The sequence below is a fragment of the Cavia porcellus genome, unplaced genomic scaffold, assembly GCF_034190915.1.
Source record: "Cavia porcellus strain 051 isolate PalLab524CR breed Dunkin Hartley unplaced genomic scaffold, mCavPor4.1 scaffold_38, whole genome shotgun sequence".
Lineage (NCBI taxonomy): Eukaryota > Metazoa > Chordata > Mammalia > Rodentia > Caviidae > Cavia > Cavia porcellus.
Genome location: NW_026947521.1, coordinates 10,426,950 through 10,549,708, shown reverse-complemented (window position 1 = coordinate 10,549,708; position 122,759 = coordinate 10,426,950). Strand labels below are relative to the sequence as shown.

At 40.9% G+C, this 122,759-nt stretch overlaps 1 protein-coding gene, 1 long non-coding RNA gene and 1 pseudogene across 5 annotated transcripts; 2 read left to right on the top strand and 1 right to left on the bottom strand.

The window, feature by feature from the left end:
* The first annotated feature begins 6,776 nt into the window (after positions 1-6,776).
* On the top strand, positions 6,777-49,845 carry LOC111758603 (ADP-dependent glucokinase-like). 4 transcript variants are annotated; one of them, XM_063243480.1, is made up of 3 exons: positions 6,777-7,673; positions 9,372-9,464; positions 17,209-19,268. In XM_063243480.1, the coding sequence occupies exons 1-3, from the start codon at positions 7,447-7,449 to the stop codon at positions 17,333-17,335; spliced, it is 447 nt and encodes a 148-aa protein (XP_063099550.1). In that variant the 5' UTR covers positions 6,777-7,446; the 3' UTR covers positions 17,336-19,268. The 4 variants fall into 4 exon arrangements, 2 of the variants coding, with proteins under 2 accessions (XP_063099550.1, XP_023423476.2); XR_010045633.1 differs by lacking the exons at positions 9,372-9,464; positions 17,209-19,268 and adding exons at positions 45,702-45,962; positions 49,191-49,845 and having other exon boundaries at positions 7,343-7,673; XM_023567708.2 differs by lacking the exon at positions 9,372-9,464 and having other exon boundaries at positions 7,342-7,673; positions 17,209-19,017.
* On the bottom strand, positions 8,854-120,970 carry LOC101789106 (NBAS subunit of NRZ tethering complex-like; annotated as a pseudogene).
* On the top strand, positions 73,585-74,736 carry LOC134474793 (uncharacterized). The gene is made up of 2 exons (XR_010045639.1): positions 73,585-74,021; positions 74,464-74,736. It is a non-coding gene; the product is annotated as an uncharacterized LOC134474793 (long non-coding RNA).
* Positions 120,971-122,759: the final 1,789 nt, after the last annotated feature.

Below are 122,759 nucleotides of genomic sequence, written 5' to 3'. Positions count from 1 at the left end.
GATGCAGCTCAATGGAAAAGTCCTAGGATCAATCATTAGTAACACACACACACACACACACACACACACACACACACACACACAAAATAAAAATAAGCAATAAAAATGTAAAAAACATTCCCACCTATGTTCTTACAATTTCATGGATTTTCACCAGGGGGGTCACTTAATACATTGAAATAGTCTATCACATGCCTTCAACTAAATACAGGCTCAAGATGGCTATTGTTCAAACTCCTGCAAATCACCATTTGTCAACACTGGGCCATTAATGATAATAAAGAGAGGCACTAATGATGATAAAGAGATGTGACATTCTTCAAGATTCAATCTCAACCATCAGAGAATTTCTACAGAGCTTCACAGTGGCAGTGACTGACTGCAGATGGGAGGGAAAGTGGTGGGATTCTGCAAAATAAGAGGTTTCACTGATGATCCTCCTTTTCACTTCCCATGGACAGAGGTAGAGAAAGACAAAAGGGACTTGGCCTGATTTTGTTGGAAAGGAGAGATTAGAAGGAAGTGGTATCTAATCCAACTCATCTAGAGATTTCTTCAGTTTCTGAGAATTAGGAATTCACCATTAAACATGCCTGTCCATTAAATGCTTCTGAGCTACGTCAGAATCTTGAGGAAATATTTTGAAATATCCATGTCAGGGCTTAAGACATTTACTGAACCCAAATCTCCAGGGCAGAGCCTCAACTGTTTCAAACCTTTCTCCTGACCACAGAAACGCACAAGTCTAGATGAGGACTAGAGAACCTAGAAGATGACATCAGTCTCATCTCTCATCTACACAGCCACTACTTTTTACTAGTTGAGAATTTAGACAAAAGGAGGGAAGGTGAGAGACAGGTACTCCATGGAAGCTCCATTTAATCCTCTTGGCTCAGGGCAGAACAGGGACTAGTACATTCAAAATACAACTGATCTCATCATACAAGCTCCTTAACTCCCAGCTCCCAGCAAAACATCATATGTTTGAAAGGACAATTCAGATTCTTATCCTAGTTGCTATTTCTGACTGAAAAGGAGAGGACTTCTCTTTATTATTCATTCATTTCCCTTGTTTCCCACTTAATCACCATGCCTCCAGTGAAAAACTGGATTGATCCAGTTCTCCTAAAATTTCAGGTTTATATCATTCTCTTTACTAGTTAAAAATTTTTAAGAGGACAGGAATATAGCTCAGCAGCACCATGCTTGCCTGGTAAGTGCAAGGTCCAGAGTTTGATTCCTAGTATTGAAAAAAAGAAAGAAAAAAGAAAAGAAAAAAATAAAGAAGTTTTATTCCCAAACTGAGTACAACCAGATTATCTGCACTATGGAATGCTGAGGTAGGCAGATTGCAAGTTTAAATTCAAATTAGGCAACTAATTTGAAACTCTACCTCAAAGTAAAACATAACACAAAAGAGCAGGAGATGCAGCTCAGTATGAATATTCTGTGTTCAATTTCCGGTACTGAATAGAAAAAAAAGTATTTTTCCTAAAAATTGATCTTATCTATGCACATGAACCAGAAAAAATATTTTTTCAAAAACAGCCAACCAACAAAGCAAACTCTATGGGCCTGCATTATTTCTAATTATTTTTCCTTCTCATTTTTCCCATTTAAGTCAAATCACCAAAAATGGATCATTTTTATGAGCTGTTAACAGCAACAAAATTACCACTTATTGTAAAATACTGTTGTTCTGTTTAAGTTTTAAAATAATACCTATTTCTGAGGCTAATTTTGCTGTCCTGTGTTGTTTTACACTAGTGCAAAAAAAAAAGAAAGAAAATATAACCATTTGGAAAAAATAACAGAAAAATGATTTACTTTTTAAATTTCAGTGTCTTCACAAATACTTGCTGTAAGTGCATAATAGAAACTCACATCCTCTAGCATTTCATTAAAACTATCAACATTGAAAGTGAAAACATTAACTATTAAGTTATTTAAAACAGTGTATTTCCATCCATGAAACACTTGACCTTCTAAATATGGAGAACTGACCAACCAATATGTCACTGTGAACAGGAAAGTATTTCAGAAACTTTGGAAAGAAAATTCAGTGCTCTATACCTTGTTTTTTGCCTCAGCATCGGCACCATGCGAAAGCAGTTTTGCTGCTAGTGAAGACTTTGAACTGTAAACTGCATAATGCAGAGCAGTGTTGCCCTTGGCATTGGCAATATTTGGATTTGCACCATGTTCCAAGAGAATACTAACACAGTCTTCCTCGTAGCATTTTACAGCCTGTGGGTATTGTAACAGAGGAGACACCATCAACTCAAGAAACTCCAAACACACTTTCCACATGCCTGGCCAAGGAGTTATATTCAAATTACATCAACTGACTTTGATTTTCAGCATTTAAATACAATCCCTTCCATGCTGAAATTGTTGGCTGCTATTTACCTTAATCAGAGCGGTGTCATGGTCACTGTCCCAGGCATTAAGGTCAAACTTTTTCTGTATCAGGAGTCTCACCACTTCTGGATGGCCATAGGCACTGGCATAATGCAGAGCAGTCCTGGGACAGTCAGAAAGATTATTAGGAAATTACAGCACTCCATTTCAAAATTCATAATTATTCATGGAATTGTGAACATTAAATACCTTTCACAATAAGTATTTAATTATCTTTGAAAACATAGAATGCTTAGCATCTCTTATTACTCACCTGTGAATGGAAGAGCAAGTGGGTGATGCTGCATTTGTGTGTGGTGCGGGGGATGGAAGCTGCTGTCTTGCACATACTAAACAAGATCCCTGCACTGCGCTACCTCCCAGCCTAGCGCAACCCACTGGAATAGAAAGAGCAGGCCTTGGATTTAGCTCAATTGGAATTTAATTCCTACTCTAAGTTCTTACTTTCTAGCCATCCCTTAGCCTTTCTGTGCCTCGGGATTGTCACCTACAAAATGAGGACTGAAAGCAGCTCTCTCACAAGACACCACTGTGATGGTTAAGTAAGAATCCACACAAAATTTTTTGAATAACTTCTCAAACAAGTAACAGCTCAGTAATTGTCTGATACTATAATGTCTCCTATTACTACTTAACAAAGGCAATATTTCAATTAAGTAAAATAAAATAATTCAAATGGACCTACCTTGTGGGGTTAGAATTATTTCAATAAGCCTCCAGACACTTTTTCTCATATTTTAACACCTCTGTCATTGGAAAGCCACACACAGCTCAGGAGACAACAGGTCTTGTGTAACTATAACCGGTGGTGTGGGAGGGCCCCTCCTGACCTTTGGAGTATGGGGGGCTTTTTTTAACATCAGCCTCTGTGTATGCTACTGATATAACACTATAACATAAACCAGCCTATAGAATGTTAAGGTATACCGGCCAGACTGGAAAATCCTTGCATGTGCCCATATAAGGGAGATGAAAAGACAAAAATTGTATAAAAGGGGGCAACTATACCATGTTAATCATGAATCTGCTGAGTTAGTGTCAGCACCAATGAAGCTGCCTCCTCGGGCAGCTGGAGTGCCCTGCCTCTCCATGTGAAAATCCCACAGCAGTGGCTTTTAAAAAGGTTTCTTCGTAAGGCATCATCACATGATTCATAGTAAAATCTATACATACAGATAATTTCTTTATTTCAGAAGAAGTAAAAAGTTATCAGAAATACCAATACACACACATAAAAATGAAAATTATCTGTGCTTAACTAATATTTCTGTTTTTCTCAAGGATTATTTTATTAATAGTCAACTTTCACTAGAGTTTCATATCTACTATAGAAATCAAGGATAAGAGAAAGGAAAGAAGAGCACACAGTACCGTTGCCAATACTAATCATAACATGCAAAATGCAAGGCACAAAAATGTCAAAATATAGAATACTCAGCATTGTTTCTGGGCCAATGAAACTGTTAGAAGGAAAAAATTTAATAAACTCCTAAATATTACAACTAGAATGAACTTCTCGATAATAAAAAAGAACAGAAAATGTCAAATGCCTGAAAATAACAAATTTTGCCACAATTTGTATACATTTTCTGTCTAAAACAAGACTGCAGCCTATCTATGTGTATGCAAAATTAAACTGACTCTTTGCTCAGTGGATATATGAAAGTGCATCTTTCCCTGTTAAGAATATATTGATGTGATGCCAATTTCTGTGATTATATATCACTCCATCCTATGAATGCACTGCAACTGATACAATCTCTTCTGTGAATCCATCACTATTTTAAGCAATACTGAAGAAATGAACATTAAATGCGTCTCTGTATGTCCTAAAGATATTCTAGAAGAGAGCTGATTGGTGGAGACATGCTTTCCTAGACTGGTATAGTACTTATATCAAATTTCCTATTTGAAAAAGTCATAAGCCATCTCCAGTTTTAAGCAGCAGAATAAACTTTTCTTCATTCTCACACTCTGTAACTGGAAAACATTTGATTCCTTTGTAAAATTAAATTCCCCTTATCAGGGACATTAAACATTTCTTTTTATGTTTACAGGTCACTTGTCAAACCAACCACATAATTTAGAGTTAAATATAGCTCAGCAGTACAGCCCAGGATATGAGGCTCACAGTGTTGCTATCTAGCATGGAAGTAAATTAGTATTCAATATTTTTCTTTGATGATTTTTTAAAAATTACCCTGTAAGTTTAAGATACATTTTTTATCTGCTGTATGTATGTATGATTTTGTTTCATCTGATGTATGATGTATTTTATGATGTATCTATTTATCTCTCCTTTATTTTATTTTATTTTATTTTATTTTTGGCACTGCAAATCTAACTCCTGACCTCACATTTTCATGTGGGCACTGTGCCACTGAGTTAATATCCCAGGCCCTCACAAGTATGTTTTTCATTTTGTTAATGATTTTCCAATATAAATGAGAATTTAATTTTTCTTTTGGTAGTCAACCTTGAGAATGCAGGTGGGGAAGGGGATGGCTGAGTGGTAGTGTGTTTCGCATGCACCATGTTCTAGGAGCAACCCCCAACACAAAAAAATGAATGTTCATTGTTGGTGTCATTCTTAGGAAGGCTCAAATAGGCTATGTGTTTTCTTTTGCTACTTTTCTCATTTTGTATGATATAAAATTTTTAATCAATACACCACCAGAAACTTTTGTGACATAAAAATCCAGGTTTTTTGGAAACACTTTACAGGCATTTCATTCATGAGTCATTCCAATTTTTCAACTTCTAAAAATCTGACAGATATTTGAATGTTTCCAGGTTTTCTACTAAGTTACATTCATTTATTTATTTTCTTTTGGGCTGTTGGAAAACAATTAATTTGTGAAAATGACTTACCGTGATACCTACGAAGGTGGGCTTTCACTACATTTTCTTAGTGACCCCATAGCGAAAGAGGCTATGGACACTCAAGTCTTATGCGATTTTTTAATTTAGCTTCTATAAAGCTGATACACAGAAAGCTCACATTTTGAGACTAACAGAACTTTCTAGTCAAGAACATGCAGCCACCTTCCCATCTCAGTTTTCTTATAAGGTTCCTTAGTAAAGAACATACATGCACAGGTGTACACTGATAGTAAATGGACACTAGATTTTCATCAGGTTAAGTTTCCACCCTAAGTTTGTAGATTACAGGAAACATGTCATAGTTCCCTTTTTAAATAATATGTACAACAGTACATCTCTTAACGTGATACTAAGAATAAAACTCTATACACGTGTTACCATGTTTAAATAGCTTTTCTGCAGTCAATAATGTAGTCTACACAGGAAGTATAAGTCCACTAAAAACCAGTGAATGTTTGGTTTTTATTTTGCAGCTTATGGACACCACCTGAGGATCGACTCTCTGGCCAGCTTTGCCTCCCAGGGTGGTGGGAATCCCCCTGCCCCCGCTTCACCCACTTCTTCCTCTCCTGCATCATCCTGGCCCCACTCACAGCCCCTGGGCCTGCAGCCCCATTACCTTTGCTTGCTGTCTGTGTAAACTGTGTCCGGTTTCTGGAGGAGACGCTCCACCTTGGCCTTGTCGCCCTTGCCGGCAGCCTTGTGGAGCTCGGGCACTGAGCTGTCAAAGATGCCTGGCATGGCATCCCCGTGACTCCTCCCATCGTCTCTGTTGCTTGGCGGTTTCTGGTCCTCACCGGGCAACCTGTAGACCCTCTTCATGGAAGAATCTCAGGCCCCTTTGACCTCTCACTGACTTTCAATGAATGCCCAGCAACCTCTTTTATCCCTAGGCTCTAATGGCCCTGTACATGTGCCTTTCCACAAGTCCTGAGCAAGAATCACAACCACCTCACCCGCTCGGCTTCTGAGTAAGAAGCCTAACCGCTTCTGCACGTGCCGTGCACGGCTCCCGAGCGAGAAGCCTAACCGCTTCTGCACGTGCCGTGCACGGCTCCCGAGCGAGAAGCCTAACCGCTTCTGCGCGTGCACGGCTCCCGAGCGAGAAGCCTAACCGCTTCTGCACGTGCACAGCTCCCGAGCGAGAAGCCTAATGACCTCTGCACGTGCAGGGCTCCCGAGCAAGAAGCCTTTAATTCTATAACATGAACAGCTATTTCTAAGATGACAATGTGTAACTTATCAACCAGCAATTTCTTACCATTTGTTTTTCTGTAAGTTTGTATCATTTCTACCCCTTTTTAAAAATATCCATGTCCATGTATTCTTTTGTTTCCTTAGGGTTAGGATTAGGGAATAGGCAGGGCACCGGAGCTGCTGAGAACGGACTGGAGAGGGCTCCCTTCAGTGGCTCTTACCCTGCACTGCCACACAGAGGGTCACGACGAGGGGACGGAGTTGGGTTTAAGTAACAGCACCAAGTGGGAATAAGAGAAATCAGGGTTTCTCAACCCAGAACCATTTTACACAAGATCATGTGCCTTTATGCACTTCTCTTAGCTCGGCAAGGGGAACAGCACCAGCAAAGAGGAGATTTTAAGGCTTGAACGTTGAATCTGGCTGCCCTCGGTTTCCAGCGACGCCCAGAGGGGCTGAGAGCCTCGGCCACCAGAGGGCGAAGGACCCCTGCCTCGCGCGTGCGAGCTCCCGCAGAGGCTGAGCCTAGAAGCGGCGGCTTAGGAAACCGTGGAGGATGGGCCGGGCCGAGGGGGATTAACAAGACGAGTGCGACTCTTGGCAATCGCTGGACGACTGATCAAATGTCAACGCGAGGTCTGCCGGCTCCGTCACGATCTGCCTGTTTCGTTTCAATGGGGGAAGCACTCCTGTTCCTGCCCCACTATTTTTTTAAATGCAAAGAGATGGATCAACACTTGCGTCTTTATTCTATTTCGTTCAGGGCCGCGGAACCCCAACGAAGCACTCCCGCCCCATGACGTCGACACGCCCACCGCCCCGCCCCCTGCGGGGCACGGCGCGCCGATGTGACGTAACGCGCGTGTCAGCGTCAGCGCGCGTGGAGCCCGGAAAAGGCGCGGACTGTGAGCTGGTACTACGCTGCGGTGCGGCGCCTCCGTACCCATGGCGCTGTGGCGCGGCTCCGCCTGTGCGGGCTTCCTGGCGCTGGCCGTGGGCTGCATCTTCCTGCTGGAGCCGGAGCTGCCGGGTTCGGCGCTGCGCTCCCTGTGGAGCTCGCTACGGCTGGGACCCGCGCCACCGGGACCACTGTCCCCCGAGAGCCGCCTAGCGGCCGCCTGGGACACCCTCATCGTGCAGCCAGCCCGGCGCTGGCGCCGTGTGGCCGTAGGGTGAGTGCCCACGGGGCCTGGATCTCTGGGCCTTCAGGGTCAGCTTTGCAGGTCGGGCGGCTGTGCGGTCGAGAGGTCGAGACCCACGGGGTTCCGGCGTCCCCGGGAGGCATAGAACGTCTGGGATGACGCTGTCATCTCTGCTGCAGGGACCCAGCAGACTGCCAGTCCACCCCTCTGGCCCCGGTTCCTTGTCACCTTTGTGGGATCAGCATACGTAATCTCTTGCGGTTCTTTTCATGCCACCGTTCTGCTCGTACTTCCTGTCCCCAGCCTTCAACCCCTGCCCCTTGGTGACTGTTCTTGGCAGAGGTGCTTCATTTTCACATTTTGACGCATTTTTTCATTTGCTTCTGAACTTTTTGAAGATGAATGGCCTCTACCTTTACCGACTTCCTTCATGTCTTCCATTTCCATTGTTTTCCATTTCCATGCTGGGATGACAAGAGTGCGCCTGGCTGGTGTGTTTGGTCAAAGCCTTTCTTCTACCTGTCCAGGGCGGAGATCACCACTCTATTGAAATTCCTGAGTTTCAAATTCAACCTTTTAGTCTGCATATTCTGCTTTCTGCAGCCTTCTACGCGTTTAACACATCCTTTTTGAAACAGTTTTCTTCCACTTAAGTGACATTGCATATTTAAGGTTCTTGCAAATCACAGTGCTCCTGTCTTTGTACTCTTTTGTAATTATTTCCTTTTCACTAACTTTTGCCCCTGTCTCGATACCACTTGACTTTCGTGGCTGATTTCAAGAGCATTGTGCAAGAGCAGACATGGCAAATACCCTCCGACTTTGTGGGAGTGTTGGAGCCAGGAGGGATCAGACAGAGCAGTTACTTTGCAGACTGAATGAAATAAGCCATGTTCTCTAACTAGCATGATGTCTGCTTTTGAAAGCCCTCAAATGTTATCAGTACATGCATTAGTCAAGGTGCGTCTCCTTTTGCCACTTTCAAATTCAGGCTGTTTTCACTCACCTTATTAGATCAGTTACCTTCCTTGTCATTATATGAGTACACTTAACGAATACCCATCAGCTGCGTGGTTCACTTAGGTCTGTGCTAGCTTCTGAGGACACAGATACAGGGAAGCAAGGTCCCTGCCTCATTTACTAGGAAACAGATACTGTATATGTGTTATTGAAGTAATCATCTTGCTGCTAGAACAATACGACAGGCTGATGACGTCAACAATAGAGATTTATTTTCTTTCAGTTCCAGAGGCCCATAATCCAAAGTTAGGGTGCTAGTGTGTTTGGGCTTTTCGCTTTTGTTTTTGTTTTATTTTGCTCACTAGCCCATTATGACCTTGGACTTAGCAGTCCCCCTTGCCTTAGCCTCCAGAATGCTGGGATAACAGAGAGTATGCCACCCTGCCTGGCTGGTGTGTTTCTTCTATTTGCAGTCTACCAGCTTCTCAGTGGCCTCGTGCATGTAGTACCAAGAGAACTTGCTTCTGTGAAAAATTAATTCCCCCCACATAAATAGCATTAAAGACCAAGAATATAAGATACTAGGGCAGCCACAAGACCTATAACAACAGACCCAATGAAGATGCTGATCTGATTAAAGCCACTCCTCACCTTGTATGTTGCAAGTCGATCTAAGAAAGTCAGTAATTTCAGCCGACAGCGGCAAAGCTCCTTCTGTTCCAGGCTCCACCTGTTCAGGTAACCACATTGAACCACTTACACTTACAGAGAAGAACATTTCTCCGGGAGCAAAATCCAAGGGAAAACAGTTACTACCCTGCAGAGCCCAGAGTTCTTGGTACAGCAGACAAAAGCACAAAGGTAAAACAACCCCCCACGCATTTCAGTCTCTGAAATAAGTCACAGGCATCATCACCAGAAGAGAACATGGTGAAACCAGCAGTTATTTCAGGGGATCTACCACGTCGGCAGGAACAGATGGCTTACTCAGAGAAACTCAAGAGTTTAAGCAGCTCGTGTCTCTCCCTGGACACCTTCTCCTTCCGCTGCTGGGCAGGCTCCTCTAAGGTGGGTGACAGCACCTCACAGGCAACAGTGTCAATGTCCACGTCCCCAGGCAGTGTAAACCTGCAGCAGCAAAAGAAAATGCAAATCCACTCTGATTTGCTTTTATAGTTTCACGAAAAGTTGCTTTCTCATATTTCAGGTGATTTACTTGCAACTTACTTCCCAGTTAATTATTAACTAATTATAAAGCTATTAAATGGCTTTCTAGCTCATTGTTTAAAAAAAAATTCCCATTGCAAGCAAAACTGATTTATACATTAAATCCATAGTAGAGATAGGAAAAAGTCATCCATAACAGTCAGAGATTTTAAGTCAAGAAAATGCAACCATTAAGAAACACATGAGGTGCGGTCTTCAGCCAGTATGTAGCAGAGACAGTGCTGCCCACAGAACTCGAAATCTGATTATTCCAATTTATGATTTTTTTTTTTTTTGCTCTTTTTCATTTTTATCGGTACCAGGGATCGAACTCACAACTGCCTGCTTGCAAGGCAGGCGCTTATGCCGCTGAGCTAAATCCCCAGCCCCTCCAATTTATGATATTAAAATGATAGCGAATGTTGGCCTTCCGGAAGTCAGTCATACCTGCTGACATGCAAGACTGCTGCCACCACGCTGGCTCTGGTCAGGTCACTGTACTGCCACTAGTATCAAAAAGGGGCACACGAATGGTGCTTAGAGGCTTTGGAGGCACTTTCATATGACATACAGCACCTCTCCCAAGGGAGAGGCAGCAGGCAGAGGCCAGCCAGTGGCACTCACCTGGCAGCAGGACAGGCCTGCTTAGCATCCTAATCCTGCCTCTGAAATGGCCCTGCTTCAGCCAGCAAGGACAGAACCTGTGTCCCCACAGCATCCAGTCAAAAGGTGAACACGCTGAGCACACAGGAAGAAATCTGCTCCCTCAGGTCACAAAGGGATGTTTCCCAGCATGACAGCTCCCAAGCACCTGGTCCTGGTGCAAAGCCTCCATCACCTACCTGCCACTGTCCGCTCCACTGCCCAAGGCAAGCAGGGCCTCCAGGTTGGTGCCTTTCAAGCCATACTGCAGCAGCTCCTGGGCTGCCTCCATGGTCTCAGGAACACGCTCCAAACACTCATGGAGCACCCATGCGCGCTTCTTTATTTTACTCTAGAAAAAAGGAAAATGAAAGCAGAGGCGTTTAAGCATCATGGCATCTTACAGCACCTGACAACAGCTGTCCAGAGGACAAAGCTGTCCCCAAGGCAGCCAGCCCATCACAAGATGCCAACACCCACCCAAGCCCAAGCTGATGTCTGATCAAGTACAGCCATGCTCATGGCCACCACACACCAGGGCTGGTAGCTGGGCTCCCTGCAGCGCTCATCTGCCAACAAAATGTTCACCGGGCATCTGCTATACACCAGACCTCAACCAGAAGAGGTAGCATAGTGCACAAGATGGCTTGCAGTCAACTGCACACATCCTGCACACTATCCCTGAATCTGTACTCTTGGTTTTGTCTCATCTTCTTTATTCTTTTTAGAGGGAGGTGTTTGATTTCTTGGTTTTTTGACACTGTCATACTGTGTAGTTCAGACTGGCCTCAAACTCACAGCAACCCTCCTGCTTTAGCCTCCCCAATACTGAGATTATAGGTGTGCACCACAACGCCTGGCCCTTTACCCTCTTTAAGAATGTCTTCCAAGCATACACACACAAACAGAATAGAGAAATCCCAAAAAGCCTAACGATGCATACCAAGGTCCTAGAAAGACAAGAATAATCTAAATCTGAAACTCATAGAAAGAAACAAATAATAAAGGTCAGAGTAGAAATCAATGAAGTTGAGTCTTAAAAATAATGCAAAGGCTCAAGGCATAGAGTTGGCTCTCTGAAAGGATGGCGAGGGTTCTGAGGCTGAAGGGTCAATAGGAAGGGGCAAGCAGGGGCAGTGAGAGGCTCCAGACTCCATGTGCACCGGATGCCCATGGAGAACGCCATCACGGCACCTGGCAGACACAGCTGAGGGGGAGGGGCCCTTCCTCTCTCCTTCCGCAGAAGCCTAGACCGAATCTCAGCCTCCAGTCTGAACACCTGCCTGGAAGCCTTCCTTTCCCTCTCTGGGTCTACACTGCCCACGACCTGACCAAGCTCCCAGAGTTTCGTCTGCAATCTCCTTGCCTTGATCTCTACACATTTAAGTGTGAAGTTTGTCTCATCGGAAAGATTCTCAGCTCTTCCACAGTGAAGACTGTGCTTATGCCCCTCCTGTCCCTCTTCACAGTCACTGGCCTGTGCTCTTACTCCTAACTGCCTATTTGGTTCATCGAATTCAATGTGCCCCCAATTGAAACTTCTTGCTGTCTCTCCTGGCAGCTCTCAGCTCCTTCAGGAGCCCATACTGTCCTTCACTGTGTTTCAGGAAATGCTGTGCACTGAGGACATGCACTTAGCTCTCTGTCCTAGATGAAACGTAAGATTATGCAAGTCTGGCACAACAGTCTGTGTTTTCCCTTTCCCCACAACCCCCCTGCTTCCTTTGCTCTAGCATAACAACCAACCATTTGTTATTGTTGATACACTGTGTCAACTTGAGAACTTCAGAAGTTTAACTGAGACTCAGCAGGGAGCCAGGGCTCTTAATTTGTAAATATCCCCCTCTGTGCAAAGGAGGGCCAGGACATGTTGTGAGTGCTACACCTGCCCTGAAGGTGGGATGGTGGTAACCTGTGTACGATATAAGGCGGAACCACTTCCTCACTTCCCTTTTCTCTCGCAGCTACACTTCCCACTGAGGCTCAGGGATACCCTGGGTGGACTGCTTCCCGGGAATCCCGTGGGCAGCCTGGCCAGCCAGTGAGCAGCAATCTTCCTGCTGGCCCAGCTCCAGCGTCCTGAGCCTTGAGCAGCAGCTGGGTTCCTGTGGCAGTCCCGGGGGTTTTCTCAGCCACAAGTTCCACTCATGGTACCCTGGCAGTAGGCAACTCACTACCCTTCCCATCTCTGACTGCAACCTGGGAAACTGTGGCTGGGCCTGGCTGGACACAACCCCGACACACCATGAAAAGCCTGGGCCAAGCTCAGTCTGTCAATAACTGTCCAAACAGCTTTAGCTACAAAGTCAGGCTGCAGAGCAATAGCTCCTGACAAAAGCATGTTCCCAGATGAACACAAGCTCTTGCATCTGTGAAGTCCTCACCACAGAACTCGTAGAACAAAACCCAAGCCAAAAGACGCAACATTACCAGGTAATTCTGAATAGAGGCAACATTGACAGCTGACTTCCTCCACTGCCGCTGGTAGACGAGGTCCGTATCCAGGCCATAGGTGTGAGCCAAAGACAAGGCTCTCAATCTCTTCGCTCTCAATCTTTAGACAAAACACACAGGAGTGTCATATGGCTCAGGGAGCCACAGGGCCACCACATGACACGACAGATGAGTTCACACTCAGCACTCATGAACTCCTGTGTACACTATGGCATCCACAGCTCACACGCACTGAGGAGTAGATGAATCAGCGCTCACTTAACACTGTCAGATGAGGGATCTGTGGAGAAAGCTCTTGCTCAGAGTCCAATAACAGCAAACTAGTGCCAGGAGTGCCTCGAGCCCTACAGGAAAGGCACAGACAACGGGCACCAAGGCAGTGGCAGTGCTGGCTTCCCAAGAAAGCCCCCAACTAGGAAGCAGACCTGCCCTCACCATCTGAACCTGAACAGGCTGCTATGCTTGACACAGGTAAGGGGACTGCCTAAGGACAGACAGATAATATGCCAGCATGAATTCTTCTTTGCTCCTGTTTTGATTTTGATTACTCAGGTGCAAACGCCAGCATCAGTTTCAAAAGCACTGTGATATTAGGGTGTCTACCGCATCAGTAACCACACATCCTCGTTAATGCCTCCTCATCCCCATAAAGACACTGCCTCATCTTCCTCTGGAACAGCTCCTCGGGGGTGGTGGCACGCAGGCTCACCAGACGATAGTGTTTTGTAATGGTCTGAGGCCGCTTCCGCGGAGGCGCGAATCACTCCATCTCCGTCACCAGGTAAAGGCCCTGCTTTATGTAACCAAAGTAGCGAGCCTTGGCCGACATTCCATGCTCGGAGTCGGAATCCTCTTCCCCGTCATCTTCATCTCCTGCTCTCACCTCCAAACGAGGGCGCTTGGGTGCAAGTTTAATCTCACACTGGATAGACAAGAAAAATGTGAAATGAACAGGGAGGAGCTAACGTCAGCCTCTCAGAGTTCATGACAACAGCATTTTTAATTCTCCTGTGCTTCGCCTCATGCCTTGTGACTCATGCTGGAAACCAAAGGAACTCTGAAATGAAGGTCCATAGAGAGCTCTAGAAACATGCACTAAAGGGTCAGCTCCACGACTCCAAAATCAAAACCTACTAAGCAACAGTCTTAGTAGGTTACAACCAGCCTGAAAATATTACCTGTAACAGTCCTGACAAAGCAGCCCAGAATGTGAATTTCTGATACCTTTGAAATTGCTATATTTGCTGCAGAAAAATAAAATGATGCTTTTCATCTATCTGGGGAATGGATGTGCAAGGATTTATTTGCTTTTCCAAGAATAGCAGACGGCTAACCACGTCACCAAGTTCTCCCAGTCTGAATGCCTGGCTGCTGGAGATAACTTGCACACCAGGATTACCACAGCCAGCTCAGAGTACTGAGCCACTTCTCCTTAAAGAGCACCTTTAGACTCGGTGACAAACTCGACAAAAAAGTATTTGTCAGTCTATGTTGCTGAAATAAAAGCTACAGAGGATTTTATGAAAGGCAAAAACTTTAAAAGACCAAAGCATAACCTAAAAACCAGCCGCTATTTTCAAGCCTTCTGTCACAATAAACAAGTTTTTCTTCCCACAAGAACCAAAAAGTATCACAGTTTAAGAAAATGAACAGGAGGCAACACCTGAAATAGGGCACACCAGCCCACATTTTAAGATAACTAATCTAGGGAGAAAATCTATCATTTCAGTAAAAGAAATGCTTTTTCTTCATTTTCTTACAATGCAATTTTTTTTCAAAATTCACCAAACAATGAAATTTTTCTTTTTAAGTTGTTAAATTTTTCTTTTTAACCCATTCCAATCAGAGATTTTTGTTTTTAAAGACAGGATCAGATCATGAGACAACTAAAATAAGTGAGCTACTTAGATCTGGGAGCAAATGCATTTACTCTCAAGGAGAAAGCCTTACCTCCAGACTTAAAAGTCCCCCATCATGGGCAGCAGTGACCTGGGGCGATGGTTCAAACCACTCACAAGATCTTCCCAGCAAATTCTTCAAAGTTTTCACAGAGGAGAAACTGTGACAGTCCCGGAGGACCGAGCCAGAGTCACAGCACCATCCGCCCACCAACTGACATCTATCAGTGGGTAAAAGGACTCTTTATCTAATGGAAGAAAAGTCAGGCATTTAAATAAAGATAGCACATTTAACATAACGATCAACTTAGTCCAAACTCACCCTACTATTTCGGCCCTAAAGCTATCTAAAATAATGAGACAAAATAAAACTGAAGTAATCACTCAAATTTTTATTCAGGAAAGAGGCACAAAATGGCACAGGAATTCTCTGAAAGAATATCCAAGTGCTGGCAATTAGAGTCAAAGTACAAAGCTCTAGGGATACAGAGGTAAACACAGTCCTCCTCGCAAAAACAACAAAAAATCCGGAAAAGTTATTTATTCAGGGAAGACACATGTCACCATGTTCAAGTTGGTAAGGTAAAATCAGGTGTGTATGAACTGTGCGTACACAAAGGTTACAAAGGTTTTAGGAACTGAATATCAGTCACCTTCAGACAAACAACGAGAGAAATTACATCTTCTAAAAAAAATAACACAGCTATGTAACAGCTGCCAGGGCTGAGTTCCTCCCAACCATTTAACTTACAAAGAAAAACTATTCAAGATCAATAAAGAATGTTTAGAGATTAAAATGAATTACAGTACACCAAACTGAAAAATTCAACAGGAAATACTGTAATATTTATCATAATTTTACTGCACTTTTTTTTACCTTAGCTGCCCTACAAAGGGTGCATAATGGTTCACAGACAATGCATACAATAAACTATAAATTTTAAAATACATTTAAACTAAGGAGAAAGATATTTTTGCATTGCAACTTAGTACCATGAAAATAACTCATTATTTTAATAAAAACAAAGACCATAACACCATTTTCTCCCAACAAAAGCCAAACTAATTCATATAAATGAGCAATTTCCAGAGCATATTAATGCTGCTGGGCTTACATCCCTGAAAGTAGGAAGGAAGAGGAGAGTCATTTAATTTCATTCCAGCTTCCGCTTTGAGAAATTACTACTTTTCACAAAAGTCTTCCTGAATATTTTGGAGGACCATTTAACAAAAGCAGATAGCTCAAAGTATGGAACATGATATACATGACAATAATCAATATTTTCAGTGCTTTTTAAATTCAAATTTTAAAATACAATGTATATTTTGAAATTTGTGACTATCACTGATTTCATAGGAGACACAGAAAAACTCAGGGAAATTTAACTTTGATGGTTTCACCTAAAATAATGTGATCCTGGGGCTGGGGAGGTAGCTCAGCAGTAAATAGACTTCCTAGCATGCAATGGGCTAGGATTTAACTCCTAGCATCAAAAAAGAAAGAAGGAAGGGGAGAAGAGGGGAGAAACGAAAAAAAGAAAAATGACCCCTTCATCAAAATTAGAAAATTAAAGCTAGGCCTGTAATCCCAGCACTCAGGAGGCCGAGGCAGGAGGATCGTTGCAAGTGCAAGACCAGCCTGAGCTACAAAGTGAGCCCAAGGCCAGCCTGAACTACATAGCAAGACCATCTCAAAAAGACAAAAAAAAAAAATTAAAATACTCAAAATAACCCTTTGTAAGCCTGAAGTTTTTATTTATTGGTTATAACTAATTAAATGACAATTTATTTAAATGTAAATCTTTATTCTTCCTATTTATAAAGATTAAATGACTTCTGAACATGGTGGGACACACCTATAATCTGAGCACTCAGGAGGCTGAGGCAGGAGGATTGCTGCAAGTTCAAGGCCAGCATGAGCTACAAAGTGAATTCAAGGCCAGGACTGCATAGTGAAACCCTCTCTCAAAAAGACAACAAAACAATAAAATGAGTGCATTTTGAAAGCACAGCATTTCACAAATGAAGATAAACTTTTTAACCTGTCCTACCAGCCTAACTCTAACCTCCTCCCACCCAGAGAAAACTTCACCAGGTCCCCTGTGATGATTCTCTTGCAGCTAGCTCCCTTGGGCACATGCTCTAAATTCTAACCTCCACGTGCTACCTCAGAGCTGGCCCCATGGGATCTGCCTCAGCCTTGGGAAAGCTCTAAAATCAGAACCCTGGCTCTATTCCTAGTTCTGGCCCTGTGAACTATAAGTTCTTCTTCTAAAGTAAAGCAAAAGTATCTGGGAGACTTTTTATATCATCTAAAGGACACCTCATTATAAGAGAAGTCCCTTAAGGTTTTAATGATTGTATTTCTTACAACTCACCTTTTATTTTTTTTCTCTTCTCAATAGACAGCCTCCAATCTGGATTAAGGTCATCATAGCCTGGCTAAATATGAAAACATGCAGTGACTTCTTGGGTCAGCTAAATAAGAAAACTGTGGCAAAATCATCAAGACTTGTGGAATTTTTAAAATAACAGCACAAAAAAATAAAAAATAAAATAAAATAACAGCACACACAGTAGATACATTGCAATGATCTCTACCTTTCAACTAATGGAAATCTTCCTCACTATACCAGTCTAGAAAAGCATTTGCACTTAAAAAATTTTTCAGAGCAGGAATTACAATTCAATTTTAGAAAGAAAATAACAGGTACAAGAACAATAAATTCACAACTAGACAGTTAATACAAATGTAAGAAGGGTGCAGAAAAAATTCATTTTATGCACACACACACACCCCACAGCAGGCAGCTGTGTGGTTATGAACCAGCATGGGCTATGCACACCAAGCTTTCCTCCGTGTAAACTGAGCAACACTGCACACTCAGAGCCTCAACAAGCCAACTTGCATTCTACCTTCAACCTTCTATGACTGAAGCTTTACTATATAAAAACACATACAACATACACTTTTCAAATTGAATTCATTTACACTCTAACCTTGCCCAATGTAGGGTTATATTCATCTTTTAGAAAAACAAGCATATGACAATATCTCTCCAATTTTGTACAGCGATAGAGGTTAAACCGTTGCCAGACACCCCCGGGCTTAATGTTCCTTACTTCATCTCCAGAGCTGAAAGACTATGAGGAAAGACCAGTAAAAAAACTGAATATTTAGTTGAAATCTTAACTCTAAAAAAGACAACACAAAACAATAAAAAAGGGTCACCAATAGGGTTGCTGTACTTTGTAACAACTTACTACATATTTTATAAAAAAAAAACTTCAAGAGACGAGTTCACAGGTTCTCAACACTGAAGTGGCAAATATTCAGGGAGCCAGGATATGATAAATTTGATCACTGTACACTACATGCATGTACTAAAGTTTCACACCATAACTAACGTACCCTATACATATATACAATTACTATCAACTACAAATACTTAACATGTTATACAAAGAAATACATTTGAAAACAAACAGAGAGAAGACCAAGATGGTGGAGCAGTAAACAGCACAGAAAACAGCCTCTTTGAGAGCAGCCATCCAGACGCTGGAATATAGCATCATAAGGAAAACAAGGAGGAGGAATGTGGGTCCACTGAATCCAGGAAAAATCTGAAGGGCAAACTAAAGCTCACAGAAAGAATGAAAAGAAACACTTCCACCACGAAAAAGGTGGCAGCTGGTAACACCTTCTGCTTGAGACAGAACTCAGCATGAGAGGAACGGTTTGAACCTGCAGACACACAGTCATGGTGAGAGTGATGCTGGCAACCCCAGAAACCTCTGTAGAGAGATGCAGCAGTGGACATGGAGGACCCCACTGGCTGGCTCTCTCCCATGGGAGACAACAATTGGCCGGGAGCTCTTGGAGATGGGCCAGCTGAGCTCAGAACCCAGAACTGCTGCCAGCTCCATCTAGCAGAGCCTAGCTAGGCTCAGACTCTCAGTAATTGCTCAGACAGCAGTGAACACAATGTGTCTGGTCTCAGGACAGGCCTGCTGAGATTACCCACTAACCTGCGAAAAAGCTACTGCTGGCTTGTTGGGAGAGATCAGCATGATTCCGGACTCTGTCTTCACAGGCTGTCTATTAGTGAAATCTGAGAAAATCCTGAAAGTAGATCGTTTTGTTTTTCTTTTCATGTTTTTTCCCTCTTTCTCCTTCACTATTTTATATGAGTGAACGGGAAGTTCCTAACTTCTTTGTGGGTGTGGTTCTGTTCTGTTCTTGCTTTTATCTCTTCCATCTCTTTTTTCCTTCAGTCTTCATCCTCCAACTTTACTTGTAATCTCTTCCTCCCACTTCTCTATTCTCTCCTTAATGCATTTGAAAATTTAATCCCAAGGCCAAAATTGACACATGAAGGTCTTATATACTGCATGTAACTTTCTGATTTTACATTTTGTGATATAATCACAAGTCTAGTCCATACAGTTAAAAGTGGCAAATTAAGGGTGAGCTCAGTCTGTTGTTTTCTAGGCTGTGTTGATGCTACTGGTACCACTATAGCCAAAACTGACATGGTTGGTCCTGGTATTCCATGACTGAGATTAACTAAGGGTCACAGAAAATACAGTGCCACAGTGCCACAGAACCCGAGACTAGGCCAAACAAGCAACAACTTCATCCCCAACAAACTGAAGCGGTAAGATCTTCTAACAAATCCAAAACCCAAAACCAGCTACACCTAGAAGATACCTCAGAGACGTAGTCATCACCTAACGGTCCTAAATACTATCAAAAAAGCAACCCATCATAGGTAACTTACAAACATCATGCCAGGAATTAAAAGAGAAAAAGAGGGGCTGGGGATTTAGCTCAGCGGCATAAGCACCTGCCTTGCAAGCAGGCAGTCGTGAGTTCGATCCCCGATACCGATAAAAAGGAGAAAGACAAAAAAAAAAAAGAGAGAGAGAACAGAAATGAAAAGACAGCTAAACAAAATACAACTCCAGGCATCCAGTTCACCAAAGGCAAATCCAGGGGACAATGAGGTAGGACAGTATGAAAATCTGCCACGGGGCATCCCTAAAGTAGTAAAAACAAAGCAACTGAATGAGGCTCTGGAAAAAACAAAATCAGAAATAATCTCTCAGATAACTACAGAGATTACCAAAATACACACTATGCTTAATAACATTAGAGCAGACACAGACAAAAATAGTTGAGTTTAAGAAAAGCTCAGCATAGGAAAGAAATGAAATCCATAAAGCAGATTCAAGCAGATATCCAGGAGAATAAAAACTCCATTGAAAGTATTTAAAGAAAATTAGGACAATGTGAGGACAGGATCTCAGACATTGAAGATAGGCAGTTAGTAACCAGGAAAAGAAAGATTTCTCAAAAATAGCAAGGGACCATGAGAAATCAATCCAACAGCTGCTAGATGAAACAAAGAAGGATATAACAGGATTAATTGAAGTCAGTGAACAAGTAGGAAATACCACAAATGACATTTTAAAAAAAATGTTTGCAGACATCAAGGCAGAAAATTTTCTTGGTAAAGAAAAAGAATTTAACATACAAGTAAGGAAGGCATACAGCACTTCAATTAGCCATGATCCAAAAAAAAAAAAAAAAACTACAGCAAAGCATATCATAGTCAAGATTCCAGAAACTGGGAACACAAGAGTAGAATCTTAAAAGCTGTTGAGCAAAGAAACAAATCACTTATAATGGAAAGCCCATCAGAATCACAGCTGACTTCTCAACACAAACTCTCAAGTCAAAGAGAGCTTGGAGTGAAGTACTCCAAGTTCTAAAAGAAAACAACTTTCAACACAGATTGATGTACCCACAAAACTCTTTCAAAATTGAGGGAGAAATAAGATACTTTCATGACAAAGAACATCTGAGGAAATTTACGACCGCCAAACCAGCACTCCAAAATGTTCTGAAGGACATTCTAGGAAGAGATAAAAAGGACTATACCTCTATGAACCCCAACAGAAGGAATACACCAGGGAAGGCAAACAAATAAGAGCAAGGGGGAGAGCCAGCATCAGGAAAACAACATGACAAGGAGAAGTCAATACCCTTCGGTTATAACCATCAATGTTAACTGTCTTAATTCACCAGTCAAAAGACACAGACTGGTAGAACGATCACGACGCAAGGTCCAACAATATGCCACATACAAAAATACATTTAACTCAAAAAGAAATTCACAGACTGAAATTCAAAGGATGGAAAACAATATTCCATGCAATCAGAATCCAGAAAAAAGCAGGGGTAGCTATTCTATTTGCAGACAAAGTGAACTTCAAGCCAAGACTGATTTAGAGAGATAAAATCACAACATCCTTGTAAAGGGAACAATCCAAGAGAAAGAGATAACAATCACAAATATATATGCAACCAATACTAGTGCACCCAACTATATAAAACAATTACTAATGGACATGAAAAATCAAGCCCTAACACAACTGTTTTGGGAGACCTCAATACCCCACTGTCACAAAAAGATAGATCAACTAGACAAAAAAAATCAATAATGAGATATTAGAACTAAATCAAACTTTTGAACAAATGGACTTAGTAGATATCTCTAGAGTGTTCCTCCCTACAACATCAGAATACACATTCCTCTCAGCTGCACATGGGATATTCTCCAAAATGCACAATACAGACTCATAATACATGCTTAAGTAAATGCAAAGGAATTGAAACTATCCCATGCATACTATCAGACCATAGTGTAATAAGCTTGGAAATCCATGCTGTTGCAGTCAGGGGCTATGCAGAGAACAATTAAAATCAGGACATGGAATTTATAATATTATGTTATGACGTTCACCCAAGAGTTAACATAAGAAACTGTAAGAAATCTATCCACAACACCAAAGACATAAAATATTCAACCAATTCAACCAATTGAATCCCACAGCAATGTCTTCCATGAGTCCACATGAAGACCCAGAACGCATGACAGTGCCTCCCACAAGTCCGACTGGAGGTCTAGAGCCCAAAAGAAGGACCCACACCAGTCTCTTTTACCAATCTGTGCTGGGAAGGCCCAAAGGTCAGCAGTGGAAGCTAGAAAGGAAGCGAGTTGAAGGAGTTGAAGGAGTTGAAGGAGCTGTGCTGATAGGTTGATAGGTTCTGTGCTGGAGGCAAGAAGTCATGCTCAAAACAAAGACCAAAGCTGTCCTGAAAAGCACCACAGTCATCCTCAGCAACACAGAGGTCCCGAGCTCCTCCAACAACAAGCACAGTCAAGTGATGCCAGGAAGTCAGCACAAGTTTGTCCTGGAGATTAAGTGGCATACCTCCTCCCCTCCAGAGCCAGGAAGCAATACTCAATGTAAGGAAAGAGCTCCTCCAGGAGAACCAACAGCTGAAACATCAACACTTAGTGAAACCCACAATGCCTCATTGCCTCAATGCCTCTCTTCTTCTCCATGTCTCTATTTTTGCTGGCAACTTTCCTCAGGTGGAACACCTATGCTCAGCATCATGGTGATTTAATTCCGCTGGTGTTAAGTTGACCGCCAGTTTTTAATCTATAACACATGCCAAAGAAAACCATAAGAACCTCATAAACACATAGAAATTAATTGCACCCTTCAATGGGTCACAGCTGAAATTAAATAAGAACTTAAACAGTTTTTACAGTTGAATGATAATAATACATCATATCAGAACTTGTGGAACATAATGAAAGCAATCTTAAGAGGAAAATTTATAGTATTAAATACCTACATCAGGAAAACAGTGCAAGCACATATAAATACTAAACTTCTACCAAAAAAAAGACTAAGTCAAAACCTCATACAAGGAAGGAAATTATAAAGATCAGAGCAGAAATTAACACACTGGAGACTAAAAAGCAAAGATCCAATGAATCAAAGAGTTGGTTATTTGAAAGATTAAATAAAACTGACAAACTCTTAACCAATCTTATCCAAAAAAGAAAAGACTCAAATCCATGCAAATAGGAATGAAAAGGGTGAAATCACAACAGACCCTGCAGAAATCCAGAAAATCATCTATACCTACTTTGAAAACATATATTCTAATAAGATGGAAAATACAGAAGAAATAGACAGATTCCTAGATACATATGAATTACCAAAGCTGAATCAAGATATAAAAATCTTAAATAATCCAGTATTAATAAAACAAATCAAAGATATAATTAAAAACCTATCAACAAAGAAAAGGCCAGGCCCTGACTGATTCACTACTGAATTCTACAAGAATTCACTACTGAATTCTACAAGAAATTTAACCCTAACACCATTACTTCTCAAACTCTTTAATGAAATTGAAAAGGAAGCAATACTTCTGAATACATTCCTAGAAGCAAGCATTAATTCTCTGATACCAAAACCAGAGAAGTACCCAACTAAAAGAATTACAGGCCAATTTCTCTAATGAACATTGATGCAAAAATCCTCAATAAGATACTGGCAAACAGACTGCAGCAAATTGTCAAGAAGATTGTACATCATGATCAAGTGGGATTAATCCCAGGGATGCAGGGATGGTTCAACATATATAAATCCATAAATGTAATATACTATATTAACAGAGCCAAGGACAAAAATCATAGGATCACCTCAAAAGATACAGAAAAGCTTTTGACAAAGTTCAGCACCTATTAATGATAAAAGAAAAAAAAACACAGAAAATTGGAACAGATGGTCTTTATTTCAATTTGCTAAAAGCCATACTAAATGGATAAAAATGAAAGCTTGTTGCTCTCTAAAATGAGGAACAAGACAAGGATGTCCACTGTCTCAAATCTTATTCAACACGGTCCTGGAAACTTTAGCAGAAGCAATTAGACAAGAGAAAGAAAAAGAGTAAAGATAGAAAAGAAAGAAGTTCAACTATCGTTATTTGCAGATGATACGAAACTCTACGTAGATGACCCCAAAAACTCCATCAAAAGACTACTATATTTAATAAGCAAATTCAGTAACATAGCTGGTTACAAAGTCAACACTCAAAAATCATAGTCTTCCTGTACACAAAACAAACTCACTGAAAGAGAAATTAGGGAAACAACACTTTTCACACACACAAAAAAATGAAGTATCTAGGAATCAATCTAACAAAGGGTATAAAAAAACCTCTACATTAAAAACTACAGTGCTCTGAAAAAGCACATTGAATAAGATATTAGAAAATGAAGAGATATCCCATTCTCTCTCTCTTTTTTTTTTATTTTATTTAAGGAGAAAAAAGAAAAAAAACAGAAAAAGGGTACAAGTTATACAGAATTTCAGAAGAAATAAACAGTAGGAAATCATTCGTTAATTACATATTGTCATCTTAGAAATAGTTGTTGAAGTTACAAAATTAAAGCATATAGAGGGGACTTTCAAACAGTGAGACTGCAAACAGTTTTGTTCAATGATCCAACAAAACTCAGTAATATGGTTATCTATCTTATACACTTAAATATGCATGAAGTTATATCTTTTAGAGAACTTTCTTTTCCTTTCTTTTGTACAATGACAATTACACATTTTGGGTTTTATTACTCCCAAGTTCTTATTTTTTTTTTTGAAGAAAGTAAAACCAAATGTGACATACCAGGACAAAGTCAGTCAAATCAAAAGGATGGACATAATACATAATGTAAAAACAAAATACAAGATGATCAACAATGGTTACCATAATGCCTCTATCTTAAAAAGAATTGCCAATATCATCAGTTATAATAAAATTGAACAAAACAGTAAAGAATAAGACCAATAAAACCAAAACATTGGAGACATTAGAGGACTTCAAAAGAAGATAATAGTCAACCAGAATGGGCGTCACAATGAATTTTACTGTCTTCATAGTTGTTGCCTATACTTTCAAACTTAGTACTATCAAGCAAGACAGAATAAAGGAAAATCAGTCAAAACAAGATGGTGAGAGCAATACAGGGTTTCAAATCAAGTTAACAGGAAATCAAAGTGGGTTATTATAATATATCCTGCTATTTTTTATTTATTTTTCCCTTAATTAAAAGGATAAAAATGAAAAGGTGGATAATAAAAAGGAGATTGAGATAGAGGGCATAACAACAAAACAACGCAGGTCAAAACATAGCCATTTAAGCAACATAGTGTTTCACCACAAGATAATCTCGACATAATAGTAGTTCCCATAGTGTCTCTTCCCTTAAAATCTTTGGGTATAACTTCGTATTACTGTAGCATCAAACATATCAAGACAATGTAAAACCGTTCAAGAGAATGACAGTATTACAGGGTATTTAGAATCAACTAACAGAAAATGAACAATGGTTTCTGTATAATCTCCTTGTCTATAAAAGTTTTTATTTATATTATCACATATAATAAAATCCAACAAGATACAACACGTTAAAACCGATGAAGACAGAAGAACAAAAGCTTGATGGGACTTCAAAACAAGAGGATATTAATCAGCACTAAAAGATATCCCATTCTCTTGGGTAGGAAGAACCAATACAGTGAAAATGGCCATACTTCCAAAACTGTTATACAAATTCAATGCAACCCCAATCAAAATTCCTATAGCAGGGGCTGGGGATTTAGCTCAGTGGCATAAGCGTCTGCCTTGCAAGCAGGCAGTCATGAGTTCGATCCCTGGTACCGATAAAAAGGAAAAAGACAAAAAAAAAATTCCTATAGCATATCTCACAGAATTAGAGAAAACAATCCTAAAATTCATCTGGAACTTAAAGAGTCCTTAGAACAGCAAAGGCAATCTTGGGCAACAAAGACAAGACAGGAGGCATCACAATCCTTGACTTGAAAATTATACTAACAAACTGTGATAAAAATAGCATGATACTGGCAAAACAAACAGACCGACCCTAAGATCGATGGAACAGATTAAAAGATTCACAAACAACTCCAGACACACTAAGCCACCTTATCTTTGACAAAGGTGTCAAACACATTCACTGGAAGATAGCTTCTTTCATAAATGGTGCTGGAAAAACTGGCTCTACGCACACCAAAAATTAAAACTTGACCCATATCTTTCACCATGTACTAAGCTAAAATCATAATAGATCAAAGATCTTAATATTATAAAAGAAACATTAAATCTGCTGGAAGATAGAGTAGGTAAAACTCTTGGAGACATTGGTGTAGGCAAAGAACAAAACCCAGATTGCACAGGAACTATCAAAACAAACCAACAACTGGGATCTCACCCTATTGAAAAGCTTTTGCAAAAGAGAAACCACCAACAGTGAAGAGATAACCCACAATGTTGGAAAAAATGTTTGCCAGCTGCACCAGACAAAGGATTACTATAGAGAACTTACAAAGAACTCAAAAAATCAATCCTCCCAGATTTAAAAACCAAAAAATGAGCATCTCAGATGAATATACACTTCTCAGGTGAAGAAATACAAACAGCAAATAAGTATGTGAAAAAATGTTGCATTCAAGAGATACAAATTAAATTCCACCTTATCCATGAAAGAATGGCTGTTATCAAAGAAATCAACCAATAACAAATGCTGGAGGAGTTGTCAGGAAAAAGAAACCTTTCTTCACTGTTGGTGGAGTGGAGACTGTGTACAACCACTGAGGAAATGAGTGTGCAGATTCCTCAACACACTAGGTCTAGAGGTCTTGTTCAAACAAGCTATCCCCCTTCTAGGTATCTTCCCAAGAAAATTAAAAAGCATCATACCACAGTGATACACATGCATCCATGTTTATAGCAGCACAATTTGTAATAGCTAAATCTTGAAAACAACCTAAATGCCCACTGCGGAATGAATTTTTAAAAATGTATTTTTATACAATGGAATACTACTCCACCATAAAGAATGGCAAACTGGAGACTTTTATAGGTAAATGGATGCACACTCATAAGTGAGATAAATCAACATTTTTTTATCTCAGTAATGTAAGAAGCTGAAAGAAACAATACAGGTATATGTATTATATATGTATAAACATGTATATAAAAAGTAGTTAAAGTAGTTATACTGCTGATTTCTCTGAGTTCGTTGAAAAGAAAGATTTGTGCTTGTTCAGACAATTGAATGCAGATATCTTTTTTTAACATTTTTATTTAAAGAGAAAAAAAGAAAGGAAATAAAATTTTTTAAAAAGCAGTAAAAGGGTATAAATAATACAGAATTTCAAGGAAAAAATACAGTAAGATATCACTAGTTAGTAGGTTACATATTGTCATCTTTGAAATAGTTGTCCAAATTATAAAATTAAAGCATGTAAAGTGAACATTCATACAGTGCCGATCAATGATCCAACAAAAGTTCAGTAATATGGATTTCCATCCTACACACTCAAACATACATCAGTTATATCCCTTAGACCACCTTCCTTTCCTATCTTTTTAATAACAATTACAATTTTTGGGTTTTTTTCTCCCACAATTCTTATTATTTTTTTGGAGAGAATAAAACCTAACGTGGCTAAACAAACAGTCAGTTAGAACAAAACGATGGGCATAGTACATGATGTAAAAATAGAATATCAGGTGATCTAAAATGGTTACCATTGTGCCTCTTGCTATTTTTTCAAACAGTTGCCTATATCGTCAGGTATAATTAGAATTGATCAAAACAGTACAGAACAAGACCAATAAAACCTACACTGGAGACCTTACAGGATTTCAAAAGAAGGTAATAGTCAAACCATAATGGGCATCTTAGTGAATCTTATTGCCTTCAAAGTGGTTGCCTATACCCTCAAACTTGATACTATCAAACAAAACAGAATATAGTAAAATCTGACAGAACAAGATGGGGAGAGCAATATTGGGGATCATATCAGGTTAATAGGAAAACAAAAAAGTTACTATAATATATCCTGTTATTTTTTAATTTTAACCTTATGTATCTTATTGGATTTTATTATATGTGATAATATAAACAAAAACTTTTATAGACAAGGAGATTATACAGAAACCATTGTTCATTTTCTGTTAGTTGATTCTAAATACCCTGTAATACTGTCATTCTCTTGAACGGTTTTACATTGTCATGATATGTTTGATGCTACAGTATACGAAATTATACCCAAAGATTTTAAGGGAAGAGACACTATGGGAACTACTTTTATGTCGAGATTATCTTGTGGTGAAACACTATGTTGCTTAAATGGCTATGTTTTGACCTGCGCTGTATTGTTGTTATGCCCTCTTTTTTATCTTAATCTCCTTTTAATTATCTACTTTTTCATTTTTATCCTTTTAATTAAGGGAAAAATAAATAAAAAATAGCAGGATATATTATAGTAACCCACTTTGATTTCCTGTTAACTTGATTTGAAACCCTGTATTGCTCTCACCATCTTGTTTTGACTGATTTTCCTCTATTCTGTCTTGCTTGATATTACCAAGTTCGAGGATATAGGCAACAACTGAAGACAATAAGATTCATTATGACGCCCATTCTGGTTGACTATTATCTTCTTTTGAAGTCCTGTAATGTCTCCAATATTTAAGGTTTTGTTCTTTACTGTTTTGTTCAATTTTATTATAACTGATGATATAGGCAATTCTTTTTAAGATAGCAAGAGGCATTATGGTAACCAATGTAGACCACTTTGTATTTTGTTTTTACAGTATGTATTATGTCCATCCTTTTGATTTGAAAGACTCTGTTTTCTAACGTCACAGTTGGTTTTATTCTCTTCAAAAAAAGTAATAAGAACTGTGGGAGTAGTAAAACCCAAAATGTGTAACTGTCATTGTACAAAAGAAAGGAAAAGAAAGTGCTCTAAAGGATATAACTGCATGTATATATATATTTTGTTTTGTTTTGTTTTGATCAGTACCAGGGATCAAACTCACGACTGCCTGCTTGCAAGGCAGGCGCTTATGTCGCTGAGCTAAATCCCCAGCCCCCAACTACATGTATATTTAAGTGTATAAGATAGATAACCATATTACTGAGTTTTGTTGGATCATTGAACAAAACTGTTTGCAGTCTCAGTGTTTGAAAGTCCCCTCTATATGCTTTAATTTTGTAACTTCAACAACTATTTCTAAGATGACAATATGTAATTAACTAGTGATTTCTGACTGTTTATTTTTTCTGAAATTCTGTATAACTTGTACTCTTTTTCTGTTTTTTTCTCCTTAAATAAAAATTTTTTTAAGTTACTATAATATATCCTGCTATTTTTTAATTTAGTTTTCCCTTAATTGAAAAAAAAATGTAAGAAAAAAATAGATTAATTTTTAAAAAGGGTGGGATTGAGGTAAAAGAGGACATTGTATGCAGATGTCTTATGCTCTGGGTGAATGATTTGGGGATGACAGTGCACCGTGTATGCTGCCCCCTGATTGGTATGTTTTGAAATTTTGTTTTTTTTTTCTCTTGAAATAAAATGGATTTGGAAAAAAAAAGAAATACATTTTAACTAAAGAAATCAACCAAAATGTACTTTGTCATCTAATGCAGAAAGTGTACATATTTTATTGCCAACTTATTAATAGCTCATGCTTTAGAACATCAGGAAATCTATTTCTTCCCATCAGCTAAAAAAACTTCCCAACCTTTACTACTGCACCTCACTTAGCGCTAGCCCTGAGACCAAAGACATAATCTTTAAACTTTACCAGAAAAAAAGGTTTCAATGAAAGGCAATTTATCTGCCAAAGGAAAAAATGAGACATTCTAACTTAAACACCAAAAAAAAAAAAAAAAAAAAAGATGAAGTTTTAAAGAATTAGAATCCAATAAGGTACATGTTACAGAAAGCAATCAACTAAACTGGTATCTTACTTGGTCATTTTCAAGGCTCTTTCAAATTAATTTCTGAGGCTGTGACTGCCCCTGCACAAACCATGAGCATCCACAATGCCCGGCACCTATTTTACCCATTCTGGAGCATACCAGCCACATGGAGGAAACCTAATCCCGACTCCTCCCCAACAACCGCAAAATAACAACTGAGCCTTGCACAAGACACACAGAGCATACTGAAATTTCCCAAGGGATCCCACGCAACAAGCTGAAGAACCACTATCTGGAGAAACCAAAGGGTGCTGGGTTCATCGGTGAGGAAGCCCACCCATGGCTTCATGGCTTTGCTGGGGCTGGGAACAGGATGCCCAATGTATGGTACTTGGCCAGCATAGAGAGGGAACAGTGTTTTATGCCCTCATGGTGCCAGCCTGGGGTGATGCCAGGTCAGGAAAGTAAAACTTCTGTTTCTACATTCAGGTGAGCTGGAGAAAATCATCTGTTACTAAACAAACAAGTCGTGCTCTTGTCTCTTGTGTGCAGCATGGCGTGACCCTGAGGAAGATGGTAAGGAAAGCAATTGGGCCTTCTGCCCCAACATACCCCACTGCCACACGTCTGCAAACAGTCAAACGTACCACAGAGGCCTCACAGGATAGCAGGCTCCAAGAGGAGGATGCAGCGGGGAAGGCCATGGGGTGACAGCAGTGCTTGCTCTGCACAGGACTGGATTTGCTGAACGTCTTGAACCACCAGAATCCAAATATAATGAAGTCTGCGCCGCCAACACTCCCAAACCAAACACTTCCTGTGCTTTCGCATGCCACAAATATTTACCGATGCTGCTTCCTGCAGCCCATGGGTAAGACACAGTCTGTGCCAATTCTCCAGGAGCTCACAGTTCGCAAGGTGTGAAGACAGCTGCGGGAGCCACCCAGACGACTCCTGAAACTGCCATCCTCCTGCTTCCCTTTCCCTAACTTGCCCTCAGCAGAATTAGGCTAACACCTACTAGGCGTAGAGAGAAAATACCAACAGGGAAGAGAAGTATGAAGAGGCAAAAAAATAAACTTTCTTAGAGAAAAATGAAGGCCAAACACAACCTGTAAAGATACAAACATATGAGAAACATTTGAAATGAAAATCATGTAAGCAATGTGAGTCTATTCCAGACATGAACAAAATTTAACACTCACAGATTTCTGGCTAGATGGGTTTTCATATTGACAGTGAAAGCTGAGGTATTTAATCAACCCCAAACTGGATAGAAGTAAATCAGAATAGGGGCCTCCACAACCATCTTTAATCATTAGGTTTTACAGAGAAAATGCTCAGTGGCACAATGCATATTATAAAAACTAACAAAGCAGCAAACTGCACGAAGAATGGCCAGACAAGCTGTGTTTACCATTCCAGCAAAGTTACAGGGAGTCCTCAGCTCCGCCCCACCTGCTGAGGTCCTGAATGTATTACCACAGCCTCTGGCAAGCAAGGCCACAAGAGATGCAGAGCTCTGCCCCTGGCCGGCCCAGCCCCTCAGTCCTGCCTGGGCAGAAAAGGCTGCGGCTAGCTCAGTTCCATCTGTAAAGGAACTCGGCGACGCGACACACAAACACCTCTGGCTCTGCTAAGTGGCAATGTGACACTGTTCACATGTCCTCATGCAGCTCCACACTTCTGAGTCCCTTACACAATGAGTCACTCACCTGAGCCAAAGATTGTCACTCAACAGACACCAGGAGACAGCCCTGTGTCGCACTGCAAGTCACCTCATATGCTGACACCTCAGATACCAGATAAAAGTTGGGACCAAATGTAGCAACTGTGGAGATCTGGGGTGCCCTCACCGGCCTCTCTGCGTGTCTGGAGGACTCTGGATATCTCCGCCCAGACTGCTGGAGTTCCCCCAGACTTCCAGGTGCAGTGAAGGGGAGAGGTGGGTTTGAGGCTTCCACATCAGCCTCCCCATTCCGCCTTCACTTGGGGACCTGCTGAGCTCCCGATAGGTGGGCGGGCCCACACTGTCAGCCTAGCCCAGCCTGTTTAGCTGCCGCGCCTGGCCATAGGTCTGCAGAGGAGGAGCTGGGCAGATCTGGGGTGCCCTCACCGGCCTCTCTGCGTGTCTGGAGGACTGTGGATATCTCTGCAACCAGGGAGGGTCCACAGGTTCCTGAAGCACTGCGGCCTGTGGTGAGTACCCTAACCCGGCTGCGATTGAAGAACTGTGGAGCTTCCAAGGGGCAGGTGGGCGAACAGTGTCCCTGAGGCCCAGCTTGTCTGGAACTGCGGAGTTCTGAGCAGGCAGAGGAGAGACACTGGTTCTGTAGGCCCAATGACTTGGGGTAGCGCGGTGCCAGAGTCTCAGTAGCTCCAAACATAGAAGGGGATTTTCAACAGATCCTGAGGAAGCTTTCAAATAACACTTGAAACACAGAAATATAGGAAAATGACAAAACGAAAGACCAAATTACAACCTCAAACCTCCAGCCCATCTCAAGAAACCCTAGGAGCGATGTATATAGAAGAAAATATATCCCATCCACCTCATATATCGGACATAATAGCCACTGAAATTGACAAGCAACTCCAGGAAGCTTTAAAGAAATTCAAACTCGAAATAATCTCCCAGATAAAAGAAGAAATGATAAAAGAAATGAAAGAGATTCTAAATATATCTAAAGAAAACACAGATAAAAAATTGGAGGAACTAAACAAAAAGATAGAATCCCTAGACGAGCAATATAAGAAACAAACAGAATACATAATGCAGATGCACAGAGATATACAGGAAATAAAAAACTCCACTGAAAGTTGTAAAAACCGCCTTAATGAAAGTGAAGATAGAATTTCAGACCTTGAAGACAGGATTGCAGCTAGTGAACAGGAAAGGAAAGATCTTTTGAAAATAACAAGGAATCAGGAAACAACAATTCAACAACTGCAAGACGATGCAAAGAAGAATAACATAAGAATGATAGGGATTAATGAAAGAGAGGGAGACAACATGAAGGATGCCAGGAGGATATTTAGAGAAGTAATAGCTGAAAATTTCCCAAGCATGAGATCAGAAAGTGACATCAGGATCAGTGAAGCATATAGAACTCCAAACAGTCATAACCAAAATAAAACTACACCCAGACATATAATAATCACCATCCCAGAAATCCAACACAAGAATAGATTATTAAAAGCTGTCAGAGAGAAAAGACAGATCACTTATAAAGGAAAACCTATCAGAATCACAGCAGACTTCTCAGCACAAATGATAAAGTCAAGAAGAGCATGGAGTGAAGTATTCCAGATCCTAAAGCAAAATGATTTCCAACCGAGACTGATATATCCTGCAAAACTATCATTCAAAATAGATGGTGCAATACGATACTTCCATGACAAAGAACAGCTGAAGAACTTCATGAACACCTCACCAACCCTGCAAAAAATATTGAAAGACAGTTTAGATACACAAAGGAAAAAACCACTAAGCAAAGCAAATAATTAAACAGAACAGAAAGATAAAGATGCAACAGCAGAGAGATAACATTCCTACAATTAACCAGCATTTAACAGTAATAACCATTAATGTAAATGGTCTCAATGCACCAATCAAAAGAAACAGACAAGCAGAATGGATCAAGAAACAAAATTCAACCATATGCTGTTTACAGGAAACCCATCTAACCCAGAAGGATACTCACAGACTGAAAGTCAAAGGATGGAAAACAATTCTGCATGCAGCAGGAATCCAAAAAAAGGCAGGAGTAGCCATTCTGTTTGCAGACAACGTGAACTTTAAACCAACAATGACCATAAAGGACAAAGAAGGTCACTACATACTCGTAAGGGGAAAACTCCAAGAGGAAGAGATAACCATCTTAAATATATACGCACCAAACTCCAGAGCACCCAGTTATATAAAACAATTATTAACAGAAATGAAAACTCAAATTATCAGTAACACAATTGTAACAGGAGACCTTAATACACCACTGACACCAAGGGACAGATCAACCAGACAGAAAATGAGCAAAGAAATAACAGAACTGAATCACACCTGTGAACAAATGGGTCTGATAGACATATACAGAATGTTCCACCCAACAACATCAGAATACACATTCTTCTCAGCAGTACATGGATCATTTTCTAAAATAGACCATATATTAGCTCACAGAACATATTTAAGCAAATGCAAAAAAGTTGAAATCATCCTTTGCATATTATCGGATCATAGCGCTCTGAAATTAGAAATTAATGACAAAAGATACTGCAAAAATTCCACAAACACATGGAAACTAAATAACACACTCTTGAGTAATCAGTGGGTCACAGAAGAAATTAAAGAAGAAATTAAACAATACCTAAAAGAAAATGAAAATGCAGATACAACTTACCGGAATCTGTGGGATGCAATGAAAGCCGTTCTGAGAGGAAAATTTATTGCACTGAGTTCCCACATCAGGAAAACAGAACGAATACAAATAAATAACTTGATGCTACACCTCAAACAGCTAGAAAAAGAAGAGCAAGTCAAGCCCAAAGCCAAAAGAAGAGAGGAAATTATAAAAATCAGAGCAGAAATCAATGCAATAGAGACTAAGAAAACAATCCAAAGAATCAACGAATCAAAGAGTTGGTTCTTTGAAAGAATAAATAAAAATCGATAAGCCCCTAGCCAACCTTATTTAAAAAAGGGAAGAAAAAGCTCAAATTCATGCAATAAGAAATGAAAAAGGAGAAATCACTACAGACCCAATAGAAATACAGAGGATCATCAACACCTATTTCGAAAACCTCTACTCTCAAAAGTTTGATAACACACAAGAAATAGACAGATTCTTAGAAGCATATGAAGTACCAAAGCTAGATCAAGAGGATATAAAACTGTTGAATAACCCAATCTCTGCTAATGAACTTGAAAATGCAATTAAGGCCTTACCCACCAAGAAGAGCCCAGGCCCAGATGGATTCACTGCAGAATTCTACAAGAAATATAAAGAAGACCTAATGACGACACTCCTCAAACTATTCAATGAAATTGAAAGGGAAGCAATCCTTCCTAAGTCATTCCTGGAAGCAAATATTACTCTAGTACCAAAACCTGAGAAAGACCCAACTATAAAAGAGAACTATAGACCGATCTCCCTAATGAACACAGATGCAAAAATCCTCAATAAAATATTGGCAAATAGGATCCAGCAAATCATCAAGAAGATTATACACCATGACCAAGTGGGATTCATCCCAGGAATGCAAGGATGGTTCAACATACGCAAATCAATAAATGTAATCCACCATATCAATAAAGCCAAAAATAAGAATCACATGATCATTTCTATAGATGCAGAAAAAGCCTTCGATAAGGTCCAACACTTATTCATGATAAGAACTTTACAGAAAATTGGAATAGATGGTCTTTACCTCAATATAATAAAGGCCATTTATGACAAACCAACAGCCAGCATCATACTAAATGGCCAAAAATTGAAAGCCTTTACTTTAAAATCGGGCACAAGACAAGGATGTCCTTTATCACCACTCCTATTTAATATAGTACTGGAAGTACTAGCCAGAGCAATTAGGCAAGAAAGAGAAATAAAAGGGGTAAAGATAGGAAAAGAAGAAGTTAAATTATCATTGTTTGCAGATGACATGATACTCTACATAGAAGACCCCCTAAACTCCATTGAAATACTCTTAGATACAATAAATAAATTCAGTAATGTGGCTGGATACAAAATCAATACTCAGAAATCAATAGCATTCCTATACACAAACAACAAAATTACAGAGAGGGAAATAAGAGAAACTGGACTATTCACATTAGCAAGCAAAAAAATGAAATATTTAGGAATTACTCTTACGAAAGAAGTGAAAGACTTATACAGTGAAAATTATAATACACTGAAAAAGGAAATTGAAGATGATCTCAGAAAATGGAAAGACATCCCTTGCTCATGGATAGGAAGAACAAACATTGTGAAAATGGCCATTCTCCCAAAACTGTTATACAGATTCAATGCAATCCCAATAGAAATTCCATCAACATACCTTATAGATCTAGAGAAATCACTCCTAAATTTCATCTGGAACCAGAAGAGACCTAGAATCGCAAAGGCAATTCTAAGCAGCAAAGACAAAGCAGGAGGCATCACAATCCCTGACTTGAAGTTATACTACAAAGCAACAGTAGTAAAATCAACATGGTATTGGAATCAAAACAGAGCCGAAGATCAGTGGAATAGATTAGAAGATACAACCACAACTACGAACACACTCAACCACCTTATCTTTGATAAAGGAGCCAAGCAGGTTCACTGGAAGAACGACAGTCTCTTTAATAAATGGTGCTGGAAAAACTGGCTCTCCATTTGCCGAAAACTAAAGCTAGACCCATGTCTATCACCATGTACTAAATTAAAATCTAAATGGGTCAAAGATCAGAATATTAAAACAGAAACACTAAATCTATTGGAAGACAAATTAGGTAGAAACCTTGGAGACATAGGAGTAGGTAAAGAATTCATGAACAGGACTCAAACCGCACGGGAAATACTTCCCAGAATCAATAACTGGGACCACTTCTTATTAAAAAGTTTCTGCATGTCAAAAGAAATCTCCAGCATAGTGAAAAGAAAACCCACAAACTGGGAAAAGATTTTAGTGAACTCTCTCTCAGACAAGGGCCTCTTGTCTAAAACATATAAAGAATTAAAGAAACTCAGACCTCCAAAATTCAAAGATCCAATCCAAAAATGGGCATCTGAGATGAATACGCAATTCTCAGATGAAGAAATGCAAATGGCAAATAAATACATGAAAAAATGCTCATCATCATTGGTCATTAGAGAAATGCAAATTAAAACCACACTGAGATACCATCTCACTCCTGAAAGAATGGCCAGGATCAAGAAAACCGACAACAAATGCTGGAGAGGCTGTGGGGAAAAAGGAACTCTCCTGCACTGCTGGTGGGAGTGTAGACTGGTACAGCCTTTGTGGAGATCTGTCTGGAGATTTCTCAAAAAGTTGGGACTGGAAATCCCATTTATTCCAGCTATTCCACTTCTAGGCATATTCCCAGAAGAACTGAAAGCATCATACCACAGTGATATATGTGCACCTATGTTTATAGCAGCACAATTTGTAATCGCCAGATCTTGGAAACAACCCAAGTGTCCATCAACTGAGGAATGGATAAAAAAGTTGTGGTATTTCTATACAATGGAGTATTACTCAGCTATAAAGAAGGATCACATTGAGATATTTATCAATAAATGGGCACAGCTTGAGACCATACTCATAAGTGAAATAAATCAATCTCGCATGTGTGAATACCGAATAGTTTCCCTAATGTAAGTAATGATTCAAATATATAAAAATATGTGGTAATCATGATTCCCCATTAGGTAGCCTTGGAGCCTTATAAAGTTTTCACTCATTAATTAGAAAGGCTTTATTCTGGGCTTCTTGATTTGAAAATATTTGAAGCTAGAGTATATGAAGTTTTATCCAAATATTTCAAGGAAAAAGACACTATGGTAACTACTATTAAGTCAGGTTATATGGTGGTGAAGTACTAGGTTGTTGAAACAGTCATGCTGGGACCTCTATTGTTACATTGTTATGTCCTGTTTTATCTCAATCTCCCCCTTATTGTTTTAAAAAAAATTATTTAGTCATTTCTTATGTTTGTCTTAATTAAAGAAAAAATTCAAAAAATTAGGATATATAAATAGTAACTCTTTTTGATTTCCTATTAACTTGTTTTGAAGTCCTGTAGTACTCCCACAATCTTGTTTTGACTGATTAGACTCTGTTCCATTCTATATGGTAGTATCAAGTTTGAAGACATAGGCAACTACTTTGAAGACAATAAGATTCACTAAGATACCCATTCTGGTTTGACTATTGTCTTCTTTGGAAGTCCTGTAATGTTTACAATGCCTAAGTTTTATTGGTCTTGTTCTCTACTGTTTTGTCCAACTTTATAATATCTAATAAGATAGACAATTCTTTTTAAGGAAACAAGGGACAACGTTGATAACCATTGTTGATAAACTTGTACTCTGTTCTACACCATGTGCTATGTCTATCCTTGGTATTGACTGACAGCTTTGTTTTGCCATATTTGACTGTATTCTTCCCCCCCCCCAAAAAAAAAAGTAATAAGCACTAAGGAGTAATGAAATCTAAAGTGTGTGAATTTTGTTGTAAAAAAGAGAGGGAAAAAAAAAAGAAAAAGAGCTCTAACGGATATAACAGCAAGTGTGTTTAGGGGTGTTAAATAGCTGACTGTATCAATGTTTTTGGATCATTGAACACAGCTGTTTGCAGTCTACCTGTTTGAATGTCCACCTTGTATTCTTTGATACTGTGATTTGAGGAATTATTTTCAAGATGATAATATGTAATATACTAACAGGTGATTTCTTACTGTTATGTTTTTTTTGTTTGTTTTGTTTTTTTTGTTTTGTTTGGTTTTGTTTTATAGTTCTGTATTACATGTACCCTTACACCGCTTTGGTTTGTTTTGTGTTTTTCTCTTTTTCCTCTTAAATAAATAAAAAAAAAAAAAAAAAAAAAACAAATGTAGCAACTGTGAGTAGATACTCTGAAACAAAGAGTCAGCTTACAAAGTCAGAAAACCTGCATCAAAATGGAATCTTGAGCCAGGAGAGGCATCACACACCCGTAATCCATGCACTCTGGGAAGCTGAGACAGGCAGACCTAAAATTCGAGCCAAGCCTGGGCAACTTAGTGAGACAGTTATCTTTTTATAATCTTAACATGCTATTTAATCTTTTGTTTACCATTTCCCTTTCAAACTATGAATACCTTAAAGGCAAAAATTGAGACTGTCCACTCTTCCTGCTCAAGAGCTAAGTAGAGATTCAATAAGCAGCTGAACTTTATTATTTGCTATCACAGTAAGTCCCGACTTACAGATGAGTTCCTTTGCGGGAGAACACTTATAAGTTGGATTCATTCCTAAGTCTGACAATACACCTTTGACATAAATACACTAAGTCTCCAAAATACAAACATTTGACTAGCAAATTTTCACAACATAAAGCATAAAAAGAGTAAATGTGAGGTTCGTTCATATCTGTGAAAGTTCACAGCCCACATGTTCATAAATCAGGAATCCCATGTCATCACAGATACAAGGACAAGGTATTCTATCTTATAGAACCACTATATATATAAGCTTTTGTGACCATTCTACAGCACACATGACTTTAGTAATACATAAAGTTCAAACTAAAATATTCAATTTAATGTGCTAGATTCCCAGGATACAGTTAGAAAACTCAGGGTACCTCTGTGCACTCTATCCCAAGGGCCCCAACCCCTATTACGAAGCGACAGGCTTACCAAGGACAGCTTCACAAGTCTCTTTCCTGGCTCAGGGCACATGGAGCTGCACACATGTGCCAGGGCCTAAGAAATCTGTATTACATCCACTGAGAAAAAGGGTTTATCCCTGGGCTTTTATACACTGTTGAATAACAAAAACACCATGTAAAAAAAACGAGTGAGCAAAAAGTAACTCCTAACCTACTACACATAAACGAATGTTCCTAAACTCACTGTGGGGATGCAAATGTGTGCTGGACACGGTGGCACTCACCAGCCTAACAAAGAAGCTCTCTTCCACATGTCTCTGTGCATCTATGCCTTCACCTGCTCACAGAAAGGGCATGGGCATACGAATCGGGGACATGAGATCGAAATTCGGCATACTGCTTTCTTGCTGTATAACACAGACCCAAGCGAGAACAGTACTCATTAAGGAATGAGATGCTGAGAAGCACTCACACTCTGTAAACTGCCCGAGAAACTCCGATGCACTTCCATCCCACTAAATTGCAGTGGTCTGAGACAAGTGTTCTGCAGGCACCTAGAGCGTGTGCAGAAGCTGACATCCTGTGATGGAGACCACACTGAGGCAGCACTGAGCAGGCTTTAGAATTAATCAATTGGCTTTCTCTGTTAACCTATGAGTCTATCCCAGGCCCAAGCAAACTGCTTAAAGAGCCAGCAGCTGGCATGCAGACACAGAACACTCTATGACAACGGTCATGGTAGAGGCCAGTAGCACCTGTGACCCTGTGACACCTCTGAAGGCAGGATGACAACATAGTTGTGGGCACTGACTCTGCCTCTGAACTCCAGAGCAAAAGCTGCCAACCTTAGAGCTTAAAGAACTCTCTCACTAGGTGAAGACTGTGCTGCGTGGAATGTCTTGGATCCACCTTCACAAGGCCCTGTTCTCTTTTGTGGCCTTTTACCTCAGCTATTCCTGCACTTTTCTATACACCTCTAATGTTATATACCCAGCAAATTGTGGACAATTCAGAGACATCTTTGTCTGAGGCACAAGAGCTCTGACCTTCCTGGACCACTGTATCCCATATTAGTCTACTGTCCTTTATTCTTTGCCATATGCTCATCCTTAAACATCCTTAAGATTAGGTGACTGCCAGGTCCCAACATCCACGGTGTGTTTACAACAAATCACAGGTTCAAGAGCACAGGAGAGTCGGACAACAGCGGGGAACAGGGAGGAGGACTCGGGGAGAATGGAAGCTGCACAGGGGAACCAGTGTCATGACACTACACAGCCTCAGGGTTCTTAGGGAAAACTGGATAAAAGTAAATACCTTCCATGTTCCCAACTTCAGACTAAAGTTTCTGCCAAGGCTAGAACTGGCAGGGCATGCTGGGTAGTGATGGGGACCATGGCCACGGCCAGGAAGTGTCCTTGGTGACAGCAACCAAGGCTCCCCCTCCATGACTCCAGGCAGCTGTTTCCTCCTGGTCACTCAGGATCTCATGGGAAACCGCTAGTAGCAAGGAGCTTAGGAGCAGCTTCTGTGTAATCCCCCAGACTCCCCGTGAGAGGTACCGCCAGCCCAAGAGCCATACTGCCTCCGCTGCCCCACGGACACACTGGCTGCTACAATGGATGCGGGACCTGAGGACTGCAGGATCAGCGATCAGGCCAGGGATGGCGGCTCAGTGGCCAAGGGCGCCAGTGTCTGAGGAGTCTCTGTGCAGAAGACACCACCGAGGCATGATGGACACAGCAGTGCCTATCCTTCCACTTTGAAAATCCCTGATTTCCCACCCTGGTACTTTCCTGGGGGTGTGTGTAAAGCTCCTGACAAAATCTCACTTAGTCACACCCAGGTTGCGAGATTTTTAAACAGTTTTTATGTTTTTTTGAGTAGAACAACTATAAAATCTAGTCAATAAATGACAATAAAGAGAAATCACAATGGTATCAAATAAATCTAATGACAAAGAATGAAAGGCTTCACCAATAAAAAAGGCTGAGTGTGTGCCCACAGGGACCACAAGACGCAACTAATCTTTGCGGGTGAACAAGGGTCCCTAGAACCTAAGCCAATAGCAAAGGCTGCTTATCAATCTGCTATGCACAGCCCTCCCAGGACGGGCACAATACCCGAGGACGTCCACAAGTGTAACCTTCAGGGGCTCAGAAGCTGATCAATACTTCGTTTAGGGGAATGAAAATAATTTAAGAAAACAGAACAGGGAGCAGCAATGAGCGCCCTTATTCTTTGGAGTTTTGCCACCTGAAAACACACTGCACCAATGTAAACGTTCTGTAATTCAGAAGGAACAGCAGGGTGCTTCCACATGCCCACACTCCTAACCAAGAACTTACGGTGTCTTTGGATCCATTCACCACTCGACAATGGCTTTCTCCTGAATGTGGGTCTGGGGCACATCTCACACCCTGGGGAGCATGAGTGATGTGAAGTACGCCCTGTGAGTACAGCAGAGCCCCTCCCCAGCCAGGGCACTGAGCTGCTCTGAGATGCGAATGCTCCGTTTCTGCTGGGAGGACATTAGTCACACCCACTCTGACTGCAGCACAGAGGGGATGTGCCTTGTTTGTGGCTGGCAAGGCTGCAGGCCCAGGATCACTGCTTCCATTTCAACTAAGGTCCAGTGAGTGAGAGAGGTATAACACAGCAACTGAATAGGGGGTGTTTTGGCTTGTGTCTAGATGGTCCCCAAAGCCTCAGGCAGTCATAGGTGGGGAATCTCAAAGGTGCCTGAATTAGGATCTGTGATGCTGGGATTAAGGGTCCTCTACCCTGGCTGTGGGTGGCACCATCTGATAGGTTTGTAGCCTGGATAGAATACAAGGGACAGAAAGAAGGCAAGTCTGCTTGTGGCTGTGGATTACTGCCTTCTGCCTTGCCCTGCCACACCATGAACTGCTCCTCCCCTGCAATGCCCCTGTGCCAAGCAATCCTGCTGACTCAGCAGCAGAGCCAGCTGACTGTGGAACGTCTACACACTATGAGCTGAGATAAACTCCTCCTCCTTTAACGTTGGCTGCTGGACATTCTGTCTCAGCAATGAGGAAAGGAACTACAATGGGGAAATCTTCCAAAAGTGTCACAAAAGTGAAAAGAATACCAACACCTAAGGAATCAACTGAAACGTGTGAAGCGTTGGAAAATGGAGAACCACTTCCTCCACTCCTCTACCATTTGCCTCATACTATTTGTCTTTATTACATCACCGACCTGCTCCAGGCATTCGGGAAGCCTGACCGACAACAGATGGTGAAGCTACCTGCCAAGTCACATCTGGGACCACTGGGAGAGAATTCACCTTCAAGGACACAAACACAAACTAATCAGCTCCACCAAGCTGAAGGAAAGCTTTTGTTTAAACTTCACTCCAGGCACACTGCAGGGCTTTGTATGAGCAGCCCTTTCAGTCCCCCTGTAAATTAAACCCGAAAGAGATGGATTCTCCGTTACTGAACAACAAAGTCATGTGTTCCCGCGACCCTGTCGTTCCAACACACTGCACAATGTCAGTGCCCGTCACCATGGTGAGACAAGGAGGAAACTTGCTTGAAGCGTGAAGTAAGCACACTACTAGTGCTGCAAGATCTGGAAAGAACTGCAACCTTTCAGGGTCTGAGCCTGCAACCCTGACCACGTGGGCTTTGCTGCAGTTTTCACACCTTCATCTGGAGGCTGAGAATGTCAAGGAGAAAAAGGAGTGCATGCCATGAACAGATGACACCTAGTACACAGCACTGCATGATCAGTTAGAACTGGACACAGGTTGTCCTGTGTGTGCCTCCTTCATTGTCCTACAGTGTTACCAACCAACACTACGAGGTCCTGCGGGGCAGGACAGCCATGTGACATAGGACGTGGCACCACACCAAGGTAGGACCCACCTGCTCACGCTGCTCCCACGCACGCAGCTGCCTCAGGGACGGCACAGCCCAGACACTCAGCTTCCCTGAGAAGTGGACAGTGGCAAGCAGGCTCCCATCTGGAGAGAGGCTCATCTTGAAAATCCCATCCTGCATGAAAACCACAAAGTCAGAGCACAGCTTGTGGGTAAGCAGACACCACCCCAGTTACCGCCACTCCCTGGGGTGCGGCGCCCCCACTTCACTGTGAATATGCTCTGCACACACAAACAGGGGCCCTCCTAGAGGACGCTGCTGTCTACTTCACAGGGTCTAATCTGCACATGTACTGAACCAAAAATACCACTTTACACGAACGCTGTCACAAGTTCTCAGTGGGGCTGGTGTTCAGAAGAATGGAATTCCCTGACATCTGGGCCCACAGTAACAAGGGATGGTGAAGGGGTACAGTGTCTTTTTCAGGGTAACAAAGCTGTAACCAGAATTGACTGTCTCCTGTGAATATACTAAAAGCCAATGAATTGTACACTTTAGATGAGTGAACTGTACTCTACACGCATATTTCCATAAAAGCTGCTCCCCAAAAAGTCATTAAGCCACGCATTTGTTTAATGGGATTTCTTATACCTTCTTCCTCCCATTAAAGCATAAGCTCAAATGTCCAAACCATCTTCTCTTAACTAAAAACACTAATTATGGGCAGCAACATTTAGAGTAGGAATTGTACCTTCTTTCAAATATCGTTATAAAATTTCTATTCGTACTTTCTTGAGAGGGTTTTTAATGTTAAATGTCAAATCCTTGTATTAGCTAAAACTACCTCACTTTCTTTAATTACCTACCATCTTCATAAAACAAAAATCAGTGATCTCTTGTTTCCTATATCTTCTAAGTATACAACTTACGTTAAAATGAAAGTAACGAATTATACTGTATACATTCAAAACATCCTGAAATACTACATATTCTTAAACAAAGAAACTTCAGATCGTTATAAGGTAATTTTATAAGTACAGCTCTTCCAACAGCCCACAAACACTTAAGGAATATCACTTTTTCACTAACAAATATCACACACACCAGGCACTGTTTCACACATTCCAGAATCTACAGCTGACACACGTAAATCCTTGCTTCGCAGAGGTCAGTGGACATTTTAGCCCATTTCAAGTTGGAAGTTTAGTTTTAAAAAAAGAAAAAGGGCTGGAGATTTAGCTCAGCAGCATAAGTGTCTGCCTGGCAAGCATGTGGCCGTGAGTTCGATCCCCGGTACAGGGGGTGGGGGGAGGAGGCCAGGCATGATGGTGCACAACTGAAACCCAGCACTCTGGGTGGCTGAGACAAAAGTTCACCAAGCTCCAGTCTGGCCTGCTCAACTTAACAACATCCTACCTCAAAAACAGAGCTGGGATGTAGCTCAGTGCAAAGGGTCTGGGTTCAATTCCCAGGATCACAAAAAACGAAAAGGTGCCCTTCAAATTAAGAAAAAGTTTCCACAAAAGTCTAGTTAATAACACTATAACAATAACAAAAACACTATAAAAATAAAAAGAAAAAAAGATTTTTAAAAATTTCAAGGCAGCCAGCATGGTGGCCCATTTCTGTAATTACAACACTCAGGAAGCTGAGACAGGAGGATACACAGCAAAACCCTGTCCAAAAATTTATAAAAATTTCCAAGCCACTATCTTTTACAAAGCAATATAAGTAACTCTGAGTAATACTCTTCAGAAGGTAAGACATGCCAATCAGAAGTTGAACATTTACAGCATATGAGTTTGGGGTATATTAAATTGCAATTTGAAAAGAACCAATAAACTGCTAATTATTAGTTCTATGATTATGAATATAATGAAATTGATGGATTAATACAGGTGTCACCAACATTATTCACCAAATGTTGATCATATGATAATCACTGTCTTAACTGTTTGATTATTTTTTGTCTTTTTTGAGATGGGGTCTCGCTATGCAGTTCAGGCTGGCCTTGAGCTCACTTTGTAGCCCAGGCTGGTTTCAAACTCGCAACGATCCTCCCACCTCAGCCTCCAGACTGCTGGGATTACAGGTATGAGCCACCACGCCCGGCTGTCTGATTTATTAAACCTCTAATACTGTCCAATCTATTAGCCTACTGTATACCTGGACAAGTGAATAGTATGAAATGAACTACATAGTAACAGCATGATTCTATGTAGAAAAGCAGGTCCCTTTTAAAAATATATTAACACTTAAGGCCACGAGTCATGGTGTGTATTTAGCACTAGCTACTTGGGAGGCTGAAGCAGGACAAACAGAGATCTGAGGCCAGCTTGCACAACTTAGCAAGACCCTGTCTCAAAAATTAAAGTAAAAAAGACCCATAGCTGCAACTTGGTGGTACCTAGGTTTAATTACCAGTAATGCCCTCCCCTAAAAAAATAATAGTTCGGAGGAACACATTTTAAAAAAGAAACATAACTGCCACCACCTTTGAGTGGTAAGATAGTTCATTCTTCCAGAGATAAAAAGTAACTCAGAATCTTGGCTATTTTTTTTTTGTTTTTTGTTTTTTATTTAAGAGGAAAAAGAGAAAAACACAAAACAAACCAAAGCGGCGTAAGGGTACACGCAATACAGAACTACAAAACAAAACAAAACAAAACAAAAAACCATAACAGTAAGAAATTACCTGCTAGTAGATTACACACTATTTTCTTGAAAATAGTTCCTCAAATCACAGTATCAAAGAACACAAGGTGGACATTCAAACAGGGAGACTGCAAACAGCTGTGTTCAATGTTCCAAAAACATTGATAAAGTCAGCTATTTAACACCCCCAAACACACTTGCTGTTATATCCGTTAGAGCTCCTTTTCTTTTTTTTTTCCCTCTCTTTTTTACAACAAAATTTACACATCTTGGATTTTATTACTCCTTAGTGCTTATTACTTTTACTCCTTAGTGCTTATTACTTGAATCTTGGCTATTTTTAAGAATACATCTTGGCTTCCATTTCAGCTAGCTCGCTGAGAGCTTACACAGCAGTCAGCAGACGAGCTAGAAGAAAGTGCTGAACTGCCCCTGACTGAGGCTGCCCCTTCCTGTCTGCACCCACTGGGCCAAGCCTGTGTCCAGACGCTGCAGCACACGGGTCCTGTTCCCAGCAATGCCAGTGCCCCACAAGACCATGAGGCTCCTGCTCATCAGATGATGTGCCCAAAGTGAGGAAGTGTTCAGAGGATCCCCAGCCCTTCTGGCGAGCACCAGCCATCTCCACAGGTAAGACTGATACAAATGAGGCAACATGCGTGACAGCACATGCTTAGGGGGGAGCACTGGGCATAGCACACTGAACGCAAAAGGTCTTCTTAAAAAGCCAAACACTCCGGCTTCTAGCCCAGTGTGCTGCGCAGGATCAAATACACGGACAGACTACTCGCTTGCCCTGCCTCTGCTCTATCATGGAGGACCCTGACAGTGTGCAAAGGAGCCAAAGCCTCCCCAAAAGGAAGGCCAGCAGTGGGCTCCCCTCGAGGGGGTGGAGAAGGCAAACTGGTGCTTTTGATACCTAGCCAATTCCTTTCTGCCAGTCCACATGCCAAACTCACAATCAACTGTTTCTTCTGAGTACCAGATGGGACATAAAGAGCCCTATGCAGCAAACCCAAATGATTCCTGTTCTGAGTATCACTGTTACTATGTTGGTCAGATAACATAAGCAGGGAACACCAAAAGCAAGTGCCAGGGGGTTCTCTACCCAGGCAAGCAGGAGTCCCAAGGACACGTGCTGTCACCATGACCTGCTTCCAGCCAGGCATTCCCTGCAGGTGAGTGCCTCTCTGCTGCACGCCGACACTCTGCAAGGTACAGCAGTGGACAGCACTTACTGCAAGGCACCCTGCAGGCTAAGCAGGGCTTGAGATCTGTGGCTGTCCACTGCAGACGCCTGAGGAGGTTCACAGCACTCACTAGCCTGTCCAGTATCAGCCTACCACAACTTGCTCAAAGTGAGGCTACTGAACAAGTGAACAGTGCCCCATGTAGAGAGCCGGCCTCTAAACCCAAGATGCTGTGGTGGGAGGACTGCTATGAGTTCAAAGCCAGCCTGAGCTGCAAAGTGAGTTCAAGACCAGCTTAAAGTATAGAGCAAGACCCTGTCTCAAAACATAAAACAAAACAAGATGAACTGACACTGAAATGCCACATTCTTGCTTGGTTATGCACAACAGCGTTCCTCTGAACACTGTTCAAGCTGAAGTGGCTTTAGGATTACTAAGGAGAATCACACAGGCAGAGGAATGGCCCACACACCACTACAGGAGCAGGAGAGCACAGAGCCAAAGGGCAGAGGGAACCAACAAAGGCCCTGGTGGGTGAGTGATGCGCTCTGTGTATCTGCATCCGCAAGGAGAGCAACCCCAGGTTCTAACCACAGACAGCACAATTCGCTTTCCGGACCCAGTGTGTCACCAGCCCAGCGCCAGACAGTGGAGAGCTGTCCGGAACCACTGACTGGCGGAAGTCCACAGCAGAGGCAGGCCCCGAGCTCAAGGCCTAAGTACCACGATGCATGAGAACACAGCAGCAGCAGCGCGCTCTCCACACATCTCCCTGTGGTTCAGTACAGAATATGCGGGGGTACAACTGCCAGGCGCCATGATTCTGCCCAACAAAGGAAGGGGATGTGACTCTCCTGGGTCAGTCCCTAGGCCCATCACTGGAACTCAAAGGGAACTATCCAAAACCCTGGACTGCAGGGTTCTCTTCCCCTGGAGCACCAGTGATCTCACATCTAGAGAGGATTTTTTTTTTTTAACAGTAAACAAAAATTTGGATAAGATGAAAACTTTGTAAGTTTTTAAGATAAAATAAGAATGGCATATGATGCCTCTACAGTTCTTTAGGCTGTATCATCCATCACCAAGAGGAATAAGTTCATTTTCTATGGTTTCTCTTTGTATTTTTTGAGTTAAGATTGATACATACTGCCAGGCGTGGTGCCACACATCTGGAACCCTGGCACTCAGGAGGCTGAGGCAGAAAGATCATTGTGAGTTCAAGGCCAGCCTGAGCTACATAAGGAAGTTCAAGGTCGCCCATACTACTTAGCAAGATCCTGTCTCAAAAACAAAACAAAACAAAAAGACTGATTAATACATTCACAAACTTTGAGTGAACAGCTCTAGGAATGCTTGCTAATGCACACACTCATACTGTGCAGTTACAAACACACTCAGCTGAAAATGCTCAGGGTTCACACAGACCTCACCCACTGTGCAGGGACTCTGCAGACAGCATCTGAGGACCCAAGGTTAAGCAGATCTGCATTACCTGTTCTTGGCCCTGGCGACTGTGAAGCTTGACATTTAACATCCTCAGCAGTCCCAGTGTCTTGGGTACCTACAAAACACATGAACAAAGATTAATGGAAGGGTTTCTTACGTACAAAGCCATTTATCATGAAATGAAATCAGACTTTAAGTAGTTATGAAAAATCACTCGTAGAGATCAAGGATCTTGGTGATACTCTGTCTGGTATGGAAAAAAATTCAGGTGTTACATTCTTACAAAACACATCCATGATCAAAACCATCCTGCGTTAAATCTACAGGTAGAAATTCTAAGACAACTGACGCAAATCAGAATCAACTGCATTTTGGGTGTGTGGCACATGCCCGTTATCCCAGAACTCAGGAGGCTGAGGCAGGAGGACCACTGCAAGTTCAAGGCCAGCATAGTGAATTTAAGGCCAGACTGAACCACATACAAGACTCTGTCTTAAAAAAAAAAAATCAACTGTACTTCTTTCCCAACTGAGACCATTCCTGTTACCATTTTATTACCTAGCATCATCAGGGATAAATTCAGATCTAGATGGAAATTTCACTAGTTAAACACAGTAAGATGTCAAAACAAGGTAAAGTGGTAGCATCAAAAACATTAACAAATTCAGTTGAGTGAATGGCAAAGGTTTGTAATCCCAAATCTAGGGAAGCTGAGGCAGGAGAATAGTAAGTCGGAGGCCAGTCTAGGCAACTTATTGAAATCCTATCTCAAAAATAAAACATAAGAAAATGTTTAAAGTGTTAAATAGAGCTCAATTCCCAGATCTACATACACCAAAAAACATCAACAAATTTTATTTTAAATGTAGTTTTATCTGAAATTTTGATTTTTAAGAATACAAATGGACAAAAATGGTTACCCTCAGATATCACCTTAGGGTTTATCGGTGATTTCACATGTATTAACTCATTTGATCCTAGCAGACAGCTTGGTACATGACTGTGCAGGAGTTCAGGCACCAGCCTTCGACAAGGCTGGGCCTTTCTTTTGGCCCAGTATTGAATTCTGGCCTGGTTCCTGTCCCCACTGTGCTCAGCTGTGGACACGGCAATATCATCTTTCTATCCCTAACGCCTGTAGCCTCGATTCAGTGCTGAACAAATGAACACATAAAAATACAGGAGCGGCACTGACATTAATTCAAAGTTTTGTTCAATGCAGGTATTGAATGCTGCAGTCTCTTGAACAGCCTGGCAGCCTGGGGAGAGGCCAGAATACACACACCAGCAGTGTCCTCCTGTCAATAGCTACCCCAGTTACCGCCACAGCTACAAGCCAGCATTAAGGGGTTCGATGAGAACAGCACCTGCCACTGACAAAAGCAGCCAATCCTGAAACTCAAATGCCCTTATGTCTCTGCACAACAACTGAGTTCAGCTGCAAGTCATTTAAAAATCACTAATGTAATTAAAATACACTTGCAGCATTTCAAGCAGTCGATCGGACAGCAGGGCACTCATTTCCAGTTCAGTATTTTTCGTACTTGCTTTCTCAGTGCACAGGCGATCCCGCTCTGTGGGACTCCAGTCCCATACCAGGGTCTGGGAGACAAGGACCGTGCACACTGCAGCAGCCTGCAGCACCCCAGCGCAGCCAGGACACAGCCCGGAGAGAGGCCCCAGGCGAGCAGCCCCCAGGATGCCCTGGCCCAGAGCACTCAGTCACAGCGCTCAATGGCACAGCACTAAGGGACGTGCACCTCGCCTCCTCTGCATTTCCAGGTCTCCTCCTTTTTACTCAATGTATAATTTTGACAAATTTTACAGCTACAGAAATGTAAAAATTATCACATAATAAACTGTCAGCAAATCTTTCACCAGGGGTAACTGGTTGTTTATATTTTGCCACATTATTTTATCACTAATACGCTGTTTCTGCTGTGTTGTGCTGTAACGTTTGCCTTGGTTTGGTTTCAGACCAGATCTTACAACCTAAGTTGCCTTAGGCTGGCAGGAAATTCACATTTTCCTGCCTTAGCCTCCTTATGGCTGGGGATTAAAGGGGTGCACCAACATACCCAGATTCTTTTTTTTAAGAGATTAAGACAAAACAGGGAATAACAAAGCAGATCAGAACAGAACAATGTAAGCAACACAGTATTTCACCACAAGACAACCCATAATTAACGGTGACTACTATAATGTCTCTTTCTTTGAAATAGTTGAGCATAACTTCATATATAATAGTATCAAACATAACAAACTAGCATAAAACCATTAAAGAGAATGAAAGTATTACAGAGCATTCAGAACCAAATAACAGAAAATGAACAATGACTACTATATTATCTCATTTTTCACAGAAAATTTGTTTATACTATCACACATAATAAAATCCAGTAAGATACAATATGATACAACCAATGGAAACAGAAGAACAAAGGCATGGTAGGACTTCAGAGTAAGATGATATTAAATCAGCACTGGCTATTATAATGTCGTTTTCTTCATAATAACAGTTCATATTATCACAGATAATAAAATCAAACAAACCAGGATAAACTCATTCCAACTAAAGAATGCAATTATTATAAGGCTTCAAAGCAATATAATGGGTAATCATGATTACCATAAACTCTTATGTACTCTTACCATTTGTTACACTAGGGAGACTATACGGTATTTATACATGTGAGTATCATTTATTTCACTTATGAGTGTGGTCTCAAGTTGTGCCCATTTATTTATAAATATCTCAATATGATCATTCTTTATAGCTGCGTAGTATTCCATTATATAAAAATACCACAACTTTTTTATCCATTCCTCAGTTGATGGACACTTAGGTTGTTTCCAAGATCTGGCTATTATAAATTGTGCTGCTATAAACATGGGCTCATATATATCACTGTGGTATGATGTTTTTAATTCTTCTGGGAATATGCCTAGAAGTGGAATGGCTGGGTTGAACGGGACTTTCAATCCCAGCTTTTTAAGGAATCTCCAGACTGACCTCCACAGTGGCTGCACCAGTCTACACTCCCACCAACAGTGCAAGAGAGTTCCTTTTTCCCACAGCCTCTCCAGCATTTGTTGTTGGTAGTTTTCTTGATCCTGGTCATTCTTTCTGGAGTAAGATGGAATCTCAGTTTAGTTTTAATTTGCATTTCTCTAATGACTAACGATGAACATTTTTTCATGTATTTATTTGCCATTTGTATTTCTTCATTTGAGAACTGTGTATTCATCTCAGATGCCCATTTTTGGATTGGTTCCTTGAATTTCAGGGGTCTGATTTTTTAAAATTTTTTATGTTTTAGACAGAAGTCCTTTGTCTGAGGGACAGTTCACTAAGATTTTTTTCCCAGTTTGTGGGTTTTCTTTTCACTATGCTGGCGATTTCTTTTGACATGCAGAAACTTTTTAATAAGATGCAATCCTAGTTATTGATTCTGAGAAGTATTTCCCATGTGGTTTGACTCCTATTCATGAATTCTCTAACCTACCCCTATATCTTCAAGATTTTTATCTACTTTGTCTTCCAACAGACTTAGTGTTTCTGTCTTTATATTCAGATCTTTGATCCATTTAGATTTAGTTTAGTATATGGTCATAGCCATGGGTCTAGTTTTAGTTTTTGGCATATGGAGAGCCAGTTTTCCCAGCACCATTTATTAAAGAGGCTGTCGTTCTTCCAGTGAGTATGTTTGGCCCCTTTATCAAAGATAAGGTGGTTGAGTGTGTTTGTAGTTGTATCTTCTAATCTATTCCATTGATCTTCAGATCTGTTTTGATTCCAGTACTATGTTGATTTTATTACAATAGCTTTGTAGGTATAACTTCAAGTCAGGGATTGTGATGCTTCCTGCCTTGCCTTTGCTGCTTAGAATTGCTTTTGCTATTCTAGGTCTCTTCTGGTTCCAGATGAATTTTAGGAGTGATTTCTCTAGATCTATGAGGTTTGTTGATGGTATTTTCATAGCATACCCAGATTCTTAAGTGTTTTAAAAACCTGTATTTTGATTAAACCATTGGAAATAACCTGCAGGCATCATATTTGCTTTAAGTAAGATTTGAGGGAGAAAAAGTCTTCTAACATTTTCCAAGATTTGCCTTGATTTGTTCCATATAAAACTACAATCTGTATATGAATTAAGCCAGAAAGATAAACACGGCTCAGACATCCCTATAAACAGGAGACAGTGTGCCCAGCATGTACAAGTAACTCCTACCTTAACCTTATTTTCTTCGTGACAATGGCATAATCGTTGTAGCACAAATCACACCTGGACACAGCTTTGCAGGTAGGGAAGAGTTAACAGGAAGTGGGAGAGTCAGTCCAGCTCATCTCCCGCCTCCGCTTACCCTGAGCTCTCAGCTGTCAGCTCCTGTCTGAAAGCCAGTGATGACAACCCTCACACTGTCCTCCAGCCCACCTTCTGAGAGAATCAAAGGCGGCAGAGTAGATAGGTGGGGAAAAAACAGAAAAGCCCCGCACTGCATAAGCTGAGCTACAAACAAATGGATATAAGATCTGGTACCATATAAGACACTAAGTCAATCTCATTTGGAGAAAAAAAAGATAGCTTTGGCGGGTGAAATCACATAGATTCCAGCATATGCCAGATGCTAAAAAATAATAATGGAGGACTACTTTAACTGCTGGAGATTTCTTTTCAGAGGCACATCTGCATTACTTCTTTGTCAATACCAAACCATTTATTCTTTCAGGACATTATTTTTAAATCAATCTATTTAAATCTATCAATCTAAGAAAAATAACATGGCAAACACACTACTGAAGCAAATGGCCTAACACATTTATTTGTATTGTGCTTCAGCTTGATTTTCTGCTTCTTCCCTCACTTGAGAGACATCTAACTGCCCACCACAGCACTGCTGCCTATCACAGGCACCATGCTAAGCATGAGGCGTGTGATTCTGATCAAGCGCCTGCTTTTGTGTCACTTATACAGGGTGGTGATGTGTAAGCCAAGTAGTGCCCACCAACACTTCGTTTTTATCACTTCTCTGGGCACTGAAGAACTACTCTGAGACCCTCTGAGACTAGGAGCAGCCACATGCTTAGCTTTAAACAATGAGAGGTGCTACTGCTTCCACTTTTTCCTTCTTTCCTCCCTTCTAAAGTCATAAACTGAGGCAGAGGAGCCTCCAAAGGGCACTCTCTTTAAATCCTATGATCATCAATTAGAACAAGGGACCAAGGACAGACAGTATCAACAGCAGGCTTTGTCTCAAATAAGGTTATCAATTTTTATGTGGCAAGTGACAGAACTATTAGGGCTTTTCACTGATTGCTTATGAGACTGTCTGGATTAGCACAGTGTGCAGGGGCCAAGCACACACTAACACTATTGCAGTCTAAAAGAAGCTGTGTGAGTTAGCTTTCCCTTGCCATGACAAACACCTGAGACAAAGGCTTAAAGGAGGAAAAGCTTCCCTGGCTTACGGACTCAGAGGGTTCAGTCAGTGACATGCAATCCCATTGCTTCCAGGTCTGTGGTGAAGTAATAACAACATGTCAGGCATGTGGCCAGGGAAAGCTGTCTCTTTAAGGTGTGGGAGACCAGATTGGAAGATTAAGGCCTAACAGGCCTCTTCTGTGAGCCCTAGAGAGAAAGGCGGTGTAGTGCGTGCTGACACACCGGTGGCAGGGAAAGTTAGTGTCTCTGAGATCGTTTTGCTTACTAAAAGATGTACCATGAATGGTAGAAGATGGATGAATCCTGGTTGACTCTTACTGCCTGTGCCCATTCTGAGTGAATAGAGCCAAGGTACGCCAGTTGTTCGGGACTCTCTGTCGAAGGGAGACAAGAGCACCCTAAGCACATATTTTAAACTAATTCTGTGTCTGTGTTTCATCTTCATCCCCCCTGGTCATATACAAGTTCCCTAGGTTGGCCTACACTAAGGCAATTAAGAAGCAGAGATCAAGAGAGTGCCAAAGACAAGTTGAGGCCTTCAAAAACAGGCACCTAGAGGCCTTCTTCCCTCAATGAGGCCCTACTTCCCAGCAGTCCATTCAGCTATGAACTCATCTGCTATGAATTCACCAAACTGCCATGGAGATTAGCTGTCACAGTGCATCATAGCATGATACGGTCCCCAAACACCCATGTGTTAGAGACACGGTCACCAGCCTGTGGTGCTGCTAGGAGGTGAGGGAGCCATTAGGAGGTGAGGGTCTAGTGGAAGAAGTCACACCACTGAGCACCATGCCTTTGAAGGGGCCCTGAGGACCTCATCATCTCCTTCCCTCTCCACCCGCCTTACAGGAACCACACTATGTGCTACACTTGTACTATGAGGGACTACACCTCAACAGGACCAAGCTACCATGGACTGAACCTCTGAGACTGCAAGCCACAATGAACCCTTATACCTTAGGAAGTGTTTGTTTTGGGAATCTTGTCATAGCCACAGAAAGCTGGCTAACATTGGTGCGAGAGAGAGACCCAATAAAAAATTATAGAAAGAATCAATGAATCTACAGATGAAGAGTTGAGAAAGACTGAACACTACAGGAAGAAGTGCACTATGGTGCTTATGAACAAGGGCTGCAAGCTCCAGTGGTGTGGTGAGTGGGCCCAGGACAGCTTCTCCAGAGCCCACTCAGCTTCTCCATGAGGAGACTAGGGCTGGAAACAGCATTAGCGAAATGGGCCAGTCCATGAGCGAGCTAAGAACAGCTGCTCAAACACAAAGGGCCTCATAGATGCTGATACCTAAACAAGCAAATCCAGGTCATTTTTTTAATATCTGAAAATACTGTTCAATTCAACATACATTATTAAATTTGATATTTGAAAGAAGTATTATAGTTGCACCAGAATTAATTAGTCTTCCTCGCTGAAGACAAAATTATTTCTTCCTCTAAGTCTTACAGACAATGTATTTGTTTAAAGCCAATTAGGACAGTAAAATGCTGTGGCAAGCACTTACCACTGTGACCCTGTCTCCACCGCTGGCGACCTGCTTGTAATATGGTGACCCTGAGAGGACTCTCCACGCAGACAGGCCGCAGCTGGCTGCCTTCCAGATGCCTGGCTCTGAGGCTTCACAGCCACCCACAAGCAGAAGTCTGCAAGCAAGAAAATAAAGGATGCAGATTGTAAATAGGAACAAGATAAAAGCAGTGAAACATCACATCATGGAAAGCCACCTGCATGAGAAAATTTACATTAAAATGACTACATATTAAACCTAGAAGGTCAGCATTTTAAGCAAAACCACCAAGAGAAATCAAACGGCTTTCAAATGGGAACCACAGCCTCACCTGGGCAGAGGCAGCGCTTAAATATTCAGTGGTACACTCAGAGACATGGGGAACGTCTGAAGCTTGGCCACCGCATGCTGCAGACACCAGTGAGCATCTGTGCAGCCTCACTAGGCATACGCACATCATCTGCACCTGATGCACACGGGCACCACACAGCACGTCAGAAAGAAACAACAAGCTGGACACGGAGGCACACACCTGTGACCCCAGAACTCTGGGAAGCTGAGGCAGGAGGCACAAGTTCAAACCCAAATCGGGTAATTGAATGATTTAAGACCCTGTCTCAAAACAAAAAATAAAAATAAGATGGGGGTGTATTGCAACGTGGAGGCCCTGGCTTTGATTTTTCTTTCTTTTTTTATGAAAAAAATAAAACAAATTTTCATAGCCAAATAACAAAAATAGCAGTTATTATACTGTGCACCGTTATCTTCAAAGAATACTATATTCTCTTCGATCTAAAATGCTCAAAACCAGATAAAAACCCTTGGAGATTAAGCTGTCCTGTACATTACTGAGCACAGACATGTCTCAGCCACGAAAGGCCAAGCAGGGCATGCCTGCCAAGACGCACAGGTGCACAGAGGTGAAGGAAGCGGTCCTTGGTCTTGGCCTGACGATGAAGGGGCTGAGTCTCCCAGCTCTGACAGCTGGAAGAGTGGAAAGCTGCAAGCAGGCACAGACGTTGGACGATAAAAATAAACTAAGTGATAGAGAAAGTGTGTACCCACACGCACGCATGCGAGGAAAGAATTAAACAAGCCCGAATAAAGGCAGAGACCAAAGAACAGGAGACAGTAACCCAGACATGGGAAAAAACCCAGTAGAGGCAGACACAAGGCCCTAAGTATCACGGTATAAGACGCTGAGGACACTGAGGCTGGGAGCCATGCTTTAAAAGAATTCAAAAGCAACACAGAAGAGTTAGCAAAAAGGTTCTTTGATCAAACACTGGTTGGAAGAATCTGCCCTCTAGTGGCTTAGAACTCGTTCAAGCCCACGTACAGCATAGGAAGTTTTAGAACAAGAACTTCTAGGTGCTCTGTCCAAGGTCTGGTGTCCCCAAGGCACACAACAGGAAGGGAAGGAGGGGAAGGGCAGGCTCTATGTGCCACAATTCTACAACATGGAAAGGGCAGGGGTCAGACAGTGGAACAGCACCTGAACTAGCACAGCTGCGGCCTGGGCTTGGAAAGATTTGACAGGACCAGGCCCATAAAGTTAAGGCTCCACACACATGATCAAACCGTCAGAGCTACAAGCAGTTCCTCCCTTCGGAAACCTGAAACATCACCTATCTGATGCATTACATCTTACCCACTAGTTCAGTGTCTTCATTAAAGTTTGCTTATGTTTACCAACTAGATGAAGAACTAAGCAGAAATACATATAGCCAAGACAAAGTTAGCCTTTGTCAAACAGCAGGGATGCAGCAGAATCCCGGAGGGCCCGGAACACACACACACTGGGACACCTTCCAGACGTGGGGTCCAGGAGGCAGAGGCATGGGGAGCCCAATCTCCAACTCCCCACACCTCCGGGAATCTCCATGCTGCTGGTCAAGGATCCACTTCACCCTATGTTTAAAGGAACCACCTGGGGTCTGGAAGACACGGCTCATTATCAGTCACATTGTGACTAAGCACTAGACTAAGTAGTTGACATGTGCTGAAGGATGATCACAGAAATCAATTAGGTTTTTGAAAGGCTGCTTATTAAAAACAAAACAGGAAATTTTTCCTCTTCTGCTCACTCAGTTTGATAATGAAATCGTTCTCCTAGCAACCTGATGAATAGATATAGAATTGCTTAAAACTGCATGGCATCTGGTTCTAAATTCCTTAGGACGTAATTCAGAATTCAGAATCAAATATGGGAACATGTGTAACATTTAATCCTTCTGGCTTTGTACCCCCCAAGCAAAACTGGACACACAGATGTTGGCTGGCACAGAACAGTCCAGCTAACAATTTCTTAAAAAGTATAGCTCATAATATTTTGACCCTGGTGGGCCACAGGATCTACTTCATAACACCTCCTTTACGGGACAGAAGGAAACACCACATCAGGGTGTCAAAAGAAACTCTATGGATACCTGAACACAATTTTCATGAGTCACCAAGGAACCTGCTTTGAGTATTTTTCAACTACCTAAAAAATGTCAACTGTATTCCTAGAAATGGGGCAGAGCCAGGTCACAGGCTGCGGTGTACCAAGCCCTCATCCAGGTCACAGTCCCTCCACCCCAAGAACGGAGGACGGGAGCAGCCCTGATAGTCGCACCACCCTAGGAAAGTCTCCTAGCCCGGAGCTCTGCCCCACACACAGCAGCAGCAGCAGGGAAGTAGGACACTGCATCCTGATGACCAGTACTCAGCACATGCAGATTCAGTAATCTGCACCGACATTTTCTCTAACGTCACCAACTTCCACTGAAGTCAATGCAGCATCCATCTCAGGAGTGTTTACACTTACTCAGATGTGAGGTTCGGTGCTAGCAGTGCAGGAAAGACAGCATGAAGGAACCAAGCTTCCCCCCTCATGGAGTTCACACTCTCAGGAGTTAACAAGACTCACATTTCACCTAAGAAACATCTGAAAATGACCTACTTTAGCTCTTGTGTTTACACGATGTTCCACCTGAGCCTTAAACACCAATTCCTCCAAAATCAGGCTCCCGCTCCTTTGCTGAGCAACACATCGAGTGCCAGGCCCTGTCTTGCTGCGGAAAGTGGAGCCGTGGACAACACAGACCCTGGTCCTGGACCTCCATTCACCTTCTCTCTCACAGGCTTGACACACTGCCAGAAGCCCAAGGAGCTGCAACCACCATTTGCTGGAGGAAACCAACACTTGTTCTATCAAACCACGCAAGCTCTACAGCGTGTTCATGGAGTATACTGCAACAACACATCATGTCACGGTCAGTCTGGAGAATTTCCAGCAAGTCTAGCTACTTTTAAATATCCCGTAACTGTCAGATATAAGTTGCTGCCTGAACAAATCTGTCCTACCCACCCCTGGCTGAGCAAAAGGCTCTCCCTCCCCCGCCCACTGCCCTCCCCTCCCTACTCCCTTCCTCCTCAGCACACAAAGCTGTAGTGGGTCGGTCCAACCCAACAGGGCCGAGCAGACAGTTTTACTTTAGTGGACATTCCAGGCAGGGGACAGCAACAGAAAGCACAAATGAAACTGTGTCTGCTCCACGGGCCATAGCCTTCTACTCATAAGAGGATCCAGGATCCAAAGCTATGGGGATTCCAAGCATGAGCCGGGAGCCAGGGTGCTGCCTGTGACTGGCCCACCTCTGGACTAAAACAGGGGGACCATAACAGGCACTGCCCCAATACTGAGTCCCATCTTCAAAGCCCCTCCTCTCCCTTACTGGCTGACCTTCAATGAAGCTTTCTGCAGAAACTGATGCCATAATATGAGTTTCTGTGCGCACAGGCAGCAGGCCTCAGTCTGATACCATGAAGACTTTAAAGAACAAAGACATTTCAAGAAATACATGAATTTAAATATGCCTGCAGTTAGTTACGTAAGACGAATGTCAGCAAGCGGCAGCCACCACACACACACACACACACACACACACACACACACCCCAAATCCACCAGCACCTATGTTTTGTAAATAAAGCTTTATTGGAACCCAACCAGGTTTGCTCATTTCCATGCCGTCTCTGGTGGTTCACACTACTATGGCAGAGTTATGGTTACTGCACATGGGCTCTTCCACAATGCAAAGGAACAGAGGGATTTTTCTCCACCAGAGCCTGGGTGTGATTCTCCAGAAAACCAACAACAGCAAAGGAAAGACAGAAGGAAGAGGAGGGGAGGCAGGGGAGGCAGGGGAGGGAGGAGAATGGATGGGGGGGCAGATAAGGGGAGGCAGGGCCGAGGGATGAGATGGCTCCAGGGCTCCCATGAGGCTGTGACTCAGGATATGGAAAAAATCAGCATACCCACCCAGCTTAGTCCACAGCTTCTCAGTTAATTCTTGCTTCCTGTCACCCAGTTTATCAACTCAATTTCTCTTCTTCAGCAGTGCTCTCTGTATTAAGACAAAAAAACGCATTACACAAAACCCTGAGTTCGTGTTCCCTATTTAACCAAGCTCTAGCCTGGCTGATTTATTTCACATCTGTAAAATTCTTATAGATGATAAATAGCACACCCTCACACTACTATTTGCAAAAATAAGCTGGAAATAAATAAAAACAGGACGAAAATAATACCTTCTTTCTTTTAAAAAAGACCACATAATGGAAAACATAAACAACCTAGCAAAAACGTCATCCACAATAGAATATTTATACACATTCTCTGTTTTATAGTAATTTTCACACAGAAACATTAATGTCATCTATCTCCACACTGACTGCTATCAAGTTATAAATGATTGCAGAACCAAAAAGAGAACCTCCTTTTTGATTAAAGAATATATTCAACTTTCTAAGATGTTTATTTAAATAGAGGCTGTCCCCGCCCACTAAATAAAACTTCCCTCGAGTGGTTACATTTTGAACCCAAAACTAAGAAGCCAGCATGTAGATAGTAATAAATCTGCTGTGAGCAATTACAAGGTCAGATAGCAGAACACTGATGAATAAGAAAGTCTAGTGAGAAGGGGACAAACACCAGAGAAACAAAACTGGGCTTTACATCAGAATAACATTAGAATTCTCAGGAGCAACACTAGAAGCTAGAAAAAATACCTTCAAAATTCTAAAAGAAAATTATTTCCAGCCTACAACTCTGTTGAACCCAATCATCAATTAAACATAAAGACAGAACAAGCCATTTTCAGACATGCAAGTCTTTGATATACCACATGTTGTTTCTGGGAAGATACAGAAGGCTGTGAGTGGCCAAAACAGTGAAATAAACTAAGAAAAACAGAAAGTGAGAGAGCACAAGGGACCTAGGAAACAAGAATGCAGCCAGACAACACATGAATGCAATTCCCAGGGTGTGGCAGAGACTCCAGGACAACAGCTATCAGCCATTGTAAATTTACACTGCAGCACACTGGGAAGTTCCGGGACAGACCTCTCCACAGAGAGAAAACCTGCACGACACAAATATATATGATGCACTGAAGAGAGACTTATACCACCAGTGAGGTGGATTTAGGGGTAAATCTATAACAGGTACATCATAAAACTCAGCAGTTTAAAACAAAGAAAAAGGAGAAAGGAAGTCTGAAAATGTACCTCAGCGTGCAGCCCTCTCTTCACACAAGAGAGGTCCTCAGTGTGACCCCAGCATGGGGGGGGGGGGGTGAACTACAGGAGAATAAACACAAGTGAGAACAGGGGCTCTGTGGGCTGCAAAACCACGCAGAAATCAGTGCTCACCACTGCTCACGGGCCTGCCAATCACACCTCCATCTGCGTCACACACCCTGGCCCCAAGGGCTCCTGCACTGCGTTCTCACAGCGCTGCTCCTGGAACATGCCCTCCTCAGGGGTGGGCTCAGATGGCCCTGTACATGAAACCCTCTTTTCTTACACAGCTCCCACAGGTTTTCAAATCACTGAAAACAGCTATGAGATATTCCTTTACACCTACCAACCAGCAGATGTTTAAAAGTGCCGTACATCTCACCATCAAGAGGATGAACATCATCCAGAACAACCACCGTGGGACACACCTGCCAGGACCTTGTTCCCTCCCAGAAGTCTGAAGAGTCACTTCTCCTTCCACAGCCAGCATGTGTGCTAAAGGAGTACACAATAACTTTTACCACTGTAATATTTTTATAACATAGAAGCTTTTACCACTGTGCTATTTTTATAACATAGAAGCAGCTGAAACAAATCAAGTTTTCGTTTACAGGAGAACGGCTAAATATGTTGCGTATTATTCATAAAATATCCTCAGTGGTTAAAAATAAACTAAAAAAAAACTGAATGAACTACAACAACATGAATGAAAAAGCAAGTCGTTCCAGTTCCAATACCTTGTTAAAAAAAAGAAAAGAAAAAGCAAGTCACACAATAAGATTTACGAGCACATGATTCCATTTCCATAAAGTCAGAACATCAAGCTAACTATAAGTGCTCAAACTCTAAAGAAAGCAAGGGGATGAAACAAAAGTCAAGATGGTCATTATCTCGGTCATTGTCTCAGGGAGACAAAATGGCATTAGCAGACAGCCCAAAGGATTTTGGAGTGTGGGGAAGAGAAGCGAGGGGTGGAGAGAGAGGAGGAGAGAAAGGAGTGGGAGAGAGGAAAGAGAGGGGAATCTTTCACAGTAAAAGGATTCCACAATAAAATTCTCTGATGAATAAACAGAATACGAAACTTGCATACACTTTCCACCAAGAAGAGAGTCAGTGTAAGGAGTTGCCGGCAGTCACTGATTAATCCAAAAATCCAGAACTTAACTAGCTTAATCTGACTCAAAATGGAACACTCTTTCTAGTTACAAACCCAAAGAGCTTGGCTGACTCGTGAAATACACATATACTTAACCCTCAAAACTAAAGGGCAGATACTGCAGGCAGCAGAAAATGCCAAAAGCTTCCAGTCAAACTCACTGACAAAGCTGAGTAACAGAGGGTGGGGCACCGCAGGGGAAACAGACACAGGACTTGGAGGAGCCGGACAGACAGACAGACAGACAGCAGAGCCTCAGCCTGCAAGGAAGGAAGCCTGCAAGAGGGATGCCTACTGCAGCCTCCACAAGAAGACATGGCCTTCATGGGCTCTGTGGACAAGGCTGTGAGCTCCGTGCTGTCGCACTCTTGTTACAACGAGGAGGACGTGCTTTGGTGGGTGAGCAAGCAGGAAAAATTCCTCAACCAAGAGGCCAGTGCCCTGGCTGGCTGGAGAAGACCAGTCAGGCAGGAAAAGGTGCATGCATGATCAGAACAGACTGCCAAGGTCTTCTACATGACTGCGCACAGGAATATGGAATGAACAGGTCCACAGGAGAATCAGTGAGGGGAGGCTCTTCCCTCTGGATCTACGCCAAGGTTTCTGGACCCACCCGGTTTACTCTGAGTCAGAGCACAAACAGCTGCTTACCTGTGAGCAGGGTGGTAAATCGCAGTACTGATCCCATGAGGATAATGACTACTGAAGCTGAACCTGCGACTCTCTTGGTAGCTCTGATTTGTTTCAACACTAAATTTCAGAAGGTAAGCAAGAAATAAATACCATTAAACTTCAACAGACATCATTACATACCCAATACGATATCTGTAACGTGGAAGACAAGTAATATCAAAGATGTAAAACAATCAGAACTCTGATAGTGTTAACATGACTGATGGATACAGCCCTGTTTGTAAAAAGTCTGGTAGTTTCTTACAAAAATAAACTGCACTGACTGTACGATTCATTGGAAGGGAAACATCAGGAGATATGATGATATATATTCATAAATACTTATAAAGGATAGGCATAGCTGCTGTATGACAGCAGCCCTAAGCTGGAAACCTGGACGTCTAGAAACAGAAAAATGGATAAACCAACCACTCAGCACTCATGTAGCCACACACAGATACCTACACATTTATTCATGGTATTCATAAAATACTGACCACTAGTAAGACAGGAATACACTACTGAGTGGCATAAACTATGGATGAATCTCAAATATTATGCTGATTAAAGGAAAGTTTACAAAAAGGATCCACATACATGATTCCACTATTATGAATTATCAGGACAGACAAAACTCATCTGTGATTTTTTTCTTTTCTTTTTTTGGTATCAGGGGTCACTTATGCCACTGAGCTAAATCCCTGGCCCTCAACTGTGATTTTTAACAAGTTTTTAAAACAGTTACTTGTTTGGGGGTAGACGTGGAAAGGGATGCTGGGAAGGAGAAGATGGAACGTCCTAGCATGGTGGCAACGTCCAGAATCCCCACAGGGGTTTTGACTGCATAAATGTACACACTGGTACTAAGTCACAACAGGTACAACTGAGATTTGTGCATTTCCACAGAATATAAATATTACCGGAAAGAAAACTCATCAAACACTGAACCCTAATTAATAATATGCATGCTAAATCTAACTGCTGACATCTCCAGCTTACTCTGAAATACATTAAAATACAAGAAGACACAGAGATGGATAAATGGTAAAAATATGATCAATAGTACAGTAAAATCCTAATTATAGAATCCAACTGGAAATACATGAGTGTTTAAGATACAATTCTTTCAACTATCAAATTGTACTCCCAACTTTTCATAACAACATGCCAGGACATAAAGCAGCACCACTAACTGATGTGAAACAGAGAAATAACACTGCACCAAATACACTTCCCAAAGCGCCTTTTACCTGACAAGGTAACTTCTGAGTTATCCTCGGTAATTGATGACCAAGAGTTCTGCTAACCACTGCGCACTGGCTTTGTATTCTAAAAATATCAACCCAGCGATGGCACAGCTCAAATCACCAGCAAAACTCGATGCCTTTGAGAGAAAAGAAAACTGCATTACTAAAGAGATGCTCCATAAATAACGATGCACAACTGGGGGGCATGTGAAAGCCCAGTGCCAATTGCCCGGTCTACAGCAGTCCTCCCAGCTCTGATTTTTTTAATTACCTGTAATCTTTCATTTACTCAGGCAACACCACAATACATAACTTTGAAGTAGAGGGGTAGAGAAGCACATTTTTATTCAAACCGTATATCCACTGCAACACAGACAGAACTCTCCACCCTTCCACCCTAGAGAACTCTAGAAGCAGCTTTCCAATGTCAGCATCCACTGCCAGCAGTAGTCTAAATGGAAAAGTCTTCACTTCCATTTGCCTACTCGGACGGCTGAGGACAGGGAAGCAAGAGACCTGTAGGGACGCTCACCTACCTGTCACAGCCTCTGGCCTCCAGTCACCTTGGATTCCAGAGGCAGAACCTCACAAAACTGAGGCTTCTGCAGAGGAACAGACATCTCAGAAGGCCCCGCTGCCCCTGGGACAGCCAACTCTTCCCAGGAGACACCCTACTCAATGGGGACGCAGACAACAACTGGCCAGGCCCAGCCTGCCCCGCAGCCCACAGAAGCAGTCCTTCCTTTGCACGGGCTAGTCTGAGTCTTTCTCACAAGGCTGCTCCTGCCGAGACCTTAGGGCTTGCGGGGCCAAGCACATGGCGCCAGCTTCCGTCTCCAGACAGCTCCTCAGAACCTGTCCAGGAGCTGTGGGACTCCTGTAACCTGAGCCCAGTGTACTTTGCCCAGATTTCTCCATGCATATTCATTTCCTGAATGAAAACCATTCTCGGAATTCCTGGCTCTCAGTGCTAAACTTAGGAGAACACACTAAAAAGCCTGAAAACACCATGAGCTCCAGGTCCTGCAGGGGTCACTTAGGCAGAGCCCATGGCAAGTACAGGCAGGCCAGGCATGCATCTGGGTCCTGGCCTTGGTTTTCTCTGTGAAGCCCCTCGGAGATGCTAAGACACAGCCAGAGTCAGAGCCACTGTTCTGCCCACCGTGGTCCTATCCACATGAATACAGATGCTAAGGTGCACACGATTCCTAGAAGAGACCCAGGGAGAGGGGCTGCCACTTTGCTCCCCTCAATCTCCTTCCTAAACTTCAAAAACTGACACCAATCCACTCACATAACTGCCGTGAATATTGAGAATGTACATACAATCCTTAATAGCAGAACACAATTACAAATTATTACAAGCATTCTTTTTTTTTTCACTTTCTCTTTCAATTTCTATTCCATTCATGTAATAAATTTGAACTCCCAGAAGTTGTCCCTGCTATGGACGTTTCATTGATGGAACTTTATAACAATATTTTGTGCTATGATAAAACCCAGGAGTGTTCTAAAATTACTTTAAAAGGCCAGATGAGGGAAGGCTGGGGAGAGACAAGGGCATCCTCAGTTAACACAGGCAAAAGACAATCAGACAACAGTCAATGTCAAAACCCTGACTTAAACCCCAGCTGGCTGGCTGTCCGGATGCCAGCGCTATCCAGCCAGAAGCAAGTGTTCCTTATGACCCAGCTTCCTGTCCCAAGCCTGCTCAAGCTCACCTTATTCCACTGTTGCTCCCCACAGCTGATACAGGGAAAATGTGAATGGACCTTTCCTTCTCCAAAATTCAAAAAGCACTTGGCTTAGGCAGTGTTTTCCACCTGCTGCCAGTGTGGACCCCGCACCCCAGCATCATGGGACCTGCCCCAGGGCCAGCCCTTCATTCTTCCTGTGGCCTGAAAATGGCTCAGTATACTCTCCTGTTTTGGACACGCCTCCTCATGAGGGTTGGCTGAACAGCCTCCATGGAGAATTTACTTACTACTAGGCGGTTTACATCTGCACAATGCATCACAGAATACAAAACTAAGGATTACCCAGATGGAAATCCCCAGCTAGATCCTGAGTGTCTTAATGTCATAGTTTATTACATCTGTCTCTTCCCTTCTCACATTCATTCGCTGGAGCATCCATACAGAGATATCACACATACCCCCAAACAGTCACCAGTCTGCGGCGGATCATACCGGGGCAATGACAAACAGCTCGCTTCCCATGAGGTCGAACACCCGCACAGTGCCCGTGCTCTCTGCGTAGGCCAGCAGCGTACAATCATAGCTCCACGCCACCCATCTCCACTGGGGCTTGGGGTCTTTCGGAACTAGAAGGAAAAGAGAAGAGGTTACAAAAATCAGTAACAGTTTTAGTAACTGTGGTTACAGTAAGCATAATGCACCACTTCCCAGCGCTGTCTAACGCCTCACTTAGTAGCAAAGCACAGCACAGATGTAAACCATCACACGCACTGCCCTCGCCAGGAAAGGCTCGGGGATAGCACACTGCAAAATGCTTACATACCAAGAAGCAGCGGAAAGAATGGGCAGAAAATAATTCCAACCCAATGAGTTCAGCCCCTCTAACACCAAAAACTGAGAAGTTCAGCTGTATCAAATGTCGATGCTAACACAGCATGAGAATAAGGGAGGACAGGCACACAGGCAGACAAATGTAGAACTGTCCTTAGACAATCACACAATCATAAGACTGCGATAATCAATACCTTCATAATCCTAATAATCCAGCTCCTCGATTCTCTCCTATTCTGAATTTTTCGGCACAACAAAAAGGCTGCTAGCTATTAGAGAAGAGAAAGAAAGGCCTGAGAAACTTTAAACCGTGCTAGGTTTGACGTTCTTACTGTTTATTTTCTGTGCTCCCATTTCCTGTTATTAGAAGCCCAGCACTAAAGAGACAGGTAGGAGGCCCAGTGCCCTCTCTCTACCAACTCTTCATTTACACAGTCACCAAATGTCTTTATCCTACCTTGTGGCTCACACACTGACAGAAATAAATTAATTAAATAAATAAATAAAACATGGCACAGGACATGGCACACATGACTCCTGGCTCTCCCTGAAGTCAAAATGACCACAAAAGATCAATACCTTGAATCAATTTAAGACATCAAGGCAGTAGGACAGTGCAACTAAAAACACAGAGGAGGACATCTGGAGCTGCTTCAAAAAGTTGCAGGCACAGTGAGGTGAGTGGGTTTAAAGCAGGGAGCAGTATAGGGGGAGGGGTGATCAAATGTCTTTTACTATAATAAATACTGTCTTTTTAAATGTTTACCATATTTCTTTATCACACATCTGTAAACACAAAGAACAGAAAAACCTCAAGAGCAGAACAAAAGGCACATGGTAAAATACAACCTGCCTCCATGAGGAGAACACCGGACATAGCAGGTCCAGCCACTCAGTGGAACAGAGGCCACATGTAACAGCCATGGCAAGACGCTGAGTGTCTTCTCTCGAAGATCTAGAACTAGACAAGGTTGCCTGCCTTTACACCTCTATTCAACACAGACCAGGCAGCGCAAGCACACAGGAGAAAGAAGCAAGGATCTCACTCAGAAAAAAGGAAGCCAAACTGCTGCTGCATACAGATGACCTTACACAGGCAAACCCCAAGATTCCACCAAGAAAACTGCCAGAATAAATTAATTCAGCAAAGTCTCAGGATATAAAATCAACACACAGAACTGGCAGCATAAGCAGGGGGCAGCTGAGCCGAAAACGACTTCTCATGGATCCAGTCCACAGCACTACCAAAAACAAACAAAATCCAGGAGAGCCACAACGTGCCAACAGCGAATTACCAGAAACACAGAATGAGAGAGCAATCCCATTTACAATGGCTATGGAAAATAGTAATAAAAAACTTAGGAACAAATTTAATCAAAGGAAAGGTAAAAGTGCTCCAAAAAGAAAAGTATGAATTGTTCAATGTTTGTATTTTGAGACAGGGTCTCACTCTGTAGTTCACACTGGCCTCCAACTTGTGGCGAACTTCCTGCCTTGGCTTCATGAGTGCTGGGATTACAGGTATAAGCCTCCACTACAGGCTTCCCGAGTGCCGAAAACCCTGAACTCTGATGAAGGAAACTGAAGGGAAAATAGAAAATGGGAAGACATTCTATGTTCATGAATTGGAAGAGCCAAAATTGTTTAAATTACTCAAATGATTTACACTTTCAAAGCAATTCCTATCAAAATGCTAATGACATTCTTTACAAAACTAGAAAAAAAGAGGTTAACATTTGTGTGGAATCACGTATTTAAAAATGTTGAGCAAAAGAACAAAAACATTACGTCATCTGATTTCTAAATAAACCACAAAGGCCAAGTAATAAAAACAGAATGACATTGGGATAAATATCAACACCAGAACCAAAGGAAAAGAGCATGTCACAAGAAAAAACACATCTACAGTCAGCTCACTGTGAACACACGTGGTAAGAGTAAGACTAGGGGAGGTTGATCTTTCCAATATATGGCGCTGGAAAAGTGGTATCTACACGCAAGGGAAAGAAACTGGACCTCTACACCTCAGCAGTTACAAACATTAACTCAAAAGAGGCTAAAGACTTAAATGTGAGATCCAACACAGTGAAACTACTACAAGGAAACAGAAGGAAGTACTTCAGGACCTTGGGCAGCGCAAGCGGGGGTTGGGGACACTGAAAACACAGGAAACCAAAGTAAACAGACAAATGAGAGTCCATCAAACTAAAACAGCTTCTGCCAAGCAAGGAAAACAGTCATCAGCATGAAAAGAAAACCTACACCATGACTACAGCATGACCAAAAGTATTTACAACCAGAAGAGACCTAGAATAGCAAAGTCAGTTGTTCTAAGCAGCAAAGGCAAGGCAGGAGGCATCACAATCCCTGACTTGAAGTTATACTACAAAGCTACTGTAATAAAATCAACATGGTACTGGAATCAAAACAGATCTGAAGATCAATGGAATAGATTAGAAGATACAACTGCAAACACACTCAACCACCTTATCTTTGATAAAGGGGCCAAACATACTCACTGGAAAAACGACAGCCTCTTTAATAAATGGTGCTGGGAAAACTGGCTCTCCATATGCCAAAAACTAAAACTAGACCCATGCTTATCACCATGTACTAACCTAAAATCTAAGTGGATCAAAGATCTGAATATTAAAACAGAAACACTAAATCTGTTGGAAGACAAAGTAGATAAAAATCTTGAAGATATAGGGGTAGGTTAGAGAATTCATGAACAGGAATCAAACTACATGGGAAATACTTTTCAGAATCAATAACTGGGATCACATCTTATTAAAAAGTTTCTGCCTGTCAAAAGAAATCGCCAGCATAGTGAAAAGAAAACCCACAAACTGGGGAAAATATCTTAGTGAACTGTCCCTCAGACAAAGGACTTCTAAAACATATAAAGAATTTTAAAAAATCAGACTCCCAAAATTCAAAGACCCAGTCCAAAAATGGGAAGCATCTGAGATAAATATACATTTCTCAGATGAAGAAATACAAATGGCAAATAAATACATGAAAAAATGTTCATCATCATTGATCATGAGAGAAATGCAAATTAAAACAACCCTGAGATTCCATCTCACTCCAGAAAGGATGGCCAGGATCAAGAAAACTACCAACAACAAATGCTGGAGAGGCTGTGGGAAAAAGGAACTCTCTTGCACTGTTGATGGGAGTGTAGACTGGTGCAGCCACTGTGGAGGTCAGTCTGGAGATTCCTTAAAAAGCTGGAATTGAAAGTCCCATTCAACCTAGCTATTCCACTTCTAGGCATATTCCCAGAAGAACTCAAAACATCATACCACAGTGATACATGTGCACCCATATTTATAACAGCACAGTCTGTAATAGCTAGATCTTGGAAACAACCTAGTGTCTGTCCATCAGCTGAGGAATGGATTAAAAAGTTGTGGTGTTTTTATACAATAGAGTACTACTCAGCTATAAAGAATGATCACATTTTGATTCCTGGTACTGATAAAAAGGAAAAAGAAAAAAAAAAAAAGAATGATCACATTGAGATATTTATAAATAAATGGACGCAAGTTGAAACTATACTCGTAAGCAAAATAAATCAAACTCACATAAATACCGTAAAGTCTCCCTAGAGTAAGAAATGGTAAGAGTACATAAGAGTTTATAGTAATCATTCCCCATTCATTGCTTTGAAGCCTTATAATGTTTGTATTCATTAGTTGGAATGGTTTTATCCTGGCTTGTTTGATTTTATTATCTGTCATAATATGAAAACAGCTACTTTGAAGAAAACAAGACTATATAAAACTTATATAAGACTTATAATAGTGCTGATTTAATACCTTACTCTGAAGTCCTACTATACCTTTGTCCTTCTGTTTCCATTGGTTCTATCATACTGCACCTTATTGGATTTTATTATGTGTGATAGTATAAACAAATTTTCTATGGAAAATGAGAAAATATAGCAGCCATTGTTGGTTCTCTGTTATCTGGTTCTGAATGCCCTGTAATACTTTCACTCTCTTGAATGATTTTATACTATTTTGTTATGTTTGATACTATTGTATATGAAGTTATGCTCAACTATTTCAAAGAAAGAGACATTATGGTAGTTACTGTTAATTACGGGTTGTCTTATGGTGAAGAACTGTGTTGCTTACATTGTTCTGTTCTGATCTGCTTTGTTATGTCCTCTTTTGTCTTAATCTCTTTTTTTTTTTTTTTTTTTTTGTCTTTTTCATTTTTATCGGTACCGGGGATCGAACTCATGACTGCCTGCTTGCAAGGCAGGCGCTTATGCCACTGAGCTAAATCTCCAACCCCTGTCTTAATCTCTTTAAAATTAAAAAACAAAGAAAGTATTTAAATAAAATGACCACCTGACCAAGGGTCAATTCCTAGAATATATATACAAGGAAATCAAAATTTGCAACAACAGTTCAGTTTTTTTGTTGTCGTTTTTTTTTTTTTTTTAAACAGTTCAGTTTTAAAACAGGAAACAGATCTAAACCCATGTTTCTCAAAGAAGGTGCACAACTGGCCGACAGGGAGGTGAGGAAATACTTCACATCAGCGGTCACCCGGGAGCCCTCATTCAAAGCCCAGTGAGGACTGGCTCCCCAAAAATGGATAAGAATGACGAACCCCCAAAAGGCACAACACATAAGGAGTGCTGGTGAGAAGGGCCATGCACGCCACTGCAGGGAACACATGCAGCCCAGGCATGTGGAAAACGGTGTAGAGGCCCCTTAGTGCATGCCCTGCAGCCCACCCCGGGGATGTCCCCAGCTGCGCGCTGGACACCTATGTGCCTTCCACACAGCAGCCTCTGCCCCGCATGGCTCCCTCTGGCCTCCTCCTCCTGCTAGGCCTCTGTGAGGGTCACTACTACTCCCTCCACATTTTCAGAGCCAACTTCTCTCTTCTGTGTGACCCCCAGGCCATCGACACACCTCTAGGTGCATCTGTCATAGCACATCGCTGTTTCATAACTATCTGACCTAGAGGACTCTGGACACCCTCAGAAACAAGGTCTGCCTAGATACCGCCACTCCAGATGGGGAGCAGAGCACGTGTCACAACCCTGACACGAGAGGCTTCTGTCTCTGGAACATCTCTGCCAACAGGGCACAGTAATAGAACAGGCCTGCCGTCCCCAAGAGGTCTAATAGAAGTCTCCCCTACACACACACCTAACAAGGGGCTGGAAATTATTCACACTCCATCTGCCTCTGTGCCATATATTCTGTATATAAGCAAAAATACCTGATCTAGAAATTTCTGCATTTTGACTATGATTAGGCAAAAAGTATATTTCAAAAAGCACCAGGCATGGTAGTGCATGTCTGTGATTGCAACATCAGACAGCTGAGGCAAGAGGATCGCTGAGTGTTCAAGGTCCACGGGAACTACACACCGAGACCATATCTCAAAAAACAAAACAACGGAAGTATATTTAAAAAGTCCAAGAAGAGGGTCTGGGGATTTAGCTCAGCAGCATAAGCCCCTGTCCAGAAAGTGTGAGGTCCTGAGTTCGAATCCTGTTACAAAAAAAGTCCAAGAAAGGTCCTCTATACTAAATCCAAACAAGATGCTGCAAACACTCAGTTAACATTTTGTTGTTCTGCTGTTTTTGCTTTTGCTTTTCTGAGACAAGGTCTTACTAAGTAGTGTTGGCTGGCCTTGATCTTTTTGTGGCCTGGAACTCTCAGCAATTCTCCTGCCTCGGCCCCCTGAGCACTGGAATTACAGGCCTGTGCCACCATACCCGGCAACAAAGCTTTTTTGTTTTTGCTTTTGTTTTTTCAATAGGAGAAAATGAAAAGAAAATCAGTTCCCTGTCTTTAGACTGTTAAAAAGAAAAATCAAATTTGGAAGTAAACACACAAAATGATAACAAGAGTAAAGACACCGATGTATACACAGATGCTACATAAAAACCAGCAAGAAAAGGGGCTGGGGATTTAGCTCAGCAGCATAAGCGCCTGCCTTGCAAGCAGGCAGTCGTGAGTTCGATCCCTGGTACCGATAAAAAGGAAAAAGACAAAAAAAAACCAAAAAACCAGCAAGAGAACAACTTTGCCCAGAAAATATTCCTGTGCTGACTAAACTCCGCAAACACATTTCCACTGTCCCCATTCCCCACCTCATCTCGTATTGACGGGATGAGTGGATTTAGGAAATAAACTCCTCTGGGGGCCTCATTTTCACGGAGACTTGCGGTTATCAACAGCGCATCCACCATCCTCAGCCCGTGTCCCCAAGAGCATGCCTTTTCATCAAGAGCTAAGATTTCAGTTACCACCAGAAACAAAGCCTGTATCCCTGGGTTTTCCAGCCACCTACGATGTAGTTCTGGAAAAGAACGAATAGCGCAGCTTTTACAAGATGATCACCAACAGCGCTTTTCAAAAGTCTTCCTAGAGCTGCTAGAGAAGCAAAAACCTCAAAGAAGGAAGAACCGGGTAAGTACTCAGCTTCGGGGCTGGGACGGGGGCTGTGCAGTTCAGCAGCGTCGCACACACTCCCAGGGCCATCTGGCTCCCCCACACACCTACATGGCTGAGAGGGACCTGGGAAGGAAGCTGGCCCACACCACCAAGGCATGCTGCACCAGCGCCTGGGCAGGCTCCCCTACCCCGCGTGGCTTCCACCATTCCTGGTTCCTCCACCTTGTTCTCTTTCACGGTCAAATGTTTATTATTGCTCTAGATAAAACATACAGGCTCTTTTCTTTTAGTTAAATGAGAAGACACATGCGAAGCACACCATACCATGCCAGCATACCGTGTCATCCTCACAGTGACTCCCAGAGCACCACTCTGGCTCTATGGACACAGGAACTGCAGGCGCGCATAGGAGACAAAGGCAACAGAGCTGTTCACCAAACACAACCCTCCTCATCGTGTCCTCCCATTTCTGCTGTGGTTTGGAGCTAACATGTCCCCATGCAGGTTCCTGGACCCAGAGACAGGGCTCTCAGACGGTGAGCAGATCACTAAGACCTAAGTGTACTGTGGATCAAACCATAGACAGACTCATAACCCCAAGGCAGCGATCAAAGGATGAGCAGAGCTGAGGGAGGAGATCATGGCAGCATGTGCAGCCCCAGGGGCTGAGTCTCAACCCCTAGCCCCGTCTTGCACATTCTCACAGAAGACCACGCCTTCTGCTCACAGTCACAGCACAAGCACCCAGCAGGGTAGCTCATGCTCACAAAAAGCAAGATCAAAAACTACAGAGAAGAAATACAGCAAGCACTAAATAAAAATTTCAAAAATGTACAGTGAAAGATACACTGCTATTATCTCCCTCAGTATCCTCTCTTCGGCTCACACACACTAGTCCTATCATCCTGGTTGCTTTCTGTACCAGCTCCAGAATCCTCTTTCCTGAGGGTCTTTCCAGGTGTGATCAGAAATAGATGAGTGCTGCTGCCAAATGTCATCCAGAGGAAAGACCGCTTTGTAAAAACACAATGCTGTGTCCTCAGCCACCTCAGTCACCAGATCTGGTGCAGTGCAACTCCTGGCTTTTCCCCAAAGTCACAATGACCAGGAAATGGAAACATTTTGGAGTTTGGTGTGGGAGTTGTTTTCTTTTGTTTTTGTCTAAGACAGGGTCTCACTATGCTGTTCAGGATAGCCTTGAGCTCATTTTATAGCCCAAGCTGGTCTCAAACTTTGCAACAGTTCTCCTGACTCAGCTCCCAAGTGCTGGACTTATAGCTATGCACCACCATACCTAGCTCCTTTTTTAACATTTTTAATTCTTTCAGGACGTCAAGGCAGCCAGGCAGCCAGAATAGCAAAGCAAAAGACCCTCATGAAAGACGACTCCACAGCTGCTGCAGGAAGTGGCAAAGATAATTCAATAAGTACCTTCAAAGCACAAGGAAGCATTTTCATGGAGATTAATTATAATGTACCTTTTATTGTAAGTATTCACCGTATTTTTATTACATTTCATATTATACTCAATAAATTTTTGCTAAATATATCAAAAAACTGTCAACTCCAGATGTTTTTATTAGACTATATCTGACCAACTTTGACTTATAACTAAGTAAGAATTCAAAGTAAAAGAATATGGATACTTACAAATATTTTCTCCCCAAACTGGCTTATATATTTTAAAAATAGTTTAAATTTCAAACCCACCCAAAATGCAAAATACTCAAGGAATTAAGAAAAGGCAGTCACAAATTTTAAAACTTTTAATAGTCATAATAATCCTTAATATATATATTTCTTTAATATTTATTCCAATTTAATAAATACTGCAAAGCATTGGAGATATAAAATTTTCTTTTTTGAAATATTTTAGAAACCCTTACCTTGACATTTCCCAATAACAGACGTAAAATCATCTTTTGCAGACCTGAAAAATATACGCAAAATGAAGACAACGGTTTCACACTGGTAACTACCATGAGCCAACAAGCACAGCAGCAGCCAGGGGTGATGGTGCAGGCCCACGATCCCAGCCCTCTGGGAGGCTGAGGCTGAAAGAGTGTAAGTTTGAGCTCACCCTGGGAACCCGGCAAGGTCTGCCTTAAAATTACACAAAAATAAATAAATAAAAGAGGCTGGGGAGCCCCATACAAAGGCCCTGGCTTCAATCCTCAACACCACCAAAAAGAAAAAGCAAAGACCCCAGATTCACAATCTTAAGGAGCACGGGACAGCACTGGGTGCTCTGGGCCAACAGCACCACTACTGTGGCTAATGTAACCATCATCCTCAGCCACCCTAGCCTGACCTGCAGCCTTGGCCGACAGAGCAAAAGCTGTCCCGCTCTTTTCTGCACCTTCCTGAGCATTTGTTTAGCTCTCTTAGTAACTAGCCAAACAGGAATGACTTCTGGAACTCAAAAGAGCCTTATTCACTGAAAAAGTGGAGACTGCAGAGATCTGGGGAAGTAGAAGCATGAGGAGCTCCTCAAAAAAGCACTATCCACCAGCCAGTGTCTGACACCACACAAAAGTAAGCGACTTAGCAGTTCAATCATTTGAAAAATTAAAACCAGGTTAAGGTTCTCTCAGGTAAAGGTTCTCTCAAAGAAAGCCTTAGAGGGGCTGGGGATTCAGCTCAGCGGCATAAGCGCCTGCCTTGCAAGCAGGCAGTCATGAGTTCGATCCCCATTACCGATAAAAAGGAAAAAGACAAAAAAAAAAAAAAAAAAAAAGAAAGCAAGCCTTAGAGAGCAGCAGCATTAACCATTACCTGCTCTCCACACACTGGTCCTGAACAGCAGCCAGCAGCTTCCGGTTGCTTTCCCAGGGAAGAAGAATGCGAAAACTCATTATGAATATCTGCACTGAAAAACCCAAGTCAACAGCTACTCATTTGATACCTTCAATACAGAGCAAATTATTTTTCAAAGTTACAATAACTCTTACACTTTTTAGCTCTAATTGCCCATCTTTTTTTTAAAGGATTGAACATTTCTCCACATGTTATTGCTTGACATTACTATGTTGACATACGGCTGGTTTTATATTTACATGTTTAGTTAACAACATTTCTTACAAAGAGCATCTCTGGAGTTTTTCTCTGAGGCAAGACATGGCATATGAAACTGTTTTGTTTATCAATCATAGGATGAAAACCATGTTGCCTAAGAAAACTGTCATCTCTCACCCTTGGCTTTCAGTGGTGAAACTGCTATTAGGGGTCGACACAATGGACTCTGCAGAATGGAGTCACATTCCTCTCTGCCTCTTCCTGGTCGGTAATTATCTTTCAACCTTATAATTAGATGCATATAGACATCTACATTCCAATTTAATAAATTGGAATGTAGGCATCTAGGTACGTAAAAAGCATAAAAATGACTCAATATAGCTTGACTGAACATCTCTAGACAATACTGATCCTATCATCCTATTGTCATCAATACTGATCCTCTAGCCAATACAAGCAACAAAGAATGTATACAGATAAAAGCTGAGCAGGAAAGTCTTAAGGGGCCCAAAATGAACACCCATAATAAAAACTAACAGCCAATTCAAATAGAAGCACATTATATGAATTTCACACCACCTTACCTTGCAAGGACCAAATGCCAGCTTATCTGTCTATTCACCAAGCGAATCAGGCCATCAGGGAGTAAAAAAGAAGCAGGGCTGAAACCAACCACAACACATTAACTTGCTTTAATCTAAGCAAGAACGCCACAAACAAGTAAGTAAATATTGTAAATAATGCCATGTGCATACAGGGAGGGATACCTATTTTTTCCCCCTTAGAATAAAAAATTTGAATATTAGCATACCAAAAATCAAAAGTTACTAATATCTGAAATTTTACCATGGACAATTATCTATTTCTAGAAAATACAGTCTTTCTGGGAAAAAGACTGCTAGGGCACAGCTCACATCTATAATCCTAGCTACCTGAAAGGCTGAGGCAGGAGGATCACAAGTTCAAGTCCAACTTGGGCAACTGAGTATAACTTTATTTCAAAATAACATTCAAGAAGAATTCAATTTCATTGAATTAGTCATTCAAGGATGACCAATTCAAAGAGAAAGGTTTCTCAAGAGGGAGATAAAGAGTCACCCATGAAGCCTGACCTGTGGGCTTTCAGAGAGGACAAGGTGGCCATTGAGAGCAGCGCAGGTGACATATCCTCTAGTCACCACCCCCCCCACACAGTGAGAAAGGCTCCAGGCTCCCCTCCCTTGATTCTCCTCAATCTTCTTCTCCACCTGTAACACCAGATCCCGAAAGCAGGCTGAAAAGGCCCAGAGTACATGCAGGGATAGGGACAGGCACAGGCAGACACAACCATGGCAGGCACAGACACAAGCTGAGGTCCCGTTCACTGAGCTACCCATCCTTGGGGACTTTTCAGGCTGGGAAAAAGCAATCTGCAGTACCTAGGTCTACAAAGCAATCCCCACATGTCTAATTTTAAGGCTGAAAACCACCACCCTGCCTGAAAAGATACTTACCACTCAAGAATTCAAAAGCACACAAGAATGAAACCCAAAGAAACCTCACCACTGCATGGCCACTGAACACTAAGCAGCAAAGAGCTGATGGAAACGTAAAGACAAAAATGCTTCTGAAAAGCCAGGGACATCACAGTCCTGCTACTTGGGCCAAGATGAGGTCCCCACATATCCAGAGCAGCAGGGTCATCATGTAACATTTCTAACCAGGAGGAAGGAGGCAGAAGCTACCAATCCACGGAGAAGACCTCAGCTCAGGTCAAAACATTTAAAATCTCTACTTAGGGTGCTGGGGATTTAGCTCAGTGGCATAAGTATTGTCTTGCAAGTGTGTGGTCGTGAGTTCAATCCCTGCTACCAGTAAAAAAGAAAAAGACAAAAAAAAAATCTCTACTTAGAAATGGGCTCAGATGAGTATCATTACACTACACTTGAGAAACCCATCACAACCTGGGGTTCAGTCATGAGAACGTAATTATAAATTATAAATAACATCTGTGTCTGATTTTCAGCGTCTCTGAAAAACCACTGTCTCACCTGTACCAGAGGTATTGGCGCAAAAAAAATAAATAATCTGTAATAAAAAGAAAAATAAAACCAAATATAAATCATTTGTCCTTTAAGAATCATTTTCAAATTAGTTATACAGAGGAAAAATTTAAATACACTACAGGCTGAGTCATTATGAAACCAAACATTGAGAAGGCAACTCCTAAAATCAGAATAATCTAATGTATACACTCAAATGGTTACAAGGTCACATATTTGTTTACATCATCTCTAAGCTTATGTGTTAGAACTCTGAAGTATTTCCTAACTACAAAAATGTAACAATGGTTAGAGATGTCAAATTTAATCCAAAAAGCTATCATGAAGCCATGGGTGAAAAACCACAGTAATTACTCTTAGAGCTAAATTATTTGTATAAAAATTAAACCAAAATACCAATTTATGCTTTATTGCAAAGACATAAAAAATAATAGCAATACCTAAAATATCTCAGCAGCAGAACATTTGCCTAGCAAGCCTGGTTTCTATCTTAAGAAACACAAGATAATAGTAATGGTGCTTCTTATGATTTGGTTTAGAATACATGTGTGTCTACACTCTGAGTCTCAAGCACAATAGATTGTCTTTAGGTTGTAAAATGAAAAAAAAATTCAAACTCACAGTTATTTTCTATATTTTCTGTAATGAATTTTTATTATTTGTGTGTATCGTCTAAATGTTCAAACCTTCAAAGCATTTGTGATAATGAAAATTGAGTATGTTAGCTCTTCTAACACCCCTAATGGTAAACTCCTGTACTCTGGCTCTAATCTGCTTTAAACATATGTGTGCATGAAAATCCACAGGCATGCATACATGCATCTGCTTATATACGTGTATACAAAATTAAACTGAGACAACACCTACACTACTTTGTTTTGTTATGCTCCACTTGAGAAGTCCAAAGAACACATTTCAAAATCCCTAAACGTTCTAAAACAGCACAGTTACAAATGAAATATAAAGAAACAGGTAACTATATCATTTACAAAACAAAAAATAGATTTACCTCTGATTGCTTTTGTGATGATAAATGATGCACCATGTTTACGGTTACCGCGAGGCTACAATTAAAAAACACACATTTGATCATTTTTATAACCCTAAGGAACACTTGCTAAATACTCAGAGAATTGAATAAAAGGTTCCACTCATAGGTCAAAATAGAAACGAGTTTAATCAAGACTCAGTACCAAGACTGAGCATGGCCCACATCAGGACAAAGCTCACAGGACCACACTAGAACTGTTTCTACACCAAAACACTAAGTGAAAGGCTGGAAAAGCCCAGGCAAAGCCCAGGCTGGCTGCAGCTCATTAAAGTATTTCTTTTTATTTTTATTATTTTTTTTATCGGTACTGGGGATCGAACTCATGACCACGCGCTTGCAAGGCAGGCGCTTATGCAGCTGACCTAAATCCCCAGCCCACTCATCAAGGTCTATGCAGGAAAGTGGCAGAGACCTCTAAGAAGCTTTACTCACAGGAGGACCAGTTACAAGGGCTCATTAACCCACGACTTGACACAAGTCCATTGAGTATCCTATACCCTATACCCACACAAACAATGCTACTAACGAAAGCCCACTACAAAATTGGTATATTAAATACTTCCATGTTCAGGCCTGATGAATATACACAAGTCTGACTGATACTCTTCACTCTATACCTAAAGTCTCTGCCTTGGAGACAGCTGGGTTTCTAACACCATAACTTCTCCCCTACTGAGCTCCCAGTACCAGTCAGAAGCTCCTTTCCCTTTGCTCCTCCAGCACTGTGAGCATAAGATTATGCTAGATTAGGCGGAAACTTTACTGCAGGTTCTCCCCTCTACACTGGAGGAACCAGAGCAACTTAGTTATCTCCGTATCCTCAGTACTTCGTCGAGCATCTGGGACACACAGACATAAGACAGATGGTCAGATGGATTCATGGCTGGATGGACATATGGACACCACCAGATGGACACGTGGATTCATGCAGAAATGAACACATGGATGGCTGGACACATGAACGTGCACACGCAATCACTAAATGCTTCTCTGTCACTCTTCTGTGTTTTGTTTTTGTTTTGTCTTTTTCTTTTTTATCGGTACCAGGGATCGAACTCACGACTGCCTGCTTGCAAGGCAGGCACTTATGCCGCTGAGCTAAATCCCCAGCCCCTCAATCCTCTGTTTTTGACATATGGTTTCACTATATAGCTCAAGCTGGCCCCGAACTATGTAGCCAAGGCAGGCCTTGAACTCGCAGCAATCTTTCTGCCTCAGTCTCCCCAGTGCTGGGAAGACAGGCATACGCCACCACGCCCTGCACGGAATGCTTATTTATTGAAATACACAAGGTATTTGTACGGCCCCTAGCAGGGGGTCCGCGGCGGCCGGGCAAGTGCTGGGAGTATTGCAGTCCCGGAACAGTCTCTGGGGGCAATCGGGGCAGCCCGCGCAGGTCAGGGAGTCCAGATTTCGGGAGGACGAAGACCCTCGAGGAGGCACGGGTGGGGCTGACAAGATGATAATATAAACAAAAACTTTTATAGACAAGGAGATTATACAGAAACCATTGTTCATTTTCTGTTAATTGGTTTTAAATACTCTGTAATAATGTCATTCTTTTGAGTGGTTTTATAGTGTCTTGATATGTTTGGTGCTACAGTATTCGAAGTTATACTCAAAGATTTCAAGGAAAGAGACACTATGGTAACTATTTTTATGTCAGGGTATCTTGTGGTGAAACACTATTTTGCTTAAATGGTTATGTTTTGACCTGCACTGTTCTGTTGTTATGCCCTCTCTTATCTCAATCTTCCCTTTTTTTAATTATTTACTTTTTTATTTTTATCTTTTTAATTAAGGGAAAAATAAATAAAAAATAGCAGGATACATTATAGTAACCTACTTTGATTTCCGATTAACTTGATTTGAAATCCTGTATTGCCCTCACCATCTTGTTTTGACTTATTTTCCCCTATTCTACTTAGCTAGATAGTACCAAGTTCGAAAGTATAGGCAACAACTGTGAAGACAATAGGATTCATTATGACGCCCATTCTGGTTGACTATTACCTTCTTTTAAAGTCCTGTAATGTCTCCAATGCTTTGGTTTTATTCTTTACTGTTTTGTTCAATTTTATTATAACTGGCAATTCTTAAAATAGCAAGAGGCAGTATGGTAACCATTGTTGATCACCTTGTATTTTGTTTTTACATTATCTATTATGTCCTTTTGATTTGACAGACTCTGTTCTGATATGTCGCATTTGGTTTTACTCTCTTCAAAATAAGTAGTAAGAACTGTGGGAGTAATAAAACCCAAAGTGTGTAATTGTCATTGTACAAAAGAAAAGAAAAGAAAAGAAAAGAAAGTGCTCTAACGGTTATAACTGCATAAGTTATAACTGTTTAAGTGTATAAGATAGATAACCATATTACTGAGTTTTTTTGGATCATTAAACAAAACTGTTTGCACTCTCACTGTTTGAAAGTCCACTTTATATGCTTTAATTTTGTAACTTGAACAACTATTTTTAAGACGAAAATATGTAATCTATTAACTAGTGATTTCTTACTCTTTATTTTTTAAATTTTGTATTACTTGTACCCTTTTTCTGTTTTCTTTTTCTCCTTAAAAAAAATTAGAAAGGAACTGCATCCCTTTGGACTCCTTTGTTCTGCAATTACACCTGTCCAACAATCTGGTTTCCTAACTGTCACTAAATTTCTATAGCAAAGAAGATCAAGTAACTTATAGAACCTGCATTCTGCACTTGCTGCTTCCTTCGTGGTGTTATAAAATGTGATCTTCTATTCTCTGTAGTAACTAGAAGCCCAGCCCATAGGTTAGTGAGATTCAGGTGAACAATTTCAGTGCAACTGCCTGGAAGGGATGCTGCAAAACCAGCAACTCGTGCTACTCTGCATCAGGGCACATATCATCAGGTGGTCTGGCCATGAGGAATGCCACTTTGATTGGTTAGAATAATGGCAGTCAAACCTCAATTGACCAATTTCACCTTCAAATTTTTTTTAACCTTTAAAATCAGAAACAAAAAAAAACAAATTTCTGGAATAAGATTCTGTTAACATGCAAATTAATCTTTAACATTAATCTTTCACCTGATTTCAGTACTATTAAGAGTACATGAACAATTATTTCACAGTGATTATAAAAGTGGTGATTGCTATCATTTGTTTCATAAAGAAAAGAGTTTTCTTGAAAGAAGACAAGGCAGAGCCGGGCGTGATGGCTCACATCTGTAATCCTAGCACTCGGGAAGCTGCGGCAGGATTGTTGTGAGTTCAAGACCAGGCTGGGCTACAAAGTGAGCTCAAGGTCAGCCTGAACTGCATACAGAGACCCTACCTCAAAAAAAGGAAGAAAAAAAGAAGACAAGCCAATATGAAAAAGGGAAACAGAAAACAATAAAGAAATTTCTTGTCTAATTTTTTTTTCGTAAATGAAGAAACTGATAAGCAGAAAAATTAAGCAACTTGGTTAGAATCACAAATGGTTAAAGTAGGTTGGATTTTTCATTCAGTGCTGTTTTATGTGTTGCGAAGATCATATATTCTTCTCCAGATGCTGAGTTTATAACATGTACTAGATTTAAAGAGTAGAGGAATAATGTTATTTGCTTCCAAAGAGAAAATAAAATTTGAGTTGCATACAACTAATCCAAAAGCATGTTATATAAATTTCCACTGAAACAAAAGTTATTTAAAAATTATAAATATTCATCCATCACTACTTAAAAAGATTACTATAAGGACAGACCTAGAACACACAAATCACAAATACCATTACCTTACAAATACAGAAAGCACTTAATTAAAAATGCAACTTAAAGGCAAATAAATCAATATTAATCCATTTTTAACAGGATTCTTTGTTGTGGTGGTGGAATTTTTTGCTTAAATGGATAATTATCAAGTTTAGCACAATTACAGCAAAGCAATTATAATTACACTAAAAATTCAGAATTTCTCATATATTGGTAAAAGAACAGGAGTTTACTAGCAGACAATAGGGTAGCTCATGATTTTATTTTCTTTTTTATACTTTCTAGCTATCCACTGTGCTGAACATCTGGGAGAGCAACATGCTAAGGTTCGGGTGGAAGGGCGGCTCGCAGCATTGCTTACCCAGGCCCTCTCTGTGGCAGGCACTCCAGGATGCCATAGCAGAGGGGGAGCTGGTTGCTGCACCCGCAGCTGTAGATGCACTCAAGCGCCGTGGCCATCAGCTGGTCCTGATCGGGGATAATTTTTTGTTGGAGCTGGGGAAAAGAGAGCATGTACTGAATGTCGAGAGATTTACAGGCTCTCCCTATCCAAGTACTATTGTCAATGGAATATTAAACACTGCAATTAATCAGCCACAGAAACAATTTCGATTTTTCTTTAGCTTACAGACCTTGGGGTCTCTAATAATTCTAAATGGAATCACACTTTAATTACAGAATCAGCTAGAAAAGATCATTTGTAACCCCTAGCTTTGCATCTGCCGAAAACATTATGATCCACTCAAGATAAAACAGAAAAGCGCAATGCATTCGAAAGGCAATTCATTAAAAACACCATTTCTAACCCTAAAGCCAAATTCTGTGTTTTAATGACAAAAATACACAAAATTCCTTAACTTACATTCAACAATGTGAGAACCTATTACTTCTTAAGTATCAAGTATGTATTACTCATTTAACTACCACGGGCTGTCATTCCATCCAAAACAAGCCAAACGGGACACAGTGTAACACAAACCACAGACAGTGCTCCGTGTTCTGGAGCACAGGCGTGGCTACTTCCAGCTTCGTTTTATATCAAATACCACGCTTCCCTTGCAAGCCGGGGAGCATTTCCTCAACTATGAAAACAACCAAATGCTGCAATCTCAAGGGACTAACAATGCCTCCCTCAGAGGGTGACTGTGAAGATTAAATTAATACATGTGGAATCCTTATGCTTTTACCACAGAAACTAAAGCGGAAGCCTGAAACTGCTTTCATACAGCTCTTTTCAACAGCGAAGTTAATATAGAAAGAAATTAATATAATTTCTATAATAATTATCTACGGATTCCTGTATTCTAATTGAAACTTACAGTACACATAAAACAGAAAACTGACAGACGCTGGCAAAGGCATTTTCTTAGGAGAATCACACCAGTGGATATAAATAAAAAATACTGAAAATTACTACGGAAATAAAGCAGCTAGGTTAAGGATTTAGATATATGGCTTCAAGGCACTAAGAAAACAAATAACAGCCTGAATTTGGCACTAGCATTTGACAAAGAGGGAACCAAAGCAGCAAAGTGACTGGTGAGATAAGGATAAGCCACCCAGAAAAATAAAGTCTATTAAAAATTAATATGACCAGCCAGGCACAGTGGTGCACTCCTGTAATCCCAGCACTTGGGAGGCTGAGGCAGGAGAATCATTGCCAAGTTTGAGACCAAGTAGGGTTACAAAGTGAGCCCAAGGCCAGCACACTACATAGTGACTCTGTCTTAAAAAGATAAAAAAAAATTAATATGATAACTCTTTTTATTTTGTGCTGGCTTCCATTTCTAAGTGCTCTGCATGTACCATATTAATTTTTTAATCTTCATAATGACCCTATATTGTTTCCATTGTATACTAAGGAGAAACTGAGGTGCTGAGAGGCTGAGTGATGTGCTCAAGCTGCTAGAGGCTGTAAGTGGCAAGGCCGGGACCAACATCCAGCAGCATGGGCTCTGGCATTCCTGCAGGAGATCTGGGCAGGAGGAGCCAGGCCCAAGGGAAGGTGGAGATGAAACATACATGTGGCAAGGAGGCGCCAGGACCCGCGAGCCCCGAACACCATTGCCAGTCACGGGTAGCTGGGAAGCCATCTGACTCTGGAGCCAGAGCCCTGAATGCTTTATTCCATCTCCCTGCTCCATAGCTGTTCCTCCTGGAGACAGACATGACAGGCCTGCTTTCAAGTCTGACGTTCTAGAGTCTTGTGTTTGATTGCGTCTGCTCAAAGCCCCCTGTGAAAGCCCTGCAGCGGTGCTTCTGTGCACAAGAGAAGGCAGAGAATGTGTTCCTGCCTTCTGCTCACACTCCTGATGCCGCATGTGAGACCACTTCCCTACACCACCCACGTCACTAAGCACCTGAGGAAACTGGTCCCCAGGGCCCTGTGGACCCCGGATCTGCAGACACCCCAGTGCCTGGTATAAAATGGCATAATGTCTGCATATTGCTGGTATATATCCTCCTACATGCTTAATTCCCACTCTATTATTTAAAATATCTGACACAATGCAAATGCTATTTAAGTAGTTGTCATACTGCACTGTTTAGGAATGATAACAAAAGAGGCTGTAAATATTCAGCATAAACCCAAGTTTTCTTTCAAGTATTTTGACCTAGGGTTTGGTAAACCAACAGGTTTGATTAAATTAAAGGATGAGGAGATCAGAGCTGTGAATTCCACACACCTAAATACTACAGGAATAACTGAAAACCTCTGCTCACCTAACATGTCTTCTTCAAGAACTTGCCAACTTAATAATTCAGTGTTAACTCCATTTCACTTTGACTTCAGTTGCAACTTCCCAGATCTCTATGATCCTGTGCATACGTTCAACACATTCTAGTCAATGAATAAATCCTTTTCTACCTTAATGCATGAAGCGCTTTTTCTCTGTATTCTTTTGGTACTGGTCTATGCCACTCAGCATATTTTTCTAATGTGATATATGCTACCCATGAATCATGATGCTCAAATTTACAGCATACTTGTCCCTCTCACCCACGTGATGCCAAACTCTAAAACCTACCCACACACTGTTCCTTAGTTTGATCATTCCAGTCCTAGTATCTCAGCAGTCTCTATAAAACCATTATCTGCCCTTCCTGAACTGAAGAAGGGTGCCAGCTCACCTGGCGCTTTCTAAGAGCTTAGCTATGTAGGTTTCCTGCATCACAGGCAGCAGGCCACTGTCCATATGAGACACTGAGCAAAACGCAAGAGAATCACAGTTGAGAAAAACAGTCTTGAAATGGAGCACTGTAGAATGCTCAATTCTATAATGAATGGCAGATGATAAGACAAGCAAGTAAGAAAGAGGACTGAAGGAGCAAAATGAACAAATAAAATCAACAGCTTTCACACACAGGAATAAAGAGTGATAGGAAATGAGGTGGCAGAGCTCCATCTATAACAGAAGCAATAAAACAGGAATAAATTTAACAAGAGATGTGCCAAACTAGACATTTAAAAAGACATAAACAAATGTAATAATGTCTCCTATTCTTAAATAAGGTGACTTACCATTACAAGTTCAACATAATCATAATAAAAATATAAGTAAGCCAATTTTAGAATCAGATGAGCCGATACCAATGTTCACATAGAAAAAACAAACATCTGAGAATAGCTTCCAAACAAAAAGAGTTAGGAAAAATAACTGCAAGGAAACACTATCCTTATTTGACACTGAAACATACTCTAAAATCTTCATAATTAAAACAGTACTGTGCTAATGCAGGGACAATCAGACCAACACAACAGCACAGACACTCTGGAATCAGCCCATAATCAAGGGAACTCGGAGAGGTAACACAAACGGCACCTTTGGCAGCTCTGGCAGGGAGAAGCTGCCTAAGAAACAGGGCTGGGACACTGGGCAGTCATCTGTGAGTGGAGCTGAAGATCATCAAGGTCAGTGGCTCAAAGGATTCATGCGATCAGACTGGGCTCACCTGGACACCAGGGAGACCTCCGGTGGCTTGATGTCCCCCATGTGCCCAGCCTTTTGGGAGTACAGGACACTGTAACAGGGTCCAGATTCACAGTGCACATATTTTGGGGGTCGTCATTCTGACTACTGCAAGTGCTGTGCACTTCAGAGTGAAGTGTAACAGGCCAGGCGTTGAGTGCACTGGAGCCATCAAAGTCCCTGCCAGTGTCACTATTTGTCCTCAGCACCTGAGCAACAACCCCAGACCCTCTGATCTCTGATGCCAGACCCCTGCCTCACACCCGCCTCGCCCACCCTGACCACATGCTCACTGTGCTTCCCTCGTCTTCACTTTCTGACCTGCTATTTTCATGATTAATAATGGAACACTCACTTACACTATTCTCATATTTATTATTTCTTAAGTACTATTTCCCCACTCTCATATCTACTCTATTTTTGGATTATTTCCATCCTATGCAGAACACTTGCAGATAATCCTTTCAGGATACGGCTGTAATGACAAGCTCAGTTTACATTTATCTTTAAAAACACATTCTCTCTTTAACTACTTTCTGATTTCAGCTCTTCCTCACACTGTGTCATACAATGGTTTGAGGCCATCCGGTACATTCCTGTCCCTGTGATTATATCCAGCTCTTTCTTGACTCTTACGCTCCTGTCCTCACTTGGTGACCTTCCGTGGCACAGTTCCATCTCTTCCCGATGCCTTCAATCTGTGAACATTCATTTCAGTGGCCAGACCAAATGACCTACTGCAGAGGGCACAGAGCTCCACCGCAGGGTCTGGCTCGTAGATGACTTTCTCTCTGTGTTCTGTAAACTGGATTGTGGACTCCTCTCTGCCAGGCTTCATGGCTGAGAATGTTGTGCCATCTGGACAAATACAGGGCCCTCAGAGAAGCAAGACTGGTGCGTGGCACAATCCTGGAGAAGCACACGAAGGGACTCAACAGGCAACAGGCCTGTGCAGAGCCAGTCTGTCCCCACCCGCACTGAGCACGCCCACTCTGGGAGCCCTGGGTTCATTCCTGCTCACATGGAGATCAATGAGAAGTAGAGGCCAGACAGCCATGGACCACTGTCCCAACACGGCGGGAAGGGCACAATGGGAATGGAAAAGCATAAGGACCCATCCTGGCAGACAGATGGCGAAAGAGTTTGTGGGAGAGAAGCTCCCAGAGAGCAGGGACTCGAAGGATCAGAAACAGAGAAGAACCACTCGAACCAGAGGAAATGGACTGTACAAAAACATTCAGGAAGAAATGTTCACCAGTCACCAGTCATTCAAGAAATGCAAATTAAAATAACACTGAGAGTCTAGCTCACTCCAGAAAGAATGGCTGCCATCAAGAAATCAACCTACAACAGATGCTGACAGGGCTGTGGGGAAAGAGGAACACTTCTCCACTGCTGGTGGGAGTGTAGACTGTGGAAATTAGTGTAGAGAGTCCTCAAAAAAACTAGGATTAAAAGTCCATTCAATCCAGCTATTCCCCTTCCAGGTATCTTTCCAGCAAAATTGAAAACAATGGCAATATATGTGTACCCATGTTTATAACAACACAATTTGTAACAGCTAAATCTTGGAAGCAACCCAAATGCCCATCAACCATGGAATGGATAAAAAAGATGTGGCCTTTCTATACAATGGAATATTGCTCAGCTACAAACAAGGATAATCTTGAGGCTTTTTCAAGGGAAATGGAGAGAACACATGACCATACTCATAACTGAAATAAATCGAACTCACATTTGTAAATATCATATTGTCCCCCTAATGTGAAAAAAAAAAAAAACTGAAAGAGTAATAAGATCCAAAATGAACAATAGATATTGTGATAGTGAAAGACAATGCTCAAAAGAAAAGAACAACTGGGATGGGGGAAAGGAGAGGAGGAAGAAGGAAAAAGATATATGAATATACATATGATAGATAACTATACTACAAATCTGTTAGTTCATCCAAAAGAACAGTTTGTGCTTTCATTGTTTGGCCATTTTTTCTCATGCCTAAATCTTATAATCTGAACAATTACTTCTAAGATGCAATATACAATATGTTAATTACTGTTAATTTCCTACTTTTAAAAATATATTGTATCATTTCTACCCTTTTTACTGTTTTGTTTTTAAAATAAAAAAAGGAAATGGGCCATAAAACACAAAGTGCTGGCGTACATCTGTCATTCCAGCACTCAGGAGGCTGAGGCAGGAGAACTGCTATGATTTCCAGGCCAGTCTAGGCTTTAGAACGATGTTCCAGAGCAAGACCCTGTCTCAAAGAAAGAAAGCAAGCAAGCTACAAAGCACCATGAAAAGAGCCCAGTGATGCAGAGCACGTAAGTGCCCAGAGAATCACATGCCAGGAGAAGCCAGCTGCAGAGGGGGCCCGAAGCAAAGAAGTGTCCTTCCAGGAGAGGCCCACACACAGGCAGCCAGAGTGGGCCTGAAACTCCCCAAACACAAAAACGCTCTACTCCAGGAGAAGGCAATGCTTTCCTTTCTACTTCAGCTTGAGACTAGTATTTCCTGACATTCCCGTTTTATCAAAGCACCGGGAAGCAGATTCACTTTGAATTTCAAATGGGAACGGCATTGAGGGTCCCCCACATGCACCGCAGTCTACTGTGCAGGACATCGTCACAAAGTCAGTCCCACAGGGCCTGTGCCATCCTGCTGTGTGCCCTCTGATGGAAAAGGACCAAGGGTAACTCTGTGGATATTGGTTGGCCCTGAACTTTGTTTTTTTTTCAGACAGGGTGTCACTATGTAGCCCAGGCTGATCCAAAACTCACTATAAACCCAGGCTAATCTTGAACTCACGGCAATCTCCTGCCTCAGCCTCTGAGTGCTGAGATAACAGGTATGTGCCAACATGCTTCCCTAAGTTGTTTTATTAATGTGTTTTTGGTTTTGTTTTTTTGAGATACAACATCACTATGCAGTTCAGGCTGGCTTTGAACTTACTGTGTAGCCCAGGCTGGTCTCATTCTTGCAATCCTCCTACCTAACCTCAGCCTTCTGAGAGCTGGGATTACAGGCAGGTGCCACCACATCTAGCTGTTTTATTGTTACTGTGAATATATGTAAATTAGAAAATAAAATTATTACAATGACTCAAATGATTTTCATAGCTCATTTCTACACACAATGCATGAGACGTAGCATTAAATCTTCAAACCCCCTTCAAACTAATGAATCATGAGTGTTTTCTTTTCTCAGCTCTGTGTGTTTATCACTGCAGGGTGATCCGAGGGCAATGAGAGCCCACACAGCAACCTAGATGGGCTTTAAAAGGTGGAGCCATTTGCCAATGGAGGCTTCCAGCAATTTAAGGAAATGCTGCACGTGAACAATTAAAATCATATATCAGGAAGCAGAGCTCATCCTATCTTATCAAATTACACCAATTCTAAAAATAGCTCCAAATATTTAAATCCTGGATTCTAGTTCAGAGTAACATTGAATTCTGGGGATAACACTTCCTTGTGGTTCTATTTAATAATCACTAACATTTTCAGTGCTCACAACGCTACTGAAATGGATACAAAACGCTGCTGAAAAAGGAACAGCATGACAACCGTTGTCTTTTACTTTACAGGAAAATCATTTACAATGCCTATCATAAGCTTATAAATAAAACTTAGTTCTATCAAGAAAACACAGCTGAACAATTTGAGAAGCTGCGGTTTCTACTTACATCTGGCTTGGAATGCTGAAATATCTTCAGGGGAAGCCTCAAGTCTCCCTTAGCCAAGGTCACTAAGTACTCTCGTAGCAGCTCACTGGCCGCGCCAGGAGAGTGCTTCTCACAGCGATGCAGGAAGGGCACCATCCACTGGTAGGCACTTGTCACGTACTTGTCCTCAGAGCACTGAAAGCATAATGAGCCAAAATGAACAGAACGAAATTAATTGCTGCATCTCATCATCTCAGACGAACTGCGATGACGACAACTTGGGATAACCAGAGAGATGTGGAAACACACAGTGGCAGATCCCCATGGAGAGGGTGCTGCAGAGCCAGCACCCTGGGGAGTAGGTAACCAAAGCACCATGGTGGCCCTGACTTCAGACGAGACCTGGACCACAGTCCCCAACAGTCGGGCCCAACTCTGGAACACACATATGGCTGCCACTCCTTGGCCACGAGGTCCCCAGGGCAGACAGACCCACCTGGAAGGGCAAGTGGGGCAAGAAGAAGAGAGAGAACATGGAAGAGAATAAGGAAAGGGGACAGAAAGAAATAGGTGTTCCGGAATTCTGAAGACAGCAGCTTGATAGGTAGCAGGGTAGAGAGTCTCTCTGAGAAAAACAACTCAGACGCTAGAATTTAACACCATGGAGAAGACCAGACGAAAGGAGAGGGATTCTCGTGACAGGGAAGAAACTGAGGAAAAAGAAAAAGAAAGAAAGGAAACAAAACATTGATAAAAGGCTGGAACCAGACGCGCTCACTGGGACCAGTCCCGTGCTGTGCTGGGCATGCCGTGGAGTCAGACAATTCATGGTTGCACTAAAGCCTTGACCACCGATAATAGGAGTTGTTGAGTCTGGGGCCCTTGGCAGGAGGACGTGGCACAGCATAGAGTGTAGCCAAGGTGGAGAGCTGCATTAATTCATGGTGAATGCTGGAAATTGGGTCTCGCGGTAGGGGCTGGCTGAAGGACATATGGGCATCCGGTAGGATAGGCCTGAACCCGGAACCTCAGGGGGGTCAATCAGTCACCGCTGGCCCAATGAGGACTGGTAGGGGGCTGGGGATTTAGCTCAGCGGCATAAGCACCTGCCTTGCAAGCAGGCGGTCGTGAGTTCGATCCCCGGTACTGAAAAAAAAAAAAATGAAAAAGCCAATGAGGACTGGTGGGACATGCTTGGGCTGAGTCATGCCCCTGGTCAGGACCCAATGGCCAGGGACGAAACTGTCTCGAACCTGTGATATCCGTACAGCACAGACTAACGTGTTGAAGGCACTCTCCCGTTGACTGGCTCAGAGAAGAGGGGCCAGCCCACATTGTCCCTGCGTGCACTTCACATAACAGCAAACTGGAGAAGGCAGCAAGCCCCCAGCCAGCACGCTTCAGAAAAACCACAAGCAATAAGGAAAGGGCCTGAGACCTCCACCATACACCTGTCTGAAAGAAACCAAAAACAAGGCAAGAGAAAGAAATAAGAAAAAGCCTCCAGCCACTGACTCTGAGAAAGTAAGTCCAGGAGAGGTAAATACAGAAGAGAACCAGTACAGCAATCGTACAATATTGGCCACAACATCAGCGGACATAAAGAAATACATTCATGGCCTCATAGATGAACTTAAAACTGAAATTCTAATCCAAGTGAGGCAAGATATAAAAAGATTAATAAAAGAAATGCTAAGCCCCTCTCAAGAAGACACAGATGAAAGAATGGAAGGACCCAGAAAAAGAAGAGAAACCTTTGGTGAAGAATATAAACAAAACCTAGAACACATGAAACAGATCCAAAGAGATTACCAGGAAATTTAAAATGCCATTGAAAGCTGGCAAAATGCCCTGACAGAAACCAAAGTGAGTCTTTCAAAATTTGAAGATAGATTTGCAATGTGTGATCATGAAAGAAAAGACCTCTTAAAAATAACAAGGAACCAGGAAGTAGCAATACAAAGGCTAGAAGATGACAAGAGGATCTATAACTTAAGAATAAAAAACATGAGCAAAGAAGCAGGAGTAAACACAAATGAATTACAAAGGCTATTCACAGAAATAATTAAGGAAAACTTCCCAAGCATAGGAAAAAGAAATGATATCCAGATAAATGAGGCATATAGAACTCCAGCCAACTACAACCAAAAAAGATCTACACCCAGACATATAATAATCAAGATCCCAGAAATTCACCACAGGAACAGAATATTAAAAGTGGTCAAAGAAAAGAAACAGATTACGTATAAAGGAAAATCCATCAAAATAACAAAAGACTTCTCAACACAAACTAACAAATCAAGAAGAGCCTGGAGTGAAATAGTCCAAGCCCTGAAAAAAAATAAACTCCAACTCGGATTGATGTACCCTGAAAAACTCACTCTCAAAATTAAAGGAGAAACAAGACGTTTCCATGATCATGAGGAACTGTGCGAGTTCATGACCACCAATCCAACCCTACAAAAAATACTGAAGGACATTCTAGAGAGAGATAGAAAAAAATGCCAGGATTCCAGCAGCCATGGCAGAGAGGCCCCAATGAACAGGGCAGACAGTGGAATGAAGGAAAAAAGTGGACAAATAATAGCAGAAAAATAGAATAGCAGAGATGAGGTAGAGAAGGTGGGCTATAATCTCTAATACAGACAGCCTTGATACACTAACAAAAAGAAACACAGGCAGAGTAGATGAGGAGGCAGGAGCCATCAAGATGCTCTGAATAGGAAATATACTTAACCGGAAAGAGGGTTAATAAACTGAAAGTCAAAGATGAGAAAACGATGCTCTATGTGACAGGGATATTTGATAATTGATATTTGAGCTGAGTGTCTGCAGCTGTGCACTTGTCTCGCTTTTGAGATATCTCTGGCCTCATAGGCCAGTACAGGCCTCAGCCAGGACCAGTGATTCGTAGAGGTTCACTTACTATGAATCAACTCCCATTGCCAGGCAAGGGGCCAAGGCCTAGGACAGACTCACAAATATAGAAAGCCAACTAGTTAATTTTAAATGCTGCACAGAGCCTCTTTGTAGTGGTCTCCAACACCCAGCAGAATGAAATTACTTATCCTTTGCACTCCACAAGATGCCAGGCTTTCTCCAAATGCCACAGCCCCTAGAGAACCTCTAGTTTACCATCAATACCATTATCTACCCATAGAACCAAGATTTCCTAAAAATCTACTATATGCCAAGCACTACTGCAGACACTAGGACAACAGTAAGGAGCCTTTGTTTATACAAATACACACTATACTGCTATTTAACTTCTTTTGGTCCTTTAACTCCCAGAATGTAAAGGTGTTGAACGCACTATCTCTTAACTAAATTATAAACACCATGAGAGTAGCATAAAAATTAGATGCTAAATATAATTATCTTAAAGAGTTTGGCAACTCAAACATATCATAGGATCAGTTCATACCCCCATTGCTATCAGTAAAAATGAAACCAGTCATCATGCTTGCAAACAAAAAGAGCCAACCAAGTGTTTGTACCTAAATTCTTTTTCCTTTGTGCTTCTGTTAAACCCACTGGAAGTACCATTTCACCTTTTCCCTCCCCAAATTTCTTTTCTTTCTATATATACTCAGCTATTCCCCCAACTAGTGCAAATACAACATTCATTTTCTTTCTTTCTTTTTTTTCTTTTCTGTCTTTTTCTTTTTTATCGGTACCGGGGATCGAACTCATGACCACACACTTGCAAGGCAGGTGCTTATGCCACTGAGCTAAATTCCCAGCCCCTAACACTCATTTTCTATCTAGGAATATTTGTGCTAGAACTTAGTAAAAAGAAAGAAAATTCAACACAAAGGAAAATAAGCTACAAGTTACAAGAGAACATTGTCACAGCTCAAGTAAAGTATAACCTCTAACACAAGAAAGAGGTTCAAGCATACTGTTATGGTTTGGATTAAAAAAAATGTCCCCCAGAAAGCTCATATGTTCAGAGGATGGGTTTTTGGAAGGTGATTACATCATGGGGCACAAACTTCAAAAACAGATTTATCCAGTGGTAAGTTCAAGGCTGAATGGGCTGTTAGGAGGTGGGACCTCGAAACAGATCCCTGAGGGCTTGCCTTTGAAGAGTTACCTTTCCTCAGCCTTTCCCTGTCAGCTCCTTCCCATATGCAATTAGTTGGGCATGATGTCTGCATCTGGGAACCAACCTACTATGGACAAAACTTCTGAAGCTGTGAGTCAAAATAAATCTCTCCTCCTTTAAATTGCACATATTAGGCATTTTGTTCCAGCCAAAGGAAAACCAAGTAATACACTGAGGATCTTCAAGATTCCCACCAGTTCATTTTCATTTATTTTAAAAAGACTAAAACACAATAAAACCAATTGGAACAAACCAGTGTAAGAGACACAGGCCTAAAAACATTATAAAATCAACAACAGATACCATGATGCCTTTTGATGTCTTCAAAATAGCTGCAGATAACTTTGGACATAGTAAAAATCAAACAGAACAGAAACAATAAAAATAAGACAATGAATTCCACACTTCAAACCAAGCCAGTAGTAAATCCAAAATTGCTACCATAATGTACCTTGCTATCTTTGAAAGAACTTCTCCTGCCATTGGATTTGACATAATTAAAGCAAACAAGAGAATAAAACCGAATCCAATAAAGCAATGGAAATGATATAGGACTTCAAAACAAGACCATAGGGAATCGATGGCTACAACCCTCAGAAGGAAACCACCCTAGATGCCACTCTGCGTACCACTATCTTTTGAACCCATGATCCCACCACTGGCCCTAGACCTGCAATGTTAGCGAAGCACCAAAGCATCACAGGCATCCAATTGCATTTCACCTCCATAGCTATCACAGCCTGTATTTCTCTGGATATGCCAGTCTCTTATGGAGGTGGGGGGGTGCAGGGGGAATGAGGCAGGTATTCCATACCCCAATGTGGGCTGGTACTTCTTGTTTGCCAGCCCACATGCCTTAAGGGGTTAGGGTCTGTCTATTCCCAGTCAGGTGGGGCACCATGCATGGGGATGCTTCCCAGACTGGGTTTGCTGGCTGATATGTCCTTTGTTATCTCTACCCCCTGTCCAGGAACAGCGCTGACTCATGGGGAAAGGCTGGGGTCAGCTGCTCCAGTGCAGTGGGACTCCACGCATGGCGCTGCTTCCCATTGGATTTGCTTGCTGATCTCCCCACCAGTTCAAAACAAAACAAAACAAAAATTGAAAAAAACCAATTAGGACTTGAATTTCAGCACATGCAAACATACACATTAATAACTCTACAATATGCCGAGCACTATTCAACATCACTGATGGGGAGAATTCCTTAGCTGTAACATGGCATCCCACGATACAACAGAAACCATCAAAAGGCTCAATCTCCACACGGCTGTCACAGAGAAACCCTTTCTACTCTTATACCAAATGGGCAGAAGCCACCAATATAAAATTCTAGACAGAGTTCCCCCCAACTGCTCTGTGTCCCTACTTTTGGGAGATCAACTGAAAATGCATGGTTTCTTCATGCTAGACCATGAAAATTTTTTTCATTTTACGGAACTGGCAAATACAAAGGTGTATATATATAATTTACTACATATTGCTTTTGATACATATTCATTCTTACATGGTGTCTTATGTTACAGCACATTACACAAGTTCCTCAAGGGCAAAGGCCATGCCTTCCATACTGTACCTCCTATAGCACAGTATTCAGCACATATGGTCACCGAGAACAAAATAAAATTATACACTACTACCATTCCCCCCCCCCCAATTCCCTGCTAGACAAATGGCTGCTTGCCTCACTTTTCAACTTGGGATTCCTAGGCAGCTGGGATTGTATACTATATTCACTTATCTCCTTGAACAGTTGAAACTAAAGTATAACTAGTCAAGTCACAGGAACATAAATCTTGATGCAACTAAATCTAAGCCTCATCTTCTCAACCTATAGAAGCAAAAACATAATTTTGAAAGTCTTTCATTCAAAATTAAAATACTTCTGGAGACATGTCAAGCACTGAGTTAGGCCTTGATGATACTGAACTAAAAGTCATGGTCATTACCTAGAGTTAACGGAGTCCAGTGATAATAATTTGAATTTGTCCACCATGCTTCTGTACCCAGCCAGATGTTCACTGTAGTCTATCTACCTTGGTTACTAGGTGCCAGTATTTCATGTGCTTGCAGTATGTGAAGTGATAAGAAAGGAAAGGAAGCAGGGGATGCCTGGGACTGTGGACAAGACTGTCAGAAAAAGAAATGCTAAAGATGGACAGGAGAGACAGGCTGCTCCTGCCCATAAAGTGCCATGAACTACTTTTCACTTGAGAATACCATAGATTTCTAACTATTATCTGGAACTATTAATTGTTTTCATGAGCAAAATAAAGTGGAGGTATCCTCACACATCAAGAATCCAGTTTTTCTCAGTGTGTGTGTGTGTGTGTGTGTGTGTGTGTGTGTGTGTGTGTGTGTTTATTAGGAAACCAACTCAGGACCTTGCACTTGCCAGGCCTGTACTACTGCCACAAAGCAGCCAGTTTATCACATTGAATATTAGATGACAGTCACTTCTGACAACTCAATAAGCCAAAGAAATAAGTATCAAAGTAAAAGAAAAAAGAAATATGCAAAAATCACTTTAGTCATTAATTTATCTGCATTTTCTACTTCTCATCTTACTCATGAGTTTACAATAACAAAATAGACAAACAGAGAGGTAGCTTAGGGGTGAGAAACAAGGGTACTTTGTTACCTTGATATAAGTAAAATAGATAATTAGCCTCTACAAAGCTAAGAATTGGTTGTAAATGTTTATGTTCTTAGACAACAGGATTTTAGAGAAGGATGTCTATAAATTACCCTGAGGTAAAAATCTATTTCATTTACCATGTATTTAACATGTTACCATTATCTGTTTAGACAAGGATTAGTCCTGAAATGAGTAAAATCTGCTGCATGGATGAGGTACTGTTAAAGAAACAGTAGGCCACAGGGAATGATTTGCTGAAATGGTGAATTAAATACTGTTACAGGAAAAGCCTTCACTTTTATTTGAGTCTACAAAATTCAAATCAATCAACATTAACCACTGCTTATACATAACCATTTTTTAAAAGAGATTAGACATTTCAAATTTTATTTTAAAGAGAACAAAACAGAACAAAATGAAATAGTAGAACCAATTAAAGCAAAACAATTAGATCAATACAGGACTCTAAAACAAGGTAACAGAAAAATCAACAATGGCTACCAAAATTCCTCATTATCTCTAAAATAGCTGTCCACACCTTAAGACATGATAAAATCAAGTAAAACAGAACAGAATAAAACCAATCAAAGCTTAAAATGAAAGTGATATTAGTCTTCAAAACAAGATAAAGGAGATCAGAAATGGCTACCATAATATATCTTGTTAACTTTGAAATAGCTTCCGTATCATGAGTTTTTGTTTAAATTTTCACTTAAGATTGCACAGTAGGTAGACATATACTTGGAACCTACATTCTTCAATGTCCTTACTGACTTGGAATCCCCAATCTCCAATGTATGTACTCAGTGAAAGTATTCTTGGATTTCTTATTCACACCATTATTCCTATTCTGGGGAGAAAAGCGTGCATGCACACACACACACACACACACACACTGCTATCCCCATAGAACTTACAATGTTATGTTATCTCCTCCTACAGTATAGCCATATTAGCACTGCTACAGTACTAGTAATCCTATTTGTCTGGTCAACTAACTCTCCAACTCTCCAGAAAATTTCCTGCTTGTACACAGCAAGAGATCTCACAGCTTTGTTAAAATTTTTATCTGTCTTAATATTCCTTTCCTCTGGCTGAAGGCTAGCATTATTGCTCCTCAAATGTGAAGATTTCAGTTAGCACTCAGAACTCCATGTTCTCCTTTTCAAAAATTGGACACTATCTCATTTTCTTATAGAATCAAACTATGTCAAATAGTTTTTAATTTTTAAGTATGTTCAAACCTGTTGCCCATTAAACACATTCCCAACCAGTGCATTCATTCTCATTCACAGCTAAATTTGTAGAACTTTTAAGCGTTTATTTCTTCCCTTCCCACTAAACTTTCAACCTGTTTCTAAATTTTACCTAAGGCTGTCAATAAGGTCACTGGTGACTGAGAGTACTGAAACACAAAGGATATTCACCTTTCATCACCACCAACACAATCTAAGGCTCCCTTCTTGCTCCTATGAGTACCCTTCTCCCAATCTTCCCATTACTTCTCCACATGCTTCTGTCTTGTAGTAGTCTACCATTCTCAGTTCAACCATTATCTAAATAAATGACTTCCAAGTCTATAGTCCACATCTGCCCACTGTTGGTGTTTCTGGCGCAATAAAAGATCAAAGTATAACAGTAAAAAGTAACCTTTATTCCAAGGACGTGGACAGGAGTCCATAACTATAGGCAGACTGGAACCTTGGGTATGGGATATATATATATATATAACCTCTGTCTGGGGGTGGTGCTTAGGGAGGGCATTGATGATGCGTTAGGAGTTGATTGGAACTTTTTTTCACATGCCCTGGAAAAGGAAGAAGGAAGTTGTAATAGGGGAAGGAGGAAGTGACCTTAAGGTAAACATCCTCAGATTCCGTCTCCCACTGCCAATCCTGTAACTTATTCTAGGCAAAACTTCATTCCTGTCTTTTTATTGTTAGGAACAGGGTGAAGTCTTTCACTCTGAAGAGTGCTGAAAGGGGGCACCATCTTTTGGTTTAGAAAGGTTGATGGGATATCGTTGATGTCCATGTGGAAGCTGGTACCAGATGTTTTAGCCAGGACAACTTTATCATTGGTAATGTCTGCATCCTAGATTAGAAAAACAAAGAGACAAGGTGCTATGAGGAGGCAGGCACTATCAGATTTAAGGACCCAAGAGAGGTAGAAGGAAAGGTGTCTTTGATTTAAATATGCTATACCATCAGCGCACGGTGAGGCAGAATCTGAAAAATAAGTATGGGGTTAAGAGGAGTGAAGTTACCCATCTGAAAGGGTAAAAATTAAAAGTGTAGGTAGGTTGGGCTTGTCTTTGGTCTAGGAGTTGAGCTGAAAAGAATAAGAAGCATGAGAAATATAAGGCCTGATGATTGAATCATATTCAGGAAATTACGGCCCAGGGGTGGGGAGGGCTGTGGCTGTGTCACTATATAAGGAACATAAGCACATAGATCTACAGGGATCTCACATTTAACTAAACAGCTGAAGGTAGAGAGAACATGAAGATGATTTTATGCATGATCTGGGAGTCTTTAGGAAAGACTGTCAAGATTCCTGCTGTAAAAAAAATACTTAATAGAATTTAAGGGATTAGGAACCAAATTGGATAACAAAACATGAATTAGCCCGAGAGTTGTGGCTGTGAGGCCCTGGTGAGATGGAGATGGGTGAGAGATAGCAGATGAGATGATCACTCAGGATGGTTAGATTCAGGGTTGGGAGGGTACTGCTTAGCTTGAGTGATGTGGAACCAGGATGGCAGACCAGTAACTCTGACCGCTGCTGGGGTTGCCAAGAAGACAGGCAGCGGTCGCTCTACCATGGTTGTAATCCTTGGGATGATTTCCTGTGACAGGACTTTAGTAACTATATCAGCAGTCTCCCTGATTGTGGGAAAGGTTTCTATCCATCCTGAAAAGTACAAACAAAGGTGAGAAGATATTTGAGAGTTTTGTGGCAGGGCATATGTGTAAAATATCTACTTGCCAGTCCTGGCCAGAGATGTATTTGCGAAATTGATGAATACGAAAGGAAGCAGGTGGGAGGTGTCCCTGACACATACTATATAGAGATGACATATGTAAGTTGTTGAGACCTCAAGAGTGTCTCAGTCAGTCTACATAAACACAAAGGAATAAAAAAAAGGCATTTTTGAGATCTATGACTGTAGAGTGAGTGGTGGAGGAATGGATATGAGAGAGCATGATGTAAGGGTTTGGCACCACTGGGTGGATTGGGGTAACAGCGTTATTGATTACCCTAAAATCCTTCACTAGACGTTAAAGAGTCACAGGCTTGAATACCAGAAGAATGGCAGTATTACAGGGTAAATGGGTAGGTTCAAGAAAACCATTGTCTAAAAGGTGCTTGATCATAGGTTTAAGTCCCTGTAAATATTTGGGAGCTATGGGATATTGGGGAACGCAAGGAAAAATTGAACGGTCCTTAAAACAAATTAAAATAGGGATGTCATGGGTAGTGCGGGTGGGATTGGAGGTATCCCAAACTATGGGATCGACCAGCGAAGAAGGTAGGGGAGGGGATGGCTTTGTGGTACACTATGAGAGTGGCTGGAGGACAAGAGCTGTAGAGAGGGAGAAAGTAAAGGAGAATTTAAGCTTTTGAAGAAGACCCCTATCTAAAAGGGGTGTGGGACATGTTAGAATTGCTAGGAAGTTATGGGTAAAGAAGAGAGTCTGGAACCTGTGTGGAATAGGCCCTGTCTGCAAAGGCTGCATAGGTTGGCCATCAACACCCACTATAGAGACTGAGCTTAATATAATGGCCTGAAAACTCAGGAAGAACACTATGCATGGCCTCTGTGTCCACAAGTACAGAGAATGTCTTACCTAAGACCTCCAGAGGGACTTGGGGCTCTAAGAAGGATACCTTAATAAGGTCGTTCATTTGTCATATACATATTTAGATTTCACAATTTTATAAGTACCTCCTGTGCTGTTATAATGTCTAATGCCATCTGATTTTTGGAGAATGGCCTGTTTTATTAATTTTACCTTTTTATTTAGGAGAGAGATTAGCTGTGGTGTCAGTTAAGGCCAGTTGAGTATAGTTAATTATGGCCCCAATATGCATCATAGAACATTTTTCTGGAAAAGGTCTCATGGATCCCAGTAAAAGGAATCTAAAAAGAATTTAGTATATTTGTTATGATGCCTTGGGGTTTGGCACCTTTTTGTCAAGAATAAACTTTAATCAAAGCATGCACACTCAAAGTATAAAACATATAATCAAAGCATGAGCAGTAGGGCTGATGGTTAAGTTTAGAAGCTGCTTTTAGGTTATAGCAATTGGAACTCATTGGTTCTTAGGTCCTTTGTGGATGGATATTACATAAATTTTTGTTTAAAAATTATCATTTGATGACCTCATATTGACTTGATTTGAATCTCTTGGCTGAAGCACAAGAAAAAGGCATATGTCTGGATCTGAAAGAAAACATTTATCATCATAAACGATCCCAATTTTATATATGAAGGCATGAATATACCATCAGATCAGCAACAATGAATAGTCATAAAAACTTCAGTTGGGATGTCTCCCATAAGGTTATGGAGATTACTGGGGCCTCTGATTAATGAACAAGATCTGGTTAAAGTTACCAGGTGGCCACTTTTTTGTCAACTGAAGTTCTGTCCAATGTCGCCTCAGCCCAAGGGATTTTGTCTAACCAATTCTAGCATCGTTTTGATCAGCTGGCAACCTAGGTGAAAGCATGTTTTTTTTAAAATCTATAACCCAAATAAACCTTGATTAAATGATCTGAAAATGTAAAAGAGAAGGGAAAAAGATCGTTGAGCTCAAATAAAAAGGAACAGTTGTTTACAGAGCAGGCAAATGGACAAACAATGTGTTCAGTATGAACAGACTGGACAAAAAGACACCTGTGATGAGCGAGGAAGGTCCTTGTGGCATGCAAATTAGTGGTGGCAAGTAAACAGTTTCAGAGGAAAAAATAGGTAGTTCACAGGCAGGGTAGCTTGTCCTGGGAGGGGCTCTCAGGAGCTAACGCACTCTGCCCTCTGAGTCATGGCACCATGATGTTAGTGTTTTTGGCGCAATGAAAGACCAAAGTATAAAAGTCCAAGGATGTGGAGAATAGGCATGTGAGAGAATAGAACGTGACCATAGGCAGTCTGGGTTCCTCTGACTGGAACATGGGAATGTGATATATATATAAAAAACCTCTGTCTGGGGGTGGTGCTTAGGGTGGGCATTGATGACAGGCGAGGAGCTGATTGGAACTTTTTTCTGCGTGCACTGGCAAAGAAAAAAGGAAGTTGTAATAGGGGAAGGAGGAAGTGACCTCCAGGTAAACAGGTAAACCTGATTCCGCCTCCCCACCCCCCACTGCCAATGCTGTAACTTACTCTAGGGCAAAACTCTTTTACCCACATCTGAGGAAAACTGCCACACTGGCAGTATAAACACCTGCCTCTTGGAAAACTCAAAGGCACATCACATTCATTATATCTAAAATTAAACTCATGCTCTTTTTGCCCACTAAAACTTACTTCTTTCCAAGTAAAAGATACTACCAACCATCTTGCTACCAAAATCCTAAGGAATCTTTAGAATCATCTTTGACATGTTCCTTTCCCTCACCACCACAGGCAGTCCATTAACAAATTCTATTTTGTCAACTAAATCTTTTCACTCCATGAACTTTTTTTCACCTCCATAATCCCACTCCAAGTGATCACTGCAGATAGTTACAACAGCCCACTTACAAGCCATCACCATCACCTCACCTCCACACGGGCACACACAAATGTTTTTCCTTGTGTGTATTACAATGCACAAGTTCCTTATCTTTATCCAATCCTGAAAGTGAAACCCACAGCCTTCACTCTGAGCTACACCTGGACCCCTTTTGAATGTTTTAAATCCTGAAACAGAGTCTCACTAGGTCATTCAGTTGCCTAGACTGTGCTCCAACTAGTAATCCTCCTGCCCTAAGCCTCCCACAGTGTTTGGATTACAGGCATACACCACCATACCAGCTAATACCTCACCGCTACTAGAATTTAAAATTTTTTAAATTAAACAACACATAAATAACTTAATTACATGTATTCCTTCCCTATCTCATTCTCACTAGAGTGTCAACTTTACCAAGCCACCTTCATTGCCCCAACACAGTGACCAGCATGTAGCATATACTCTGTAAAAAGGTTTACTGAACTATTTAGTCTGAAATTCATTTTATTTGGCAAACACAAAATAACTTACAAATCTCAGATCTAACTTTGTGTTTATGTTCTTGCTTTCAAAAGTTGAAGCAGTTAATAACCTATTTTAAAATATGTAATTCTGAATCTTCCATATATTAAGTTAATGAAATAGAATCTAATTCTAATGACATTTCACAGCTGAAACCATCAGATTGTCTGACATGGTGGCACATGCCTGTAATCCCACTACTTGGGAGGCTGAGGCAACAGGATCATAATTTCAAGCTCAGTCTGGACTCCATAGGTAGCTCAAGGTCAGCCTGACCAATATAGCAAGACCCTGTCTCAAAAAATAAACAAACGTGGGGCTGGGGACTTAGCTCAGCGGCATAAGCGCCTGCCTTGCAAGCAGGCAGTCATGAGTTTGATCACTGATACCAGTAAAAATACAAAAATACAAAAAAAAATAAAAAATAAAAAATAAAAAAATAAACAAATGCTAGCCGCAGGACTCCATTTCCAGCCTGGCAGAGCTTTCTCTGGCTTGGGGAATGTGCCACAGCTTCCTGCCAGGAACAGTGAGGCGGGCCTAGCCTCAGGGGCGGACCTCTCTCTCTCTCTCCCTCTCTCTCAAACACAAACACATGGAAACTGAGTAACGCACTCTTGAGTAATCAGTGGGTCACAGAGGAAATTAAAGAAGAAATTAAACAATACCTACAAACAAATGAAAACACAAATACAACTTACTGGAATCTGTGGGATGCAATGAAAGCTGTCCTCATAGGAAAATTTATTGTACTGAGTTCCCACATGAGGAAAACAGAACGAATACAAATAAACAACCTGTTGCTATACCTCAAACATCTAGAAAAAGAAGAGCAAGTCAAGCCCAAAGCCAAAAGAGGAGAGGAAATTATAAAAATCAGAGCAGAAATCAATGCAATAGAGACTAAAAAAACAATCCAAAAAAAAAAATCAAAGAGTTGGTTCTTTGAAAGAATAAATAAAATCGATAAGTCCCTAGGCAACCTTATTTTAAAAAGAGAAGAAAAAGCTCAAATTCATGCGATAAAGAATGAAAGAGGCGAAATCACTACAGACCCTATAAAAATACAGAAGATCATCAAGACCTATTTCGAAAACCTCTACTCTCAAAGGTTTGATAGCACAGAAGAAATAGACAGATTTCTAAAAGCATATGAAGTACCAAAGCTAGTTCATGAAGATGTAAAACTGCTGAATAACCCAATTTCTATTAATGAAATCGAAATGTAATTAAGTCCTTACCTACAAAGAAAAGCCCACGTCCAGACGGATTCACTGCAGAGTTCTACAAAAAATACAAAGAAGACTTAATGCCAACACTTCTCAAACTCTTAAATGAAACTGAAAGGGAAGCAATCCTTCCTAAATCATTCCTAGAAGCAAATATTACTCTAGTACCAAAGCCTGAGGACACAACTGAAAAAGAGAACTACAGACCAATCTCCCTAAGGCACATAGATGCAAAAATCCTCAATAAAGAATTGGCAAATAGGATGCAGCAAATCATCAAGAAGATCATACACATGACCAAGTGGGATTCATCCCAGGCATGCAGGGATGGTTCAACATATATAAATTAATAAATGTAAATCCATCATATCAATAGACCCAGAGGTAAGAATCACATGATCATTTCTATAGATGTAGAAAAAGCTTCTGATAAGGTCCAACATTTATTTATGATAAGAATCTTGCAAAAAATTGGAATAGATGGTCTTTACCTCAATATAAGAAAGGCCGTCTATGACAAACTAACTGCCAGTATCATACTAAATGGCCAAAAATTGAGGGCCTTTCCTTTAAAATCAGGCACAAGACAAGGATGTCACTTATCACCACTCCTATTTAATATAGTACTGGAAACACTAGCCAGAGCAATTAGACAAGAGAGAGAAATAAAAGGCATAAAGATAGGAAAAGAAAAAGTTAAATTATCATTATTTGCAGATGACCTGATACTCTACATAGAAGACCCCCAAAATTCCATTGACAGACTCCTAGATATAATAAATAAATTCAGCACTGTGGCTGTATACAAAATCATTACTCAAAAATCAATAGCATTCCTATATACTAACAACAAAATCAAAGAGATAGAAATAAGAGAAGCCATACCCTTCACATTAGCTACCAAAAAAATGAAATATTTAGGAATTACTCTCACAAAAGAAGTGAAAGACCTATACAGGGAAAATTATAATACACTGAAAAATGAAATTGAAGATGATCTCAGAAAATGGAAAGACATCCCTTGCTCATGGATAGGAAGAATAAACATTGTGAAAATGGCCATTGTCCAAAACTGTTATACAGATTCAATGCAATTCCGATAAAAACACCATCAACATACCTCATAGATCTCAAGAAATCACTCCTAAAATTCATCTGGAGCGAGAAGAGACCTAGAATAGCAAGGACAGGTCTGACTGAGCAGCAAAGGCAAGGCAGGAGGCATCACAATCCCTGACTTGAATTTTTACTACAAAGCAACTGTAGTAAAATAAACATGGTACTGGAATAAAAACAAAGCCGAAGATCAGTGGAATAGATTAGAAGATACAACCACAACTACAAACACACTCAACCACCTTATCTTTGATAAAGGGGCCAAACATGTTCACTGGAAGAACTACAGTCTCTTTAATAAATGGCTCGCCATATGTCATAAACTAAAACTAGATTCATGCCTATCACCATGTACTAAAATAAAATCTAAATGGATCAAAGACCTAAATATTAAAACAGAAACACTAAATCTATTGGAAGACAAATTGGGTAAAAACCTTGAATACATAGGAGTAGATAGAGAATTCATGAACAGGACTCAAATTGCATGGGAAATACTTCTCACAGTCAATAATTGGGATCGCCTCTTATTAAAAAGTTTCTGCACGTCAAAAGAAATCTCCAACATAGTGAAAAGAAAACCCACAAACTGGGAAAAAATCTTAGTGAACTGGCCTGGCCCTCAGACAAAGGACTTCTGTCTGAAACATATAATGAATTAAAAAAAAAAATCAGACCCCCAAAACTCAAAGACCCAATCCAAAAATAGGCATCTGAGATGAATACACAATTCTCAGTGAAGAAGCACAAATGGCAAATAAATACATGAAAAAATGTTCATCATCATTAGTCATTAGAGAAATCCAAATTAAAACCACACTGAGATATCATCTCACTCCTGAAAGAATGGCCAACAACAACAAATGTTAGAGAGGCTGTGGGGGAAAAGGAACTCTCCTGCACTGCTGGTGGGAGTGTAGACTGGTGCAACCATTGTGGAGGTCGGTCTGGAGATTTCTCAGAAAGTGGGACTGGAAGCCCCATTTGACCCAGCTATTCCACTCCTAGGCATATTCCCAGAAGAACTGAAAGCATCATACCACAGTGATATATGTGCACCCATGTTTATAGCAGCACAATTTGTAATAGCCACATCTTGGAAACAACCTAAGTGTCCATCAACTGAGGAATGGATAAAAAAGTTGTGGTTTTTTTTTTTTTTTTTTTTTTGTCCTTTTCCTTTTTATCGGTACCGGGGATCAAACTCACGACTGCCTGCTTGCAAGGCAGGCACTTATGCCGCTGAGCTAAATCCCTAGCCCCAAGTTGTGGTATTTTTATACAATGGAGTACTACTCAGCTACAAAGAATTATCACATTAAGATATTTATAAATAAATGGACGCAGCTTGAGACCATACTCGTGAGATAAATCAAACTCACATGTATAAATACCAAATAGTTTCCCTAGTGTAAGAAATGATAAGAATACATAAAAGTGGTAATCATGATTCCCAATCATATTGGTTTGAAGCCATATAATGTTTTCACTCATTAATTGGAATGGTTTTAATCTGGGTTGTTTGATTTTATTGTCTGTGATAGTACGAATAGCAATTTTGAAGAAAACAAGACATCATAATAGCTAGTTCTGATTTAATATCATCTTGTGTTGAAGTTCCATCAAGCTGTTGTTCGTCGGTTTCCATAGGTTTTAACATGTTGTATCTTATTATATTTTACTATATGTGATAGTATAAACAAAATCTTTTATAGGCAAAGAGATAATACAGAAACTGTTGTTCATTTTCTGTTAGCTGGTTCTAAATACCCCGTAATTCTTACGTTCTCTTGAATGGCTTCACACTGTCTTAATATGTTTGATGCTATAGTATACGAAGTTATACTCAAATAATTCAAGGAAAGAGACACTGGTGACTACTATTATATCAGGTTATCTGGTGGTGAAACACAGTGATGCTTAAATTGTTTAGATCTGACCTGTGTTGGTCTGTTACTGTGTCCTCTTTTATCTCAATCTCCCACTTTTTAAAATTAATTTATTTTCTTATTTTTTAATTAAGGGAAAACTAAATTAAAAAATAGCAGGATATATTATAGTAACATTTTTGTTTTCCTATTAACCTGATTTAAACCCCAGTATTGCTCTCCCCATCTTGTTCTGTCTGATTTTACCATATTCTGTTTTGTTGGATAGTATGAAGTTTGAGGGTATAGGCAACCACTTTGAAGGCAGTAAGATTTACTCTGATGCCCATTATGGTTTCACTATTTTCTTCTTTTGAAGTCTTGTAAGGTCTCCAGTGTAGGTTTTATTGGCCTTGTTCTGTACTGTTTTGTTCAATTCTATTATACTGATGATATGGGCAACTCTTTTCAAAAAAGCAAGAGGCATAATGGTAATCATTTTTGATCACCTGGTATTCTATTTTTGCATCATATACTATGTCCATCCTTCTGTTCTAACTGACTCTGTTTTGTTTTGTCACATTTGGTTTTATTCTCTTTAAAAAAAAAGTAGTAAGAACTATGGGAGTAATAAAACCCAAAAAGTATAGTTGTTATTGTAAAAAAGAGAGGAAAAGAAAGTGGCCTAAACGATATAACTGCATGTATATTTAAGTGTGTAGGATATAAAAACATATTACTGAGTTTTTTGTTGGATCATTGAACAGAACTGTCTGCAATCTCACTGTATGAATGTCCACTTTGTATGCTTTAATTTTGTAATTTGAACAACTGTTTCTAAGATGACAATATGCAATCTATTAACTAGTGATTTCTTACTGTATATTTTTTTCTTGAAATTCTGTATTACTTATACCCTTTTACTGCTTTTTTTCCTTTTTAAATAAAAAAGTCAACACATGATCATTTCCATGGAAAATAACTGACAGCAGTTCTTTTCAATATTCCTAATGTCCACAGCTATAGAGAGACATTTCTTAAACACACATGAATAAAGAATAGCAACACAAATACACACAGAAGACTAGTAACACAAGTAGGTAATATCCTATCACAGTTAAGTTCCCTGAGAGAGGGAACTCATTCTAAAACACTATTTGTTTTAAATTCACAAAGAAGTAAATTCAGAATATTTGCATTGCACCACAAATAGAGGTATCTCTTCTGTTCTTTCAGGCAATACTCAGAAAATGTTTCTCAAACTACGTGAATAAGAATTCCTGAGGATGATTTCCACAATAAAGATCCCCAGGGTTCCAAATCCCTCATTCTCAATAAATGTATCATAATGCCCAGAAAGTGGTGACTACACAAATAATCACTTAGCCATGCTGATACTAGCTAAAGTAACCTGCTCCTATTTAAGATCTAATCTTAATATGGCATTATATACTACTACTGATGTGTTTGTGGAGGATTTTAATATAAAAAAAATTCTGTTTTAGCTTTTCCATGATTCACTTAACACCATAAAATTACCTTCTTTTATGATATACAACAAATGTTCATGAAATAGTTCTTGAACTACTAAGAAGAATCACATACATCTTACTTACAACCAGTAAAAGTACATTTTATAATCTAACTACTGGGCAAAACCCAAAAAACTTAAATGCACATTGTTGTTCTGGTTCTCCCAAAGACTCTTGGCTTCAGAGAAAAGTATCCCCACATCAACAACAGGTATCTAAGCTTAAGAGATCTGTTCATGTCTGCAACACCAGAAGCTGACAGAGCCCTGAACAGTCACCACTCCCACACACGGTCTGGTGAGTATAAAACTCTCTATTCTGTCAAAAGTTTCCTATCAGGCAGGATTTAATTAACCTAGTAGTACTTCAGCAAATTCATAATTATTTTATTTAAAAGATCCTTTTTCTTACTGGATCAAACACCAAACTTTAAACCAATTGAGGAAGTGAAAACACAATTCAGGATGGCAAAAGTGATCTAAATCAACTGGAGCAAAGAACCACTGAAAAATTTACAGAAAAGAGATTTTTAGAATGTCATTAAAATTATAAAATTCAGAAATCCTAAAGAAACTTGTATATGAAAAGAGAACAATCTGAAATCAGGAAACAATGCTTTTGGCCACAAAACTGAGTAACTTTTCACAGAAATTCAGTAGGGGCAGTAAGAAGTAGATTGTACATGACACCAAAAAACAAAGATGTGTTTGAAAATGTCTCAAAAACATAAATCAGAGAAAGGACAAAAGAAAGAGGCATTGTTCAGATCAACTCTTCCACTGAGAATAACTGAAGAAACTAGATAAAATACAAAATATATGTGTGAGGGCAATCAAAACAATAAAGAATTGAGAGATGAAGACTCACAGCAAGAAAACCCAGAGGCTGCCTGGTGTTTGGAACTCCTTTTTGCTCACCAGTATTGGATTCTAAAGTCAACACTTAGCCGGGCGTGGTGAATCACGCCTGTAATCCCAACACTCAGGAGGCTGAGGCAGGAGGATCGAGTTCAAAACCAGCCTGGGCTACAAAGTGAGCTCAAGGCCAGCCTGCTGTACTGCCTAGAGAGACCTTGTTTCAAAAACACAAAAAAATAAAATTTAAAAAAAATAAAAGCTACGCTTAAGAGGCTGAAATGATCACAGCTTTTACAGATCCAGGATCTGCCAGAAAATAAACTGGGATTAGGACTTGTCCAAAAGGCAGGTAAACCCCTTAGAATGTAGAGTAGGACCCAAAAGGACTATATCCAAGAAACAAAGTACCTTAGCTCACAGGGTTGAAAGTTTAGTTTTAAATCATCTCAATCCCTGAATGGATTAACATGCCCTGAGATTATTAGTGTCTCTAACATAATCACCTACCAGAAGCATATGTAAATTCTTTCTAAGAGAAGACAGTACCATGCAGATCATCCCTTCATATTTAATACCAAGGACTCAAACACAAACAAACATATGAAAAGACAAGTAGCACCAGAATTCAGGAGACCCAAAAGATACAAAAGCAATCCCCATTCCAGGAATACATATTATGAGAGGATTAAAAAAGAAACAGAAAGGCAAGCTGGAAAGCTCAGCAAAATCCCGAAAACTACAGAAAAAACAAAATGGAATTCCAGAACAGAAAAATTCAACGGGTGAAAGTAAGAACTCAATAAATGGAATGCTGCCCCTGGACAGTGTATGAAATCTAAAAAAAACTGTTGCTGTTGTCCTAAACAACCAAAGCAGGACAGAGAATCTGAAAAGCACAGTTTTTCTGAACCTATCAGAAAGAGATGTATGCAAAGAAAGCTAAGTGAACTAAATTCCAATGGGACTAAAGAAAGATTTGAAAGGAATGGCCAAATACCTTCTAAAGCTGATGAAAGTGATCATCCCAAATACCAGAAACCCAAAACACAGTTCAATGCAATGAAAAAACACAAGGAGGCATAACATAATCAAATTTCTGAGAAGCATATCTAAAGGGAAACTCTTAAAAGTGGCCCAAGGTTGGGAGTGGGAGGTGGGGAGATTAACCAAAAGAAGAAAAGATTTACACTTGACTACTCACCAAAAGGAGATCAAGTTCAGCAAACAGTGAAATGGCATACTATTTAAAGGACAGAAAGAAAACTATCATCATACAACTACACACTCAGTACCCTACTGAAGACAAAATAGAAATGTTTTGAGACAGTCGAAAGCTGAGAAAATTAATTTCTGCAGACTTAACTAAACAACTAAAGACTACTTCTCCAGGCAGAAGAAAGCGTCCCACATGGAAATTCAGAGACACAGAAATAAATGAAGAGTAACTGAGAAAGTAAACATTTGGGCAGATCTAAATAAATAATGACTTAGAAAAAAAAACCAACAATGTCTTGTGGATCTTAAATATAAAACCAACTAAAATATACAACAACAATATAAAAATCAGAAGGGAAAGGCAAATGGTTATAAAGACCTTATGCTGTCTAAGAAATGATACAAGTCTAGTCAAAGACACATTTAGGAAACCACTAAATGAACAATAAAAGAAATTATACTGTCAAGCTAAAAGAGAGAAAAAATAAAAGAAGAAAAGTGAGACAAGGCAGCATAGAATAGGCAGGGCAAAGAATAATGAATTAGAAGCTGTAAAATCAAAGTTATCAGCTATTACATTAAAGAGACATGTCCCATTAAAAATACAAAATTTGTCAGACAAATACAACAAAAGACACTAACTACATGCTCCACATATGTGTTCTAGAAGACTACTAAAAGGCTTAAAAAATTATAAATGGAAACATTTATACACAAATCAAAACATAGCTGATACAGCTATATTAGAGTAAGACTGCTCAGCTTTTAGATGAATAGAATTCCTAAAAATAACAGTAAGAACCCACTCACTAGAAAGATAATTCAGAATCTGTATACAACTAGAATTATAGTCTCAAAGTATAAGCAGCAAGAAATGACAAAAAAGGCAAGTAAAATCATGGAAAACAGGGACAAGAAGCAAATATACTTCCTCTGACTTCTTTATTAGCATTGGGATCATATTTAAAGATTATATGGTTCTGATTCATCACCTAATAACCACTTCTCCATTACACAACAAATGGTAAACTTGAGATTGCAAATGAAACTTTCATGAAACGCTTACTGACCAAGTACAGTTCCATTTGCTTTGCCTTTACTCTGCCTCACGCCACTTTATCTCCTAGCCAAAAACCAGAACTACACATCTATCATCCTCTCCACCAATCTAACTCAGTGTCACACCATGACAGAGAACCAGCATCACATACTTGACAACTATCCCATTTGTTTCTATACATGCTTCTCACTAAGCTATGCAGGTGCCAAATAAACCTTAGTATTTTATATAGTTCTTACTCTAAGATTTGTTGCAGTATCTCCAGAAATAGAGGTTATTTCATTCCTTAGGAATCTCCATTAAGGATGTATGCCTAAATGTTTGTCCCTAAATATTTTTTCTTCCTAGGTAGTAAGCTCTATTTGACTTGAACTGTGATCACTTCCATTAGCTAATTCCAGAACAGACATGTCTAGCCTATACTTATCAGAGCTCGCATTCTATAAACCATTTACAGAAATGTTCTGCCAGCATCTTAGGTTCAAGATGGCCAAAACAGCCTCAAATTGGCAAAGTCTATGATGTCTGAACACAACTTGTATGTGGCAAGAGAGCTTTTTGGGGAAACAACTTGGAAATAACCCCCAGAATGTAATATGTGAGTACTCCTACTTTACAATTCTGCCTCTACAGAGTCATTACATGAAATGCCTGCACACCAACACAAGGTATTTATAAAAAATAGGCTCACTGCACCATTTGTTTGTGTTACTGGTTTAGACCTCAAACATCCCCCCACCCGAAGTCTGACATGTTCAGAGGTGGAAGTTTTGGAAGATGACTGAGACATAACTCATCAGTGGGTTCAGTGCTGAATGTCTCAGGAGTGAGGGCTGGGTTAGAAAAGTAAAGTCACTTGGGGGTGTGACACAGAAAGAGGGTGTATTCTTAACCCTGGTTCCTCCCTTCTTTCTCTGTTCTCTGGTTGCAAGAAGATGAACAGCCTTCCTCCTCCACACCACCATGCACTTCTGCCTTGGAGTCAGCCAAGCACGCCTGGACAGAACCTTCAGAAACCATAAGCTAGAATAAATTCCCCTCCTTTAAATTAGGATGTTAAGAATTTTGTCCTAGTAGTGGGAAAGTGATTATGATTAGTTTGCATTTGAAAATTTGTGATCAAACACACATACACACACACACACACACACACAAACACACACCCCTAGTTACAGAGATTATGATACATCTATAAAACAAAATATCATAGGGAGAGCAAAACAACTCTGATAAATTTTACATATATGCAGATAGAAAGAGGTCCTAAAACAAGCTTATAAAACAGCATGCACAGGTTTATAACTGGTAATCTGAATAACTCTTTTAAAGATAACTGCAAAATAACAATCTTAGTTATTATGTCCCTACCACCTTGTTTTGAAAGTCTATATTATTACTGTTTTGGGCTCCATTATTGTTATTTTTTTGTCTCTTTTGTTTCTTGTTTTTCCCCTAATATGTTTTGTTTTGCTTTCACTCTAATGCAGAAATAAATGTACATGTATATGCTTATACAAACCTAGAACTTCTGAAGAGTTTATGAGAATTGATTTTATTACATGTGAGGGTATGAACAGCTACTCTGAAGAAACCGAGACATAATGGTAGCCATTGCTGATTTCCTATCATCTTGCTGTAAAGTCTAGGAATGTTTTTATTACTTATTTTGATTGGTTTTAGTCTGTTTTATATTATTTAATTTCAATATATGTGAAGGTACGGACAGTTATTTTGAAGAGAACAAGAGACATTATGGTAGCCATTGTTGATTTTCCTACTGTCTGGTTTTGAAGGCCTGTAATGCTTTCATTCTTTTATTTTGATCGGTTTTATAGTATTTTGTTTTGTTTAAATTCATTGTGTGTGAAGATATGGACAACTATTTTGAAGAAAACAAAGAGATATGGTAGCCATTGTTGATTTCCTGTTGTATTCAAATCCTGTGTTGCTTGCATTGTTTTTTTCTGATCTGCTTTGTTTTGTTCTTTATTTATTCTCTTTAAAATGAAAATTTAAAAAAACCAGCATGCACAATATACTTATTTTTGTTATACATGCACTGTCATTTAAATATTTAACTGTATTTATAAAATATAAAGTCCATAACTATTAAAAGTGAATAAAATTCTCTGAACAGAACTGGAACATAAGATTTTTGTTTTCTTTTTTCCTTTCCTTTCTTTTAGTACTGGAACTGAACTCACAATCTGGCTCCTGCCAGTCTGGTGCTGTGCCACTGAGCTATATCCCTGGCCCTGGAGCATATGGTTTCACATTTTATTTTACAGACCATTTAAAATTTTATAATTTTTAATGTTTTAAGAAGCAAACGAAACAATTAACTTTATCCAAACATTAAAAACCCACATATGTACTTTAGTGCCTCTGCTTATCAATGATGGTAGTGAAATGCTATGGGGCACGCTGTTCAGAGTTGGGAACAAAGAGAAAGAAAGCCCACCCCTCTCTTCCTCCTATCCTATTCACTCTCCCTCTCTTTCCATTTCAGACAACAAACGGGATCCAAACTAATTTCAAGTAAGATAAGACTCCAGAAATTTCTGAGACAAGATGTTATCTCCCAGCCAGCAAATGCACAGGCAGGTAAAAGGACAGAGCAGAGGCAGGCCATGTCCATCAGCAATGGAGAAGAAAGGAAATTTTTCTCATCCTGGCTGGGGCAATTATTTCTGTTTATGGGAAGATCTCTCTGTTCTTATGCTTGTTTTAGGCATTCCCAAACAGTTCTTTCACCACGAATATTAGATGCTTATTCTTAGGCATGGAAATTGACCTGGTTGCCCCCAGAATATAACTCAAGACAAGGGAAACAGAAGTAATTTGCAAGCTATGCTTCAAGCAATGTGTGATTCTCAGAGTCTCAAAGGTCCTTATTCTGAGGTATCTTTAATTTTTCAGTCAGACTGTTCCACAGCCAAAACTTTAGCTCAGTCTGACTGACAATTCAGCTGAAAAATTCTTGCTATAAAGTCATTTTAAAGAAGTTATTTCTAATGGTAATTTTTTAAAGAAAAAAATTTTTTAAAGAAAAAAACCTACTATCTGATTTTCAGATTACCCTACTGTTAACTCCTTATTAAGAACTCAAATCCTGATTTCAGTAAAATATAACATACAAAGCTACCAACTCTCTCTGCCCTTTCTTCACATAAAGTCAAAAAGAAAAACAAAAATTGCTCATTTCAGCCAATTTTATAACCAGGTCAATTTACATTACCCCCCTTCCAGCCTAAGAGTAAGCATCTAATATTTGTGATAATACTGTACATTAAAATAACTCATAATTACTTAACATGGAACTTATATTTTGATCTTACACATATAAAAGAAAATCATATATATTAATTTATAAACAATGTAAGATTTTTCCAATCATACCTGTTATTCTTAATACATTCAAGATCAGTATTTCAGTAACAAAACACATAGCTAGTAGCCTTTTTGCCCTTACACTAGATCTCACCCCACAGCTTTTGTATTGAGATATATATATCCCCAGTCCTTTTTCAACTTTTTGACAAGCCCTCACTAAGTCCTTAAAATATTCAAGTTTGGCTCAAACTTATGATTTTCCTGCTTCAAGAGCTGGGATTACACACATGCCACCACATCGGCCAAGAACACAGGCTTGGGCCTTGCGGATATAGCGCAGCGGCACAAGTATCTGCCTGACAAGTCGGAGCTCATGAGTTCTATCCCCAGCACCACCACCAACAACAACAAAAAACCACACAGACTTGAGTTGGAAACACCTGTATTCAAATGCCCAATTTTCCACACGACAATAATGAGACTCTGGGAAGGCACTTCACATTTCAGGTTCAGTTTTCCCATCTAAAGAACGGGGGGGGGGGGGAGGGGGCGCGCGGCTCTCTTGCTAGGAATAGTGTGTTGCCTGGAACTCTGAGTGTTCTACAGAAGGAATTCTTGGCCACTGTTAATATTACCTTCATTCCCTAGAATATGATATATACATTTTAAAAACAGCAATAGGAAAATCTGTATGTACTGCTTTACAAAGATCTCTAAAACACTGTTAGGTGAAAAAATGAGTTTGAAAACAATAGTATAATCAAGATTTTGCTAAAAAAAAGTACACATATGCAAATGCAACAGGGGAAAATATTATAAGTGGTTTTTCATGGGTTAAAAATGAATTTTCTGGTATAAGTGATGAAATGTGTTATAAACAGTGTTTAAACATGAACTTGTATTTTTAAAATCTTTTAATTCAATGATTCAAATATGACAACAAAGCAAAACGTTATAATGTTATGAAAAACCATCAAAAGTTGTGTGCAGAAAGGATTAAGACAGTCATTAGAAAGAGATCAAAATTACACCAATGGTTCTGAATTCCCTCTTTGGTATTTTATATCGAAAAGTTTTGAACTAAAAAAAATACTTTTTATTGTAAATGAATACAAAATTTGGGCTATATTTTAAAATCATCTTTCACTTGATTGTGTTGCCTAACAAAGTTAGTTGTTTAAAAACTTAAGCACAAGGGCTGGGGATTTAGCTCAGCAGCATGAGTACCTGCCTGGCAAACATATGGATACACTACTCAGTAGCCAAAACACAATGACATGGTAAACACCTCCCCAGCTTTTGTATTGAGATATATATATCCCCAGTCCTTTTTCAACTTTTCGTCAAGCCCTCACTAAGTCCTTAAAATATTCAAGTTTGGCTCAAACTTATGATTTTCCTGCTTCAAGAGGAAATCACATGGAAATCTCTTATGAAATAAAATAACTACTACATAGAAATGCCATAAAATAAGATTACTGTTACTTCAATATTTATCTTGATGTACAGAAAACTCAGGAGGCAGAAACCAACAAGGATCAACAAAAACTTCCTATATTTTAACAGAATTACAGTGTATTTTTAAAAGTACACAAACATTAAAGCCATTTTACTACAATACAATTTGTTATTTATGTCAGTTCATTCTTCTGACAATCCCGTTAAATAATTATTCTTTCTTGCCTAGAGCTTCCAACCTAAAGATATACGAAACTGTAGAACCAAGAGTCATATCCCCAATCCTGACTCCATATAAAAATCCTCCCATATCACAATGAATTTAATATCAGTTATTCATGTTCAAACATACTACAAAGAGCGGTCACATTTCTTACCTGCTTAGAGCATTCATGCCAGAAATCTATGGTCTCTTTTGCAACTCATTCTGACAGGCACGTAAGGGCATGGATCTTTTTTTTATAGACAACTTAGCAAGATCAATAATCTTTCGAAAGATGACAACCAACAAATACTAAAATGGAAGCATAACCAGGAGGATGGCCAAGCACACAAGAAATCAGAACACTATAAAAAGTGAATAAAGGGATTAAGGATAACTGGGACACACACATACACACACACACACACACACACACACACAAGCACTTGCCTGCATACAAACAAATTCCATTAGACAGATGAAGGGCCATCAAGATGTGAGCAGTATGGTTTTGGGAGTTAAAAACGAAGGCAACTCAACATTCCGTCAACAGATGTTCGCTGTCATCCCCCTGTGCCAGATGTTCAGCTTCACTAGAAATATAAAGATGAATAAGACAGTGTCAATCTTCACAAAGTGAAGACTGGCGAAGAAGACAAAGTAAGTTGCACAAAAAGTACCCGAAAAGGGACAGAAACAGAACGAGGACTAGGAAGACTCTTAGTGAAGAGAGGATTGGTAGAGAAGAAGTCACTGGTGGGATGAGGAGTTTCACAAGTGGATGAGGTGTGATGGGAACTGAATTTCACAGGAAAGACAGCACATGCAAAGATATAGAGATGCCAAACTTAATTAGCCTGGTGGAACACGAGGTGCAAACTAGGGGTGACAAAAGAGGAGACTTTAAATTGGGATTAGAGGGGTGGTGGTAAAGAACACAAAGGGCCTCACAGTCTCATGCCAAGAGGGTTAGACTCTAATGCCCAAGCTGAGGAGCACTAATAAGAAATGTTAAGTGGGGTTAGCGGCATGCTTAAGAAAATACGTCAAAAAGCTTATTCCAGCAAGAGGACAGACTTCTAGAGGGTAACAGTGAAGTCAAAGAGATTGATAGAGACTCTACTGCTAGTCCAGGTGGGAATGAAGAGGAAAAACACATTCACAAAATACTGAGGAGATAAAGACCAAACAGAACTACTGACCATGGAAATGAGAGAAACAGGAGGGAGGTCTTTTAGATCTCAACTAGGTAAGCAGATAAACACTGATGGCCACACGACAAGTGACACAAGACAAATCCATAGGATCATCCCAACAATGTGAGAGCCCTCACATGGGAATTGGTTGTGGTTAGGGAAAACAGACGAGGGAAGTTACAGGCAGGAGGACCAAAGCCTATTTGGTGAAGGGATCCACTGGCATGTGAAGAGAGTGGACACTCATTAGCTTACAGGTAGCTATGAAGACAAGAAGAGAATATAAAGAATGAGATAAACATAGGTAACTCAAAGGGTAGGTGAGAGAAAAAGGTGAAAAGACAAATGAACCCTTAAAGTAAGCAATGAATCACATAGGTTGACACTGAGCAAAGGAACAGAAAAAAATATTCAAGAATTGTATTTCATAAAGCAAAACCTTTTAGAAGGTCTTCAAAGAAGGAATGGACTACTGTGTGAGGAAAGGAATCATGTCATCAAGGAAATGGCCTCAGGCAGAAGCTAAAAGGTTTTGAATTGAGAAGGCATGCAATGACTGCACAGGGTACTCTGGCAAGCCATCTCCCAACAATCTCTTCACTAATCTGTTCCTCCTTCCTCTCTTCCTAAAACCAGATTGTGTGCCTGCTCATTTCCAACCCTTCCCTGATGCTGACGATCTGCTATGCTATCATCAGCCTTCCACTCTCCTCTTCATCCTCCTCCTCTTCCATATGTCCCATACATTGACCTTAAGATACAAAAACTGTTTATCCTGTGCTCATACTTGCTTTTCTCTACCTTTCACTACTGAACATTTCCACTTTCCTACCACTCCTACAAAAAGATTTCTGAGTCTATCATTTAACAAAAATAAAATTTGACAAATGCCATCTGATTTATTGAGAGCTTCTGCCAGCTGTTCCTTCCTCACTTTTCCATTCCCTGGACCTCTTCCATAGTGCATGAGCCAACTGAGCAAGCCCTGCCTACTCTTTTCACTTTTGTAATCAGACAGAAGGTTAACAGAACACATTCTGGATCCGGGAACCAACAGGAACTGTGTTCTACACCCACGCACACTAATTAGCTGGCAACCTCGACATCATCCCTTAGACCTCACTTCTTCTGAGCCATCCTGACTTTCTCAAAACCTATTCTCCTTTGTACTGCTTATCACAATAACTTAATGTTAAACTTAATAGCTGAATCGGTATCTTTCCTACCTACATCCTGGACTGCAAACTCTCTCAAGGCAGAAAGCATACAAACCTTGTGCCTCAGCAGTGCAAAATAAAAACTCATTAAATTAATGCTGAAACATGTTAAGATCACTTCCTAATACACTGCTCTCATTACTGTTACTTAACCTAAGTAATAAAATTACTAGCACTTACAAAGTTACAACTTTAAGCAGAAACTCCACCTATTACCACAAACACAAATATGTTCTACATATAAATTTATATGAAAAACTGTAAAGAGTAAGAGGAACTTGTTTCCTAAGATTGTTACACTTTTCTTGCCCACTCCCACAAAAAGGAAGTTGGATCAGTTACCTACATTTCAGGATTGAAAGGTGTGTGCTAAATCTTGTACAGGCTAAATGTGCAAATAAGTATCATGAATCAGTGATCCCGATTTGACATTAATACTTTTCTATGTACCTGTTTAGATTAATACCCAATGAATACCCATTGGGACTTTAGATTTAAAGCTATTCCTTAACATTAGCAAGTCATGATACGCACACTGAAAAACATTAGTAAGTCAAGATACACACAAAGAAAATCAACTTTATCAGCCCTGTGACACTTCAACAGTATTTTTAAATATTCCATATAAGTCAGGGTAAAACCTGTGCTGGTTGAGCAACTACAAGTAACCACAATTGTACAACTACAATTACAGTAACCACCGTACCATATCAGATGTCTTTCAAACCTAAAAATTTATTTCACCAAAGTAAGTTAAAGTTTTGTGAAGTTTTATGATATACCACCTTGATCAAACACTTTTAACAGACTATGTTAATCTGTCCTTGAACAGAGGGGTATTTACTGCTTCTCAACTACACTGGAAGACGGGGTGCTTTTGTTAATTTGTAAAGTGCCTCCCCCACTCCGTGTCCAGCCTCCTCACGCGAGATCCCCTTCTCCCCAGCCCCGCGAGCCGAGGTGAAGTTCCCAAACGTTTCCTCCCGGATCCCAAACAAAACCCAAGCCGCCGCCCCCCCTCACCTGCGGACTTCGGCGGCCGGGGTGTCCGAGAGGCAACTTGCAGCGGCAGCCGCAAGGGCAGCTCAGCCAGAAGCCAGAGGCGCTCAGGGCCACGGGACCCCGCTCCGCTGCCAGCTTCGCCCAGCGAGGCGGGAAAGACGGCGGCGGGGGCGGACACGGGAAACTCTAGCCCCCACGCTCGCGCTCCTCAGCCGCTCCCCTGCCGCAGGCTCGGCTGCCCCTCAGGGTTCTTCGGGCTGAAGTGGAGACTCTGGGGCGCCTCCTTCCTGAGGGGGTGAGCGGGAGGAGACCAGAGAGAGGGCGTTCTTCAGTCCACGCCCGGACGGAGGAAAGAGACCGCCACAAGCTGGGCGACCGCAGCCGGGGGCGGGGGCGCGCTCGCCCCCCTCCGCCTTTTCCCTGTCGCCCACGCGCAGGCGCACGCTCTCACGCGCTGCGTCTGGCGCGACGCGCGCCCCACGCCGCTCCAACCCGGGTGGTCGCCTCCGGTGCGGGGGCGAGCTAGGCTAAAGGGCCGCTCCCCTCCCCCTCCTCCGAGGCGCCGCGGACAGGCGCTGCTGCGGGCTCTGCCCTTTCCCCTCCTCTGCCTTCTCCCTCTCGCCGGCCTCTCGCTCCTCCCCACACCTCTCCAGCCGCCTTAAGGTGCGGAGACCTCCGGCGCCTCAGGCTCTGGGAAAACAGGCTGTACCCGGGCCGCGGCGGGCGCGCACCTGGGCGCAGCCCGGGTCCGGGGCCTGAATATAGGGCCGCTGGGTCCACTCAGTGGTCTGTTCGGCGGTTTATGTGCCAGCCGCAAACAGCCGCCCTGGCTCGGCTCCCGCGGGAGGGCCCCCGCGCCTCGATGACCTGACCTAGCAGCGCTCTGGGCAGTCTGAGCGCCAGGAAGCCGGGGCGCTGACAAAGGAGCCCCGCGCCAGCTCCTCTGGAGCCATCTGGACTCGCATCCAGTCCCGTGACCACCACCACCACCACCCCCTGCAGGCTGATTTGGGGACAGAACTGCTGGAGTTCCCCCTGGCTGTCCCGGGGAGGTCCATCATTGTGGGACTCTGCTGTTTGTAAATTTAATGAACGACTCACATATGCTTATGATATTATGGAAGTTTCTGCAAAACGTACTTCTTGCATAAAAACCCATTTTATTTATTTATTCAGTTAGGTCCTTTTTGAGGCAGGGCTTCACTATCTGGTTCCAGCTGGCCTTGAGCTCACTGTGCAGTCCATGCTGGTCTCAAACTCACAACCATCTTTCTGCCTCAGCCTCCCAAGTGCTGGGGTTACAGGCGTGCACCACCACGCCCCACTTAGTTTTTGTTTTTATGTCTTTCCCTCTTCTCCTCTTGACACTGTGCTTTGAGGTCCTTGCCCATTATGGTGCTGTATATGTGTGTGTGCATTTAGCCCACTGCCCTTGGGGCTTCCGAGGCTGCACCTCCCCCCCACACACACACTTTTACATCACTCCAACTCCTTGTTCACCAGTGATTCCACTAGTCTGGGCTCCCTGCCCTCCTTCAAGCTAAAGTCACATGTGTTCCCTTATCACACTTAGAAAGCAGACCAAGTCCAAGGAATATAAGCAACGCAGCAGCGGTTTCCGTAAGCACCCATTTCTAGATAAATTACTGGAACCATTCAATCTATTACAGACATAAAGCTTTCAAAAGCTGATTTTACTCAGTGAAAATAGGCAGAGTGCTTTTAAGATGTTTTCCTAGCACGACAGTTCTCAAGAGAAAAATATTTTCATTGTTACAAAAAAAAGAGGAAAAAAAGAACTCAAGCAAAGAAAGGAAACAAAAGAAATATTGGCAGAAATATGAGTAGGAGCCTGAACCATTTTTCTGAAGGACAATTTGGAAATATATATTCACAGGCTTTGACCTGGTAATTCCACCTTAGGAATTTATCATAAGCAATTTATAACAAGGAGTAGGTACAAAGATTCACCAAGTGTTCACTGTCACATTATTTATAACTGTGAAAAAAGCTAGACTCAATCTCAATGTTCTTCCATGAGGAACATGTTGAACTATGAGATATTCTGCTAATTAATTCATTCAGTGCATGGTTATTGAGGTTTTGGAGTATACCAGGGTGGGTCAGGATGAAGTCCTGGGACACAGTGAGCCGCTGAACCCTGGGTGCTCTGGGAATTCTCATAACTAATACTTCTAAAACCCTCACATTATCATATGTCCAGTGTTTTATTTTTATAATCATAGAAAATTATTTTAAAAGGAGAATTTATTAGACACAGTACAGTGACTAGAGATAACAGCATACTGTGTTGTTCAAAATGGATAAATTAGTGAATTAAAAAATATTTTCACCACGAAAATTGTATTTGCACCAATGATTATGCTAATTAGCTTGATTTAGCCACCTAACATTGTATGCATGCATCATAGTATCATCTATACTCCATAAATACAAGCAATTATAATTTGTAGATTTA

Excerpts from the sequence above, each read along its gene's own strand:
- LOC111758603 (XM_063243480.1), top strand. The coding sequence starts at position 7,447 with ATGGCGCTGTGGCGCGGCTCCGCCTGTGCGGGCTTCCTGGCGCTGGCC. Across the intron at positions 7,674-9,371 it reads TGGCGCCGTGTGGCCGTAGG|AGAAGAACATTTCTCCGGGA; the intron begins GTGAGTGCCCAC and ends TTACACTTACAG. Across the intron at positions 9,465-17,208 it reads CAGCAGACAAAAGCACAAAG|ACAGCCTCCAATCTGGATTA; the intron begins GTAAAACAACCC and ends TCTTCTCAATAG.